A 120,551-nucleotide genomic window follows, 5' to 3' on the forward strand; every position below is an offset into this window, starting at 1 on the left:
AAGAAGCTCAGGCTCCTGCAGTAGATGGAAACGCCAGTCAACGCCTCCCACCCACAACTTCTTAAAATCTCACTCGCTAGCTGTCCTTAAGGGAAGCTATTCCTCGATCCCCACCCCATCCTCTCCCCACTGGGCATAATGGAACTGATCTACTTTTACGGGGCTCTTATAACGAGGACTGCCACAAAATAATATCTGCGACGCCCTTTGAACAACCCGAAGGCGCGACGCAAATAAATGCAGCATTCTTCTTCTTCCATGCGAGTTGGGAGGGAAGGAAGAGGGCGAGAGAACCTCCATCATAACTAGCTAATAAGAAGGAGGCAATGGGCTTGGGGGTGTCCCATAAAACTGCAGTCGGAGGCCTGCTCTTTACAGTCCTCATAAATGCGCCCCTTTGCCAGCCGGCGCGGGGATATCAACGTGCTTGACATTCCGAGGGCAACCAGAGCAATTGGGCTGAAATTAATCTCGCCTCTTAAACTAGCGCCGGGCCCGGCTCCTCCACCCCCTTTTAAAGACCATCTAATAAGGTAGTAAAGGACCATAAATCACAAGAACGCCAGCCCACCCCGCCGGCCGGCCCGGCGGAGCGCTCTGCAGCTATTGCGCAAGGTCCCCTTACTTAGCTGAGCCTGGTACAAAGCGGGGGGGGGGCAGCAAGTCTCCCCCCCTCTTCGGGATGGCCGAACTAACCCTCCCCTTTGTGGGGATGGGGTAGTTGACGGTGCTACTACTTATAAGCGTTTTAACCGGCTTTAGCGCAAAACCCTCTTCTCCCACCCGTGGTTTTTGAAGTACATTTATTGAACGGTGCGCTTCGCTGCTTCAGCTTGGTTAGGTGGGGGACGCAGCTTTCCCGGGGGCAGCCCCTGCAGGGTCTACTCTGAAGTAAGCCCTGCTAGGCACAAGGTTGAGATGGGAAACATGGATCTGCGCTGCGGCACCTCAGATCGCAGGTGGAGGCCAGTCTGATGGAATTATCCTTCGCACCAAATAAAATAAAAATGCTATGTGCCCACAGCATGCCAAGTGAAGCTCATTATGCGTGCAGCGTTTTCTTCCTGCTTTGTTTTTTTGTGGGACTCGGGAGAAGCACACAGGCAAATGAATCCATTCCTGGGGTCTCTGAGCTGGTACACAGTCCAGACCCGGGCTTACTATCTCAGGGCGAAACGGGCCTAAGACTGCATCTCTGGACTAGGACTTCCAGGTTTCAAAATCTAAAGGCATTATCACTCCAGAGAACGTGAAGAGGGAGATAAAGGGAGATATAATCGCTCATCTAATGGGTCCGGGGTGTGTGTGGAGTGAGTGAGGAGCGCTGTGATAGATGTTTCTCCTTTTGCAAGCAAGAAGAAATAGAAAATCCCAGACAGCAAAGGATTCAGGTGGGGAGATGAGAGCGATTGTCAGTAAACAGCTAATTAATCCAAAATTAATCCGAAATGACCGACGGCAGTGTTTACACATAGGCCACCACCTAAAACTTGTGGGGCGGGGGGACGACCTCTGGGGTCCTCCCAATGTCCTGGAACTGACCTCCGTCCTCGCCAAGACTTTCAGGAGGCAGCCCCGCTCGTAGGATGCCGCGCAACCTCGTGGCGGTCTCAAGGCTAGTTTATGCCATAATAAACATGTTAGGTGCCACGGAGCTCTTACTCTCACTCCCGTGTAAATGTGCTTCGGAGTGGAGGCGGATCTCTCGGAAGTTAAACAAAAGACAGAAAAACCCGAAGGAAGGACAGAGATGGGCTCGGAATCGTGACCTTGGAACAGGTCTTGTAGGTGAGCGAAGTCTAGGAGAGCGGTAGGGGAGGGGGCGGTGAGTTGTCAGCCTGGGTGGGCGCTATCTCACGCACGTTAACTTGCCATCAAATCCCATTTAATTCTATGGGATTTACTTTCGAGTAGAAGAGCTGTTCGCCCCCCGGGTTTTCCTATTCGTTCCAGATTTGCCAGCAATCACTGCGGCCCGCCTTTTCCCTCCGCGGTTGGCTGGTGGATTTTGACTGCATCGTCGGACCACGTAATTTCGGATTAATGTCTGAAGCGCGCGCGGAAGTAATGCGGGAAGTGGAGGTCGAGTAAATATTTGTCACCTTTGGAGCCCTAAGGAAAAATCGACTTAAATATGTTTTCCAAACTGCGAAGAAACGCCAAAGGAATTCAGCGCGCTTTTGGCGTCGCCAAATCAGACTGAAAGAGGCGCAGAGCGGCCATAGTCGCTTATCTTTTCGAAACACTGCGTGCAGATTATTATTATTATTATTATTATTAAAACAAAATACGCCCAGACTATTTGCACTTAGTTGGACGTCCGTAGCACAGATTCCAGAGAGCCAGTTACCTTGCAGGCCACTTGTTCTGGGACCGTGATGTGGGCGAATGAAGCGCACAGGCCATAAGGCAACATGCAAGAGTAAATGAGATTTGGTTAAACTCATTTTCATTTCTATGTTGGGTTTATCACCAGTCATTAAATGGATAGGTACTCAGTCCCGTTGGTTTCCACTTAACTTGCGTACACATCAGTGTGCTTAGGATGGGGGGGGCAATTAAGGAGTCTCACACAGCGCCCCCTTTCCACTCGAACCCTGTTTATTTACTAGCAAATCAGTCCAGGTGACTACCATTGAATTGACTGGACCCATGTGCGTGCAGAGCATGCTCACGCAAATATAATTGGCTCCAGTGAGCCTTTACTCTCGAGTAAATGTTCTTAGGGTTGCAGCATTGAAATGTCATGGAAATCGAAAGAACGTGCACCCAAGATTTAAAAAAAAAATTGGCAAAGTGTCACTGCCTCTTCTGACAGGCGCTTAAATTTTCCTCACAAAGCTTTCTGTTACATAAACACTATCAAAATCCGCCGGCTTTACAAGGATTAAAGGTGAGTAGATAATTCTGTCTATTTTAAAGCCAGGATTTTGGTTTTAGAAAGGGTCTCCTAGGATACGAATGAGCGGCTTTAAAAAAAAAGCTAGTCAAAACGTTAAAAAATTCTTCATCTCCTTTCCCCAGGTAGCTCCTATTTTCCTTCGTTTTTGTTCTAATACAAAAATGAGCCCCTCACCTATTTGCCTCCCCGCCCTCCCCAAGCATCTATTCCTCTCCGAAAGAGCCTTTGAATTGCAGAGTCCGCCCAACTACTGAGAGAATCGCGCGCTCTGACGCCCGCCATTCCTTCCCCGACGCACCCCGGTTGCTTTTGCGTGGAGGACCCGAGCTTTCGCCCTCCTCCGGCTGCTTTGCCGGAATTTAGCCTCCTGCAAATTTCGTGCGATTCCAAGGCTGGCGAAAGAGAGGATATGAGCGCAAAAGCTAACGAAGAAGCCCCGCTTTCTTGGCATGGTGGGTCACCATAGTCGGGGAAAGTCTAATCGAAAGAAAAAGACGGCGAGAGGGAGAGTTTGGTGCGCGCCCGCGCGTTATTTGCCGCTGTCAACTCCGAGCGGAGCAGCCCGTCAAAGCCACCGCGAGGCACCGCGCCCGCCCGCGGGATACCTTACCTGATCTTCGCCAGGCTTTCCCAGCCCCCTCCCCGTCGGTTCTTCGGTCTCAGAGGACCTGAAATCCATGCGAAGAAGGAGGTTTGTGCCTTAGGCTGCCTTTGGCCCCAGCAAAAGTCTGGTTCAGCCGTGCCAAGGGACCGCAATGAGACGCTGCCTAGCTAGCCCCGACGTGGCTTTCTAGGTAGCTGGCTGCCTCAATGTCGCCGCGTCCTTTCTGCTGTCCAGAGCAGCAGCCTGAGAGCGTCGGTTATGACAACTTCGCCTTTGTCTGCTATGGATGCAGGGGAGGCTTGGTGCACGATTGGCGCGCTCGGCTGCGTGCCTGCGCTCCCTGAGTCTCTTTCTCTCTCTAAACGCTGTGGGATTATTGGGCAGCTTGTTTCTCTGTTTCTGTGTCTCAACATAGAAGGGCGTGTAGGGGGAATGAAATGTAGCAATAAAACAGAGTTGGACATTTTATTTAAAAAATGACGTCTCCGCTTCGCTTTTGCCCGGATTTATGAACTGGGAAATTTGGTTAAAATAAAATAAAATATCCTCTCCATAAAGAGGCCGATTCCAGCCCAAACCCAAAAACCAGGCAGCCCAAGCCTCTATATGCTTTACTGGCAAGTAAATTCTGCGGGAATAATTAGGGTTTGATTCGAGGGGAAATGCACAGGATCGCAGCCTTCCCAAGCTAGAGAATTTAGAATCGCAGCCTTCTCGACGGCCTTCAATCTGAGGTCAACTTAAAAGTGGCTGTTACCTTGGGCTAGATCCTGCCCGCGTCTTTTATCGCATCCACCTTTTTGTTGCCGTTTACAGTGCTCTTCCTCTCCCATCCCCAGTAAACCTCTTTGAGTCCGTGGGAATGTGGCCTGTAAGTCTTGCAGAGCGATAATCAGAATTATACGGATGGGTTATTAGTATGGTCACTACATGCCATACATTATTAGATGTAAAGAGGCGTAGAAAATATGTTTAGGATAGGATATAGGATAGGAAACATCGAATAGTCGTAGCCGTCATACAGTGATATAGAAATATATTGTGCCTCTGTTGATTTTTGATTCGGTCGTTGTGATTATGCATTTTGGACGCACACCTGACAGAGTTTTCTAAGGCCGAAGGTTTTTACGGACAGTCCCTCCTCCCGTCCACCCATCAACCTACCAACATCGAAGTTTGCCTGGATTGAAACCAGTTTAAATCTCATCCAATTACGCCCAAAGAAGCTATTCGCGCGCGCAGAAAACTTTGCACTCGGGCGGAATGCCGGCTCAGTTTGCTTAAACAGGACTTCGCCGTGGAACTGCCAAACCCTCATAACGGACTTCATTTTCAAGGAGATATGTGTATATATTGGTTAGTACATTTCAGAAACCTCGCTGCTGCTTCCCCAACCCTCGCGACTTTAATTCTCTTGAAAGAAAAGGTAGCATTTGCAGAAGTGGAAAACGATCCCTCCTGCATGCGGTCGTCGGCGTTGTCGATTTTTCTCCGAGCAGCTTCGCATATTTGGGGGGGGGAGCGGGTGGGGGAGAATCTTATGCAAGATGCCAGTGATGAGGGTGGATAGGTGGGGGCTGCATCTGGGGCAGGGTGGGGGGCTGGGCGCCCTCTCGGCTTGTTTTTGGAGGGAGAGAAGGGAGAGTGGCTGCGTGCCGGCGGAGGGGAGGGAGTGCTGCTCGGCTGCCGTCCAGCAAAGGGTTAATTCCGCGCGCAGCTGCCCAGGAGGAGCCAAGCTGGGAGAAGCAGCCCGGGCGCTTGGCCCGCCCCCTCCTCATTGGCTCCGGGGCGCCGAGGTCCCTGGCCTGCGCGCCTTCCCATTGGGCAGGGGCTTTGCGGCTCTCTCCTGACAGGCGCGCACAGCCTGGCGGTGTCGTCGGGGGTGTTGGGGGGGGGCGAGAGAAGAAAGTTCCCCAGAAGTTTGGATCAATCAGAGGGAGGGAAAGGAGGGGGGGGGAGAGAAAGGAAAGAATGAAGCGCAGCCTCCAAGCGCCGCGACTCTGAGCGGCGCCGGCGATCCGGGCGGTCGGTGGGTCGTCTGCGCTGCTCCGCGGATCCATGTAGCGTCCAGGCGGCCGCTGGGCGCTCTCACGTCGAGGCGGCCTCTCCGCTTGCCTCTTGCTGGGGCCCAGCCTCGTGAACCAGCCAGCTAGCCAGCGTCGCCCTCCCTCCGGCCAGCGCTTGGGCAGCGCTTGGGCCGCGGGACTCGCCAGGCACGCACTCACTCCGTCGGTCGGCTACAATGAGCGAGAGGAGGCGCTCGGCAGTGGCCCTCAGCTCGCGAGCGCACGCCTTCTCGGTGGAGGCCCTCATCGGCTCGCACAAGAAGAGGAAGCTCCGCGACTGGGACGACAAAGGCCTGGATTTGTCCATGGACAGCCTCAGCCCCGACGGGCAGCTGCCGGACGCCGACGACCCCGCCCAGTGCCTGGACCTCAACGCCAACGGTGAGTGGCCTGGACGGGGTTGGCTTTGGGGAGGGGGAGTAGGAAGGAAGGAAAGGGTCCGCGGACGCGCCTTGGGGCGGCTGGAGAGCCCTCTTGGCACGCGGAAGCCGTGGCCAAATGCGAGGCCGGAGCCCCTCCAACGAGACAGGCGTTCGTTGTGGCCTGCGGAGGCTTGACGTTCCGCCGACAGGTGTTGCTGGAGGGGCCCTGGAATAATGGCCGGATTTTTGGAGGTTCCTGGTGGAAACCGTTCAGGCAGCAACCGACGGATACATCTTTTGGAAAGGTTAATTTAGCACAGCCTCCCCGCAGAATGGTAGCGTTGGAAGCGACCCACAGGGCCGTCTCGTCCGATCCCCTGAAATGCAGGAATCGCCTCAATGTTGCTTGTGGTTTTTACTAGCCGTCGGGGAAACTGTATCTCTTGAACCCTGGCCCTGGCGTCCCCAGGGACTCGGCCTCCCCACTCCTTGCCTTGCCTTCCTCTTGCTGCCAGGCAGCCACGCCAGGACAGGAATAGACCGGCTGATGGCTATTAATAGCCAAAGGCATCAAGGCAAGCCTCCCCTGGCTTCGAAAGAGCGCCCCCCGAAGGGCCAAGCGGCGCTGGGTGGGCGACGCCGGCTCCTTGCCAGCTCGCCATTGCCGGGCCTGGGAGAGATCTGGGAAAGGGGCGCCTCCTCGCGCGCTCCTACCGCGAACATATCCCGGGATGGAGACTCGGGACTCCGAGCGCGGAGAAGTCGGGGGAAGTTCACTCAGGGACGCAACAGGATCAGGCCTTGGGCCCACGGGCGGGAGCTGGGCTGCGGGTCCTGCGGGAAAGAGGCGCCGCGATTGGCAACCCAGCTTGGAGACTATTTTCGTTCAAGCGGCTCCACTTCAGAGTCCTTGGCCCGCGGAGCCCGGCAGCGAGGATGGACGGACCCGGCTCCTGCGAGGACCGGATCCGCCTCTCCTTCCCCACGGCTCCAGGGGGCTCGGTGTAGTGTTAGCAAAGACTTATCTACTTCTTCACGTCGGTTCCTCTTCCGCATCCTGGTCTTTCAGGACGCATGCCATATATCTACTATATTTATTTATAGCTGTATCTATAGCTGTATTTCTGATCCGTATACATATGAGCCTAAGCAGCCTTACTCAGAAGTAAGTCCCATGTAGTTGATGGGGCCTTACGTGTATGCATGGGATCGCAGCCACCACAAATAAATTACATGACATCCCAGGTGATCGTTTTGAATTTTCAGCTTTTTAACCGTTTCCCGTTTTGAGCAGTGCTGTAAATTATATTGTGTCTTCCAATGACACTATTGCGAGAAAGGGTTTAAAAACGCCATTTGATGGAAATCCGTTTATTCCCCTGTTTGGCTGTATGTGTCAAATCACTTCAGTTATAATTCGAAAGACGGTTTTTTAATTACTGTAAATATTATTTCTTAAAAAAATAAGGACTCCAAAAGTAGGAAAGAGCTGAAAATCTGTAATTTTCCAAAACGTAATTTTTTCCTGTTGCAGTAAAAGCGAAATCCGTTTTCTGTGAGTTAAAACAAGTCAATTCGTGTGCCTAGAAGTATAAATACAGGCCAGAATTACCGGTGGATTGTTTCATGAAACTGACCGCTCCAAGTCAGTCCCTTGCTGGGAGGATCGAGAGAGCGCCCGATCCAAAGTGCCGTCGAGCCTCCAGCTTAGATTTCCACTTAGCCAAGGATCGAAGTTTTTTTGCAAGTCCTTTTCCCGCTTCCTACACTTCCCCTCAAAGCGATGATGATTAAAAAACAAAACAAAATCTCTATTCTGACCTCTCCGCTGTAGCCGAAGCCCCGTCGGGGGACAGCGAGCTTGGATTCGGCATGATTTTTGGATTTTGCCGTCCAGTCTCGGAAAAGCGCAATTCCTTGGGACGTTTTCCAGCCACTTCCTCGAGCAGTCAGTGGAGCTTTGCGCAGGAGAACTGCCCGGTCTATCAGTCTCTGAAATATAGTGGCTTTCAGTCCGATTTGCAGTCCGCGGGCCTTTCTCACTTTGCTTCACGGGTGAATTATTTTAACTCAGTAGGACAAGGCCCGTCTCCCAGCCCTGTTCCCCGAGGGCCCCCTCTGCTGTGAATCGAACCCCTTCCCTCTCTTATTACTTCTACTTCAAGTGGGGTGATTTTGTAAAAAATAAATAAATTGGAAGGCTCGTCTTAATTACAAATGTCTTAGTTATGCTCTGCCTCGGAAATAATTAGAGAATAACGGGTGCGGGCGGGACAGCAACTTCCTTGCTCCTCGTTATAGCCTTCCAAGTCTCCTGGAACCGCATTTAATAGCCCTTCGATAAGCGCTTCTAGGAACCGTCGGAAAGAGACCTTGCGAAGAAAGGCGTTTGGGATTCCGGAGGCGAAAATTGATTTTCTGGAGGGGCAGCGAATCCGGGAATCCAGACTTGGGTTTCGAAAGTTCTTCCACAAAGTAAAGAATATAGGGAGATCTATCTGGGGGATTCCTTCCCCACCCCTCCAAAAAAAAAAAAAAAAAAAAAAAAAACCCAACCCCACCGCTTTACTCCCCCCACACCTCTCGGAGGAGGGCGCGCATTGTTCAACTGTTTGCAGTCCCGTAGAAGCGATATGTTTTTCAATTTAGCAGGACCGACGGCGATCCCTGCTCCACCCCCGCTCCCAGCGGATTCGTTTCGAAGGAATCCCCCGGGCTGAGGGTCGGAAAAGGAGAATTGCGAAGGGAAACGCGAGGTCGAGGCGAGGGGCATTTGCGCAAAGCACCAAACCAGAACAGAAACAGGGACTGGCTGCAGCAAGAAGATAATAGTCACCCCCAAAAAATCACAAAAGGCAAATCGTTAGAGGAAAGAGCCATTGCAACAGCCGCCTAGATCCCGAGATTATCGCGATCATTATGGACATTTATTTCTGACGCCAACAATGTGGGCGGCGGGAGGGAAGCACAGTTCTTGCTTACTTAAACCAAGAATGGGGTGTGTGGCGGGGATCTCGCTGCAACGATAAAAAGCTCAAGGCGAGACCTGGCTGTTGCTTTTTAACGAAACCCGCTCTATACACAAGAAGCGTGGCTGGTTTCCTCCTGTCTCTACGCAGCGGGCCACGATCTGCGCTCTGCGCCAGGCCTCAAATTCAGCGTTCATTATATTTGCAGCCGTCCTCTAATCTAAAACACCGGATCATAGTTAAAAGTTCTTAAAGAGCTTTGGTGCTGTTGCCGAGCCGCCCACCCGAAACGCGTCCTTGAAGAAACCTAAAAGACGGCTCTGACTTCGCACCCCGTCTTTTCTCCCGCTACTCCCCGTCATAATATGTATTTCTCCTCCCGCGTGGGCTTTGCCCTAGACCCGTAAGCCTGACAAGTCCTCTGTTTCCCGGCTCTTGCCGCTGCAAAACGCGCGGGGCGTTTGCGCCAAACTTGCGCCCGCCGAGAACTTCTCTCTCTTTCTCTCTCTGTGTGTGTGTGTGTGTGTGGCGGGGGGGGGGGCACACACTGGGACGGCGGATGATCCTCTTTACCTAAAAGGGCGAGTCCAGTTTGGAATAAGTTTGGCTGGCTCCTCGGTTTGTCTGGATTTCTGCCTAACCCAGTCTGCCAGTTTCGCCCCGGACTAGTTTAGCTGAAGCAGAAACCCTTTCGGGTAGGATGCGCCATTCGGTTAATCCGAGGCACAGCCTTGGAAAAAGAGAAAAGTGTTCTTGCTTCTCGGGGTCTTTTTCCTTAAAAATAAAATAACACTGGAGAGTCTGGAGGGATTTTTTTTAAAAAAGATATCGAGACATTTTTTAAGATTCTGACGCGCTAAGCATCTTCCCAGTCGTTCTGTACACAGCCGACACTGCAAGAAGAGATGCCAGCAGAAACTAAGGGTTCAGGAGTCTTTTCAGAGAACAAACAAACCTGGAAGCAAAACTATATATGATCTTGCGTGTCCTTCCTTGCATTTTTCGGGGTAGTGATGGTGAGAGGGTGGGTACCGTTTTCCACAGCGATTCCACTTTCTATTAATCTCTCAGCCACATGCCACCTATGTGATGGTGTGTTTTCCCCGGACGAGCTTACGACCTTCTCCTCCTCCTCCTCCCGCCCTCAGCGCCGCACACGTGTCCTAGGTGCAGAGATTTTTTCACACATAGTTTATGCCCTCGAATGGTGTATGCAACGATCTGGGTGGGTTTGGGGACACCGATCTGACAGTGGCAGTAGAACATTGAGTAGAACAGGGTGTCGTCGGCCCCTTCTAAAAGTGGGCGCGCAGGGAAAAAGTTTGTGAAAAGGAAGAGGACGTTCTTCCCGAGTCAGACTGGGATGGTGGGGGCAAGTGGAGGAACAGTCCCCCTCCAGGGTCAGCCAGTGGGGGTCCTCTTCGAGAGAGAATTTAGCCCTTTTTAATTGTGGCAGCAGGAGGTCTCCACACACACCTCAGGATCCTACCCCGTTCCCAGATTTTCTTTTTCAGAGAGGAACCTGCCCCTTAGTTTGGGATCGGCTCCGATGAATCTGTGGCAATACAGCCCAAACTTACAACCCCCTTCAGGTGAGCAGTTTAGATGCTTTATGGTTGTGCAATCCTCCCCATAATTATCCCGAAAGTTTCATTGAAATCAACGAGATTTTCTTCCAGATGCATGCAAATTATCAGGCTGCTGGAAAGGAAATTGGTGGGATTTCAAACGAATCCCCAAATGCTGTGTTTATTTTCATTAAGCTCAATGAAGGTATGGCTTCGTGCTTGGCCCGCTGACGTGGAAGTATCCATCTCTGGACTATGCGCCCCTAAACACATTTAGGTCAGAGGCACAAAACTTGAATCTAAGTATGTTTCCTTAACTGGGTGGATAGTTACTGCTTTCTGTGCCAAGTAACTGTTTGCTAACCTGTTTCCGAGCCCGGCAAAAGTGCCAAAATTTGAGCAGAATTATATTCCCACAACCTTCACCACGCCGTTTTGGAATAAACTCAGTTGGAGTTAGTTGGCTGTGCTCTCCAGTTATATGTTGGGGGTCAAAGTTGCCAGCTAGGACCTATAGTTGATCCTATCCATATTTATGGTTATCGGGTCCCCGTGTTTTTAGTGGGTCTTGCTTCCTAGCCCCTTTGCCTAGGATCACATCTTAATCAGCCGCAGCCCAAGAAGCTTCAGTTTATCTGGGCTGCAGAGCAGGCTGTGAGTTTGTTATGCACAGCTGTCCATCATAAAATGTGGACTGTGTAAATGGTGCTAGCCGTCACAGTGTGCATTAAAATAACCCCCCTAGAGGTCAGGGCAAGGCAAACGGGAAGATTTTCTTCCAATATGGTTCCCTTTTATCTCTTTTATGTTGATGATAACTCAGAGAGGGAGTTTACATAAACCAGAGAACTACCAACTAGTCCATCTGTTTTTGTTAATATAGTTTTAGTAGTTGTACTTTTAGGTCCAATAATCAGAAAGAACAGAAGAAAATTAAACTTCCTCTTCTTTGCTCAACAAACGTTTTACTTATTTATTCATTGTGAGTTCACCTTATTTTTTTGGTTTCTTTAGTGTTCTACTTGCATTTCTCAACTTCATTGTGAAGTTGTTCGATGAAGAGGTCTTATTGCTGGGCAGCATCTCTCTGTGGCATAATGGTTTTCCTGAGAGAGCTGTAGGTCAAGTTTAATTTTATAGTTTAACCAAAAGGTCATAATGATAAAATGTCAAACAAAGGAAGTATGGTTCAAATGAATGTGTCTGCAGTCTAGCAAGAATATGGAGGCCTTTTTTTTTTTGGCCTCAGTTTCTGAGCAGCCATTGCAAATTTTGAGATTCACTTTGTGGCACATTTCTCCTGATTTTATTTTTTATTTTAAAAAAATCAACCAAACTTTGTAAAATTAAAAAAAATCAGCTAAGGTCTTCAGGTTTAATACAGATGGTGCAATGGAACACATAATGAAACACTGTTTAAATTTCATTGGCCCCACAAATGCATAATAATAATAATAATAATAATAATAATAATAATAATAATAATATTTATACCCCGCCCATCTGGCTGGGTTTCCCCAGCCGCTCTAGGAAGCTCCCAACAGAATATTAAAACATGATAAAACATGAAACATTAAAAACTTCCCTAAACAGGGCTGCCTTCAGATGTCTTCTAAAAGTCAGATAGATGTTTATTTTCTTAACATCTGATGGGACGGTGTTCCGCAGGGTGGGTGCCACTATGGAGAAGGTCTTCTGCCTGCTTCCCTGTAACCTTACTTCTCACGGTGAGGGAACCGCCAGAAGGCCCTCGGAGCTGGATCTCAGTGATGGGGGTGAATGATGGGGGTGGAGATGCTCCTTCAGGTATATGTTGTTCAACTGGAATTTTCCAAGAACAGTGATCAGGACACTGTTAAGCCATTACTTGGAGCCTGAATGGTGCCTGAATTGGTACCTGAAGCCAGTGGATGCTGGTCCACTATGGTGAATGGGGCCACCAACCTTAATCTGCCTTCAGCCAGCCCTCACCTAACTGCCTTCTTACTTACAACTGGCCTAGAGCATGGCCTTCCCACCAGCTTCCTCCTGGGTAGTCTCAGTGTTGCCCTCAGCAGGAAAGAGACAGGAGTCAAAGCTAGAACTAGGTGGCTCTGCCTCTCATTGGCTGAGCTTGCTCTTGTCATTGGCTCTTGCGCCACCTACTGTTGACATCCCTGCCTTCTGCCCTATCAGTCCCAATGGACACCAGCTCCCACAGCTGGAAGCAGAGCAATAATGGCACCCCTCTCCTCAAGGCGAGGTGCAATATACGGCAAGGCTAACCAAGTCCTGAGGCAGGAAAGTTCCACAGATACCTCTCTGCCATTCTAGCAGTAAAAATACAAGAAGAAAAAATAAGTAATGAAGAACTTGCTGCCTTTTTGCTTTGAATTTCTTGGGAAAAGTGAAACGACAACAACAACGTCGTCTCCACCCCCACGGTCATCAGCTGTGTCTGAGGCTGTCTAATGGTAGGGTCAATCTAAAATGGCAAATTAATAAAGGGACTCAGTAGGTAATGAATGAGACTCTTAATCTCTGGGTTGTTGGTTTGAGCCCTACGCTGGGCAAATGAATGAATGAATCGGTTTATTTCAGTCACTGACCCGATTGTACGCTGGGCAAAAGATTCCTGCATTGCAGAGCGTTTGACTAAATGACCCTCGTGGTCTCTCCCAACTCTGCAATTCTATGATTTTATGAAAATAACTTTCTAAAGCATGACTATGTTTTGTAGGGTGAGGGTATAGTGAAAATGCTGTGGTTTGACTCGACTCCATATCTAAACTAGGGAGAAAACGCTTTAATCTCTTATGTAACCAATGTTTTGATTGATCTAGGCTTCAGTATCTTAAATTCGGGGGGGGGGGGTTAATGCCCAGTGCCCCTAATTTTAACGCCCCCTTTCCCTATTTGACTTTCCAGTAACTGCTGCTAATATCACTGCCTTGTTTCAGAAAAGTTTAAAATAACATATACAGAAAGACCTAAAAGCGCACCATTTTATCGGCGTAAGTCTCACTTCTCCTCCAATACATGCTGTGGGTGTTCCAGGCAAAGTTGTTAGGAATTTATTTAGTGAGATTTCCAGCAGTTTGGTCTCAATCAAACCCCAAGCCACAGCATCGTAATTGGGGGGAAGAAACCTCTGGTTTGAGCACTCTCAGGGATAGGAGGGTCAGACCACTCCCTTTCCTCTGCCAAACCCAGGAATAGCTTGTGAAGACCGAGTAGCTTTTAGCTTAGCTCACATCATTGCTCCTGTTTCTGTAGATGTCACCCTCGAATCGTCGAAACAACGAACTTGCCCAATAATTTCATTATCTAGGGTCCCTGTTTGACAAGCAGTCCAATCCCGAAAAGCAGCCAGTTTTATTTCAGTGTAATTAATATATAACGGCTCTCTCTGTCAGATTGCCTCCCTTCAACCTTTCGAAAGCCTTCTCGGCCCTGTGTGGGAGTTGTAATATAAAAGTGTGTGCGCGCTTGTGTGTAACCCTAGACGACTGTCTAAGCAATCCTCATAATACTACAAGATGTGCCCAAATTAATCTCTCTTGCTCTTCAGCCTGACACCTCAGCTTCAGCAGCTGTGGGAGGGATATTTATAAAGTTGACTGCCATTCTGCTTGGCCTCTGACTCTTCCCCTGATCCCAGGCTGGAGGCTGCTGGAGGCATAGCAGGTGGTTAGGGTGGCTGCCGAACAGTGCTCAGAGCCTATTTGTCTGTTTGTTTATTGCTCCCATGGGGAAGGGAAACAAGGAAGAATCTCCAGCACATTCGATCTGGGAAGTCAAGTTGCCCTCAGCACAGTCCCCCCCCCCCTCCATTGCACACCAATACCCATTTTGGGAGGCTGTAGAGGAATCAGAGCTGAAAGCACTAATTCAATTAATCAGCAGATTAGCCAATTAACTCATGAACTGCAGATCAAGGATGACATGTTTTAACTGGACTGTCTCCCATGATGATTAGTTAGCGCTGATGACATTATAAGGAATCTATTTGACTTCCTTGGTCTCAAGTACGTTTGGCTGATTTTTCCAAAGGTTTTTTTTTTATAGGTAAACATCAAACTTATGAGGAGATTGTAATAATCATTTATTAGGTTTTAAATGAAGTTGTGTTAGACGCTTAATATGAATTAAATACCCCTCATGTGCATTGAGATGCACATCTAGTTAAATGATTCGCTCAAAGTAGGGCTGATTCACATAATTTTGGCGGCTTCTTATTTTGAACAGGTTTGCTTTTTTTAAAAAAAATTGGGTGACCCATTCTGGAAATAAACCCAAGGAAGGCTGAGCGAGTTAGCTTTTTATTTTCTAAAGAAACATTTAATAGTCTGGGACATATAAGGAGCTTTGTTCGGGGTTTGTACAACCGCCACACAGCGGAACATGTAATCTGGAAATAAGAATCTGGAAAAATAAGAATCTGACCATAAAGACATATAGGAGTTTAAAATATTGCTGCGGTCAGACCTCTCTTTGTCAGAACTGAATGAAATTTGAAGGCAAAGTTGCCCTTTCTGTGGGTAAGAAGCTTATTGAGTCTCAGACAGGTCCAGGGATTTATAGACTAGGTAGGACTTGCCGATCAGAAGGTCGGCGGTTTGAATCTCCGTGATGGGGTGATCTCCCGTTGCTTGGTCCCTGCTCCTGCTAATCTAGCACTTTGAAAGCATGTCAAAGTGCAAGTAGATAAATAGGTACTGCTCCGGTGGGAAGGTAAACGGCGTTTCCGTGCGCTGCTCTGGTTCGCCAGTAGCGGCTTAGTCATGCTGGCCACATGACTCGGAAGCTGTACGCCGGCTCCCTCGGCCAATAAAGCGAGATGAGAAAGGGGCCTAGCTTTGAATAATGCTGGGTGGGGAGCCCAGGAGACCCCAGAGGGCAACCCCTGTCATTTCCTCCCTAGGGTGAAAGAGACCAGCAGCGCCTGATATATGCTGAGGGCCCCTGGAGAGACAGCGTGGACGGGTGATTGCCAAGGAGGCAGCAGCCCTTGTGGATCCTGCTGCCCGAGGCAATAACCTCACCTTGTCTCATGGCTGAACCAGTCCTCCACAAACTCCTTCTGCATCCCTCCCAAAAGCAGAATGATTAGAAGTAGAAAGTGGAGTCCTGATAAAATTATTCTCTGGTTGAAAACTCAAGCTCTTAGCCACAAAACTGCACCCCTTACTTTCCGTTTCTCCTCTCCTGTCATGCTACTAATATGTGGATCTTGGTGTGTGTATCAGTTCATACAGACTCACTTTCTGTGTTTCAGAGTCCCTCTAAATCTGTCCCAAAGGTCCAGGAACAACCCAATTAGCCCTGGAATCCTTTGAAAGACATTCATTTCAGTTCACATGAATCCTGTATCTTTTTTTTGTGTGCCACACTTTAGTCTGGGGTTTGTCTGAAGTGCAAGCACACCTCTAATTAATATGTGATCAACTTATGTCATTATGAAGCCCAACATTCAATAGTAGGTTTCATATGCTTATTTCTCATGCAAAACTGCCTAAGAAGTAACCAAGTGTCACTGAAAGGATCTGAACACATTAACACCAATGCTCTGGGCATGATCCCCAACTGAGTTCTCATGCGCAAGTCCCACTGAAATTAATAAAGCTCGTGGAAAAGAACAGTGATGTTCTTAGTGCAAGTCCTGCTCATTTTAATGTGAGATGTTTAGGAGAAAATGCCACGGGAGTGTGCCTTTTGCCACTTCAGCTCCCTGTAATAGTTCCATTTCCTTTTTGCTACTTGCTACTTATATTTTCAAAGTTCTTTTGTTCAGTAACATTAGCCAATGTATTTTCTTTTAAAATCAGCCAGGCCCTTCCAGACTTCTAAAATATATTTTAGATATATTTAGAAATACAAGCTCTCTAAAGGCTTGTCATTAATCTGATCTATTCTTGTTCATTAACCTAATGCATTTGATTATCTGAACCTGGTTAAACTATCAAATAGGGAAAAGTCGGCCTGTTGGAAATGAAAATGAAACCTCCGCTCTCTGAGGCTACATTATATATATGGAAGCAAACATTTTCTGTTGCAAATACTACCAGCCAACATCCCATGGTTATTGAAAGGACTGTCAACACCAACTACAGGAACTATTTCCCTAAATGTTAACTAACTAAGGACACAAGCAAATCATTTTCTGTCCCCTTGAAATAACTGGAAATGAAAAGTATTTAAATTTGGCCAAATTACCCCCTAAGTATTAATTCATTTTTGGCTTGTGTGCCCTGTCCTTCCTCTAAGGAACTGAGAGTGACACACATAGCTTTTTCTTCCTGCTTGATTTTCCCAGCAACCCACAGAGGTAGATTGGGCAGAGACTGTGGCTGCTACAAAATTACATGGCAGATAAACACATCTGGAGCTGCCCAGATGTGAATCGGTATAGCAGCCTAGGCATGCGCCCTGGATTTGGTCAGGTTCATTCAACTCTGACCTCTGAGTCTGGAGAATGGAGGGAGCGTGGGGAGGGGGCGGGTTTTTGTTGTGTGTCTCCAAAAGAATCTGCATCTCATTGTCCTGGAGAATCCTCACTTCTAGGCCTCTGAAATTCCTTTTATATGGAGGAGAACTAGGCTGTGCATGTAGCAGAATGAGGTGTGAAGCAGGTGAGAATGTGGTTGTAGAATGCTTCCAGCAACACCACCCAGAGGGGGGCCACTTTCCCTGCTTAAAAAAAACCTATAAATAGTGATAATACACTGGAGTAGCCCAGGATTTTGCCTGCTAAATACCAGATTTCTATTTGCAGCAGGGTTTTATTTCTTTATCGTAGTGAAGCGTTAAAAATTGTGATCCACCCCTCTCCACCTGCAGTCCATTCTTCTGTTACCTCATTCTGTTGTAGATTTTTGGATTGCCATAAGGATGCAAGTAATAAGGTTTTTTGTGTGTGTGTGGGAGAATCCTACAAATGCACTCAAGGCTGCAAGATGTGTCAACTGATGTCTTCATTTAGAAAGATTACATGCATTTTAAATACCACCCCCCCCCCGCCAGTTTCTGCACAATATAATTTTATTACATCTGTAGGAGCAGGAAGAAGTGGGATTCAGAAGACATTCCTGTCTGGACTGTGATTTCTAAGCAAATCCAAAGAGGTTTGATTACAAGCAAAAGTCAAAGATTGACTTACAAATCATCTATCACGGCTCCCTTTCCCCACTTGGGCCGGAGTTATTATATCAAATATCAACACAACTTGGCCTCTTCCAGAAGCGGCACCCGACCCTATTCATATCTGTCTTTGGCAAAACTGATGTTTTTTTCAGATGGAAAAGCTGGGAGGGAGAAAAAGGAGGGGACAGCCTCAAAAACGCCACAAAATGCTTTATTACTTTGCAGCCTGTTCCTGAAACCCCCTAAAGCACTGGTTTGAGTGAGTAAGAATTTATTGCATTAGGAGTTTGAAGAGTTCGGCTCTTTAGGATTTATATTTTAGTCTTTAGGATAGTAACATTTCTCTGTCCCCGTCTTATGTTTACAGGTTTCTGTTCTGCATTAGAAAGTTTACGCTGCTTGATTGTATTCATATTTCTAAGGGTTTGAAACAGCTTACAATGTAAAACAATTACCACTACTTGTTTTCAGTTGCAAGTTTTTCCAATATAGGCCTGCTTCCATAGGTTACTGTAGAATTTGCGCTGGGTTCTCTATTAAGCTGCAAAAACTACAGATTAAGATGAATTTAAGTCGATTCACATTTTTTTTCATTTTGTCTGTGTATATGCATGCATAAGTGGTCTTGTGCTAGAATGCAGTATATCGAACTATACCAATGTTTTTCTAATTCTAGTAAATATTTTAGAAGTTGCCACAGTGCAAAGGAAAGGACCGGTTCCATTAGTATCCAAAATGGATTTTTTTAATAAAATAAAATAAAATGTTTTTAGTGCAGATTGCATTCTGGAGTTCATTTTTTAATGTAAGCCAGATAAGTACACTGATTGTGAATTTGAATTTGAATTTGTGATTTGAATTGGATCATGAATTTTTGTCATTTCTTGACCCCACTCAAATGGCTGCAGAGAGAATATGGCCTTTGGACTGCTATCCATAATCAAACAAGACATGCTTTTACAGAATAATAGAACATATGGTAGTCAACAAGCTGGCACATTAAATACGTAAATTATGTTGTATCTATATTCCTTGGGACCTAGCAATTAACTCAAAGTACATGAAATTATGTTAAGTCAATTCACATGATAAAAACAAACAAAAAACCAGCCCCAAGAGTTGTTTCCAGCTTAGGCCCCATCCACACTTTACATTTAAACAATTATCATGACTTTCTCTGAAGATTCCTGGGAATTGTAGTTTGTCAAGGACACTGAGAGCTGTTAGGAGACCCCTATTTTCCCCACAGAGCTACAGATCCCAGATTTACCTGGTAACAAGGACTGACTGTAGTTCTTGGAATAAGGGTCTCCTAGCAACTCAGTGGACTTAACAAACTCCATTTCCCTGGATTCTTCAGGGGAAGCCACAACTATTTAAACCGGTATAATACCGCTTTAAATGTATAGTGCAGATTATGCCCATCATATTCAGTACAGACCCATTGAAATCAATGGACAACTTACTTAAGTATATTGATTTCAGTGGTTCTCAGGTAGACCCAACTCTAAGCACACAATTAAATCCAGATTCTGGCCATGCAGTAAAGCATCCAAACATTTTATTTTATTTTGTGCACTTGATGTAAGGTGGGGTTTTTTTAAAAAAAAAAATAGTCACCTAATAATAAAATAAATGTCTCCATCTCACAACCAAATCAATGTTTAGCATGTAAGTCATGATGTTATGAATTTGTGCAATTGCATGGAAATTAATCTGGCCACAAGATGGAGCAAACAGTTTCTGGAAGTCTGTGAGGTGAGTAGAAAAAAAAAATTAAGGACCCACCATCGCAAGCACTTCATGTCTCTGTGGGGCAATCAGATATCCCTATTGCATGCAACTGTGCTCTCATAAACCATTACTGGGTTGTGTGTGAATTAGCCCCAGCTCACTCCGCAGCTTGCCTGTCTCATATAATCCTTTCTTTCAGTTGTTTTAATTTGTAGCATGCTACTTTCCAAGGGTTTTGGCAGATAGCAGAACTTAAGTATAGACATAAGGATAACTTCTTGGTGGATTGATCACTTTGCAGTTGTAGGAAATAGATCTCATAGTCAGCTTGCAGCTTACGAATGTTGCAAGATAAGAAATACCTGTGTGCGGCTTTTCGGTCAATGGTCCACAAGTTGTGTCAAGCATCATTGTGGTCCATTTTGTCTTCCATCCTGTCAGCATTCACCACCTGAGTTCGCTATTAGAAGCAACAATACTATGCTTTATATTGCCTTAAGATAATAATAGAAAATAATAGATAACCCGAAGGACATTGGAATAATAATTAGAAGACAATTTACTAAACGTGAGGGGGTTGGGAAACCCAATCAAAAGAAGATGAATCACCTCGTATGTAAACACCATGAAACTACACATTGCCTTCGAAGATAATAATAATTAAGCAACATTTATATTATTTTCTGGGAACGAAATCCAGCATTCTGGGTTCTGGCCAATAAAATGCCTATTTAATTTCCTACCCAATTAATTTTTTACTGGAGGAATGATCTGTTTTTCAAGCAGCCCGACAGAACAGTGTTTTATGGCATACATTTTCACAGGTCTCTGGAAGAGTCTCTGATTCATCATAGGCTCCTCCTGCTGGGGGGGGGGCATCATTTTTGCAGTTTTCCTTTCCCTCTCCTGCAGCCTCCAGTGCTATCCCACCCCCCCAGGATGTTCCAGAAGCTCCCCATCACACTCTGAAGTTGCTTTTGCAGAGGGAAGGCGGATTCTGCAACAATAATCTCTCCCTTCCTCCAGTATCCTGTTACTGGAACTTCACTCATAGGAAGCTTGGGTGCAGCCCACAGATGCAGTTTTTCCAGACTTGATCACTGAAACTCTCTGCCCATGGAGTCTGGAAAAGCTACATTTGGGTTTATTTCTTTTTAATCAGAACTTATAATGAATCCAGATTCTGGGCATGTAAGCATATTTAGCTGGCATAAGCTGTGTTGGAGTCAGTGGTGCTTTCTTCAGAGTGAACATGCATCCATGCCCTTCTTCAGCCAACCAAAATGCACTTTTTTTTGCATTTTTAACAAAGCTCTTCCAAGGAACTTTTCTCCTTTCAAAATAATTGCCCCTTTCTTCTAAATTGCTACAACTGCTTGCCTGCCTTTCATTACTATGTGGCGTGTGTTTGTGTGGAGGGGAAGACTGCATTGCGGCGTAGAATGACAAGACCTAACCAACATCCCTGACATCTACGGAGAAGTGCAAAGTGTGTTTGTGTGTAGAGTTTCTGCCCTCCCTCAACATCCTGCCTGTTATAACTATAAAATTATTTCTAGAATAGATTTCTATATAAAACCAGGAGTGGATCAATGTGAGCTCTGGTTATTTATAAGCAAATGTTCACCTTTATTATGGAAACATTTTTTCCAGCTACCACAACTTGGAAACCAACTGGATGCTTGCCTCATGAAGGAAAAATGGGGGGCATAGATTCTTAATTCCCTCCCAATTTCTGCATTGCTCGGCTCCTCCAGCTCCTAAGCCTTCTCTTTATTTAATTATTAACAGGGTTATCTAGTAGACCAGGGGTCAGCAAGGTTTACCTCACCTGGGCTGGTTCACTCCAGTGGAGATCCCTCCGTGGGCCGGATCGTGTGTGTGAGTGCGCATGCTCGCAATTTCTGGCATCTGCGTCTGCGCAGACGTGATTTCTGGCTTCTGCGTATGCACAGATGCGATTTCTGGTGCCATGGAAGTGAGCCCCTGTGCTGCACCGCACCAGTTTAGTGCAGCAGGCGGGGACTTGCCGAGTGGGTAGCTCAGTTTGTGGGCAGCTCGGGGGCCTGTTAAATGACCCTAATGGGCTGCTTGTGGCCCATGGGCCTTAGGTTGCCGACTCGTGTGGTCTCTCTTGTCTGGATTGCTCATCCATGCAAAATGTTCCCTGCACATAAAAAACCATCCCTTTATTTGTTTATAAATTAAAATAATTAGATACTGCCTGCTATGCAGGCATCTCAAGGTGGCATACATTAATGTCATTAAAACACAATACAAAACACAATTGCATTTAGAAAACACAATACAGATAAATAAAGAAGCAGTCAGTGAATGTTCTAAGAATGTCTGCAATGCCTGTTGTCAGTAGCCAGCAAAGGCTGTTCTTGAAGTTGTTGTTGTTGTTGTTGCTGTTGCTGTTATTGTTATTGTTTTGCATGCACTGGAATTGTATGCTGGCACATGACTTATCTCTAGGGGGAGACTATTCTACTGGCACAGAAAAGACCTTTTCCTAGCTTAGAGAGAAGGCCAAGCCAGGCCTCTTTCCTCTTGCCATGCAAGTTTTTACTGTACAGAAAAGGATATTGATAAGCTGGAATGTGTGCAGAGGATGATAAAGGATCTGAAAACCAGGCTTTATGAGGAACAGTTGAGGGAGTTGGGCATGTTTAGTCTGGAGAAGAGTTGATATGAAAGCCATCTTCCAATATCTGAAGGGCTGTCACATGGAGCAAGCTTGTTTTCTCTTGCTCCAAAGGGAAGAACATCATGACAGTAAGAGCTGTGCAGTAGTGGTATCAGTTTCCTTGGAAGGTGAGGGTTTTCACTGTAGGGTTTAAAATGGGTTGGGTGGCCATTTGTCAGGGATACCTTAATTGTAGGGGGTGGAGCTAGATGATCCCGTGGGGTCCCTTCCAACTCCACTGTTCTCTGCTTCTATGTGATGCTCCCCCATGTAGTTGTGCAGGCTAGATGCAGGTAGGCTACCTCAGGAAGAACTAGGCATTAACAAGTCTGGAGGGAGAAGCAGATAATAAGAGTTTTGAAGAGAACTGAGTGGAAGAAAGTAGAGCGTCTGATCAATATACTCTGAGCCTGTTCATCCCTGGTCTTGCTGGTGTTCTTGCTTGCTGATTGGTGAGGAGACCATTCTTTGCTGCGGGAGAGGTAGAGTTACCGTAAGTATTCCATGCTGTTTTCACATTCAGTTTTCACACTGGAGTCCGCTTTCATTCAGCATTGCTAGGAATGCCATCAGCATAATAAACCATGCAAATAAGTCTGTTGGCTGTTTCTGAATGTGGGTTTCAACTCTACTGACTCACTTAGTGGGGAGAATGTCTTTTCTGACCGTTTCTAATTAGCAGTGTGGATCCTAAAAGGTAAAACTGAAATGGGTATGAGCATTCGGTACTGTGTGTAATTAGCCACTGCCCATCCCCGCGACGGGGTGAGCTCTCGTTGCTCGGTCCCTGCTCCTGCCAACCTAGCAGTTTGAAAGCACATCAAAGTGCAAGTAGATAAATAGGTACCACTCCGGCGGGAAGGTAAACAGCATTTCCGTGTGCTGCTCTGGTTTGCCAGAAGCGGCTTAGTCATTCTGGTCACATGACCCAGAAGCTGTACACCGGCTCCCTCAGCCAATAAAGCGAGATGAGCGCCGCAACCCCAGAGTTGGCCACGACTGGACCTAATGGTCAGGGGTCCCTTTACCTTTTATAATGTGATTGCTTTTGGCAGTCTCCTGCTAGCTAAGACTAATAAGGGGAAATTTTGTGCCCCTAACAGTTTTGTGCCTGGGGCAACTGTCCTTGTGGCCCTCCCATGTTACACCACTGGTTACTTGTTCTTCTGACCTGTCAGCTGCTATCTTTCAGAATTGGATTCCTGCCTCCCTTAGTTTATGTTGCCTGTCTCTTGTCCCTTGACTGCCATCTCTCAGACTTGATCTGTGCCTGCACTTGACCACACTTCTCTCCTCTTTTGCCTCACACTGACACCCAGCACCCCATTGGACCTGATCCCATCTATTTGCAAGACTGACTCCACTGTGCCCTGGCAGCACTGCACAACTCATTTCTCATTCTCTATGTGTCTTTAGCTTGGCAGTTCAGGTGCATGTGGCGCACTGAGCTCTCCAGCACCAGTTTTATTACAGCGAAGCTTCGCAATATTTTAAACAGGCGCAATAACTAGAGTTTTACTCGCAAGTGCTATTAAAGTAAGAAATGAAATAGTCCATGCCTATGTGTCTGACAGATCTGGAAAACTATTAAAATAAGTCATTAAAATAACACATGGGTCTAAATTCTTAAAGCACTTTTAGTTCATTCTATAAGTAGAAATAGCAATCGAAAGGTTTTGGGGTAGGGATTTTCTGTGTGCTGGTCTTTCCAGGATACGCAAAAGAATTCTTTTCTGTTTGGCATCAAACAGCTTGGCTAATGCTTCATTCCTCCCAGTTGTACCTCTGTTGTTTCACTCTTTGCATTTCTTTTCTTCTACACTGGGTTCAACAGGACTGGTCTTTATAATGCTTACACAATTCTGAGTGGGTGGTAGGAAGCCTGGGTTCCTAACTCATCTCCATGTACAATTCTGTAATGAAACATAATAAAATAATAATAAACCAAAGTTAGAAGGTAACAGATTGCACAGGTTTCCCAATAAAGGCTTGAATAACCCATTTTAGTTACAAACTCAGCACTCAGCGTTTTAAGCTATAGTCGCTAATGTTTCTCTCATTTAGTGATTAGTCATGAATTTAAAGTTATGTATACAATGTGTTGTATCAATTCTCTAAATAAGGGACGTCTCTGGAAAATAGGGACACTTTGAGGGTCTGACACATACAAATCCTGGGCAAAAATCCTGACCAGCCAGCCCACCCCACCACCCCCCAGCTACAGCTCTGCCTAACACTGTTTTTTTTTGTGTGTGTGTCACACTTCACAGTCATAAGAATATCTAATCTGATACAGTCAGCCTTCCAAATATATTTAGGAATGTGCTTCAGTTTTGGGCTGTGTGTGTGTGTGAATTCTTTGAATGGCCAGCCTTTTAATAAAACTGTAACAAGGTTATAGGCACAAAGATCCCAGTGAGAATTTCTCCTTTGCTCAACTCATTCAAATGAGTGGGCTCTGTGCAAAAACCTTGTTATTTCCATACGATTTGCAAAGCAGAACTTCCCACCTGCTGATTTTGGTCTTTTTGCTGCCACCAGTAACAAGTTCTCCTTTGCCGGATAACTTCGCAAGATCGTTCAAAAAATGGTTGTGCCAGTGTGGCTGATGGCAGTACAAATGAAAAGTAAATCATGTGTGTGCCTTTTCTAATTGCTTGTGAAAGTGTTTCACATTCAGATAGGCCATGGAGGAGGAGTCTGGAAGGGCACGAACTAATAGTTAGAAAACACAGGGTTGTAAAAATATGTTTCTTTGTGAGAAAGCAGTTTTTAAAATAGTTATGTTAGAGCAAACCCTTGACCCTTCTGACACCTTTAAGTTTTTCCCCACTGGGCAAATAGCAGCCATGGGATCCACTTAGATCAGGAAAGAGTTAAATCCATCTTTCTGCAGCCCAGTCCAACCTGCCTCATAAGACTACAGTTAACTCAACCCACCCAACCAATAGGAGGCACATAATCTTGCCTAAGGGACGTGGGTGGCGCTGTGGGTTAAACCACAGAGCCTAGGACTTGCCGATCAGAAGGTCGGCAGTTCGAATCCCCACGACGGGGTGAGCTCCCATTGCTCGGTCCCTGCTCCTGCCAACCTAGCAGTTCGAAAGCATGTCAAAGTGCAAATAGATGAATAGGTACCGCTCCGGCGGGAAGGTAAACGGTGTTTCCGTGCGCTGCTCTGGTTCTCCAGAAGCGGCTTAGTCCTGCTGGCCACATGACCACATGAGCTGTATGCCAGCTCCCTCGGCCAATAAAGCGAGATGAGTGCCGCAACCCCAGAGTCGGTCACGACTTGGCCTAATGGTCAGGGGTCCCTTTACCTTTAATCTTGCCTACTTTGATGCTTCCTGTCTCTGCTGCTTTTATAATACTACAGTAGCCGCCACACTAAGTTATTCTCGGACAAAAAGTCTGCAGTAACATTTCGTTGCAGGAGGTTGTACTAGACGACTCTCAGAATCACTTCCCATTCCTACAGCTCTATGAAAAGCTGTGCATTTTAACAGTGTTTGGAACGTGTGGTGTCACTGAATCCACAAAGGTCTGCATTGGCATAAAACTTCTTCAGACTGTGCTAGATCCCATTGACAGGAGGAAATGCAACAACAACAACAACAAGAAGAGTTTGGATTTGATATCCCGCTTTATCACCACCCGAAGGAGTCTCAAAGCGGCTAGCATTCTCCTTTCCCTTCCTCCCCCACAACAAACACTCTGTGAGGTGAGTGGGGCCGAGAGACTTCAGAGAAGTGTGACTGGCCCAAGGTCACCCAGCAGCTGCATGTGGAGGAGCGGAGACGCGAACCCAGTTCCCCAGATTACGAGACTACCGCTCTTAACCACTACACCACACTGGCTCTCTAAGCTTGTCGTCTTCTGAAGAACCCAGGAAATTTCCTTTTGGCCTCTCCCCTTGCTACCTGCCCCCACCTGCACCACCATTTAATGCACGAACAACGGAGAACTGAGAGGAAGTTATGATGTGTTCTGCATCTGTCTCCAGGTTAGGAACAGGGAAAGGTTAAATGACGACGAGATTTGAATGGCAGCAAGCCATCAATTTTGGCTCCTAGGGTTCTTTTCTGTCCTAGCAGTTGTAGCTATTTTATGTGGCGTGCCATTTCAGCAGCACAGAGAGAGATGCTGGCACTGATCTCTAACACATGTGGAAAATACGGCTAGGGAGTGAAGCGTATGGAAAACATATTAATCTTTTTACAACCAGAAGATCCATGTTTGCTTCTTTGCACTCCTCTTGCTGCTTTTGACTCCACTGCACATTTGGAAGCTCACCCCTCCCCTCCTCTATGAAATAAACAAGAGACAAGGGGCCCAATCCACCAAGAAGATCTTGCCCGACTATTGTTCATTTTTGATGGATTTTGTTTGTTTGCACAGGAGAACTTCCTGGCTGATCGTACTCATTCGTATTGTTGAAATGGATCAGAGCAGCATAAGAGGACAGTACAAACATAAACAGCATCGCCAACCCAGATTTACCCCAATTGCATGATTGGCTTGCATTAAAAGAAAAACAACAACCAGAATAACACTGTAAAATGTGCATGGTTAATATGAGTCTTCAGGAAATATAGTGCTTGCATAGTACCCAGGAAGGTTAAAACATCTCTATGTAAGATTTTGGTCTTAAAATGGTTAGATTTTTCACAAAATTATGAGCTGGAAATGTTGAGGAAGATGCGTCTTGCTGTGAATTTTTGCTAAAAATATTTCCAGTGAGGTCTTTCTGTAATTTGGGAAACATTTCTTTCCTACTCTGGATTCTCTGATCTGATGCCCGGACACATGAGCAGCTGGACTGTAAGCGAGAAGCTTCACATTATCCTAACACTCAGTGGGATTTGATAAGACTGATCGGGCAATCCTATAAATGTCTACTCAGAAGTATGTCCCATTGACTTCAGTAAGACTTAGTCCTAGGGGAAATTGTAGTAACTTACTTAGGAGCAAGCCCGAGGTGAGCTTGAGCTTGCTGGTCCTTGATCCTGGTAGGATCGCTCCATATCCCAATCTCAACACCAAATATATCAGATTGTACTGAATAAGAAGAAGAGTCCAGGATACATTTTGCAATGCAAGTGGGAAACGACCATTTCATTTCTAAAGGAGAGTATGTGCAAAGGAAATTATCCAAAAATAAACCAGGGCTATTCACATCAGTGCTAGAAATAGGCTGGAACTAAGGGGGTGGAACCTTGTCCATTACAGTTTGTAAAATCAGGTAGGACTGGACATGTGGACCTTGAAGGTGGCTAATGCCTCTGGGAGTGAAGGTATGAACCCCGATAGCTTGAAGAAACTTAATTCCTATCTCCTGGTTTCTGATAACTACCCCAGCATTTGGGGGCAAGCTATTGGAGTGTGTGGTTCTTCTCAGCTCCAGGTAGTCTGTGATGTTGCAAGTGGTTTTGATCCATTCCAGTTCAGCTTCATGCCTGGTTTTGGGATGGAAGCAGCCTTGGCCACCCTGATGAATGACTAGCCCAGTGGAATGGATTTGGGAGAATGCCACCCTGCTAATTCCCCTGGACTTCTCAGTGGCTTTCTTTATCACCAAGCCTAGTATCTCTCCAGAGCAGTTGCCTGGATGAGGCCTGGTTCCAGTTTTTGAGGATTTGAAGTCTCAGAATGTGGTGCTATTGCTCTCCAGGTTCCTTTCTGTCTCCCTTCTACATGAAACAGCTTGGGAAACTCGACTGGAGGTTTGGGCTGATGTGAGGATGATGTCTGCTTCTCTGCTTGTTACTGAGCTGTGTTCTGATTTTTTGTTGTTGTAGAGATGCATTGAATTTTGGTATTTGTGGATTATTTTTTACCGGCTTCTTTGAAATAAAAAACCTGTTACAACTGTATTAATTGTACTCTGCCTTGGGACCTCTGCCATTGCTCCATTCGGTGAGAGGTGACATAAAAACATTTTAAGCACATAAGTAAATGAATGAATCAATGAATAAATGTCTTTCTGAACTGGAATTGTTTCTCTTTCTGATCTTTGCTCATTTCCGAGCACAGTTCAAAGTGTTGGCGCTGACCTTTAAAGCCCTAAACGGCCTCAGCCCAGTATACCTGAAGGAGCGTCTCCACCCCCATTGTTCTGCCCGGACACTGAGATCAAGCACTTAGGGCCTTGCGGTGGTTCCCTCCCTGCGAGAAGTGAGGCTACAGGGAACCAGGTAGAGGGCCTTCTCGGTAGTGGTTCCCGCAGAGAGGGCAAGTTCCTGGATTCCTTGGGGTCAGCATTTTAACCAAGGCCTTATCCACACTTTCTTTTGTCTCACTGCTTCCCCTGCCTGGGGAAACTGCTCTTTAGTGCTCAGCCAGAGAAAACAGTGATTTGGGATTCCCCCAGTTGCCATTTCTTCTGATCTATGGCTAGAGTGGGGTTTCCCTTGGAAAGGAGCAGGGCAAGGGGAAAACTTCTCAGACCCATGCTTTCTAAGCGCGGCGCAAGCGGAAGTGTAGACGAGCCCTAAAGTGGCAAAGGATTTGGGAATCCTTTTGCCCAAGGGACAGATGACAAAACGTTCAACCAAATGTGCTAGAAAACCGAAGCAAGCAGGGAATGACTTTGAATTCCCAAATCTACTATTTAACTGTGCAGTTCAACAGCAGGCAAAATCAGAATGACTAAAAGAGGAACGTAAATTCTGCCAGCTATTATGAAAGCAATAAGCTGTTCTAGCACTTTTAAAGTATTTTTCTTCTTCTGGGCAACAGTTAATTGAAGGATGGGTAAAAAAAAAATTGCAATAATGGGGCAGTTCCATTAGTTCCAAAATAATAATAATAATAATAATAATAATAATAATAATAATAATAATAATAATAATAAATTCAACCAGTTTTATAGAAAAGTAATAGCTGGCATGATTGATCAGAGATTTATCCTCCTGACAGGCTGAGGGATATAGCGAATTCTATCCAATACTTCCCATTGACACAACAGCAGAAGCATGCAATGTAAAGAGACCTGTAGGCCCAGAAAGAGTTTGCATAGCTAGAGAATTCACCTTGTTAAGGACCTTTCCTGCCAGAGCTCAAAGCTGCTTCTAGCATTGTCTTGGCTCCTGCAGGTATTTTTGGCGCACAGTCTTGCCTCGTGTAGCTTTATGAGTTGGCTCTTTCCTTAGGCAGGAGAAAGTGGCTTGGCCCAGGCGGTGGTGCAGCGGTCTAAATCACAGTGCCTAGGGCTTGCCGATCGGAAGGTTTGTGGTTCCAATCCCCACGACGGGGTGAGCTCCCATTGCTCGGTCCCTGCTCCTGCCAACCTAGCAGTTCAAAAGCACATCAAAGTGCAAGTAGATAAATAGGTACCACTCCAGCGGGAAGGTAAACGGCATTTCCGTGCGCTGCTCTGGCTCACCAGAAGCGGCTTAGTCATGCTGGCCACGTGACCCGGAAGCTGTACACTGTCTCCCTCGGCCAAGAAAGCTAGATGAGCGCTGCACCCCCAGAGTCATCCACGACTGGACCTAATGATCAGGGGTCCCTTTACCTTTAAGGAGTGATACAGTATCAATTTATTATATATGCTGTATATATTTATCAATGCAGGGATTTCTTGCCATTTGGATTTTATGCCCAGGCACCAACATTCCTGCTTTTGGGCTGCAGCAAAGCTCATGGGACTCTGAGAATCCCAACGATAATTTGTTGGCGAAGCAACAGCATGCGACCTAGGGGAGTGTTTCCTGTGCTCCTTGCGTGCTCCTGGCATGAGCTCACGTGTATGCAAAAGCCATCATGAGTCACAGATTCCCATATTAAAATGTTTGTTTTCAAGGTTAAATTTATACTGGGTGTACCACTATAAGCAGTTAAAATTACACCGTGGCCTTAAAATGTTTTTAGTAGAATTAACCTCCATTTAGCTAACGTACCTGAAGCGTTTTAAGAAAAAAATGCATATTTAAACCCCACGCCAAGGGGTCAGCTATGTACCAAGCCGGTTGAGTTTGCCCATGCCTTCCTCTCTGATTGCCCTGTTATTATTTTGCTAGTTCTCCCTTATCTCCCCTTTCTTATATCTCAACACATCCCTGTCTATGACCCCCCAGTGCCACCACCGTGAAGCAGAGGTGCCATGTTGCCCCCAAAATTGAGGGGTCTCAGCATGTACTTGATTCAGAGTGGGCCCCTCCTTCTCCCCTGTGATGACCTTTGATTCCCTCCCTTGTTCCCTATGTAGATCTTTATCCAGTGCCGGATTTACATATAAGCTAAAGAAGCTATAGCTTAGGGCCCCACTCTCTTGGGGGCCCCCCAAAAAATTTAAAGGAAAAAAACCTGGATGTACATTTCCAAAATATAAGATAAAAAACAAATAAAATAAAACTTACATACAGCAACAGTGTTTTGTGTTGTGTAGGCTCCTATAATGTAAGTAATGCTCATTTTTATATACAGTGGTACCTCTACTTATGTACTTATGTACGTATCCTACGGGATACATACGCTGCAAACCTGGAAGTATTTTTCTGGGTTTCGTCGTGTGCGCATGCGCAGAAGTGGTCTACCACCATGTGTGCATGCGCAGAAACTGTTCCTCCGGTTGCAGAAACCTCGGGATCCAACCGGAGCTCTGGAACAGATCCCGTCCGCAAATGGGATGCATAGGGTGCCTACGTTCTGCATGGACTGGTTGCATGCCAAGATGCGCAAATGGCTTTAGATACCTATTAGGTCCATAAATTACCATATAGCATATATTCAACACACAAAACAGTGACAATTTGTTGTTGACAAGGTCAGCTGGACATATAAAGGGCCCCATTACCTTCAGTAGTTTAGGGCCTCATCAAACCTATATCCGTCCCTGTCTTTATCCCTCTCCCTTGCTCCTAATGTAGGTCTTCAGTCACCCCTTCTTCCCTGGCAGGATGTGTGCGCTATTTTGTGCTTCGCCTCAGGTGCCCAAGTGTCTTGGGCTGGCCCTGATTCAGCTTCCCCCAATGTATCCAGAGTTTCTACTCTCTAAAATATAACGGGGACGCGGGTGGTGCTGTGGGTTTAACCACAGAGCCTACGGCTTGCTGATCAGAAGGTCGGCAGTTCAAATCCCCGCGACGGGGTGAGCTCCCATTGCTTGGTCCCTGCTCCTGCCAACCTAGCAGTTCAAAAGCACGAAGTGCAAGTAGATAAATAGGTACCACTCCGGGGGGAAGGTAAACGGCCTTTCCGTGCAATGCTCTGGTTCGCCAGAAGTGGCTTAGCCATGCTGGCCACATGACCCGGAAGCTGTACGCCGGCTCCCTCGGCCAATAAAGTGAGATGAGCGCCGCAACCCCAGAGTCAGCCACGACTGGACCTAATGGTCAGGGGTCCCTTTTCCTTTAAAATATAACAAGCTGGAAAATGGAGGCTCTCTCCCAGCCACTGAGAGGCCAGGCCATTGGAAATATGTATTGCCCTTCTAGGACAGGAAATTCATCTTGTGCTCCTCAAATGAGGCAGTCAGATTAGGCTTTATTAAACCTCCTGGGACTTTTAGGACAAGGATTCAAAATTCTCCTGTTTCCCTTTTCTCCATTCCGCATGTGATTCTCACTTATCCAAGTCACCCCAGGGTGTGCGTATTTTCTATTGGCTGGAGCAGAATCACAATTTCCTCTTTCGAGCGTCCAGTGCAACTGATATTTATAGACTTTTTCCTTTCCTCTTCCTGCTGAGCAGACTCCCAGCTCAGTACTTTGAAGTGTCATCTATGTTTACCCACTTTTTATTGCATGTTATGGCTAACCCCTGCTGCTGCTCCTTTTTTTAAACCTGAGCCAAAACCAGTTTCTGGAGGCTGCAGTTGGAATTGTTATGAGAATATACTGCCCGGCAGATTTCAGACAACAGACTTTGCACCTGTTCGCCCAGTCAGGCTGAAAGCACCTGAAATTTAATGTCACCGCCCTGTGTTACCGGTAAATGTATATGGTAATTTCTTAATTTGGCCTGTACCTCCAAGGAAAAACGACTCCTTTGTGTAAGTGATGAACTATTTTATATTTGAAGCACAAATTAGGGAAGCTTGCATTAATACATGAAGTAAATGAACTCTCTCTTCATCTTGGCCTTTTCTTCTTCAAACCAAGATCTGCAAGCCTCTTGACAAATGCTTTTAAGATTGCACATGGCTACTATATATATTTCAATGCTGGTGATCATAGAATCATAGAATTGTTGAGTTGGAAGGGACCGCAAAGATAATCTAATCCAACTACCTGCAAAGCAGGAATCTTTTGTCCAATGTGGGACTTGTACCCATCACTCCGAGATTAAGAGTCGCATGCTCTACCAACTGAGCTATCTCTCAGGGGTAATCTGTCTAGTGATTTCATTGTGGTTTGATTGTCCTATTTATACTGCCCTGGGGCCTTTGGGTAGGGCTGCCGTACGTCTGGAATTTTTTGCACATATATGTGATCCGTCCTTCAGAAATAGCGTCCATGCGTAATTTCCGAAAATCTGCAAAACTGTCCAGGGAAACACGGGCATGTGGATATGGTGAATTTCCTAATAAATAGCTCAAAAACTTTGTTTGTTTGTTGCAAAAGAAGCTCAACAACCCTAGCAAAAAGAAAAAAGGAACGGTCACTTCTTGAAATATGGCAACCCTACCTTTGGGCGACCCCTTCATGGATCACTGCCTTGCCGTGGCAAAGGGGCTTGAATAACTCAGAGAAGCTATGAGCTATGCTGTGCAGGGCACCCAAGATGGACAGGTCATAGTGGAGAGTTTTGACCAAACGTGATCCACCTGGAGCAGGAACGGCAAGCCACTCCAGTATCCCTGCCAAGAAAAATCCATGGACAAAGACAACAGGCATATAAAAGTTATGACGCTGGAAGATGAGCCCCGCAGGTTGGAAGGCGTCCAACATGCTACTGAGGAAGAGCGGAGGACAAGTACAAGTAGATTCAGAGCTGATGAAGTGGTTGGGCCAAAGTCGAAAGGTCGCTCAGTTGCGGATATGCCTGGAAACGAAAGGAAAGTCCAATGCTGTAAAGAAAAACATGGAGGGCACAAGGAGAAGGGGATGACAGAGGACGAGATGGTTGGACAGTGTTCTCAAAGCTACCAGCATGAGTTTGACCAAACTGCGGGAGGCAGTGGAAGACAGGAGTGCCTGGCGTGCTCTGGTCCAGGGGGTCACGAAGAGTCAGACATGACTAAATGACTAAACAACAACAACAAACCTTTGGGCAAAGGGGAGGCAATATATCTCATAAATAAATAACTGGTTGGGTGGAAGCCGAGGAGCTCAACTGTAGGAGGAGCCAATGCAAAGGACTGGCGGATCCAGCTAATTCTGTTTTTGCCCCCATCCTCCTCCCTGCTGAGTTTTGCAAGGGCAAAACTGAGACTGAAGAGGAGGAGGCAGATTGCCAGGGCAGCTTGATGGACTGGTTGTCAGAAAGGAGGCAGGTGGGTTTGGAGGTTGTTGGGACAGTGCCCCACTTGCCCTAAATGGGCTGTCCTCCACGGATAGTTCACGCTGGACTTCCCTATGTGTCCCAGGAGACTGTTGTCTTTTCGGTGCCACGTCAAGCCTTTTGATTTGCTCAGGTATTTCGATACCGTTTATTTTATTGGTAGAGAAATAAGTGGGTTTAACATCGGCGTTGTCACAAATTGCTCTGCTGTTTCATCGTTTTCATGAGATGTTTGCGACGTTAGTTTCAGACCGCCGTGGAAATCCTTTAACCCTGAGAGTTAGAGAGGAAGGTACAAATGTTTGGGCCCCCCCTCCAAAGATTTAGGAAGGTCTTGGGGACCCACCCCCCCCACTGCTAAATGTGTAGTAGGTGTGCTTGTTCTGTCTGGATCTATGGATCTCTCTACAGTGCTGAGTGGAGGGGCCCAATAATAATAATAATAATAATAATAATAATAATAATAATAATAATAATTATTTTGAGAAGATTCATAAAAAAGCAACTGTAACACAAGGAATTATTGTGAAAATAATAGGGTTTTTTTTTTTGTAGGGGGGGAAATTTTGTCCTTGCTCAGGACACCATATTATTGAAGTCCATACCTGCTCTTTGGATCCATGGGGTATCCCCCCCCCAAACAGACCTCAATACTGGGCCCAGCTGCCACTCCCATCTCGCAGACGGTATGCAGCCAATATAGCCACCATGCCTAGCAGACACTGATATTCTTTTCCTCCTTGAATTAGGGCCTTTGAGATTTAGGGACACCATAGCTGTTCTTTCAGTTTTGCACAAGCCTATTAACAATCACTGTTCAGCTTTCTTTTCTTTTCTTTTTTTTGGGGGGGGCAGCAGTGGCATCTAAATTGTGTGGCTCTGCTTCCGTATCCTTATGCAGCTGCTGTTCCTACCAATGGGGCTTGGGCAGGAGAAAATAAGTGGTCCCTGCTAGAATCATAGAATCATAGAATCCTAGAGTTGGAAGAGACCACAAGGGCCATTGAGTCCAACCCCCTGCCAAGCAGGAAACACCATCAGAGCACTCCTGACATATGGTTGTCAAGCCTCTGCTTAAAGACCTCCAAAGTAGGAGACTCCACCACACTCCTGGGCAGCAAATTCCACTGTCGAACAGCTCTTACTGTCAGGAAGTTCTTCCTAATGTTTAGGTGGAATCTTCTTTCTTGTAGTTTGGATCCATTGCTCCGTGTCCGCTTCTCTGGAGCAGCAGAAAACAACCTTTCTCCCGCCTCTATATGACATCCTTTTATATATTTGAACATGGCTATCATATCACCCCTTAACCTCCTCTTCTCCAGGCTGCCCCTTTTGACCTTTGCACAGGGAGAACAGCTAATCAGCCACAAAGAAACACACACACACACACAAGAAAACCCTTTTTTGCTCCTTCTTCAACTGCTGCCCTGCTAGCTCTAGATGCTTTCTTCCCTGGTAAAATAATAAAAACAAGTCCTCACAATGTGCTCATGGGATTATTTAACTCTTGCAGTTCCACTTGGGTAAACATCAAAGCCTAAAAACTGACTCTGGCCAGGTGCTGTTGATCAGATAAAGGATCTTGGTCTCCACTGCAAAGGCTTTGGGTGGTCACCTTGCTCTGCACATGCCCCACATGGCTCTCTGGGTAAAAGAGCAAAGGAAGGTGTTTTTGAGCACTGCTGTAGGACTTCCACCATCTCTTTTTCCTGTCAGGGCAAGAGAGGGAGGGAAGGAGGGAGGAAGGGAGGGAGAGAAGCATGAGGCAGAGATCTGTTGCACAGGCAGGAAGCTTGCTGCTTGCTGCTAAGAGTCACATCCTCCAAGAACTCCACATTCCCAAGTGGCAGGAATAGGGGATACTTTGGGAGAAGCCCTTTGAGGTTCAGAGTCTTGGTGGGAAGAAATGTGTTCGAAAGTGGCAGGAACTCCTTCAAAGAGGAAATCACTTCTGATCGCCAGTCTGAAGCTGGTAATTTAATAGGGAAACTCCGCATCTCCTATAGGGTTGGCGTTACTTGCCTGTGTATTGATTTTTTCCACCCCCCACCCCCGTGAGCCCATTAAAAAAAAAAAAATGCACAAGGATATTGAAAGCAGAAACTTCTGGTGTACGGTTTGGATGAAAGGGAAAAGGGAGGTGGGCGAGTGGATGTGTGTGGGGGGGGGGGAATGTGGTGTGTGTGCCCACGTCAACTTTTGCTGGAAAAGTCACGTCAAGCCTATAAACACTGCAAGATGCAGAGAAGCCAAGTGCCCTGCTGTGTCTCCTCTGGTCTTTCCATCTGCGCCTGCTGGAGGAGGAGGAGGAGGAGGAGGAGGAGGAGGAAGAGAGGGCAGCGCGGGCAAGAGCAGGACCCACTTCTCTTGGAAAGATAAAGCAAACTGACAAAGCAGCCAAACCCAAAGCTGGGTGCAAAGTCAAAAATCTCCTGCCTATAGAAAACAGAATGAAAATTGAAACACCGCTCCCTCCCCCATTAATAACATTATTTGTTTTGCAATTGTTGTAAGAAAAAACTACTCCTTTCCCTTATGGGGTACCCAAGAACCTGTATAGAGTCCTTAAGTGGATCCCCTATCGGTAAGAGAAAATAACAGAGGCCAACCAGAGAATATTGAGAAGCAAAGCGGCTAGTAAGCCTGATCTTTATTAAACTGTTGCAACAGGGTCCTCACTCACCACACGCAGAGAACCCAGAACAATGGTGTGCAAGCTCTTATATAGACTTTTGAAGCTGCCCCCCTTGCAACCCCCCAAAAAACATCATACATACATCACAGAAGGAGGCAGTCTACAGCAGAAATCCTGTCTGCCAGGATACCTAATGATGGTCACTGATTGCCTTTACCTGGGCAGCCTGGCCATTCTTTTGTGATGGTTAATACTTTTAATTCCTGAATTTGGGTCACGGACTCACCCTATTCATGCACAAATATGCCCTTAAGACAGGATTTGTGAGTAGAGAGACAATGGGGAGTCTTTCCCATTTCCTTTCTCACTGAAGAGGAATATATTTCTCCTGTACTATTTCAGACATGTGGTTTCTATACTTACAGTGTATATGTGTTTGCCTTGTAAATTTATGAACATGTATTTTATATCTGAGACCTTAGAATTCTTATAACGCAATTTTATTGATTCCACTGACACTTTGAACAGTTTGGGGACCGCCAATACCTGTAGGAGTCACAGGAGCCAACTCCTAGGGCCCAAGGTTCCTTTAGCCCCCCCAATGAAATATTTTAGGGGGCTGCCCCACTCAAAGTTGATGGGCATTGCCATTCAAATGGTGTGCATGTGGAATGTCTTGCAATTGATTATGCAGGGTGCCACTTACCTGGGCCCCCCAATATTTTATTCAAGTTGGCACCCCTGGTAGGAGTGCTTCTTCTTAGTCTGGCTTGCCTGTGTCTTAAGTTCTTCAGAGGAGGCTTCTAGTTGGGTAAACTTCATTAGGTGACAATGTGGGACAGAGTCTTCTCTGGAGCGGCACTACCTCTGTAGGAGACCTTTCCATTAGGGGCATGTGGGCCTGGAGCCAACACAACAATCATGTAAGCAGCAGGACAACACACATTTATTTCCCCAGGCATTTTAAAATCCAAAATAGATCAGACTGTGTTCTAATCTAATCTCATCTCATCTAATATCTAATCTAATATGCTCTAGTCTGTTCTGCTTTTGTGCTTTGTAATGGCCTCTGTAGTTTTCATGGGTGGTGCTCCCCCCCCCCCGTGGTCTTATATTGGATTTGTTTGTTTCATTTTTCTCCACCTTTGCATGCTGCAGGGGTATCTCTGTAGATGAAGGGCCATCTAGAAGCCTGCTTTTGCTTCTTTAAGGCTGCCACCTTGCATAAACTTACCTTGGTAAAAGACCCACTCCGTCTAGCAGGCCATATATACTTTCATGTAAGCAAAAATAGGCTTGTGCCGCAGATTTTTCACCAGGTCAAAAGCCCTTTAATTGAGAGAAATGTTTTCATGGAACTTTGAAGTGTCAGGCATAGCCCTATTGGCTTTAGCCCAAACGTAGCAGAGTTTTCCTGCACAGCGAAGAAGCTAGTTGCGGCAGTAATGACTAGTCAGCTAGACTCAGAATAACTATTTACAGGATTTATTAAAAGGAAAAATAAAACCAGCAGAGTTTCTGCATACAAATAAAAGCAAAATAAACCCTCTCTTTCTCTCTCTCATAACCATACACAGCACTTCTAACTCCTAACACACCTCACATCAAACTGTGCTAGCAATCCCTAGATAACAGAGTTGAGTGCTGCTCGTTAACCAATCAGAGTGAGTAGTTTCTAGGTCAAGCAGACCTGGGCTTTCTGCCAAGAGTAAATTGACACCAGCTTGAGTTAATTGGTGAAGCTAGAATCTGCAAGTTTCCCACGAGAACCAATTAACAGAAACTGAACACCCCCTCACAGATTCTGCTGAACAATTAACTCCAAATACACCTATGTAGGAGATTATTTTTCCAGCAAACCTAAACCCTTGCACATACGCTTGTTCTTTATCTTTGCCAATGGTTTAGTTAACACATCTGCTACATTTTCTTCACTTGACACATAAGTACAGGTGATTACATTGTCTTGTACACAGCAACGTACATTTTGGTATTTTACAGAGATATGTTTGGAACGCGATTTGAAGCCCTCTGTTTTACTTAAGGTTATACAAGCTTGATTATCAATGTAAACTTGTACTGGTTCTCCACAATTTACATTTAAATCTGCTAACAAATGCTTGAAATAAATCACCTCGTTGCACAATTCACTCAATGCGGCGTACTCTGATTCCGTTGATGACACACTTACAACGTCTTGCTTGCGTGACCGCCAGCTGATTAAAGCTCCACCGACCATTATGACTAGTCCTGTGACAGATTTTCTATCTGGCAAATTTCCCCAGTCACTATCACAGTAGCAACTCAACATTTCATCCTCTGAAGAATTTAATTGTAACATATAGCCAATTGTCTGTTTGAGATACCTCAGAACTTGTTTTACCCCTTTCCAGGCATTTAGTGTGGGTTTTGAGACCAATCTACTTAATATGCCTACTGCATAGCTAATATCAGGTCTGGACCACTGTGCTATATACAATAAACTTCCAATTACAGAGTGATATACATCAGGATGTTCAAATTCAGGACTCTCATCTATATGAAGTGTTTTTATGAAACCTGGATCCATAGGCACCGCTGCCCCTTTGCAATCCTGCATCCTGTATGTAGTCAGTAGTTGTTTAACTTTGTTCTGCTGACTAATTAGGCAGCTGCCATCTTGGGCCCAGCACACTTCCAACCCTAGATATGTCCTAACCGGGCCTAAGTCTTTTGTACACCCACCTGCAGCCTACAATCTTTGCCCCCTCAGGCGCTGCTACTGGTGTAAAGACCTTGTGCTCATTCAGAGAGGACATCTCTTCCTCCATTGCCTGTTTCCAGAGCTCTGCCTCCTCTTTTGGTAACTTTAACACCTTCTGAAAACTCTTGGGTTCTGCACTTACACTAAACACATTTGCAGTATCTGGAGAAAAACGCACCGGAGGCACTCCTTTGTTTTGTCTTTTAGATCTTCTGGGAGAAAATTTTTCTTCTGACCCACTTTCCTCCTCAGAACTACGACCTCTCTTTTGTTGCTTAGCAACTGGGCTCTGGCTAACTCCACTTTCTTGAGAGCTCTTATCTGAACTTTCCTCCCCCTCAGACTCTGATTCTCTATGTCTACCTTCAGAGTCATGGAGCTCCTGGGAAGGTTCAAACCAAACCTCAGTATTGGCATGTAGTCTCTCCCAGCCACTATGTTCACAAAAACTGGCATTCCTGGAGATCACAATGCCATTTGTCCCTTCAGCAAAGCGAAAACCTTTTCCCAGCTCCTGGTAACCCACAAACACTAACTGTTTGGTCTTAGGATCTCCCTTCTTTCTCATTTGTTTCGGAATTAATACCCAGGCCTTTGATCCAAACACATGCAAATGGTCAATTTTAGGTTTTTTCTGAAACAATTTAAAGTACGGGGTTGTACCTATTGTTTGATGAAAGAGCCTATTTTGGAGATAACACGCGGTGAGCATGCTCTCCCCCCAATAAGACATGGGCAAATCAGCATCATCAAGCATGGCAAACATCATATCTTGTAAAGATCTGTTTTTTCGCTCTGCAACGCCATTCTCCTCTGGGGAAAAAACGTTCGTTTTTCTATGCCCAATGCCACGCTTTTGTAACCAATCTTTAAAGGCATTTGACATAAATTCGCCACCTCTGTCCGTCTGTATCCTTTTGAGTTTAACAGACAGAAATCTTTCCACAGATGCCACCCAGCCTTTAAACTTAGTGAACACGTCACCCTTATTCTTCATGGGAAAAACCCAAGAATAACGTGTGGCGTCATCCACAATGGTTAGTGAAAAACGCGATCCACCCCTGCTTACAGCAAATGGACCAATTACGTCCATGTGAACCAGCTGTAGCGGTGACTCACTAACTCTGTCACTTCTGGGGTAAGAGACTCTGTGGGTTTTAACCTTTTTACACACATTACAATCAAGGTACTTGTTACAACTCTTTAAATTACCCCCATCAGCCAATTCAGACATTTTTAGTACACTTTTCCAGCAAGCATGCCCCATTTTCCTATGCAATAAGTGCACACAGTTGTCATGTATAGCTTTGTTATTCACTGCAGGCTGAGATTTACTGACTACTGCTGCAACTTGAGATCCTGCTTTAAGCCAAAACAAGCCTCCCTCTGACTTAGCAGTGCCTAAAATCTCACCAGCCTTCTTAATAATGCAACTGTCTCCTTCAAAATGCACTTTAAACCCAGCTTTTAGCAAACAATCTACAGACATCAGATTGCTCCTTAATGACGGCACACAAAGTACATTTTGCAGGCACTCACGAAGACAAGGAACAAAAACTGCACCCCCCGAAATCACTTCGGATGTACTTCCGTCTGCTAGAGCCACCTGGCTGCGCTGTGCTGAGTTCTTGGAAACAAACAATTCATCTGAATTTACGATGTGGCGAGACGCTCCCGAATCGACCACCCAGACCGCTTGTTTCTCATCAGCAATCTTGACCTCGCCGGTCACCAGCTGAGCCGACTGTTTTTGTTTGAAGAATTTCCTTTTACGCTGCTGCTGCTGCTGATCTCGTCTCTGCTCCTGCACCGGCAACTGAGACTTGACCAACTCCGGACATTGTCGTTTTAGATGCGCTGAAGACCCACATCGGAAACAACGCCTAACAGCAAACGCTGACTCCTCACCAGTACGCTGCTTTTGCTTCACCTCTGGCACGGCATGAGAACTCCTTCCAAACCGTCCACCTGTAGAAGCCTCTGCAGCCACCGACCTTTCTTGCCTCTTCTGCCATTCTTCAATCAAACGCCCAGTAACGTAACTGACTGATAAATCACGCTCCTGTATGCCTTCTAGAGACAAAACTAAATTATCCCAGCTTTCCGGGAGAGAACTCAAAATAATAGCCACCTTCTCCTGCTGGTCTAACGCACAGTCTCTTTCCTGTAGCGCAGTAAACTTTAACTGTAAACTGTGTAGGTGTTCTTGCATTGTAACCCCAGGCTGTAACATTGCCTTGTACAATGCCTTGCGAATGAACAGCTTGGAAACCGCTGTCTCACGCACATGGAGTTCTTTAAGTGCTTGCCACACACCTCTAGCTGTCTTGATTCCCCTCACATACGGCAACTGGGAATCTTCCAGCCCCAAGACAATTGTGGCCCTTGCTCTTTGGTCTTTATCGAGGTCTTCATCATCAGGCTTCGTAGGAAACTTACTCACCACTTGCCAGAGACGATCCCTCTGCAGCACTGCCTGCATGCGTTCCGACCACAGCAAGTAATTGGAGTCATTCAGACGCTCAAAAGCCATCTGAACTGGTTGTGAGGCCATCTTGAGAGCGATGTCCCTGGAACCCGGAACCAGCTACTCACGACCACCGAGAGAGAAAACAGGAACCACAGCACCCAGCACTCACACGCTGCAGCTGTCGTCCTTGTGTCCACTGCGTCACCAGCTCACCACGGTCAGGAACCAGCCAGAGAACAACAACTTCTGGAACTACTGGAACCAACGCCGTTGATGCTGACACCACCGCAACTCAGGCTGGCAGCACAATGCCCATAACCTCATGGAACTTTGAAGTGTCAGGCATAGCCCTATTGGCTTTAGCCCAAACGTAGCAGAGTTTTCCTGCACAGCGAAGAAGCTAGTTGCGGCAGTAATGACTAGTCAGCTAGACTCAGAATAACTATTTACAGGATTTATTAAAAGGAAAAATAAAACCAGCAGAGTTTCTGCATACAAATAAAAGCAAAATAAACCCTCTCTTTCTCTCTCTCATAACCATACACAGCACTTCTAACTCCTAACACACCTCACATCAAACTGTGCTAGCAATCCCTAGATAACAGAGTTGAGTGCTGCTCGTTAACCAATCAGAGTGAGTAGTTTCTAGGTCAAGCAGACCTGGGCTTTCTGCCAAGAGTAAATTGACACCAGCTTGAGTTAATTGGTGAAGCTAGAATCTGCAAGTTTCCCACGAGAACCAATTAACAGAAACTGAACATGTTTTGCAGTGGTCCCAATAGCTATACTTTAAACAAGTTGCCACTCAGAATAACTTAAATAAATTGCCACCCAACGCCTTTGTGTGAAATAATATAAATAATATACTTCTCACTGCCCAAGTCACCATTGTTCCTGATGTTCAGGAGTGGAGGAACCTTCTGAAAAGCAAGCAGCTACTGTATATGCATACAGATCACCTATAAGCCATAGTCTTCATCTTCGAAAACCGCAGATATGAAGTTCTAGGCTTTTAAAAATAGCCTCCACTTTGGGCATTGACGGATTGTGTGATTCCACCAGGGGGCAGTGGTGGCCACCAACTCAGATGGCTTTGAAAGAGGATTAGACAAATTCATGGCGGAGAAGGCTGCCAACAAAGGTCCGTATAGTTAAAGCCATGGTTTTCCCAGTAGTGATGTATGGAAGTGAGAGCTGGACCATAAAGAAGGCTGATCGCAGAAGAATGGATGCTTTTGAATTCTGGTGTTGGAGGAGACTCTGGAGAGTCCCATGGACTGCAAGAAGATCAAACCGATCCCTTCTGAAGGAAATCAGCCCTGAGTGCTCACTGGAAGGACAGATCCTGAAGCTGAGGCTCCAAGACTTTGGCCACCTCGTGAGAAGAGAAGACTCCCTGGAAAAGACCCTGATGTTGGGAAAGATGGAGGGCACAAGGAGAAGGGGAAGACAGAAGACGAGATGGTTGGGCAGTGTTCTTGAAGCTACCAGCATGAGTTTGACCAAACTGCGGGATGCAGTGGAAAACAGAAGTGCCTGGCGTGCTCTGGTCCAGGGGGTCACGAAGAGTCGGACATGACTAAACGACTAAACAACAACAAGGCTGCCAATGGCTTCTACCCACAATGGATAGGTGCTGCCTCCACCTTAGGAGGTAGCATGTTCCTGACCACCAGTTGTTGAGAATCACAAGTAGAAAAAGTGCAGTTGCACTCAGGTCCCGCTTGCAAGCATCCCATGGGCATTGGCCATTGTAAGAGAAGAAGGCTGGACTGGATGGGCTGCTGGCCTGTTCTAGCAGACTCTTCTTGTATACTTATGCCCTCCAGATGTTTGGAATGGCAACTCTCAGCCCCAGCCAGCACATCCATGCTGGAGGGTACCAGGTTGGGAAGGCTGTAGTAAGGCATGGTGAAAGGTGAAAGGGTAAAAGGGACAGGGGTGGCGCTGTGGTCTAAACCACTGAGCCTCTTGGGCTTGCTGATCAGAAGGTCAGTGGTTCAAATCCCAACAGAGTGAGCTCCTGTTGCTCTGTCCCAGCTCCTGCCAACCTAGCAGTTCGAAAGCACGCCAGTGCAAGTAGATAAAGAGGTACCGCTGTGGTGGGAAGGTAAACGGCATTTCCATGTGCTCTGGCTTCCGTCACAGTGTTCTGTTGTGCCAGAAGTGGTTTAGTCATGCTGGCCACATGATCCAGAAATCTGTCTGTGGACAAACAGCAGCTCCCTCTGCCTGAAAGCAGAGATGAGTGCCGCACCCCATAGCCGCCTTTGACTGGACTTAACCATCCAGGGATCCTTTACCTTTACCTTTAATAAGGCATAAGTCTCCATCATAGTAAGATGGCTCACGCTTGAGCCATGGCACCCAATGGACCTTTGCTTGTTGGATAGCTGAGTCGTTTCCTTTGGTAACTCCAAGCAGAGACAAACAACTTGGTTCCACCTTGGCCCCAGTTTTTGCATTCATAGCTGTATTAAGTATCTGATAAAGTTGTGGCCAGTTTAATTCCCACACCCACCTCTCGCTGGCATTCTGCAGTGCTAGAGCTTGCCGTCATGGCAGCTATACAAATCAAAACAGTGCAGTCGATGGCAAACTGAGAGATACCTTAAGGGATTTCCAGTCGTTTGTGTTGAAATTTTGCCCACTATGTGTTTGATAGCTTGGAATTTTTAAGGGTAGCATATGAAGTTGTTCCAGCTGTAGAAATTTACTTGGGGTGTGTGTGTGTGTTTGAGTTTGATGGCAGTTTCCTTCACCCCACCCCCCTTTTAACTTGCTCGGTTTGAAGAAGGAAGAATCTCCCCTGGGATTTGATTGATACGGATTTGGCAGCTGTAAATTGCTCACAGCGTGCTGCAAAGCCTGTCCTGCGAGGTCTGTTCAGTTCCATTGAGATTTCATGGTTGGGGAAAGGAAGCTTTGTAAGAGAACAGAGCAGATGTGTCTTTCAGCTGGCTCACGCCTGTGCCTCTTGCAGCAAGCCTTTTCCTGGACTGCGTTGATCTCCTGGCAAGCTTGTAGAAAAGATGGCTCTGAAGAATCATATTGAGGATGAACTTTTAACTTGGGGTGTGGGTGGGAATCCAGAGTGCTACAGAAGTGTTAATGCAAGCAGATTCAGTGTTAGAAAACTTCCCAACAGTAGTTGCTCAGAACAGTTGTCCAGAATCTTGATACTCCCCTAGTGGCAATTTTTTAATACATATCTTTACAAACACAACATTGTGTCGAAGAGTTGAAAGGGAGCTTGTTGTGACTGCAATTTGAAACTCTTTCAAGGCATTGCAGTATTTTGTAGAAGGTCATGCGAGGGCATTGTTAATACATTGTTGTGTGTGACATGAGAGAAACAGCTAGATTTGTAAGATGGTGATGTCCCCGTGATGTGAAATGCAACTGTAGGGGCTAATATCTTTGCAAATAGAACTTGCAAAGCAACAAACACCAAGTTGTGCTCTGAGTGGGGAGAGCATCCCTTTGTGCTTTTGGCATGTGTGTGTGGTGGGAAGGCGCTGGTAGTTGAGGTGAACAAGCCTTGTCACAATTGTCTTGTCAGCATGTGAGTTGTGGGTTCAGGCTACAGATGCAACACTTTCAGAGCAACCCACCCCCTTTAAATTACACTAGTAGCTGCAATCCTGCTGTGGCAGCAGGGAAAGCTGGACAAATTCAGTGAAGATGAAGGAAGTGTCTTGCTTCAAAGCCACTTCCGCCCTGCAGAGGAGGCAGGATTGCGGGCGTCACAGCCCCACCATCCGCATGGAGGCTGGAGCGCAACCCCCACGCGATTGGGGGAATCCCCGGTTGCATCACCCCCTGGCCAGCCAATCGGCTGGCTTGGGGGCGTGGCCCGCCCGATTTAAACTCAGGCGCGGCCAGGGATTTCCCGTATGAATTTTTCCACTTGGCAAATTGGCACCAGCCACTTGGTTTTCACCTACCTCATAGCAAATTGTCACAACTTTCTTAGTATTGGCGGTTAGGCAGTGGTATTGGTATTGTTCTGTAGATGGAAGAGGGGAGGAAGCGCCATCACCTGCCCCGCATATTGAAGGGTAGTCCGATAAAGCAGTGTTCCCCAACCTTGGGTCTCCAGCTGTTTTTGGACTACAATTCCCATCATCCTTGACCACTGGTCTTGCTAGCGAGGGATGATGGGAGTTGTAGTCCAAAAACAGCTGGAGACCCAAGGTTGGGGAACACTGCGATAAAGGATTCCGGGGGGCGTGGCCCTGTTTGAAGCCTATGGAGGTGAGGCCTAAGGCACGCCCCCAAGCGGTGACCCCGGGGGAGTTCCTAGTTGATGTGCATCAGCAGGACTCCCCCTACTGGTGGTTAACCCTTCCCGGACTTCAAGCGGACTGGCTGAAGCCGGATAGTCTGTTAGGACCAATGCCTAAGCCAATACTGCTCATCACTTGTAACCAGTAAAGTTGTGGCCATATTTAGCCCATTTACCTTAAATAATTGTGTCATGTGTCTTTATTTCCACTGGGGGGGGGGACGGGAACTCACCACTCAGTGGTGGGTGCAGGAACTGGTTTGCTCCTTTTTTAAAGGTCGTTTTCATTTTGCTATGTATTATATGTACACAGGTTAAAATAAAGTATGTAGAGTTTAAAAAATCAGGTCCAAGCAGTACCTTAACAGTTATACTGTAGGAGCTTCACTGGCTACCAGTTTATTTTGTGGTGCTGGTTTTTACTTGCAAAGCCTTGACTGGCCTGAGCCCAGAATGGCTGAAGGCTCATCTCCCCCCATGTGCAGATCTGTGACGTCCAGCTGTGGTATGGTACAACTTATATTGCATTTTAGCCCGAAGGTTTCCCCAAAAGTGGTGAACAACCTCAATATTAATACAAAAGAAACACACAATGAAAGTATGATACATAAAAGACAACAATCAAAACCACATAAAATGGCAGCAGGATTTTCTTTTTCTTTTTTCGAAATCATTTTTATTTGGTTTTACACATACAAAGTTATACACAAATAAAAAACGAAAAACATATCCATATAAAGAGATTCTTTCGAATCTCCAGACTTACTCCCATCTCCTCCATGGAGTCGCCTTTTAAACATTTATTACTGCATATTCTTCCATACTCCAATTTTTATACCAAATCATATCATCCATGGGAATTGTTACATTACAAGTGAGATAAAAATCCTGCTAATGTTTCTATCTACTTACAGTGGTCTCCTAAACAACTTGTAAAAAATTTCCCATTCTTTTAGTTATTATCCTCTTGATTTCTGAGTTTTCCAGTCAGTTTTGCCATCTCCGCATAGTCCATCAGTGTGGTTTGCCATTCCTCTCTGGTAAGGACTTTGTCTTCTTTCTATCTCTGGGCAAGTAACATCTGGGCGGCTGTTGTTCTGTACATAAAAAGTCTTTTCTGTTTCTTTGGAATGTTGGCACCTGTAATTCCTAATAGAATAGCTTCTGGTTTCTTAACAAAGGTTATTTTAAGCATTTTTTTCATTTCATTATATATCATCTCCCAGAAAGCTTTTATTACCTTACAAGTCCACCACATATGATAAAAGGTCCCAAGGAAGGTTCTTCATAGCAAAAGCAGCCTTTTAACACCCTTTCATTTCTGACATCTAGACTAAACGTGATCCATCTGGAGAAGGAACTGGCAAACCACTCCAGTATTTTGCCAAGAAAACTCCATGGAGAAGCTTTGAGAAGAAAGTGAGAGTTTCCAAGGCATGCTCTGGTTCATGGGGTCATGGAGAGTTGAACACCACTAAGACGACTAAACAACAAATTTCTGATACAGGGGCTGGTTGGATGAGGAAGACTGGTGGGAGCCACTTGCCCAAGATCCCCTCAGGGAGGGCACAGAAGATGATGGCTTAGAGACTGGATCATGGTGGTGGGACACAGAAGAGCAGTCTGGGGAAGGGGCGAGCTGGGAGGTGCTAGAAGCAGGGGGGTTGAGCAGTCAAGCAGGGTCAAGAGGAGGTGGTCTTCCAGGACAGGGTTCGAGGCTGAGAGTCACAGTATGAGTGAAGACTCAGACAGAGAGAAGTCAGAAGTTGACCCTGCTAAACAGCAGCAGGACTATCCCAGTCCTGCTGGCTCTCCTTTCCCTCTGACACTCTACTCAAGAAGTGTCCTGAACGTTGCTGAGCAATGGGCCATACAGGCCCAGAGCTTGCGCCCTCAACACAGCCTTTGTCCTCTTGGGAGGAATCAAAAGAGGACCTACTATGTTGTTATTTTCTGTTAATGAAAAGCTAATTGTGTTCCATGTCTCCCATGCTTCCCTGCCCTGTGCTTGACCTGGGCTCACTTGACAGCTCCTTGACATCTGGCAGACTTGGAGAACGAGAGGCTCCTGTGCTCTTCTGTATTACTCAATCCCGGTGCATCACTGAGGGACTTGCTTTAAGTACCTGAGTGGAAAAGACTGGCTGGCTAGCAGCTGGTGGAGAGACGTGCAGCCGCTCCCTCCCTTGGATGACTCCTCTTGCAGAAGCCAGATCGCCCTCAACCATAGAGCCATTTTCTGTTTTGGTCTTGCATTGATAGGATTCATTCCCACTCAAGATCTTCTAGATCTTCAGATTCTTGAATCATTTACTAAGATTTTTTCTTTTGAGCCAGGCTTTTAGTCTTCATAATTTTGAGAGTTCTGCTGGCTTTGCACCAGTCTTCCTGCAGTTAAGATAATGCTGCTGATTCCATTTGCCTTTTGCTTTGGGGTGTTTTAATGGGGTTTGGTTTTTCTCCTTGTTGGCCATATTATTATCCACTTTGAATGCTCATTTGAGCTGAAAAGCAAAAGATAAATCCTAAAATCAATTAATAAAAAGCCCTTGCCCGAAGGCTGACTATCTAGGCAAAGATGAGATGCAGGAGAGCACAGGAAGGGATAATGGGAAATTAAAGTTGTGTGCAGTTGTAATGCTTTCAGTAGGCTTTCCTCCTTACCATTATGGAACCTTTATAATTGCTGCTGGAATTGTTGGCATCTGTCAAACCATCATAAGAGTGGAAAATAATGACAAGTTGAGGGAAGTTCCCTCATTTCCTTTATGGAAACATTAAGTTGCCAAATGCCAGGCCACAGAATTAATCTTATCTCCATCCTTGTCTTTGGCAGATGATGGAGGTGGAAGCAGGAGAAGCAATCAACCTTCCACAACGTAGTCTCTTCCAAATGCTTTGAACCACAGCTTCCACCAGCCCCAACCAATATGACTATGCTGGCTGAGGCTGATGGGAACTGTAGTCCAAAAGATCTGGAAAAAACCAGGTTGGTGGAAGGCTGGCCTATTGGTAGAGCCAGGGTTTGGTTGATAGGACAGATACCAAAGTGCAGGAGCCAACTTTCAGTTCATCTGTAGGGTTTTTTTTGCTTTTTTTGAGCTTTCACTTATTGATTGAACTGGTTTTTGGCAGCTGTAAATGGCACGCTGCGAAGCCTCTCCGAAGAGATGCCTTCAGTTCCACTGAAGACTTTGAAACCACCCTTCCCCCAAGAGGGACTTTTGGCAAGGGAGAAACATGCTCTGTGCCACTGGACACCTGTTGTGAGGCATACTGCAGTGTGCTCAACATATGTGCCCAGCTGAGGGCTGGCAAAGTGGGAGGGTGGGAAAGGCTCAGTTGACTTCCTATGGGGATTGACATCTGTGTGCATTTAATTCTGTGTGGAGGGATTGTGCCCTTATTTTGGATGCAGGTTTGCATTGGGAATTCAGTGTAAATTTAACACATGAAGTGCCGTGGGCTTTGCCCTAATACTGCACGGGTTCATGCATCTATAGGAGCCTAAAAGTGTTAGAATGCATAACGTACACATTAGAACAGCCTATATAGAGGGAAATCTATGTCTTTGACCCAACTGACAGAAATCATTTGTTGAATTCCTTTTCTCATGAGAAACAATATAGGAGTCCATTCTTTCTTAGGCAGAGAGGTTGCTTAAAAATCCAGAATAATTAGGTGATGTTTCATCAGCAGAACATTTTCTGTCAAATGACAAAAAAATTCATTTTGCCTTCTCGAACCCCATGACTTAGAAACAGCTTTTGATAGCAGTTTTTAAGCAAACAACTGTGTAGTATATTTCAGTCACACCCATGTCTGCCTGTCTCTCGTTCAGTCTTCTCTGATCATAGGTTTACTACGGAAAGCTGCTGTTACAAATGAAAACTATTTGATAAATTAGATGTGGCTGAATCATGGCAGTCTTGAGCACATTATAGCTGCGCTGGCACAGTGCCTAAGAGATTAAGCTACAAATGAGGGAATCCCCAGCGGAAACTCCATTCATTCTCCCATGAACTTGTAAGGCTGGCATTAGGCAGGCTATAACCTCTCCGTCTTACTCTCCATTCACAATAATCCTGACCTACCAGCCCAAGCTATTGCCTTATAAGCTATCTGAAGTGTTTTGACAATCCAAACAAGTCGGGTGGGTGGCACAGAAACCCAACAGAATGCAAAAAGAGAGCCACCAGATCTCCAAAGTGCCAGCGATGGAGGTTTATTGTAGGTTTCTTTCTTCAAATGCAGACTTTGAGCTTCTGAAGCAGGCTCCTTTTGGAGCCAGATGGGCAACATGCAGAGTTTGTGGGATCTGCTTCAGAAAGTCTAGGCTTATGGACTGTGCAGAATTAGACAAGATGACAGGAAGGATTTGAAACCTGCAGGATCAGAGATTCTCAGAGGACTGGAGTAAATATGTGAACTATCTGAAAAGCAATTGTAATCAACAGATCACGCTAGTAGGATTGCAAGAAGTTTTGTAAGGAGGACTATGTGAAATATTGCAGAGAAAAGTACGAAGAGAACTATTAGTGAAGGACTATTAAAAGTAATAGTGAAATTAATGAAATGCAGATTAAGTGATAAAGGTTGAAAAATCTTCAGATGTGATTGATGGAAGTCCAAAACACTGAATAAGATGAGAAAATACGTTGTATTTTTTGGGGGGAAATTTTATGTAAAAATTAATAAAAATATATTTTAAAAAAGAAAGAAGTCTAGGCTTGCTCCTCAGGAAGAAACTTTAGTTCCGAAATGTGCTGAGGTACAATAAACATTAACGGGTGTCACTTTTGAGAACTAGCTTCTACCTTTTTGCATTCTTTGTGAAGTGTTTTGAATGCTCTATGTCAGGCATGACCAACTCCCAAGAGACTGTGATCTACTCCCAGTATAAAAAAACTGGCAGTGATCTACCCATTGTCTTTGGAGGGGGGAGGAGCGTGCGGGGGGTGGGTGGATTGCATTGTTGAGCTTTCTGGGGGGAGGATTGCACCGAGGTTTTTTTTAGCTTTCCCTCCATAACTTTTTGTACATGATAAGGATCTACCGGTAGATTGCGATCTACTGGTTGGACATCCCTGCTCTATATAAAAGACAAGTACTATTCTTTGGAAGTAAGGCCCACTCTAATCCTTGGGACATCTTCCTTTTTAAATAATAATAATTTTTTAAATTAAGGTTTATAGAGAAAAATACAAAACTTAATGTCAGGGGTTTAGGAGCAGAGGCAAGGCCAAGGGAGGAAACAGAGAGCGAAGGGGAGGAGGCAGAAGAAAAGATGAGTGATGACGACGACCCGAGATCTCCTAGTCTTTCCAGTGAATCAGAGGATTCACAGAAAGGAGCACCAGTGGCCAGGGCAAGGGGGGAGTCTAGGGGGGCACCCCAGGAAGATAGAGCCAGAGGGGACTCAGGGGAGAGCAGTTGGAAATCGGGACCAGCGTCACCGCCAGGGAGCAGGGAAGAAGAAGGGAGCCAGGGGGCAAGCGCTGGCAGCTCACCACAGGAGGGAGGGCATGAGTCAGGAGTGGCCACACCTCCATCGGGGAGCGAAGAAACGGTTAAGAGGAAAGTGGAAGGTTGGGTGCGCGCGCCAAGTTCAAATGCAGAGGAAGGCGGCGCAGTAAGCAGCCCGGAAAGGGAACCAGGTCCTAAAGCCCGGCGCAAGGAGGCAGGAGGGTCCGGGTCAGCGTCAGAAGAATCCAGGAAGGAAGAAACCCCGGGGGGTAGAGGGACCCAGAGGAGGACAGTCAGGCGGAAAAGGTGGGGCGGGGCTAGGATATTAAGTTGGTGCACAAGGGGCGGAGACTCAGACGGAGCTTCGCCGATCTAGCTACTAGACGTAGAGTTGCGCGCAGCAGCGTGAGAATGGAAACTGCAATTCAATAAAGACTTTTACTTAATGATCGCTGGCTAGCGTGATCCTCTGTGAGCTAGGATCTTCAAGCAGCTCTGACAGTAAGCTCCGTCTCGCCATATTGTGGGCATCTACAACCTCGAGGAGGGGAGAGAAGCAGGTGCCCACTAGCGAGCTCACGAACGGCAGACGACATGACGGCTGAGCAGCAGATAGAGGAACTCAGAAAAGCAGTGGCACAACTGAATGCCGAGGCTCTCGCATCCAGGAAGAGAGAGGAGGAGGCAGCTGCCGCCTGCAGGGATCTCCAGGTCAGGTTAGACGTGCTGACAAAGCAGACACCCCGGCAGGAGGGAATTGGGTTGGCGAGACGAACTGGCGGGCTGGTCTCTCACTTCGATGGGAACCTGCAACAGTATCCCAACTTTAGAGCAGACGTACTGTGCGCACTGCAACTGCTGCATAAAGACTTTAGAGATGAGCAAGAGAGAGTGGGATTCATCATGTCTCATTTGCATGGGGATGCTAAAGCATGGCTACGCAATTTATGGAGAGATAAGGATCCGGCGCTCCAGAATGCAGATGCCTTTATTAAAGCGATGGATGGGTGTTTTTTATCAAGCATTGACGTGGATCTTGCCCGGAAGGAGGTGCATGGGCTAAGACAAGGGAGGGCCAGCGTCAGGCAGTACCATGCCCGCTTTTTCGCCTTGGTCAGTGCCCTGGAATGGGACAGAGATTCGGCCCCTGTAAGAGACCTCTTTTGGGAGGGGTTGCACAGCTCGATTAAAGATGAGATCGCGAGGGGGGAGAGACCCCGAACCACCCAGGAGGTCGTTCAGAGGGCACTGGCAGTGGGGGTGAGGCTGGAAGAACGCCCGTGGAGCAGGGACGAAGGGCGTGGAGGGCGCGAACCAGCCAGGGGCCCCTCCTTCCTTCCCAGAGAAGCAGCGCGGACGCAATCCACGCCTCCGCCAGGAGGAGGAGCCGAACCTATGGAGGTTGGAGGTGCAAGGGCTCAGTCAGCAACCAGAGCCCTAGCACCGGCAGCAGTGAAAGCGAAGCCTCCTAGAGGGAACAGGAAGTGTTACGTCTGTGAGGAGGCAGGGCATATGGCGAAAGAGTGTCCCCAGAGGCTCCACAAGCTCACTGCAGCCTCGGCAATGGTGACTGCAGCAACGCAGCACGGAGGAACACAGCAGGGAAACGAAGCAGTCTGGCTGGAGGAAGAGGCCCTGGGGCCCAGCCAGACGTGTTAGTGCAGCAGTCCCCAGAGATTTTACAGCCCGTGAACCCCCTCCCGCCCAAACCAGTGGTGAGGCTCACCGCATCTCTCCAGCTGCCCAATGGAATCACCATGGACGTGCCCATCACAGTGGACTCGGGCAGCAACGCGGACTTTATAGGGCAGGACTTTGTCGACAAGCACGCTATACAGTTGCTGCCGGCCACGCTGCCCCTGCAGGTTGTCACGGTGGATGGCAGGGAGTTGCTAGGGGGGCAAGTGGTGAAGCAGACGCCGCCAATGGCGATGCGACTTGGGAATCACAAAGAAATCATCAGCTTCAATGTCACTCAACTATCGGATACGCCCATTGTATTGGGAATGAGTTGGCTGGACAAGCACAGCCCAACGCTGGCTTGGTACCAGAGGCAGCTGGTCTTCGGCTCTTCCTTTTGTGCTGAACACTGCATCGTGCACCGGCAGGAAGGAGAGGAAGAGGAGTCACAGCTGCTGCTAGGCACGCTGCAAGCGATTCCCCACAAGTACGCAGAATTTTTGGAAGTTTTCTGCGAGAAGGAGGCGGACAGGCTACCCCCTCACAGACCATATGACTGCAAAATTGACCTGCTGCCGGGGGCGGCGCTGCCTAAAGGGAAACTGTATTCCATGTCGGAGGACGAGCTGCAGGAACTCAAAGAGTTCATTGATCATAATTTGGAGCGCGGTTTCATCCGAGAGTCCAAGGCAGCGGGGGGCAGTCCTGTATTCTTTGTTAAAAAGCGAGACACGCCCCAAAAAAGACTGGTCGTGGACTATCGCATTTTAAACAGTGTGACCAAGCCGTCGGACTTCCCCATGCCCCGAATCGACGACCTCCTGGCGAAGGTGCGGAAGGGAAAAGTGTTCACCAAATTAGACCTGCGAGGGGCGTACAACCTCATTCGCATGCGGGAGGGAGATGAGTGGAAGACGGCCATGTTCACGCCACTGGGTACCTACGAATACAGAGTTATGCCTTTTGGACTGCAAAATGGCTCCCACGTTTTTCAAGCTTTCATGCATCACGTGTTGGCGGGACTTCTCTACAAGACGTGCGTCTGTTTCTTAGATGACATCCTGATCTTTTCAGAATCGCAGCAGGAGCATGACAGGCACGTCAAGGAAGTGCTGACCAGACTAAAGCAACATAGGCTCTACGCCAAGCTGGAGAAGTGCCAATTCGACGTGACGGAGGTGGATTTTCTGGGCTACAAGTTGTCTGACAAGGGGCTCGCCATGGACAGCGCCAAGGTTCGAGCGGTATTGGACTGGAAGAGCCCACGCAACCGGAAAGAGGTCCAAAGGTTTGTCGGCTTTGCGAACTTCTATCGCAAGTTTATCAAGGGCTTCGCTATGCAGACAGCGGCCATCACAGACACGCTGAGCTCCAAGAAAAAGAAGTTCGTTTGGACAGAGGAGGCGGAGCAGTCCTTTCAGGCACTCAAGCGTCTCTTCGCGTCGGAAGAGCAGCTGCTTCACGTCAACCCCAGCAGGCCGATGAGGGTGGAGACAGACGCCTCGGACAGAGCCGTGGGGGCGGTCCTGCTGCAAAAGGACCAGCAGGGGGTGTGGCGACCAGGAGCGTTTTACTCCAGGAAGCTCAGCAAGTCCGAGCAGAACTACACCATCTGGGACAGGGAGTTGCTGGCCATTCATGCAGCGTTCAAAGCGTGGAGGCACTTCCTGATCGGCGCCAAGCACACGGTGCAGGTTTGCACGGACCACAAGAATCTGGAGCACTGGCGCACGGCACAGTTCCTAAACCAGAGGCAGATACGCTGGGCTGAGTTTTTTGCGAACTTCGACTTCCGCATAGAGTATGTCCCGGGGGACACTAACATCATGGCGGACGCCCTCTCCCGTAAGCCACAGTATCTGGAGGACGCAACGCCAGCAGCAGCCATGCACATCTTCGCACCTACAGTATGGGCGTGCGCCGCGGCCACCGTGGACCTGGAGGCGGTGCGACGAGCGTTGCAGGATGACTCCTTCGCGCAAGCAAAGATGGCAGAGGTGCAAAGGGGCAAGGCTGTGGCCGACGGTTTCCAGCTACGAGATGGATTGCTCATCCGTAAAGGGGCCATCTACGTGCCGGGAGACGACCTTCGCGCCAAGGTGCTGCAGCAGCTGCACGACGCGCCCACGGCCGGGCACTTTGGCAAGGAGAAGACGGTGGAATTAGTAGCCAGGGATTTCTGGTGGCCTGGAATGAGAGGGGAGGTCGCAGACTACGTGGCGAGGTGTGACACCTGCCAGAGGGCCAAACCAGTGCACAGACCGCCGGCCGGACTGTTGGAACCGCTGCAAACTCCGGTCGAACCTTGGGAAAGGGTGGCTCTGGACTTTGTCACAGATCTGCCCAGCTCGAGGGGCAAGACGGCAGTGCTGGTGGTGGTGGACCTGTTTTCCAAGATGGCCCATTTCGTTCCGTGTGCTAAGGTGGCCACGGCGGAGCAAACCGCCAAACTGTTCATAGACCACGTGTTCAAGGTTCACGGTCTGCCACGGTCTATTCTGTCCGACCGCGGGCGGCAGTTCATCTCGAATTTCTGGCAGAAGCTGATGGGCTTCCTAAACGTCAAGATCAACCTGGCGTCGGCGAGACACCCGCAGACCAACGGGCAAGCGGAGCGGGTCAATGCCATCATGCAGCAGTACCTGAGATGCTATGCGAATCAACAGCCTGCGACGTGGGTGGATTACCTGCCGCTTGCCGAGTTCGCCTACAACAACACGAAGCACGTGTCCACGGGGGTCACGCCGTTCTTCGCCAACAACGGGAGGCACCCCAGAACCTTCCCGGGACTGGAAAGAATGGGGGAGGGGGAGCTGCAGACGGCAGATGCGTTCGCGTCGGAGCTGCAGGAAGTCCACGATCAGCTGAGGCGCCACCTGGAGCTGGCCAAACACGCATACAAGGTACAAGCGGACAGACACAGAAGGGTTGGCGAAGAGCTCCACGTGGGAGACTGGGTCTGGTTAGCAGCCCACGCAGTGCCGGCCAGGTCGTTGGCCAAGAAGAAACTAGGGCATAAACAACTGGGGCCCTACCAAGTCGAAGAGCAGGTCAACCCGGTAGCTTTCAGACTGGCACTTCCGGAGGGTTCCAGAATGCATCCGGTGTTCCACAGATCGGTGCTCACTCCCTACAAGGCACCGCACAGGTTCCAGGAACCCGGAACGGCGCCGAGTCCGGTCAGAGACAGAACAGGGCACGCGGGAGTGGCACAGAAGGAGCGCATCAACGAAGTCACGGAGATTTTGGACTCCAGATGGGGGGAAGAGGGGGTAGAATACTTTCTCGCCAAGGAGGGCACCCCGGCCAGTGCGAACAGCTGGGTGCCGGGCTACGCCTTGGACGAACCTCTACTCAAAGACGAGTTTCATGCCCTCTTCCCACATAGACCTATGCCAGCAGACTTTTTCGACGACTGGCTTTTCACGCCCACGCTTTCGGCCAGCACTTTCCGGGGGTTCGACTCGGAAGAGGACCCGACACAAGACGTCCGTTCCCCGGAGGGGTCACCCTCGGGATCTGCATCAGAACCCTCGTATTGGTGGGACGATAGACCAGAGGAGCAGTTCCGCAGAAGGTGGCTGGAAGGCCCAGGACGAGCAACGCCGCTAGGAGGAAGTGAGGGAGAAACGGACATGGACGTTTTCGGGGACGACTCTGGTTTCGAGCACGGCGGCACAGAGATGGAAGCGGAGGTGACCGTCGTCGACGAGAGCAGGGAGGAAGACCCGCGAGACTTCGGATGGAGGCCTGCCACGGGAAGCGAACGATATCCGACGTTCGTCCCTTTGCAACAGCAGCACCCAGCTCCAGCACCGGAAGGAGGGGAGGGGGGAATGGGGGGCTTCGAGGGGGGGATGGATGTCAGGGGTTTAGGAGCAGAGGCAAGGCCAAGGGAGGAAACAGAGAGCGAAGGGGAGGAGGCAGAAGAAAAGATGAGTGATGACGACGACCCGAGATCTCCTAGTCTTTCCAGTGAATCAGAGGATTCACAGAAAGGAGCACCAGTGGCCAGGGCAAGGGGGGAGTCTAGGGGGGCACCCCAGGAAGATAGAGCCAGAGGGGACTCAGGGGAGAGCAGTTGGAAATCGGGACCAGCGTCACCGCCAGGGAGCAGGGAAGAAGAAGGGAGCCAGGGGGCAAGCGCTGGCAGCTCACCACAGGAGGGAGGGCATGAGTCAGGAGTGGCCACACCTCCATCGGGGAGTGAAGAAATGGTTAAGAGGAAAGTGGAAGGTTGGGCGCGCGCGCCAAGTTCAAATGCAGAGGAAGGCGGCGCAGTAAGCAGCCCGGAAAGGGAACCAGGTCCTAAAGCCCGGCGCAAGGAGGCAGGAGGGTCCGGGTCAGCGTCAGAAGAATCCAGGAAGGAAGAAACCCCGGGGGGTAGAGGGACCCAGAGGAGGACAGTCAGGCGGAAAAGGTGGGGCAGGGCTAGGATATTAAGTTGGTGCACAAGGGGCGGAGACTCAGACGGAGCTTCGCCGATCTAGCTACTAGACGTAGAGTTGCGCGCAGCAGCGTGAGAATGGAAACTGCAATTCAATAAAGACTTTTACTTAATGATCGCTGGCTAGCGTGATCCTCTGTGAGCTAGGATCTTCAAGCAGCTCTGACACTTAATATCTTTCCCCTTTTAAAAAACCAAACCAAGCCTTTTATCTAGATACAATAAATACACAAAAAGGGAGGGAGGGAGAGAAAAAATAGAGAAAGAGGAAGAAAGAATGAAGAGTAGAAAAGAGGTTAAAAGAGAAACATAGAAAAATAAGATTGGGAAAATAAAGAACTTCCTATTCTTCATTTGTCCACTATATAAAAACAATATTCACTTTCTATAAACAAACATTATCTTCAATCCTCAAATCCATATATCATCATTTCTTTTTCTTTTTCATGCAAAAAGTCTATGTGAGCTTTCCAGTCTTTAACAAATGTTAAAGAAAATGACTTTTCTCTGATTAAACATGTCAATTTCACTTTTGGGGAAGTTTTTAGTGTGTGACATCTTAGTGTATTTTTGGCCTTTGTGGAAGCCGCCCAGAGTGGCTGGGGAAACCCAGCCAGATGGGCGGGGTACAAATAATAAATTATTATAATATTATTATTATTATTTTGAAAACTAGCTTCTCATTTTTTGCATTCTTTGTGAAGTGTTTTGAACACTCTATATAAAAGCCAAGTAATATTCTCTCATCCCTGGGAATCTTTCAATTGGTATGAACTGCTTACATTTCCTGCACTTGTGACTCCAATATATTCTGTATTAGAGTCATGCATTTTGGTTGCTTGTATATTTGTATTCTTGTTATAGTGACCAATAAAAGGAAAGAAAACTGAATACTGCTTGCCTGTTTTTATTTATAAGTAAAAGGACTGGAGGCTTAACGTTTTATCAAAATGAATATCCTAGGGAGTGGCCAGTGATATTGCTTAGAGCATATCCTATTTTATATATTATACTTGTATACCATCCAATAATACTTTCAGCACAGTTTACAAGTATAAAACAATGTACTCCACCTTTCGGTTCACAAGGCAACTCACAATAATAAAAAAGGAAACTGCAAGACAAATGTGGAAAAGATCACATCAAGAAGTAGCCAATAGCACTATAATGGAATCCAATAACATTGTGGAGAGAGAGAGAGTCACATTACGCCAAATGCTTGGCAAAATAAAACTATCTCTTATGGCTCACTTGGAAGCCTTAATAGAGGGAAGCAGCTGGGCATCTCTGGAAAAGGGATTTACCAACCAGGGGGCCACGACCAAGAGGGCGCTGTGCTGCCTTCCAGCTCACCAAACCTCAGAAGGCCATGGAAATATTCACAACATGGCCATGGCCTCCACAAACATTCGGTGTTTGCAGAGCAGTTTTTGAAAATGGTTTGGCACAAGCCATTTCTTTCGTTCAGCCCCATTGTTCTGTTTCCCCCTCCTTTGTTAGCCAGACTTTTATATCCCAAGACCCCTGCAAAAATCTAGGTGTCCCTTGAAATACCAATTACTTTCCCAATAATTCTTCCCATATGTTCGCCATCCTTCCTCCTGCAGCTTTAGTGCAATGTGGTTATTTTCTCAAGGAAAAAAAAATCATTGTTCCAGAAATTATAATAGAGGAACAAATAACATATATTTGCAAAGAAAGCTCTGCCAAAAAAAACCCAAAACCAAAAGCAACACCCATTATTTCTAAGATACTAAAAAGAAGAAAAACAAGCGTCTTGTCTAAAAATACCTAACTGCAAGAGCAACATATGTGGCAGGACATATGAGTAACCAGAACATTATTTCTCTGGTGTTGAGTGAATTTTCTTTCTTTCTTTTCCTCCCATCTCCAGTTGGAGTGCTCCATTATTGTGCATCCTGAATACATTTCTTGCTATTTATATTTTATATTGTGGGCAATTTCATACAGCTGCTTTAAAACTTAACGAAAATTCCAGATGTCATGTTAGGAATAGAAAACCAGAAACCAGATTGTAAATCACAACAATAGCATGCATATAATAAAAGAGATGCCGTTTCACTCGTCTTTCTTTATTTTATTTATTTAAAAAATCATTATGCTGACTTTTCTTTATGCCTTCCTTCTGTGGGGAATTTTAGAAACTGATAGTTTGATCTGGTGTCCTCTCTCATTTGTTTAGATTCAGAGCAGAGTACGGGTTCAGACACGGAAGCATTGGCTGAGAGGACATCCTGCTCTTTTGACACGCACTCTGACCTCACATCCAGCGGCCCCGTCTCTCAACCATCTCCTACCTCATCCATGGAGGAGATCCAGGTGGAATTGCAGTGTGCTGACCTCTGGAAAAGGTTCCATGATATTGGCACAGAAATGATCATCACTAAAGCAGGCAGGTAAGATGAAGGCATCCCCTCAGCACAAGACTCTGAGCTTCAATGTGAAATTGACCTGATGAAATAGAAAGGTTGTCACGGTATCGTCCGTGCTTTGTCACAAAGTCATTTCCCAAGACTGACAAGGGTTGAGGCTTGGAACGGGATTTTCCCTTACCATAATATCCATGCCTTAGTTGGAGGCAGCCCTGCCTGGCAGTATGTTTCACAACAGAGATACAGCGGAACCTCGGTTTTCGAACGTAATCTGTTCTGGAAGACTGTTTGACTTCCGAAACGTTCGAAAACTAAAAGCGGAAGCCTCAATTCAACAGGGAAACTCTAAACCAGGCATAGACAAACTCGGCCCTCCAGATGTTTTGGGACCACAACTCCCATCATCCCTGACCACTGGTCCTGTTAGCTAGGGATGATGGGAGTTGTAATCCCAAAACATCTGGAGGGCCAAGTTTGCCTATGCCTGCTTTAAATAGAAGCCGCATCGGACATTTGGGTTCCTAAAAACGTTTGAAAACCGGAGCATTTACTTCCAGGTTTTCAGAGTTTGGGAACCGAAATGGAGCCATTTGAGAACCGAGGTTTGACTGTATGTAGGAAATATGAGCCATCATTGTACACAAAACCTTTCATATTTCATCTCTTAATCCTAGCTATGGCCATACCAAAGCAACTGTTGCCATATGGGTACATGTTTAGGTGTGTATGCCTGTATATGTATGTGTATTTTCATTCAAAGGGTGATCGTTAAAAAGAATAACACTAAATAATGATATTAATAATAATAATTTTGTACTTCCTGCCATCTGTAGATCTCTGGGCAGCTCACAGCCTAAAAACACAAGATAAAAACAAAAAAAGCATAATAAGAGCAAGAGCAAAACAATAAGCTGCTCCGTCCAAAATATATATTATTAGTACTGGTGCCTTACCACTGGCCAGCATGAAACCTTTAGTGCTGATTTTAAAGCATTTCCAATGGTAATCTATATATGCAAATACCAAAAAACTCACGACGTTTGGAAGCTTGTAGAACTTCAGCGTTAAAATAATAATAATATTAAAAGATCCATTAAAAGCAATTGGGTGGTGATACCTTCAGAGGCACCTGATGGTCTGTTATCTTTCAAACTGGCGTTGCATATTCCAGCCAGTTCCCATTTTAATTCCAATTAATTTTCATTTTTGCAAATAATCAGCACCTTGGACAGAGAAAGGACTCACCAGGCTGTAATAGTGTTCCTTAACAGGAAGGAAAGTTGGGGGGGAGAGATTCAGCCTCTTTCCCCCCACTGTTTGATTTCCGTTATCTTTTTTCTTTGCTCTCCTTTAATTCCCTGAATTTCATAATAGGAACCAAGTGTAAGATATGTTTGTGGCCTGTATTATGGTCCACGTGACACTGAGCTACTGCTCCAGATGAACCCAATGGGTTTGGAGAAGTTTCAACAATCCACATCTTAGAAGCCAATTCTTACCTGTCTCAAGGCTCTCCTTTTCCCCATGAGTACAGGTAATAATCTAGCTTCTGTCATTTGTTTTAGACCGTACATGGTTCCTAATTACACAGATCACTGGAAACAAACAATGGATGTTTGGTAGCCGCTGTTCTCATGTTTACGGAATCATATCACATTCAGTGAGGAAATACTCCTTCAACTCAGTTGTAGGTTTGCAAATAGGCTTTAAGAGGTGACTCTGTGCCTGTTTGCTGGCAGAGGGCTTTATGGGATATGCAGATGCTTCAAGCTATCTGAACTATACATTTAAAGCAGCATCATACCACTCAGGGCAGTTTGTTAAGGGTGCTGTGAGCTGTTAGGACGCTCCCTATTCCATCCTAGAGCTACAATCCCTCGAGTGGTTTAACAATCAATCCCTTTTCCCAGGGAACTTCTCAACTGTGCTTTTAAAAAAGATGTTGGTTTTTTTAAACAGCACAACAAATAACACCTAAAACACACACACAACTATATAAGCAACAGGAATGGAGAAAAACAAAACGTGATTCTATATATTCCACTATGAAGCCTATACGCAGGACATCAGGTTCTTAACTTGTTGTGTAAAAAAGTGACCGCTTTGAGGTTTGTTTTTTTACAATCAAGTGATATATAACTTTTTTGAAATCAGTAAATACAGTATGTACTGGGCAGGGTCTCTTTCAAAATGAAATTGAGCATCAGTGGCTCAGTGAAGCAAAAAAAGTATGTTCTGGTTAAATATAAAGATGAATTAGTATGATCTAGAGAGAGATAATTTCCCTCCTCCCTCTCTTACCCCAAATAAATTGACTGACGGTACATTCAGGACATTTCTCAGCCACACAGGTTTGTTGTGAAGATGGAACAAGAGAGAACAGAGGCCAACATTATACCACCACTCTGAGCTCATGGCAGAAATGGTAGAATAGAAATGTCATGGTGTGACTTTAAGCTTAGGGAATTCGTTGCAGCATTTTGGTCTGTCTTTAAAACCTTCACCTCCTGGTCCAATGAGTGTGATCTACACATAAAAGCAAGCTGTGTGCAATGGGTGTGGGTGTTGGGAGTGCATCTGAATGCAGTTTCATGATGCTCATCTAGGTTCCATTGAATTAGCCGGATGAAACTTTGAGTGTGTAGATGCACATCACCCTATTGAGTTGCTAGTTGTTGCACAAGACCTACCCCCCCAAGACTTGGGGACCTCCCGATGTTTCCGTATAAGAAGCAGGCTGTGTTATATTATTGTTGAACGGTGATTTTGGAGTGTGTTATAGTGGCTGCTGTTCTTTTGATTATGATTAAGAATTCCAGTTTAGGAATTTTAATGTCCTTTCCTGTTTGTCTTTGGGATATTGTTGTACGTTGTTGTTTTGTTACTTTGGTTTTCTTTTTTTTCTAATGAAGAGTAGTCTCTAAATGAGATGAGATATGTAATACTTGAGTACAGGTAGGGTTGTATGAGGCCCTACTATTTTAAACTCTTTTAACTGCATACTTGTGCTGTGTCCCATTCTGCTAGTCTGGAATGTAATGGCGTTTGTGTGTGCCGGGAGCAAAGCCATTGTGCTTTTGCACGGAACTTGCACAGTTGTTTCTGTAGACTGCTCACACTGGCTGCATGGAGGTTACCCTGTCTTAGCCTGAAAATCTTAACCAATTGACATCTATGGCAAATCTCCCATGACTTCACTTAGGCCAGGTTTTTTTAAAAAAACTGGTTTCCCATCCTTTGAACTATGATTGCAGCTGGCTCCGTTCTCCCCTCAGAAATCTGTACTGCAGTGCTTAAAAGTCTCTTGGGATTCTGTATAGTGGCGATCCCAGGCTCCAGGGCCAGCTGGCTCCTAGCAGACCCTTTTGCTGTCTTGCGCCTGATGCTTTCTGCATCCACGAAACTCTTTGGCATCTCACCCACTGTCATGCAAGGCAGGCCTGATGGATTTGTTGGACTTGTTGCCCTGTTAACACTGCTTATGTCGTATCTCTTGCCGTTTGTAGACACTTTGCAGACACAGGTCTCTGAGCAGGGGAGCTGCTCCTGCGTAGGGAGAGAGGAAATCGGTACCCAAGACTCCATTATGCTTACATGCCATTTCTGTTTCTTATTTCTCGGGTAAAACATTCATGTGAAATGAAGTATTGGAGTCAGGGATTTAGGTTTGATGATGCCCTAAGCAACTGAAGGTAATGGGACCCTTTATATGTCCAGCTGTTCTTTGTCAACAACAAATTGTCGCTATTTTTTTGTGTTGGATATATGCTACATGGTAATTTATGGACCTAATAGGTATCTAAAGCCATTTGTACATAACAAATAGGAGCCTACACAACACAAAACACTGTTGCCGTATGTAGGTTTTATTTTATTTGTTTTTTATCTTATATTTTGGAAATGCACATCCAGGTTTTTTTCCTTTAAATTTTTTGGGGGGCCCTATAGCTTGTTTAGCTTATACATAAATCCGGCTCTGATTGGAGGGCTCATTTTGGCAAAGCAAATTTCATGAAAACCTCCCAGCCCCAGCAAAATGCATCCAATGAGCCCCTCACACTGTTGGAGGTCTGCGGAGAAACACTTGTGCACCATCCTGGCATGGGTAATATAAGGGTCTAAACCACTGAGCCCCTTGGGCTTGCCGATCGTAAGGTCAGCAGTTCGAATCCACACAACAGGGTGAGCTCCTGTTGCTCTGTCTCAGCTTCTGCCAACCTAGCAGTTCGAAAGCACACCAGTGCAAGAAGATAAATAGGTACCACTCCAGCGGGAAGGTAAACAGCGTTTCCGTGTGCTCCGGTTTCCGTCACGGTGTCCTGTTGCACCAGAAGCAGTTTAGTTATGCTGGCCACACAACCCGGAAAGCTGTCTGTGGACAAATGCCGGCTCCCTCAGCTTGAAAGTGAGATGAGCACCGCAACCCCAGAGTCGTCTTTGACTGGACTTTACTGTTCAGGGGTCCTTTACCTTTTACCGTTTAAAATCTGACAATATTAGGGGCTAACACCACTGAGGACCTGCTGAGGTGTCCACCCCAAGCCTGGGCAGCAGCTGCATCTTCCACCAGTTCCCTTGTGCCCCTTGAATTCGACTGGACTTAACCGTCCAGGGTTCCCTCACCTTTACCTTTTACCTAGGTAGCCTGAGTTTGAAGTCCGCAAACAATTCTTCTCCCATGAAGGGGCCTTTGAGCCATGCCTTGACACATGGAGCTATCTGTAGGCAGACGTCCAATGCAGTTACACTGCCCCACTGCAAGGATTTTGGACAGCTGTAAAAGGTTCAGAAAAGGACCACCAACATTATTAAGGGGGCTGGAACAACTTCTCTATGAGAAAAGGTTACAATGCCCCGGGCTTTTCAATTTATAAAAAAGGGAAGATTGTTCACATCACTGTGTATAGAGAAAAAGGGTAGAGATAAAAACACACTGGAGCTAAGGGTGGGAAGTCAACTTCTAAGGATATATCAAATTGGAAATTAATTTTAATTTTAGAATTGTTAATCTGATATTTGCTAAATTTGTTAATCTGTTTATTATTATTTTTTAAAGAAAACTTAATAAAAATTAATTGGCAAAGAGAGAGAGAAAGAAAAAGTGAATAGAGAGAAGTTTTTCTCCCTTTTGCTTAATTCTTTCTTAAAAAATATTTTTTTATTAGATTTTCCACTGTGATAACACAAACCACAAAGCAAAATGATACACAAAAACAGGAAAAAATGACCGCTCCCCGCTTAAAACGGGGGGCGCCCTTTGCGTGGGCGCGTGCAGCCCCTAGACCTGGAGCGGCCCCAACAGCATAGGCTTGGCTTTGCCTTCCCTCAGGTGTGATACCTGGAGGTCTCTGCCTACCTCAGTCAGTTGTCCAATCCCACCTGGGGGAAGCGTTGCCAAGGAGACCAGGCCAGGTAGGGGAGGGACTACCTGCCCACACAATAGAGGGAGGATCTTACCTAGGAATCCTCACTTGGCTCCAGAGCTTCTCCCACCCTACCCACCCTCAGTTAATGTCTTATTTTGCAGGTTAACTTTTCTTCACAGGTTTTGCAGGTTAACTTTTCTTCACAGGTATGCGGGCGCTGCTACGTTAAGGTCGCTGTTAAAGGGCCGGAAAGGAATTTCCCTGCATTGGCAGGTTTCGCCTTTCCCGTAGCAAAACGTCACAACTTTGGCGGTATCAGGCCTTGGGCGGAATCCTTTTGTCCATCTTCCTCTTGCGGCGGCGATACCAGGGTTCCCCGTTAAAGGGGTTTTCTGAAGGGAGGCTTTGGCCGTACACCGAAAGGTTGTCATTGCTCTCCCCTGCGGCGGCGGCGTTACGGGGGCGGCCATCTCTGCTTGAACATATGTTCTCCAGAGCTGGCCCATCCCCCACACACACACTGGATAACACTGATGCTCCCTAGGTCCCCGGCTGGGGACCAGGGAGGGAGAACGCCCAATGCCTGAGCCAAGGTCTACCCACATTTGAAATTTAATAAAGTTGTGGCCAATTTAATCCCATAGCACGTTGTATTGAGTCGTTATTCCACATGACGGGGGGACCGTGCAGGATCTGGGGACTCCGCCTGCCCACGCAAAGAAAAAAGAAGAAAGGAAAAAAGGAAAAAAGGGGGGAACAATAAACAGATAAACAGTAACAACAAACTTAATTCTTCACAAATCCAACCTTTTAAACATCTTGGTTGACTTCCTCAAATCCTTCCCTTCTGAGTTTCCTTGTAATTAAAGGTAACAGCTTTCCAATATCATTATTAAACTAAAACAGTTTCCAATTATAGTCCATCTTATTCACTTTTCTTAACATTCTAAATCCCATTTATTTAATTATAACTTAATTTAATCCTAGGCCTATTTGTTTCTTTCAAGTAATTTCTAATTTTTTATATTACAATATTTATTCAAATAGTCCTTGAATTTCCTCCAGTCCTCTTGAAACTCCTCTTCTTTCTGGTTGCGGATTCTTCCAGTCAGGTCAGTTAGCTCCAAAAAGTCCATCACCTTCCCTCTTGCTTCATTCTAGCAGCTAGGTCATTCAATAAAGCTGAAAGTGAGACATTGAGGAGAGACAAAATGAAGCGCTTCTTCACAACAGATCGTGGTTAAGATATGGAAATCGTTGCCGCAATATATAGTTAAGTTGGACAGCTTCAAAAGGCACATTAATGGAGAATAAAACTATCAGTGCCATGATGTCTATATATTACAGTGCTGGAGGATTTTCAGCTGGGCTGCCTCTCATGGCTGAGACCTGTCTAACTCTGCAACCTTCAGTCTTGCTTCACCTTGTCTATTAGGGCTACTTCTGGATCAGGCCCCGGAAACCTGATACATCCTTTAGCTGTTCCCCAGCCTCCTCTCTCCAATTAGGGAGACCTTGGCTGTAAATTGCAACTTCCTCTACCCATTTGACTTGGCAGGTTTAACAAGCCGGTGTGGTGGAAATGAGGCAAGGCCCCCAAGCCACTCCATAGTAATTTATCTTGCCTAAAGACTATGTCCGGCTATGAAGCTAACCTCATCAAATAGACAAATCCTCTCCCTCAATATGGGGTTTTGGAAAGGTTCCTCTTCTCTCTCCCCCCCCCCCCCGGGACAGTTTTATGCTCTTAGCTTTAACTACCCAGAGCCTTTCTGGCCACAGCAAGATTTCCTTGCACTCCTGCGAATGCTGCTTAAAAAGGAAGCTGCAAATGCCGCCAGATACCTCATGCTTAAAAAATGCAGACTTTAAGGTGATGAAATGGAAGAAGCGACAGCTAGGTGGAGCAATAGATCGCAAATGTTCCACGGACAATTCCTTCTGTGCCATTCTGAACTGGTTTGGAAAGAACTTTTCCACAGTGCTTATTTCCAACCCACAACCAACCATTTTTAAAGAGCCCAATAGAAAAGACTATTGTGATCAATAGAATGGGAAGAAATTATGGTGCTGGAGGAGACTCTTGAGAGTCCCATGGACTGCAAGAAGATCAAACCTCTCCATTCTGAAGGAAATCAGCCCTGAGCGCTCACTGGAAGGACAGATCGTGAAGCTGAGGCTCCAAGACTTTGGCCACCTCATGAGAAGAGAAGACCCCCTGGAAAAGACCCTGGTGTTGGGAAAGATGGAGGGCACAAGGAGAAGGGGATGAGATAGTTGGACAGTGTTCTCAAAGCTACCAGCATGAGTTTGACCAAACTGCGGGAGGCAGTGGAAGACAGGTGTGCTCTGGTCCAGGGGGTCACGAAGAGTTGGACATGACTAAATGACTAAACAACAACAACAAATTGTGATCAATGACATCAGAACATATCATTATGTCCTTTAATCATGTCCTTTAAAACTAGTACTGCACAACATTTTTTGGGGGGATAGGGGTCTATACACCTGGTGAAAAAGAGATTTGGATTGTGGCAAACTTTTTCCTGAACCCCACTCAAATGGTTTGTTGATGACGGTGTTTTGCATCTGTTTCCTGTTATTTGCTGTCCCAATCAGCTATGGCTTCAGTGCGTTGGAAACCCCCAGCCACCTTCCCTCTTTAAATACTGAGGTCAGGTGTGCCAACTTGAATAAAATATTTTTTTGAGGGGGCAGGTAAGCCACACCCCCATAATTGATTACGTGATGTGGCACGCACACACTATTTGAATGGCAATGCCCATCAATATTTGGGCTCCCCGGCCCCCTCAAATATTTGGGGGGGGGCAAAGGGACTTGGGCCCCTATGAGTTTGCTCCTATGACTGAGGTTATCATGTAGCCAGTTAGATTTACCTAGGTGCTGAGACCATAGAAGGCAAACAAAGCTTTTGAGGTTACTGCCCATAATCTTTGTTTATCCACAGGTCCTAGTCAAAGACAACTGGCTATATAAAAATGTTGCTGTTTTGGGGATGAATGAGATATAAACCATTGGCACCAAAGAGCTGAATCAGGCTGTAAATGAACTAAGAAAGGGATGAGAGGAGGGTATGCATTGTCAAGAAGATGGGAGAAGCAGCTATTGGGGTAAAGCTGACATTGGGAGGTGGCTACCCCCCCAATAAATATAACTACTGCATATTTTGCAGAAGAAGAAAATGCGCACATATCTCCCAAGGTTTAGCTTAATACAAGTAAAAAAAAAAATTGATGTTGTTTGTGGGAACATTCACATCATTTTTTTTAAAAAAATATATTTTTCATTAAAGATTTCTTAGTTTACAGAAATATGTGCATTGTCTCTTTTTTCAAGTTGTGTTTTCTACAGGTCAGTTACATAATGCTTCTATATTTCTGCATTGTTGTATGCGTGGAGCTTTGTGTCAGCGTCACTTGTGAGAGTTTCTCTTTCTATTCACTTGTTATATTTCCTTGGTGGGGGAGAGAGGTTGGGGTGGCCTAGGGTGTGGTTGGTTGTCTTTGGTTGGCTGTAGTGAGATTTGTTTATGTGTCGGAGTGTGTCAGAGGGTGGGTTTTTGGGTTAGCCATATTGATTCGTATGCTGTCGGATTCTTGTTGTCTTGTTGGGCTATGTATGTGATAAAGGGGAACCATACCGGGGAGAAGGCATCTTCTTCTATTTGTCCCCATGTCAGCTTCAGTTTGTTGGTTAGTTTTTCTAGCGAGACTGTTTACCATACTATTTGATATCATTGGTCCATGTTTACTCCTGACAGGTCTCTCCACTGTCTGGCTATTATGCTTCTGGTTGCTGAGAGTACCGGTAGGTTGGTTATGAACTCTTTATAATGTGAGTGGGTATTATTCCCTTGGAAGATGTTCAATAGGGCCAGCAGGGGGATACTGTTCTGGGGTGACTTCTAAGACTTGTTTAGTTATTTTGCTTCTTTCTTGTATGACTGATGTCCAGAGGAGTTGGATTTTGGGACATTCCCACCACATGTGGAGGTATGTGCCTGTGGAAATGCATCCTCTCCAGCCTCTTGGTGAGGCTCCTGGGCATATCAGCGCTAGTTTCTGTGGTGTTAGGTACCATCTGTAAGTGAGTTGCAGGGTGAGTTATTTTCTTTTAGCTGAGATGGATTTAAAGTGGGGTTTGGACCACATTCTAGTCCATTGGGTGGGGTTAATTTCATAGCCTATGTCATCCTCTCATTGTTTTTTGATTACGTTGATGGGTTTTGTGGGATTTTGGAGCAGTATTTTGTATATTGTGCATACCATCCCCTTGCCATGTGCCTTTGTTGTTAGGAGGAAGTTTTGTTGCTGCTGATTTTACTACTGGATTGTTTAAGAAGGCATGTAATTGGTGGTGTGTTAGCCAGGGCATTTTGATGTACCCTAGCTTATCTTGTAGGGACATGGGTTGCGCTGTGGGTTAAACCATAGAGCCTAGGTCTTGCTGATCAGAAGGTCGGCGGTTTGAATCCCTGCGACGGGGTGAGCTCCCGTTGCTCGGTCCCACCTCCTGCCAACCTAGCAGTTCGAAAGCACGTCAAAGTGCAAGTAGATAAATAGGTACCACTCCGGCGGGAAGGTAAACGCCGTTTCGGTGCGCTGCTCTGGTTCGCCAGAAGCAGCTTAGTAATGCTGGCCGCATGACCCGGAAGCTGTACGCCGGCTCCCTCGGCCAATAAAGCGAGATGAGCACCGCAACTCCAGAGTCGGTCACGACTGGACCTAATGGTCAGGGCTCCCTTTACCTTTACCTTAGGTTTTCTTTTTTTCTTTGCATTTTCAAAAACAGGAACAGAAAGCATACTCTACCCCCCCGTCCCACTTACAACTTTGTACCAAATACAGCATGTATACATATACCATATGACCTTCCACTCTTGTCCTGGTTCCTTTGCTTTCCTACTACTCTGTGTAATCTACATCTTTTTAATCATCCAATTTGTTATCTATTAAAAACTCTGTTTCAACTCTTCTGCTGAATTTACTCGAGACCTGCTAAGCTATGTATTTGTTTATACTGGTTCTTAAAATATTCAACAAACATTATCCATTCCTCCTTGCTTTACATATATTTGTTTTCTCTTATCCTGTTTGTCAGACCAGCCAGTTCAGCATATTCAAACATTTTACACTGCCATTCTTCCTTAGTGGGTACTATACTTGCTCTCCACCTTTGTGCCAATAAGGTTCTAGCTGCGGTGGCGGTGTTTTGGGGTAAGTTTTTTAAAGTATCTTTTAAAATTCATTATATATAATTTCCCAATATTCCTTAATTACTTTACAGGACTACCACATGTGGAAAAAGGATCCCCCATTTTCATCGCACTTCCAACATACACCTTTCTCTTTTTCAGACATTTTCGCCAATCTGGTGGGTGTTAAATACCATCTGTGGGTCATTTTCATCATATTTTCTTTTATCGCATAGCATGCTGTGAAATTCATATTTCTTTCCCACAACTTTTCCCATAATTCATAATCAATATTGTGACCCACATCTTGTGCCCAAGATCATGTTTGATTTCACAAATTCCTCTTTAGTTTCCCACTCCAACAGCCGTGTGAACATTTTTTATACTACTTTTATATTTGTATCTAATAGGTCTTTGAGACTTTCGTCCTGCAAAGCCGTTTTTCCTAACTATCTTAAACAATTCATTAATCTGATGTACCTGTAGCCAATCCGTAACCGGGTTCTTAATTCCTCGAGATTTCTCAGTCTTGGTTCCTGTCCTATAAAATCTAAAATTTCACTGTATGTTAACCACTGCTTATCCATATTTGTTCTTCTCCTGGTCATAGCTTCCCCTGTCAGTTTGGTTTTGCCGTCTAGTATCCCTTTAGCGAAAAAGAATCTGCCTCTCTTGTCTTTTAGCACTGTTGTGGCTTTGAAATTCAGGTCTCTACTGCGTATTATAGCTATTCTGCGAGCCGTTCCAGAGTCAGGTGCAAACCATTGTTGACTGAAGCTGGGTTCGCTCAGGAGTTTGCTTCCTTTAGGTGAATTGCATATTTCTTGTAGGAAGGCAATGTGTGGTTTCATGGTGTTTGTATATGAGGTGATGCATTTTCTTTTGATAGGGTTTCCCAACCCCCTCACGTTTAATGCAATTGCTTTTAAGCAAGCCATTCTGCTTGTCTACTTTATTGGATGATTCCAGTGGCGTAGCGTGAGGGGTGCAGGGGGGCCAGCCACACCAGGCGCAACATCTGGGGGTTAGGGTTAGGGGGCGCAAATCCATGGGTCAGGGGGCGCAAATCCACGGGTTAGGGGGCGCAAATTACTTGCCTTGCCCCGGGTGCTGACAACCCACGCTACGCCACTGGATGATTCCCCACCAACCCGTCAGGGTTGTCCTGTGTCTCTCGCCTTATATTGTCTATCCAACCTATTTTGTTGTGTTGGCATAAAGTGTGATGGGTGGGGGAAGAGGGGGATTAGAATTAGATTTGGGTTAAAGACTGGGGGGGGGTAGATTACAGAAAGTAGGCTATATGTTCTTATATAAGTGTTTGCTTGGGGTTATTTGAATCATCTGGCTTTCAACCCGTTGGTCCTGGGTCTCAGCTGGCATGGAGGGCCTTGTTTAAGGACAGGACATCCTGACTGTCATTTGCGATAGGGGAATGGTCAGTGAGATGGTGTTAAGTGCCTTTGTGACACTTGTGTTGGGTATAAGGTTTATAAGCAATGTTGTCAGTGTTGTTAACAACATTATTGGTTTGTTGGGGTAGGGATATGGGTATTGGCACACTCTGGCGCCACCATTGTGGTGGTTGTGTGTCAGATTTTAGCCTGTTTGTTGATTGTTTTATTGAGGTTAGGGGTCTTGTTTTAGTTGGTATGGGTTTCTTTCTTTGCTTTTAGTTTTCTTTTACCTACTGATTTTGTTTGTTGCCTTTGTGTGGTGAAGGAGGAGACAGAGAGGTTGGCGGGGGAATTCACATCATTTTAATTCTTTTTGTACAGTATTAGAAATAACTATTGTGAACACACTGAGGGAAATTAGTTTGTCTTCCATGAGTGTTCATTTGCCTTGTTGCTCTGATGTACTGCTGTGAGGTTGTTCATATGACCCAAGATAGCCCAAGATAGAAGCATGTTGAGCAAATGTTGGTAAGAACACAAGAGATTTGCTGCATTTGGGCCCAATGTCCATTGAATCCAATATTAATGTTTCCAACTATAGTCACCAGGAGGCCTTGGGGATGCCTATAAGCAAGGTGTAAATGCAATACATGGTTTTGTCCTGAGTAGCTGTTATTTGGTGGTAGAATGCTTCTGAATTTGGAGGTTCCATCTAGCTAGCATGGGAATGCTGGCTAAGAGTCAAGGCCGCAGCTGAAACCTCACCTCAGCTATAAAGTCACCAGGTGGCCTCAAGTAAGCTGCCATTTTCCTCTTCAGCCCCTCTCCCAATTTACAGCACAGATATATAAATAGTGCAGTGAGGATTCCTGAGGTAATCTTTCTAAAGCACACTAAATGCTATATAAATAGGAAGTATTTTTCCCTCTTATTACGTTTGAGCGGAAGGCATTGTGGCCACCACTGAAAATCATTTCTTGCTTCTGTTATATAACAACACTGAATTGGCAGGATTCCAGTGCGGCCGGAGGAGGAGTTATGATCTCTTCGATGACCCCAGAAGCAAATATTCTTTGTTCATAAAACAGGGCTACTGTCTCCATTTGGTAAAATACCAGGGTGGCACTAGGAAAACAATGTCATTATAAATAGAAATTGGTGTCAGGTGGCCATCAGTGGGATGGCACACACACTGAAGAAAATTTGATGCGTGAATTAGACTGGGCGCATCAGTCCTTCAGAGAAAAAAGAATGCTGCACAGCATGTGCCATTTGTTCTCCTAACCCAGGGGGAGGCAACCTAAGGCCCGGGGGCCGGATGCGTAATCAATACGTAAGGGGTGGCAGTTGTCCTCGTCAATGGTTGGGGGCAAGTTGTATTTGCAGCACCTAGAGAACACCATGTTAGTTGTCCCTGGTATTATGACATTGTTGTTGTTTAGTCGTTTAGTCATGTCCGCCTCTTCATGACCCCCTGGACCAGAGCACGCCAGGCCCTCCTGTCTTCCACTGCCTCCCGCAGTTTGGTCAAACTCATGCTGGTAGCTTCGAGAACACTGTCCCACCATCTCGTCCTCTGTCGTCCCCTTCTCCTTGTGCCCTCCATCTTTCCCAACATCAGGATCTTTTCCAGAGAGTCTTCTCTTCTCATGAGGTGGCCAAAGTCTTGGAGCCTCAGCTTCAGGATCTGTCCTTCCAGTGAGCACTCAGGGCTGATTTCCTTCAGAATGGATAGGTCTGATCTTCTTGCGGTTCATGGGACTCTCAAGAGTCTATTATGACATTAGGGTGTGCCATTTTAGGGAGTGAAACTTAATTTTTGCAAATTTCTTCAGTAAGGGGGGTCTTGAAAATATGTCAGGTGTGTGGGATTCAAATCTGCTATCATTTTTTGTATTTAACTTGGTAAGCCTACATATGAGGAAGAAGCACACAAACTGATTTCGGAAAACCAAAGAATTTTAATTTTGCCTTCTGAAAAGGTCAGGCCAATTCTAAATAACATTAATAAATAAAAATAATATTAATCTATAATATAATTGCAAGTACTTGGCAACCATTTGAAATGATTTCTATGCAATTTTACACACATTTTCCCTCTCAAACAAAACTAAGCTATATTAATTTAACCGAAATATTTTTGAATTCCCAAGTCTCTTACAACATTTTAGCACCCCTCATTTTTTGATTTTGAAAAATTTAGCATGCCCTACCGCAGCATTCCTAGCCACAGGTGTGACCTGAGCACCCACCTGCAATAACAGATCCCAAAGTGTCGCTTCTTTGCTTCCCCGTTTCATTCTGGAGATTCTGCAAAAACTTGGAATGGGCGAGTGAGTGGAGGCAAGAGTTTATTGGCATGTTTGCTTGAGGAGTTTTCTATGCCAAGAGTCCCTTTGTGTCCCTTGACGCTGGACGCAGAGCAACAGTTTTCAATGTTTTAGCAGACTCCTTCCTCTGTCATCTTTACAATCCTGCCTTTCCCCTTCCTCTTTAAATGATGTGCAGATTGATTTTTCAGAGAAATTAAACACTTTTTATTGGTGCTGGGTGGGTGGGGAAGCAAGGATTGCAGCCTCAATTTAATTTAATTTATGGGGAGGGAATGATGTGGTGATTGATGAACAGGGATAATTATTGGGGGGGGGTGTGGAACTGATGTTACAGACACAGATGTTCTTATATTATATTTATTATAAAATATATATTAACCAGAGGGTCACCAACCACTGGAGTAGCTGCATGTATGTTTGGGTGAAGAACTGAGGAGAAACTCTCTCTCTCTCTCTCTCTCTGTGTGTGTATGGCATGATCCTGGGGGAGAGAAAGAGATATGGGGTGACTTATTTGCACAGGGGAAATGAGTGGACTGAGGGTTAATTTAGGATGAATTCATTTGGACAATGAATTAGGGGGAACGTGGGGGTGTGTTCTTCCCAATAGTCCTTCCCCCCCTGTGGAACGCCCTTCCATTGGATGTCAAGGAGATAAAGAACTATTAGAAGACATCTGAAGGAAGCCCTGTATCGGGAAGCTTTTAATGTTCGATGCTTTGTTATGCTTTTTACATTTCCAAGCACAGTTCAAAGTGTTGGTGCTGACCTTTAAAGCCCTAAACGGCTTTGGCCCTGCATACCTGAAGGAGCGTCTCCACCCCCATCATTCAGCCGGACACTGAGGTCCAGCGCCGAGGGCCTTCTGGTGGTTCCCTCACTGCAAGAAGTGAGGTTACAGGGATCCAGGCAGAGGGCCTTCTTGGTAGTGGCGCCTGCCCTGTGGATCACCCTCCCATCAGATGTCAAGGAAATAAACAAATATCTGATTTTTAGAAGACACCTGAAGGGAGCCCTGTTTAGGGAAGTTTTTAATGTTTGATGTTTTATTGTGTTTTTAATATTTTCTTGGCAGCTGCCCAAAGTGGCTGGGGAAACCCAGCCACATTGGTGGGGTATAAATAATAAATTATTATTATTATTATTGTAGAACAATAAAATGTCTCCAAATTCCTCTGTAGCCGTGCCAGCCAAATGCCTTTGACATTCTTAAAAGTGGTCGGTGCACAAAGCATCCCCTGTTTGTCCCCACCGTTTGTTAGGAGAGTGTATGAGTTTTATCGCTTGTTGTATGATGCCTGTCTGTGCATGATAGAGAAGGCTATATAAAACCATGTGAATTGTCATTTCAGGCTTGGGTGGTATGTACCCCCATCTCTAAAATGGGTACATGTTTTTTTCTAAGAGGTTCACATGCAATTCCATCATCACACAAGCGTATCATGTGTGATATGACCTGAAGCCTGTGGTTCACTTTCTTGGTGTTTGTTGTGCTCTGTATGAAGATAATTTCCTGCCTTTTGACTGAAGCATGACTAGTCTTGTCTGAGATATATTGATACCATGTGGGGATGGATGGTTATTATTTAATATGTGGTGGATTTATAAACTCATAGCTAAGAAAGGCTCTGTGCAGCAAACGGAATATGTTGGGCAGTGTTTCTACAAATTTATATCCACAGTGGAAGACCTTGTTCAGGCTCTGTGTCGCAGAACTTTTTTTAAAATGTGCAACTTGACATAAAACATTCCAGGAGGAAATTAGCCATTCCAAATTCAGGTTAGTTACATTTAGTTACTGAAGAGATAGGTAGCACATTGCCAAAATAGTGCAACACTTTGTCGTGTTGATAAAGAACATAGAAGCTTAGATAGTTACTTTATACCATTTCAGACAACTGGTTCATCTAGCTTTGTATAATTGTCACCGTCTGTTCCTCAAGATTTCTGCAGGAACTTGTGATTTTTTAAAAGAAATCCTCATGAAAATTCTTCAGCATTTTAGTGCAAATTTCTCCTAATAAACAAACGTTTGTTGCCAGTTTTGACAGATGTACACTTTTTTTGCAAGCATTTTCTTCTAATATGATATAATTTTGTACACTATTTTCACCAATATACAGTGGTGCCTCCAGTTGTGGATGGGATCTGTTCCGGAGGTCTGGTCGGATCCTGAGGCTTCCACAACCTGAGGACCGCTTCTGCGCATATGCGCACGGTGGTAGACCACTTCTGCGCATGCGCGCGTGGCAAAACCTGGAAAATACTTCCAGGTTTGCTGCTTTCACATCCCGAAGGTTATGTAACCGGAGGGTTACGTAAGCAGAGGCACTACTGTACTAATTTTTCTGCACACTTACCCCCTAGCAAATGCATTTCTGTGATGGGTGCCTTAGTTGAGATTACTGCCTTGCAAGGAATATGACTAGATGATCCTTTGGGTCCCTTTCAACTCTGCAATTCTACGATTAGTTGGGGAACTGCATCACAAAATTTGGATAAATGTGAATTTTTGGAGGGTGGCTGTGTTTTGGGTCTTATAGAATCATAAAAATCATAGCATCAGATGTCAAGGAGATAAAGAACTACACAACTATTAGAAGACATCTGAAGGAAGCCCTGTATCGGGAAGCTTTTAATGTTTGATGTTTTGTTATGCTTTTTACATTTCCAAGCACAATTCAAAGTGTTGGCGCTGACCTTGAAAGCCCTAAACGGCTTTGGCCCTGCATACCTGAAAGAGCATCTCCAACCCCATCATTCTACCTGGACACTGAGGTCCAGCGCCAAGGGCCTTCTGGCGGTTTCCTCACTGCGAGAAGCCAAGTTACAGTACAGGGAACCAGGCAGAAGGCTTTCTTGGTAGTGGCACCCTCCCATCAGATGTCAAGGAAATGAACAACTATCTGACTTTTAGAAGACATCTGAAGGCAGCCCTGTTTAGGGAAGTTTTTAATGTTTGATGTTGGAAGGAACCACAAGGGTCGTCTAGTCAAAGCCCCTGCAATGCCGGAATCATTTGCCCAATGTTGGACTTGAACCCACAAAGCTGAGGTTAAGAGTCTCATGGTATTTTGGAATTTGATAGATTCAGTTTTAAATGGATTTCCCCCCCCCTCCACCCTGACATGCGCTCTATCACTGAGCTAAGGACCTCCTTCTTAAGTGTGATGCTTAAATAGAGTGCTCTTCTTACCTAACGCTGTCAAGAGTCTCAGTTCTGAGGGTTTCCTGCCACTTTCTGTAGGCAGAACTCTCGTCAACTAAGTATGGGCACACAAAAAGACAATGCACATGGAGCAAGTGTGTGAATTAAGAGGCGGGGAATGAACTTCACAGCTTGCTGGTAGAAACTAATACTTTGTCACCAAGCCCAGCCATAATCTGTAGGCCCCTGCACAGTTCTGTCTCAACAGAGCAGCTCTCTTCGGCTCATCAGGATGACTACGTTGACCACTTTCCTCCTTCCTTTTCAACCTTCATATTTCTAGGAGAATGTTTCCTGCAATGAGAGTGAAGATTACCGGACTGGACCCCCATCAGCAGTATTACATCGCGATGGACATTGTGCCTGTGGATAACAAGAGGTACAGGTAAGAGCTGCTAAAGAATGGGAACTATTAACTAAGTGCTCCATTGAGAACCAGAGAGCCTGAGCGAGCAAGAGAGAAAGCTCAGCGCCAGACCCAAAAGGGTCAGAATTGCTTTTTAAAAGAGAAGAGAGATGCTTGGATGTGAATTGGAGTGTGCCATAACACACCTGGTTAAAAAATAGTGCGCGCACACACGCTCTCTCTCTCTCACACACGTATATAAACTCACCACCATCACCAGTGCTTTTTTTCTTTAAAAATGTTTAGGGGTATGTGTACCCCTGCGTCCCCCCAGAAAAAGCAATAATAATAATAAAATAATAATAATAATAATAATAGAATAGATAGATTTACAGCCATATAAATTTGGGCCCATGGGAGCATTAGGTCCAGTAATGTAGACCTGACACACACAATTCTAACTGTAGGGAACTGGCAGACCTTAGATTGTCTTAACTTACTGTCAGGATGCTGTCAGCAGCTCCCGGCTGGTTGCCCAGGAAAGTATAACGACAAGGAAAAGTTTCTTCCAGTCCTTTTTTATTTAAATCTTTACAGAGAGAGGCTGTAGAACGCAGCCTCTTGGATAATGGTGTTGTCCTGAGTGAATCTCCACACACCCCGTCTCTCCCACCTCCTCATTCATCATCATCATCATCACCTCCTCTGCGGGTGCCACTATTTGCCCTCTATCTTTGAGCTCTTTGCTCTCCTACTTTTAAGACTCACCAGATTCTGGGAGATGGAGGGTCTGGGATGCTTTCTAATGACAACATATCACCCAGGTGTTCCTCTGGCTCTCCCATGATTTCCCAACTTTCCCCCTCATCTGCCTCTGAGCTGCAACCTTCTTCAAACCCCTGTTATAAATCTATACTGTCTTCCTCTTCCTCCTCCACCATTCCTCCTCTGACCAGTCCCTGACACTTCAGTGCTTTTTTTCTGGGAGGACTGCTTACCTTGCTGCAAGTAACTCCTATTTCATTCTCCTCCCCTGTGGCTCTGAGCAAACAGAAACAATTGAACATGCCCCCCCCCACCCGCCAGTATTATACAAATATATGTGCCAGCTTTGTTCTGCCAATAATACACAAATTCCCAGGATACACAGAGCAGTTCTCTATCTCTTTACTGCTCCAAGATGTAAACCCTGATATAACATACCCCGTCGCCAGATATTGTGCTACATATATTGGAGGAAGGTGTGTGCCACACAACTGAAGGTTCACCCCTACAAAGTTTATATTTCGTTTGATTTATGTACCTTACATGCTTTGATTTTATTCTGGACTATCATAATTGAGAGAATGGGAATGTGTACCCCCTACCTCTATAATTGCCCTGTTGCTTATTTAGCATGCTCTCAGGTGGTGCTGTGGGTTAAACCACAGAGCCTAGGACTTGCCGATCAGAAGGTCGGTGGTTCGAAACCCCACGACGGGGTGAGCTCCCGTTGCTCGGTCCCTGCTCCTGCCAACCTAGCAGTTCAAAAGCACGTCAAAAGTGCAAGTAGATAAATAGGTACTATTCCGGTGGGAAGGTAAACAGTGTTTCCGTGCACTGCTCTGGTTCGCCAGAAGTGGCTTAGTCATGCTGGCCACATGACCCGGAAGCTGTACCCTGGCTCCCTCGGCCAATAAAGCGAGATGAGCGCAGCAACCCCAGAGTCGGCCACGACTGGACCTAATGGTCAGGGGTCCCTTTACCTTTACCTTTACTTATGTATGTAGGTGCTTTTACCTTATGCTGGCAAAGATTTTGATTTGATTTGATTTCATACTCTGATCAGGAGTATGGGTTTGGAATAGGTGTAACTCTCTCCTGGTCCCATTCCAGCCACGCCCCCTATTTGGGGAGTTACAGCAGAGTAAGTTATGCTGACTTAAGTTCCATCCGTCATTGAGCCAAGTTGTATATTTATACCAGTGTATCTCCGGCACAGCTGGGGTGAGGGTCTCACTCTGGTGTAAGCTTGGCTGAGCTCTGACTCAACTGGGAAAGCCCAAGACCTCCCAATTTCAAACTCTCTCATTCCAGCAGATTTTGGGTGCGGATTCTGATGTTAGTAACTTTCACTGAATAGAAAACTTTCAGCTTGCTATCCTCTTCATCAGTTATATATATTTTTACTCGCCCTTCACCATGAGATCTCAGGGGGGGTTAGAACAATTTAAATATACTACCGTATTTTTTGCACCATAACACTCACTTTTTTCCTCCTAGAAAGTAAGGGGAAATGTCTGTGCGTGTTATGGAGCGAATGCCTGCGGGTGGCGGGGGGGATCTGCTGCAGTCGTGAGCAGAGGATCCATGGTTCCCCTTCCTTCCCTCCTCCGTGGTTACAAAGCATGGATGGATCCTCAGGATTTTTGCATTGGGCTACTCCAAACTCACTGTCAGATCACATGTCTGTGGTCACAGCATGAACCACAAAAATCATATATCCACTATTTCGTTTAGAATATCTTTTTTCTTGTTTTCCTCCTCTAAAAACTACGTGTGAGTTATGGTCTGGTGCATGTTATAGAGCGAAAAATACGGTATATTAAAAACAGTTGAAGCAGATTACGATCAAGATAACAGGGTGGACACTAAAATGTTCATGGACAGTGTTGCAGCACACAGAAATGGAGTCTGAACTAAGGATTTTTAGAGATGAAATCATGGGACCTCCGCTGTGTAAACTGAGAAGCAAATGGCATTTGCAGGTGCAGAGTGTGTTAGAAGAGTCATCTGCAAGTAATGAAATATTCCTATTATATCTCTAAAGGCTTTCATCTGTGGATTAGTAGGGTTAACCAATTAGTCTGTCCCATGTGCAAAGTTTTCTAGGGACAGTAATTGGAAAAGAGGATTAATTGAGATGCAAAAGGGAGGAACTGGTTCCAGGTATCATCTGGTTTCCATTAAAGATGAAGCCCATGGTTTCCTTCCTGTGCATATAATCTGAGCCTGAACGCTGTTGGGTGAGTGCAGAAGGAAAGCTCTTAACGGGAGGGGGACTACAGGTGGTGTCTGTGTCTGCACTTTGAATAATAAAGCCTCCTTTCTCACATCCTCGTCTCTCGCAGGTATGTGTATCACAGCTCCAAGTGGATGGTAGCGGGCAACGCAGACTCCCCTGTGCCTCCAAGGGTTTATATTCACCCCGACTCGCTGGCATCCGGGGACACCTGGATGCGGCAGGTTGTCAGTTTTGATAAACTGAAACTGACCAACAACGAGCTAGACGACCAAGGCCATGTAAGTTATTAAGAAGCACATTCCCTTTTCATCATCATTTTGCTTCAGACCTGCCCCTTTCAGCTCTGGGCACCACACACTACAGGGATGTATTCCTTAGCTCAAAGCCCTTCCTCCAAGCAGGGGCAGAGGAAGGGGGGTGCGGAGGGGGTGGGTCGTCCAGGGTGTCACCACTGAGGGGGGTAACAAAATGCCGGGCGGCACTCACTGTGGGGCCTGCAACGTGCCCGAGCCATGCGTCTCTCCTGGGAGTGACGCGGTGACTTGAGCGCCCGCAGGCTCTGTGCTGCCCCAAACGGTCCCCCCGCTGCCTCCCCCTCAGCTGTAGGGCGGCTGAGTGGGAGGAGGCAGGCAGAATCCTCGGAAGCCCTGTGGAGCGTCCTGCCCCTCCCTGCGGGCCGTTGGCCCCACCCCTGGCACAGGGTATATGCGCTGTCCCAGGTGCCCGATCAGTTTGCTCCGCCACTGCCTTCAAGGTGCAGTTTCTGCTCTTCCTGCAGGGCCATAGGAAGGCAGGGGCACAGTGTGTGGGGTGGGGGTGGGATGCCCCCATGCAGGCCTAGCCCAGTGCTCCTTTCCAGCCACCAAGGGTCATGTCAGCCGGTTGGACTCCCCCCTGCATGGGTGGGAAGGCGCTCAGGGAAACCCTGTTTTGCTCCAGTGGGGGTGGGGTCATTCTGGCAGTGAGGACTGGGCTGGTGTCCCCCTGCCCAGTGTGTGCATGCTCTCCCACCCTGGACACTGGCAGCCAATGGTAAGAAGGTTTAGGGACTACTGTCATACCTCGGGATGAATACGCTCCAGGTTAAGCGTTTTCGGGTTGCGCTCCGCGGCAACCTGGAAGAAACGGAATGCATTATCTCTGGGTTTTGCCGCTCACACATGCGCTCAAAATTACATCAGCGCATGCGCGGAAGCGGCAAAACATGACCCGTGCAGGCGCAGATGTGCAGGCGCATGTTATGTCCACGTCAGGATGTGAACGGGGCTCCGGAACGGATCCTGTTTGCATCCAGAGGTACCACTGTAGCTCCACTGGGGACTGGGAGTGACTGCAGGGAACATAAAACACTGGTTCTAAAAGATCTACGCAGCCTCTCAGTATGTTTCTGAGCACAATTCCAAGTGTTGGTGCTGACCTTTAAAGCGTCTCCACCCCCATCATTCAGCCTGGAGGCTGAGGTCCACCTCTGAGGGTCTTCTGGAGGTTCTCTCACTGCAAGAAGGCAGAGGGCCTTCTCAGTATTGGTGCCCACCCTGTGGAACGCCCTCCCATCAGATGTCAAGGAAATAAAGAACTATCTGACGTTTAGAAGACATCTGAAGGTGGCCGTCCTGTATCAGGAAGTTTTTAATGTTTGATATTTTACTATGTTTTTATATGTGTTGGAAGCTGCCTAGAGTGGTTGGGGCAACCCAGCCAGATTGCTCAGGGTATTATTATTATTATCATTATTATTATTATACAGTACAGTGGTACCTCGGGTTAAGTACTTAATTCGTTCCGGAGGTCCATTCTTAATCTGAAACTGTTCTTAACCTGAAGCACCACTTTAGCTAATGGGGCCTCCTGCTGCCACCGCACCACTGGAGCCCGATTTATGTTCTTAACCTGAAGCACTATTTCTAGCTTAGTGGAGTGTGTAACCTGAAGCGTATGTAACCTGAAGCGTGTGTAACCCAAGGTACTACTGTAGTATAATTCTATTCTTATCAGGCTACTAGTTTGGGAGTCATTTGTTCAGTACCCATCCCCAAATACCAGCTCTGAAATTTTTAGAATGGTGCATTTCAAATAAATCTCCCTTGCCTTTCCTCTGTTTTCCCAAAGATAATCCTGCACTCAATGCACAAGTATCAGCCCCGCGTCCATGTTATCCGCAAAGACTTCAGCAGTGACCTGTCTCCCACGAAGCCAGTCCCCACAGGTGATGGGGTGAAAACCTTCAACTTCCCAGAGACTGTCTTTACCACCGTCACTGCTTATCAAAACCAGCAGGTAATGAAAAAGATGATCTAGCAGCCCATCTGTTAACTGCCGAACAGGTTTCGATCTGCTCTTAAATGAAAGCTATGCTGTCTGTGCCAAACTATGGCCCACTAATTAATACATTTATAAACAAATCTATCAGCAAAAGTGTCACAACAAGCCAAGTACTGTTACAGTGCAGGAGCAGAGTGGTGGTCTCAGCAATAAGTCAGCAGAGCAAGTGAAAATGACAGCATAAGTTAGCTTTGAAAGAAAAAGACAGGTGGTGTAACCCAACTTGTGGAAAAAAAAAACCCCACACACAAATTCCACAGAGGAACAGAATTTGTCATAAATCAGGAACAGAAGGAGATTTGCAACATGGACAGTTGAGTTTACAGGCTGTTGATATGGAAATATTAAGTCTTTGGAAGAATTCCAGTAGGAACTGACCTAACATTAATGTCAAGATAGCCCAACAGCGTTTCGACTACATATGTATATTTCAAATCTCAAAATCGTAAATACACGCTGAATTTTGCAGAAGACAAAGAAACCCTTTCTGCGGCTTCATGACTTTAAGCTACTTACACAGCTATTAAAAAATTGTTCGCGTTAGGAACTCAGGAAAACACGGAGAAGTGTTCATGGGTTGAGAGAAGGCTTTCCTCATAATGGGTATCTGTTTTCTTTTCCCAAATCCTTCATGAAATCTCTCTCTTGTGAGGTCAGCCAGCTGCAATGTAAGATGCACAGTGTCATTACATAGTATGTAGCTTAAAGCATATGAAAGCACAATCTGTTTTCTTTACTCGGTCCCCTGACAAGATCAAAACTCTTTGCCCTGTACTATAGATCCTACAAAGTAATGTCTGCTGGTTCCAATTTTAATGCCATCGGGCATTGTTCAGCAAATTCCTGAACAGGACAGGCTAAAGTAGGAATTGCCGTCTGTGAACTTTGCCATTCTCCCAGAAACAGCTGACATGCAAAGGACTGAGTGCACTTTGCCGCTTTCTTGAGCTCACTGTAGTTGGAAAAACAAATACCAAGATACGAGAGAGATGGAAATCTAGAAACACCAATTGCAGCTTTGAAGATAGAATGCTTTTCTGAGATTTGCTATTTTTATAGCAACATAACCTCCTAAAAGCCAACACAGCATATCAAGGAGAAATGATAAAAGGAGCGGAGGGAAGGATAAATATGGTTAGGTGTGAGCAAATGCAGTCTTCATTTTAGCTATAGATCAGTGTTTCCCAAACTTGCGTTTCCAGCTGTTTTTGGACTACAGTTCCCATCACCACTGACCACTGGTCCTGCTAGCTAGGGATGATGGGAGTTGTAGTCCAAAAAAACAGCTGGAGACCCAAGTTTGGGAAACAGTGCTGTAGATGAAGGTGGCAGGGATGCCTAAAGGTCTCATAGAATAAACGACATGGGATTTTAGGAAGAGCAAGGGGTATTGATCAGGGATAGCTGATTTACAAGTTGAAGAAACAAATACACACACACACACACACACACCACACACAATATACAATACAAGGTGTGTGTGTAATTTAATTCTGAATAAAATGCAATTGAATGCAACCCAGAATTTACAATGACATAGAACTGTTAATTTACCATTTATGGAAGCAATCATTCATTGCGCATGCCCCTAACTCAACTGCAAACTGTTTAACTGGGGGGGCAGTGTGAAATGGCATGGAGCACCAATGAAAAGAAGAGTAATTGTGGAATGATCAAAGCTATGCAAAGTGTTAAGGAATGAAATATTCTCCATAGAATCTAAGTTAATTTACATTCTGTTACAGATTACACGATTAAAAATTGACCGGAATCCATTTGCAAAAGGGTTCAGGGATTCTGGAAGAAACAGGTAAGAGGAGTCCCTTTAATCACCCCTGATTTCCTTTATTGTATCATCCTTCTCTGGCCACGGTGCTGGAGCAGGTCCCCAGGCACAATGTGGCACTTTATGTAGTTAAAAGACCCTGGAATCAGCATCTGGGGCAGCAGATGGATTCACTTGGATCCTCAAACATGGCTGTGGTCAGTTTTATTTGTACCAGTCACATTCGCTCCTCCCCAAGACGTGACTGATATCAAATCTAATGACACTTACCATCTGCTTTGCTCTGCTCTTTTACAATCAAGCAATATATGAATGTTATGAAATAAATAAATCTGCTGGGCGATTCCCCTCTCAGATCCTTGTTCATAGCCAATGCTATGTGCATGAATCGCTGGACCAGGTTATACGCTTTGGGGAGGGCAGTGTACAGAACAGTTATAGGCTGCCGTGCTGCTTTAATTGCCCTAGTTTCAGTGGGTGATTCTGATCAGGTTGCCCAAGCTTGATAGTTCTAATTCTTCACAACGCTTTTGGAAACAGATGCTGATTTCCTAGCCCAGTGATTGCTTTCCTCTTCACCATGCTATGCCATCCACCCCACTAGTGGGAGCAGAATGACTGCAGCCTCGCTGCTTAGAATCTTGTAGGCTCATAAATGTGTGTGGTCTTTCTGCTATCAAGACCAGAGGATGCCCTTCCCTAACTTCAGACGTTTTGGACTACAACTCCCATAGGCCCTGCCGACTGGGACTGATGTGAACTGCAGACCCAAACATCTGGAGGGTGCCAGGTTTCCTCTCTTATTTGGGCAAGTCTGGGTGGTTTGGTAGTTCTTTTGGATTTCTGATCCAGTGAGCATTGCAGATGGTGGAAAAGCTTGAAGCGTGTGTGTTGTAGGGGGAAGTCCAACTCTGGGATTTTAGGCATCATCTCCCAGGGATCAATTCTGGACCAGACCCTCCAGGCTCCAGGCCCATAAGGCCTCCAGGACTTGGTACACAGTGAAACCCACATTGCCTTGGATGCAGCTCTCCTTGCTGCCTTCTAGCAAGTTGTTGTTGTTTAGTCGTTTAGTGGTGTCCGCCTCTTCGTGACGCCCTGGACCAGAGCACGCCAGGCACTCCTGTCTTCCACTGCCTCCCGCAGTTTGGTCAAACTCATGCTGGTAGCTTCGAGAACACTGTCCCACCATCTCGTCCTCTGCCGTCCCCTTCTCCTTGTGCCCTTCATCTTTCCCAGCATCAGGGTCTTCTCTTCCCATGAGGTGGCCAAAGTATTGGAGTCTCAGCTTCAGGATCTGTCCTTCCAGTGAGCACTCAGGGCTGATTTCCTCCAGAATGGAGAGGTTTGATCTTCTTGCAGTCCATGGGACTCTCAAGAGTCTCATCCAGCACCATAATTCAAAAGCATCAATTCTTCAGCAATCAGCCTTCTTGATGGTCCAGCTCTCACTTCCATACATCACTACTGGGAAAACCAGAGCTTTTACTATACGGACCTTTGTTTGCAAGGTGATGTCTCTGCATTTTAAGATGCTTCTAGCAAGTAGCGCAACACAATATGAGAGGTGGCGTCAAGGAAAGTCATAGTCTGAAGGCCAAGGAAGGCTTCATCAGTTGGTTCTTGTGGGAATGTTCAGGGTGGCAGGAGAGGATATATTGTTTATCAGTATCACTCCTAACTTGCGCTAGCAAGTTCCTTTACTCAGCAGAGTGCATTCCCCTTTACACGGCAGAAAACTAGTTGCAAACTCGTGTGAGTTTCTTAAGAAAATTCAATCTGGCTTGTCCAGACTGAAATGTGTTCTAATATTTTCCTGGTAAGACCCCTTGAATCCCTCCAAAAATAATAAAGACGCCACAGTCTTATTCATAAGCAATAAAAAGTAAGTTTACTCACGATCAGGCAGAGCACAGTGTGATCCCGAAGGCAGCCCTTAGGCTCAAATTTACAAACCTGTACAAACAGGTTTACCCCATATGGGAGATAACCTGGGGGACTGCTTGGCTGGCAGCCAGCAGTTCATTCCAGGAAGTTGACAGGATGAAAGGAAGATGGAAAAGAGAGAGAGAGTGGCAGCATGCCTTGGCCTTTTACCAAGTCTGGAAAGGTCACACCCACCCACTGGTCACATGCAAGGAAGGATGCTCCAGGCCGGGAGGAACAGGAAGTTTCGACTGGCTGAACCAAACATTCCCTTGCATGTCCACTCTAGCAAAACGAGGAATGTTGTATTTGACTTCTCCCAGTGGATTACATCCCACAGTTCTGGTGTACGATGATGATATAATCACTATTAGGCCTAGGAGTCCAATCTGAACTCAGTCTGGAGTTTGGATGAACTTCCCGTGCATCTGGGAAATTAGTCATTTCTGAAAATAATTTCTAGGATGGGCTGGAGGGATTTGTCCCTTCCCTGATGAAGCATGGGTCTCAGGAGGACTGATAGATTCAAGAGCCTTGTTTGGGGAAAATTGGGAAAGGCCAGGGAAGTTTGTGTAAATAAATTAACTGCATCCAGCAGGTCTGAAGGTGCTTGTGAGTGATGAGTGGTCCATGAACATGTGGCTGGGGGGCCAAAGTCCAGCATCTGAATGAGACATCCACAAGGTTTTGGCCTGGTGCGGTTGGACTCCTCCCCCCCAAAAAAAACTCTGGGAATCACAGAAACTTGTGGCTCATTAACATTAGGTATAGGGCAGGAAATTGCTACACGGCTGTGGCTGCGGAGAGCTCAGCGCAGCTTTCTGCTGACGTCAAACGGAACTGAAATCTTTAAGGTATTACACATTTAAGAAAGCTGCCCTGGGGGGCTTATTGCAGGAAAGCCACACAAATAGTTGTGAGCGTTAACGAAGATCCTGCCAAGATTTTGTTGCAGGGTTCAGCCAACGAGATGCTGTAATTCTCGGAGGCCTTCTGCGGAGAAATTGGGTGGAGGGGCTAAAGGGAAAGGCAGAATAAAGCTGTCCTGAAGAGGTTTTCTATTGCATTACATAGACATTAATTTTGTTCAACAGCCATTCCCTCACCTGGAGAATCAGGGGACTATAGTGGGGGAGAATTATTATTATTATTATGATGATTTATTGAATTTAAATACCACCCTATACCCAGAGGTCTCAGGGCCGTTCACAGAACAAAATCAAAATATAAAACCACAAAATATATAATTAAACTAAAAACAACAACTCATTACTCCCCTTCCTCCACCACCCCATTTTAAAAAAAGCGTAGGATGTCAATCAAATCAGCCAAGAGCATGGCAAGGCTCTCAAATGGAGGACATACTACAGTTCCCAGGATTTTGGGAGGCAGTGGGAGAGCCATGACAGCTTAATTGCTATAAAATTGATATACATTTCAAGCGTATATAACCCCACTGTGTACAGTGGTACCTCGCAAGACGAACGCCTCGCAAGACGGAAAACCCGCTAGACGAAAGGGTTTTCCGTTTTGGAGGCGCTTCGCAAGACGAATTTCCCTATGGGCTTGCTTCGCAAGACGACAGCCCATAGGGAAATATCCGGGACAGCGGGGAAGCGCAGCGCGTCTTCCCCACTGTCCTCGGACCTCCTCCGAAGCCGGGCGGCGGGGCGGGAACGCCTCCTCCCGCCGCCGCGGGCTTCGAAACGATGCTCCGAAGCTGGGCGGCGGGGCGGGAACGCCTGCCCCCGCCGCCCGGCTTCGGAGCATCGTTCCGAAGCCGGGCGGCAGGGAGGGAACGCCTGCCCCCGCCGCCCGGCTTCGGAGCATCGTTCCGAAGCCGGGCGGCGGGGAGGAAACGCCTGCCCCCGCCGCCCGGCTTCGGAGCATCGTTCCGAAGCCGGGCGGTGGGGAGGGAACACCTTCTGAAGGCGGGCGGGGGGGCGAAAGTCTTTGCTCCCCCCTGCCTGCCTGTCCCGGAGGGCTTTTGAAGGCAGGCGGGGGGGGGAGCAAAGACTTTCGCCCCCCGCCCTCCTTCAGAAGAGGTCCAGGACCTCTTCTGAAGGCTGGCGGGGGGCAAAAGTCTTTGTCCCCCCTGCCTGCCTTCCCAGGGGCTTTTAAATCATCCCGGACAGCGGAGAAGTCCTCCGCTGTCCCGGGGCGATTTTAAAATGCCGCCCGCCAGCATTTTAAGATCGCCCGGACAGCGGAGAAGTCCTCCGCTGTCCCGGGGTTTTTTAAAATGCTGGGGGTGGGAAGAAAAGCCCTTGTCCCCCCCCAGCCTTCAGAAGAGGTCCGGGGACATGGTCTGAAGGCGGTTTCCCTAGGAACGCATTAATTGATTTTCAATGCATTCCTATGGGAAACCGTGCATCGCAAGACGAAAAACTCGCAAGACGAAGAGACTTGCGGAACGAATTAATTTCGTCTTGCGAGGCACCACTGTACTTTGAATTATCCTTGTCTTCTTTCTTTCGCCACAATTTTCAGCGTCATAGTTAGCTTTGTACAGTACCAGCAGGGGGCTCTGTGATTATTCTCAATTCACCCAGTTTTTTTTTTTTAAACTACTATTATATGTTTCTCACCATCGCCATACAGTGTGTGTATTAGGGTGCATAAAATGACAGTCGTCATAGTGATCCATAGTCAAAAGCAGAAGCCGGCAAATGTGTCCTCCTTTTTGCTCTTCAAAATATGGCAACCCTAGTATGTATGTGTGTCCTTGCATGTACACACACACTCTCCCTCATTGTAATTATATATATCCGTCCTTTCTGGATACGAATCCTCACAAGGCAGTTTACAAGTAACATGAAAGATACATAAACAGAAAGCCAGTAAACATCAAAAAAGTGATCATAAATATTGTTGTGTGGACAGCAGAAAGAGTTGTGTATTGGTGTATAAACAGTGGTGCCAATTACACAGAAGGCATTGAAAACACAAGTGCCCAAATTACTGGTTCAAGTTCAAGTACTTTATTACGGTCACAGACCAGCATAAGCAAAACATCTAAATAAATAGCATAACAGTATGAATCTAAGCGAATAATTGTTAAATAAATGGGAGCAAGAACCAAACGTAGATTTAAACATATACACAGAATACTTAATTAAGCATAGATAATGGGTGAGTAAAAATTTATAAGAAATTTAAAGATTGATTAACACAGCTATATGGGGTGGGCTTCAGAAGGGTGGATCTAACAATATGGGCAAATAGGATTGAATTGCAGCATAGCATTCTTCATTGAATATCTATCATGGCAGCGCAAAATCTGCCGACTGAATATGTGACTTCTGGGCTCTCGTCCTGTAATAATAGGGAGATGTAATCATGGAATCATAGAGCTGGAAGGGACTGTGAGGATCATCTGGTCCAGTTGCCTGCAATGCAGGAATCTTTTGACCAGTTTGCAGCTTGAACCCATGGCCTTGAGATTAAGAGCATCATGCTCTACTGACTGAGCCATCTCAGTTTTATTAAAAAAAGTTGTTGTTTTTTAAAAACATAGCCACCCGCCCTGTGGAATGCCCTCCCATCAGATGTCAAGGAAATAAACAACTACAGTGGTGCCCCGCAAGATGAATGCCTCGCAAGACGGAAAACTCGCTAGACGAAAGAGTTTTCCGTTTTGGAGGTGCTTCGCAAAACAAATTTCCTATGGGCTTGCTTTGCAAGACGACAATGTCTTGCGAGTTCCTCTGGTTTTTTTCCCCTCCCCCCTTTTTCTAAGCCGCTAAGCCGCTTATCAGCTGATCCGATCAGCATATAAGCTGCTAAAAGCCGCTAATAGCACTAATCCGCTAATCCTTCAATGGGCTTGCTTCGCAAGACGAAAAAACCGCTAGACGAAGAGAATCACAGAACGGATTCTTTTTGTCTTGCAAGGCACCACTGTATAGTATCTGACTTCTAGAAGACATATGAAGGCAGCCCTGTCTAGAGAAGTTTTTAATGTTTGACGTTTTATCGTGTTTGTAATATTCTGCTGGAAGCCACCCAGATGGGTGGGTATAAATAATATTTTTTTATTATTATTACTAAAGTTTCAACTGATGAAACACTAAAGCAAATTTTCAACAACCAAAATGCTGGCTATTAAAATCTCTAGTGTTTGATCAGCTAAGTTACCTCCCAGGGGTTGTTGTTGTGAGGGTAAAATGGGGTTGTGGAGAGCTATGGGTGCCTCCTTGATCACCATAAAGGAAAAGTGGCAATAAATATCCATAATTACAAGGGCAAAAACTATTATTATTATTATTATTATTATTATTATTATTATTATTTTATTATTATTATTTGAAGCAAGCAAGCTCGGAATCTGGGGGCTGCGTCTCATCTGAGGGGGATCAACAGCTATCCTTCCCCACTCTGGGGGGGCACCCATGACTTTTGCCTTCCATTACAAACTTTCCTTTGTTCAAAACTCCTCCAGGGCTGAAAAACGAGTAGCAAACAATCAAAAAGGATTACAATATTGGTATCCTCTTTCATCAAGCCTTTCCTTTTAGAAACTGTGTCTCTCCCCCACACTTTATCCTGGGATAATCGAGGCCTTCTCTCCCCCGCAGTCTCCAGGTTTTGTTTCTTTTTATTAGCTACTGCAGCATTCACACGGTGTAACGTTGCCATTAAAAGCATAGTTTGCTGTCCATTTAGAAAGCTATGGGGCAGGCTCCAACACTGAGTTAGGCATGCCGGTTCCCATTGGTGTCAACGGGCTTAAGCATGCTTAACTGCGCACTGGATTAAAGCCATGGTTTTTATTTGCTCATAAATTCTACCAACCCTCAACCCTCCCCCTTTTTTCTGGGTAGAACCCTGCACAACCCTATAAAACCTGGCTGAATTAATTGGTGGCTTGGGAACACCAACCGAAATGTACTACTCCACAAAACAAACTTAACCTAGTGTGGTGTAGTGGTTCGCTGGGGTGCTTGACCTGGAGGAAGGGAGAGATGGAGGGAGAGAGAACAAGAGAGAACCAGAGGTTCAGATTTCTCTTCTAGCGTATTAAATCCAGCCAAGCCGTGGTATTATCTCTACCAGATATCTCTAGTATAGATAATGCCACAGCTTGGCTGGATTTAATATGCTAGGGGAGAAATTTGAACGAAGGTTCTCGTTAAATGAGTAGTTACAAAATAATGAGGCACTAGGTAGCCAGTGTGAACTACAGGCTACAGTTGTTGAGTAATCAACATGGCACAAGCTAAGTAAGGAAATAATTCTACAAAATGCATTCAATGTGCCTTGAATATTTCATACCCTAATCATCACCATCACCATCACCATCAGTGGTTTTTTCCTGGAGGTACGCATACCCCTAAACATTTTGTGAATCTAAGTTCGGCCTCATTGAGGGGTGGTATTTCAATATGAGTAGGGAAATGAGAGTACCCCTAAACATTTTTAATAGAAAAAAAAGCACTGATGATAACAATAACAATAATACCCCCTTTTTTTGCCTGCGTCTTGAGAAACAGAAATGGAGTTTGTTTTTGTTTTGGGGAGTTTTACACCCCTCATTTGCTACGATGGATTTTGTTTAATTTCTCTAGAGAGATGAATGTAAAGACCAGAAGAAATAAGGCTCTGGATCCTCACAGAGAGTTGTCATTCATCGATCTGGTTTTAAAATACAGTTGTTAGGGTGCTCTTTTCTAGCCCCTTCCCTAACGATGTTCATCTTCTAACCCCACTCCTGCTCAGCTCCCCTAATTTGCTCCACCTCACTGTTGCCTCTGCTGCCATTCCCCCATTAGGGATACTTTGCAAATAAAAGCAGAAAAATATTACACCAGGTAACTTCTCTGTATAAGTGCTTAAAAATAAAGCAGCTCTCTATCGTTGACTTAGGACGCGGGTGGCACTGTGGGTTAAACCACAGAGCCTAGGGCTTACCGATCAGAAGGTTGGCGGTTCGAATCCCCACGATGGGGTGAGCTCCCGTTGCTCGGTCCCTGCTCCTGCCAACCTAGCAGTTCAAAGTCAAAGTCCAAGTAGATAAATAGGTACCGCTCCAGCGGGAAGGTAAGCGGCATTTCCGTGTGCTGCTCTGGTTCGCCAGAAGCGGCTTAGTCATGCTGGCCACATGACCCAGAAGCTGTACGCTGGCTCCCTCAGCCAATAAAGCAAGATGAGCGCTGCAACCCCAGAGTCGGTCACGACTGGACCTAATGGTCAGGGGTCCCTTTACCTTTACCTTTACCTTTATCCTTGACTTGCCTCTGTGAGAACCAACCCACAGCTTAAGCTGAATGCTGGATATTGTGATTATTCAAATGGTATTGTAAGTGTTAAGCTGAAAGGGACAAAGTGTATGTGTGTTTTACCAAAGTGTACTCTTAATTTCATATAAAACCCCAAATTTATTTGGAAAACACTCTAGGACATATGCCAAAACAAAACAAATCCTCCCCATCTTTTGCAACAAATCTTTGACAGATTGCTCTCCTAGCCCCTTTGCCTTGGAGAGACGCTACTTTCCACCAGAGAAGGTTTGGCGTTCTCAAATTAGAAGCGAAATGTTTAGATATGCAGTTGCTTTCTGACAACTGAGATTGGCGGTGTACACTGCGGGTGGGGAAAGCTTTTCAGATCAGCTAGGTGGGGTGGAAAATGTAGCAAGATATTCCAGATGCCAAGGAATGGGCTTCTTGCAAGAACACTCAGAAGACAGCAAAAGCACAGATGCGGTGGGGGGAGGATGCCCATATGGAAAGAGTTACTGAAACAAAGAGATACGTGGAACATCTTTTCCCATTTTGGGGGAACAATGGGGTCATTTAATATATTACCTATTAATAAAATGTAATGGCACTAAAAAAACAACCCTAAAAACCCCACAGAAATTCAAACAAGAGACAGTAAATTCTGAAGACCAATTGAAGAGGCTAGGTTTTTAAAAAATGAAATAGGGCCTATACAGTTTCCCTCTTTCTCCTTCCAGTCCATCATTAATGACAGAAAGAAAAATGAGAGTTTGTGATTGAACAGACAACATTAGTCCGCAATAGGACTGGGGGGAGGGCAGAGAATAGGAAACCTGAGCTGACAGGCAGGCAGTCCACTTGGACCAGGTCATGCATAAGAGCTTCAGTCTTGGTTAGGAATTCAAATCTGCAACCATTTCATCAAAGTCTGATATCATCTTGTGAAACTTGTTCTCCATGCAGTAGCAGCCCACTTGGCAGGGTAGAGCCATGGAGCCATCTTCCTGAAACCGGTGACACTGGAGCTTGCCAAGGTGGGGCAGCAGTGAGGTCTGGCCTGAGTGGAAGTACCCAGTTGGTTCTGCTGGTGCATCTACTCAGACCCAAACGTGCCCTTGCCCTGCTCCATCCCACCACAAGGTTCACTACTGCTTGAGAGTGACAGAAGTCCATGAAAACATGGATGTTGTTTGGTCGCTTAGTTGTGTCCGACTCTTCGTGACCCCCTGGACCAGAGCATGCCAGACACTCCTGTCTTCCACTGCCTCCCACAGTTTGGTCAAACTCATGCTGGTAGCTTCGAGAACACTATCCCACCATCTCATCCTCTGTCGTCCCCTTCTCCTTGTGCCTTCCATCTTTCCCAACATCAGGGTCTTTCCCAAGGAGTCTTCTCTTCTCATGAGGTGGCCAAAGTATTGGAGCCTCAGCTTCAGGATCTGTCCTTCCAGTGAGCACTCAGGGCTGATTTCCTTAAGAATGGAGAGGTTTGATCTTCTTGCAGTCCATGGGACTCTCAAGAGTCTCCCCCAGCACCAGAATTCAAAAGCATCAATTCTTCGGCGACCAGCCTTCTTTATGGTCCGGCTTTCACTTCCATACATCACTACTGGGAAAACCATAGCTTTAACTATACGGACCTTTGTGGGCAAGGTGATGTCTCTACTTTTTAAGATGCTGTCTAGGTTTGTCATTGCTTTTCTCCCAAGAAACAGGCGACTTTTAGTTTCATGACTGCAGTCACCATCTGCAGTGATCATGAAACCCAAGAAAGTAAAATCTCTCACTGCCTCCATTTCTTCCCCTTCTATTTGCCAGGATGTGATGGGACCAGTGGCCATGATCTTCGTTTTTTTGATGTTGAGCTTCAGGCCATATTTTGTGCTCTCCTCTTTCACCCCCAATAAAAGGTTCTTTAATTCCTCCTCACTTTCTGCCATCAAGGTTGTGTCATCTGCATATCTGAGGTTGTTGATATTTCTTCCGGCAATCTTAATTCCGGCTTGGGATTCATCCAGCCCAGCCTTTCGCATGATGAATTCTGCATATAAGTTAAATAAGCAGGGAGACAATATACAGCCTCGTCGTACTCCTTTCCCAATTTTGAACCAATCAGTTGTTCCATATCCAGTTCTAACTGTAGCTTCTTGTCCCACATAGAGATTTCTCAGGAGATATCCACTCAGCCCCAAATGTGCCCTTGCCCTGCTCCATCCCACCACAAGGTCTACTACTGCTTGAGAGTAACTGAGGTCCATGAAAACATGGATACCTGAGGTTAACTTTAAAGTACCCTTGGTGGTAGGGTCTGAAGTGAGTTGTCAAAAAGAGGAGCATTGCTGGATCAGGCCCATTTAGTCCAGCATCCTGTTCTCACAGTGGCCAACTAGATGCTCACAAATAGGTTCTGAGCACAACTGAAAATCCCTTTCTGGAATTTCCAGAAACATTACTGTCTCCAACAGAGGAGACGTTTCAGTCCAACATTCCCCGACCTTGTGCTCTTGTCCAAATGTTTTCTTGGACTACATTATATCTGTATGCTTATTCCCTTGCTGTAGTTAAGGTTTGGAAATCTGAAGTAAGCCCCTGCCCTGGATCTGAAGCAAAGTGGAGCTTGTTTTAAGTGATCCGAAGCGAAGAGGCCCCTTATCCAAAGGAGGTTCTTAAGCCATATTTTCCCCACACTGCTAATAAACATTATTTCTGGTTTTCAAATGCGTGAAGCAGCTCTGTTTAAAGTTTCTTTCTGGACTGTGTTAGCGTTAACAATGCAAGTTCACATTGTTGTGTCAACTTGAGCCTTGTGCGACTCCTGTGGATTTCACGTTAACCAGAAAGGTTTGGGGGTTTTTGTGGTGCTATAGCCTGTGCTGTTGTGAGACTGCAAGGTGGAAACATCTTCTGTTCTTACATTCAGCAGCTTAGCAGCTAATAAACACTGTACAGCAACTTCTCATCTCTCAAACTTGCTATTACAATACAGAGTTTTGCCAGGCGCTATATATTTTAAACATCCACACTTCCGGGGTGACTTTGGAAAGTCAACTGAGCAATGGCATGCATGTTCAGGAAACCTTTTTAGCTGCAGCAACACAAGCTCCCTTAAGAGTCTCTAGGGACCCAAGGGCTGCAGAAATGGAACATGAGCAAATTCTCAAATTTAATGAGCCATAAGAAAGCAGGCCAGCGATAGGAAATAAAACAAAAGAGGGATGAGCAAGTAATGGAGGAAGGTTAACTGGTCTCCCCTGATTCCTCCTCACCTCTCTTGCTGTTTCTTTTCCCAGTCCTCCTTTAGCTTTGCGGAAAATAATGAAGGCTGTTAAGCCAACTCTGAGTTTGGACTCCAGCTCTGCTACAGGCCTTGAATGTGGCCTCCGGCTCATCACCTTCTGCCTCACTTTCTGCATGGGCTGTTTAATTTTTATTTATTCATGTCCCTTCCAGAGGTTTTCCCAGTTCAGAGTCTGAGGCACAGCTTGGAAAGATCAGTTTTTCTGATCAAAGAGGCAGTGCCAAATTAATCACTAAAGCCGCTTCTCACAAAGGAGTGGATGATTTAGAAGCCAACAGGAAAATATGAAGGAGAAAACCCGTATCGTTAAAAACATGGGTGATATTAAAAATAAAATAAGAAAGCACAGGTGTGCACAACATAGCAATTCAGAAAGTTTCTGTTGACAGAGAGAACAATAAAGCTGAAATAATCTCATTTATTAAAGTGGCTATACCTGCTCACTGACATCTCTCTCTCTCTCTCTCTCTCTCTCTCTCTCTCTCTCTCTCTCTCTCTCTCTCTCTCTTGTCTCTCTCCCTCTGTTTTCCTTTCACAGAACTGGCCTGGAGGCCATTATGGAAACATATGCATTCTGGAGGCCTCCCGTGCGCACGCTCACCTTTGAAGATTTCACCACCATGCAAAAACAGCAAGGTGAGCCATTTTATAATGGGCACCAGAATGGTGGCAATGAAGCAACTGCAGAGCCGCTCTAATGGGCATATGGTATCCAGCTGAATCCCTGATAGTCCTGGGACTCCTGACAGCCGTGCAGAGATATAAACCAGAAAAAGTTCAGCTACTAGTTTCAGAAACAGGGGAGATTTCGTAACAGGGGCACTTTATAGCCACTGCAAAGCCCTCTGTATGGGTAGTTCATATTTGGGCTAACACCCCTCCTGTATGAGAGAGAGAGGCACATGTGCTTTGAGTTTGGAAGATCCCAAGCTGAACCTCCCACTTAAGTAAGCAAGATTTCAGACGAAAGGCCTAGGAAAGGCCTCTTTGCCTGAAAACTTGGGAGAACTGCAGTCAGTTGGAGTAGGACAGGGCTGGGGGAATCTGGATCCCTCCAGATGTTGTTGGACGCCAACAACACTTTGTTGTTGTCATCCATCTGTCTTGAGAGACAATGGAGTGCTCCTCAAAGGGTGAAGAGAACTTGAAGTGGCCTCCTCAGGGCGCAAGCCTGGGCAGCGTGTAGGGGCTGCCCAGGTGACAAGACCTTCCTCTCGGCCTCACTGATGTGGTCCAAAGGAAAGCAGAGCAGTGCGTTTGTCACCAGCTTGGCTGCAGGAGTTTCTGGAAGGAGGTGTACAAGGTGCCTTCCAGCCGTCCTGGGGACTCCACTCTGGATTTGTGTAGGGTTTACTCCTTAGCCTTTTCCTCTACTGAAGATATCCCACAAGGTTCAAGAAGGACACTGACAAACTGGAACGTGTCCAGAGGAGGGCAACCAAAATGGTCAAAGGCCTGGAAACGATGCCTTATGAGGAACGGCTAAGGGAGCTGGGCATGTTTAGCCTGGAGAAGAGGAGGTTAAGGGGTGATATGATAGCCATGTTCAAATATATAAAAGGATGTCACATAGAGGAGGGAGAAAGGTTGTTTTCTGCTGCTCCAGAGAAGCGGACACGGAGCAATGGATCCAAACTACAAGAAAGAAGATTCCACCTAAACATTAGGAAGAACTTCCTGACAGTAAGAGCTGTTCGAAAGCCAAGGAGTGTGGTGGCGTCTCCTTCTTTGGAGGTCTTTAAACAGAGGCTTGACAACCATATGTCAGGAGTGCTCTGATGGTGTTTCCTGCTTGGCAGGGGGTTGGACTCGATGGCCCTTGTGGTCTATTCCAACTCTATGAGTCTATGGTCCAGAATTGATCCCTGGGAGATGATGCCTAAAATCCCAGAGTTGGACTTCCCCCCCACAACACACACGCTTCAAGCTTTTCCACCATCTGCAATGTTCACTGGATCAGAAATCCAAAAGAACTACCAAACCACCCAGACTTGCCCAACTCTATGATTCTATGATTCTATGATTCTAGGTAGCAGAGGTTCAGGGTCCTTTTTCTCGATGGGCTACCTTCCCAGGTTGACGAGCCCCATCTGCCCCCCATTTCCCTCTACAACACGTGCAGAAACTGCCTTCTTGACCATTGGGCCCACTATTGGTTTGGTCTGCTCAATCCGTCAGAGCCCGTCTTTGCATGCAGGGGAAGTCCCTAACTCGCTGAGGGGTTGAGCCCCATTGGCTACCCTCACCTGGTTTATCCGGCCAGTCAAAGCCGTTTCCTGGGGTGTGGCCCCTGTCAAATGCCGACAGCTTTTAGGAGCCACAGGTAAGAGCTGAGTGCAAGTAGGGACCGAAGGTGGGCAAGCTACGCCAGAATGAGCATGACATGTCCCCCATCAGATACTACCCTTCCCCTAGCACCCCATACATGGGAGTTGTAGCTTGACAATATCTGGAGGGCCATAGGTTCCCTATCCCTGGAACAGACAATGCTAGGCTGCAGGAGCCCATGGTTTGAATCAATATACGGTTTCTTCCCGATAGAGAAAGAGGATGTCTACTTAAATGAGCTTACAATGAAAGGTGTCTGGTCAACGTAATGGTGGTGGTGGGAACGTCAATGCATTTTCAGTTCAGCATTGGGTTTCCTTGTACGTATGTGGCTGACTTCTTGCTCTCTTCTGCCTTCCTTATTTCATCCCTTGTTCATCTGCCAGTTGAGACAAAGCTCCTCATTTGTAAGTTTACTGTTCCCGCACGGCTTCCCTGCTGCTTTTTCCATCTCCTTGTCCCTGCCAAGGAACATGGAGCCCTGATAGACGATCCCTGCCTTTAGCAAAGGCCAGGGCTGAAATAAACCTCCGCTGTTATTTTTTCCTGGGAAAAGTGGCAACATTTCCAGTGTGCTTGTCACAATATCCCCACTGTGGTTTGCATTCTCCCAGGCAACTATGCCCAAGGGTGGTCTTTTGAGGGCTCACCAGGAGTTTCTGCCCCAGAGCCAAGGATTGCCTCCTGGGCGGTGACCAGGAAAGCAGGGAGGAGCTGTACTGCTTTGCTGCCTTCCCTTGTCAATAAATATAAGGCATATTTATGCCATCAACTTCTGTCAGTTCCCTACCAGCCTAATTATCATGGTTTCCCTTGAAGAAATCCCAGAAATGGCAGTTTGATGTAGGTGTTAAGAATTCTCTAGAAGAGCCATGGCTCCTTGTATGGAACTAGACCTCTCAGAGTTTGTTTAGATAAAAGATTATGCCCTCACAATTGCACAAAAACCATTAGAAAAAAACAAACAAAATGAAAGATAAAACATCAGCAACCAAAGTCGAACAGTGGCAGTAAACCTAATGGAAACCATGCTTTTAAAAAACCAACAACCCGCTCTCTTGTGCTAAATTTCATTGGAAGAATTTACTGGGAGAGAAGAAATGGCTATTAAACCAGTTGGAACTCCCTGCCTATTGATAACAAGCAGGCACCTTCACCGTACGCATTTTTGGCACATGCTAAAAACATTATTGTTTAGGCAAGCCTCCCCAGGTGCTTAAAAAGTTGAGGTAATTTTAATCTCTTTAAGTATTTTTTTTAAACTTTTGTGTGTTTTAAAGTACCCTTGTAAATTGTTATTGATTTTCTTGTTTTATCTTTTTGTAAACTGCTTTGAATTATTATTTTTTAAAAAAATAAAAATAAAGCGGTGTATAAATTTTATGAAATGAATAAGTAGAATAGCTAGCCCCCCGCTTCATCCATAGTGATTGAACTGTGAGGTTTGGGTGGGCAAAGGGGACCATTACATTTTGTGACCTCTTCTTAGCTCCCGTGTTCGAAGGCTATTGGGGGCTGAGGGTGATTCACAATTTGGATAAAATTGGGAGGAGTCAGCAAGTGTTTCTGAGGTACATTAAGTCCCATGGCCCCCACTGTTCTGATATAATTTAACTACTGCTTCCTCAGTCCACAGTTTATTTAAATGTATGACGAGGAAGCTTCTGTATCATTCCGTTTTGTCAGATTTGTGACCTATCCATTGCTCCCCCCCAAAAAAAAATGTTTAGGGGTACTCTCATTTTGACCCAAGAAAACCTCCATTTTATCGTTCAAATCGGGGAAAATAAATACAGTAAATGGACAAAAGTGCAAAGATTCACAAAATGTTTAGGGGTAGGCGTCCCCCTGCACCCCCCCTCCCCAGAAAAAAGCACTGCACCTATCCAAATTTCAGAGGTATTTCCTGGGTGCTGCTGAAAATTCTCTCTCACCCACTCCAAAGCACTTTCAAGAATTTAACACCAAACCCAAAAACATACCATCTCTGTTGCTTATTGTGTTCCATTAATGCTACATGCAAAGACCTCAGGGACCATGGCTTTTAGTGATTTGCCCCTCTTATGTACTGAGCTGAATCCGAGAACAATAGGATCCAGAATGCAGCAGTCTGATTGGTCCACAGGAGCCACCCAATCAGACTGCTGGATGAAGTGAATCAACAACCTGATTGGCTTGCATGAGCAGCCAATCAGGCTTCTGGAGGAAGTGAATCCACAACCTGATTGGCCTGCAGGAGCAGCCCGTAATTAGCCAATCACACGGGGCCCATTGGGTAAATAATGTATATATAGCAGACCTTTTGGGGAAAGTTTCATTCATTGCTACTACGAGTTGAATAAAGAGCGTGAAATTCAAACTCAACTCCGAGTATATTTCAACTGCCTAGGACTGGAATATCTGTTCTATCCTGTTTGATTGATACCCTTGGTCAAAACATTGTAGGTAAATAGTACTTTCTACAACTTACATGTGTGGCCAGGCTAATAGCAGTCTCCCCCCTTTCCCCCCCTTTTCTAGTGGTGGTGTCAATATAGAACTTTATAATGCCTTGGGAGTAAAAAGTTGACACCCCCTCCTCAATATATTTGCTCCGATCAAATTCAGAATGCCCCAGAGCTGTTTTTAAAATAAAATGTTGGGAGATCAGATCACATGTCTGCCTCATCCCATGTAGCTACTACAAGACTGTGAAAGGTAGCCCTGTGCCTAAAGGCTTTGACTCGGAGCCTGGGGCATGTTTTAGCTGCACATTTGCTTGTGAGCATCCCTGGATTATCAGGCCAAGTGTGGCATTTTCTGCTGCAGTGATTAGATGGACCACCAGGCCTTGAATCCATAGCTGCACTGATAACCTTCTGCCCCAGTGGCTATCAAATGACATGTTCATATCGGCCGCAGCAACTGCTGACACAGTCAAGTAATATAAGGGAAGGAAAATATTTCATGTATTTTTAGCTTCTTTAAATGCAATTTGGCAGCTGAAAAACCAGGAAGCAAGCCAAGACCATGTGACCGGTGAGCTCCCTGCAGACTTACTACCAACTGTTGCCTTGGCTGCTCATTCAGGATGGCATCAACTAAAATTTGTCCCTAGTTCAGGACCCATTTGCCAAAGTCATAAATGACTTTACACCTACAGCTTTTATGGTCTTCATTTTGTGTGCAGCTTTCCGAAGAGACCCTCAAGGATAGCTAAGCTCAAGCAAAAGGGGAAGTTTTAAAGGCATAAGGATTTGACACCCTGGAAGAGATGGGTGGCTTCGCATTTTTCCAGCTATGTAAAACATTGAACCCAGTAGAACCAACAGCTAAGAGCAAATTAATAATGCTGCCTATGCTAGCCCAAGGGACATGGGTGGTGCTGTGGGTTAAACCACAGAGCCTAGGACTTGCCGATCAGAAGGTCGGCTGTTCGAATCCCTGTGATGGGGTGAGCTCCCATTGCTCGGTCCCAGCTCCTGCCAACCTATCAGTTCGAAAGCACATCAAAGTGCAAGTAGATAAATAGGTACCGCTCCGTCGGGAAGGTAAACAGCGTTTCCGTGCGATGCTCTGACCCGGAAGCTGTACACCGGCTTCCTCGGCCAATAAAGCGAGATGAGCGCCGCAACCCCAGAGTCGGCCACGACTGGACCTAATGGTCAGGGGTCCCTTTACCTTTACTGTGCTAGCCCACGTTGCTAGTCCTGGAAACAACCATCTGAATCTTATATGGAACCGACTGAAGACCTGTGGCCCATTGCTAAACAACTAGAATCAGGCTCAACACAATGTTTGCCCCCTGGACTCCTGCTCATGTGTGGAAGATTATGTTCTTTGTAACTAACTTCCTTACGATTCAGCTGGACTTTTATGACCACCGTGCAAAACATGGACTCAGTGCTTTCTGAGTTGCTGAACAAGAGAGGTTCAGGGCTGATCTGTGGACTCGTCAGCATTTTACAGGCTCTTTGACATATATAAATTATGATTATTAATTACATTTATATACCTCCCTTCACCCAAGGATCACAGGGGACCACAGCAGAAAAGGCCCGATCTCATGTTGTCATTCTCCAGACCTCCTGCAGAGGAGGCACACTTAAGGCCTGGGATGATGATCACAGGGTCCAGGTCAGCGTATGGGGAGAGGTTGTCCAAAGTATTCCCTACAAGTAGCTTGTAAATAATTGTTGTTTTCCATTTATGTCACTTTCCTTTAGGAGAATTAGGTCAGAAAGTCAAAACTGATTTCAATAAACAAAAACAAGCAAGCTGCTGCCAAATAAATAAATAAATGAGATTAACAAAATCTTCCTTCCTTCCTTCCTTCCTTCCTTCCTTCCTTCCTTCCTTCCTTCCTTCCTTCCTTCCTTCCTTCCTCTGTGCTTTTTACATAACTGAAAGTCCCAGCCCACAAAGATCTCAGTCATTATAAATGTTTTGTAGTTGGCTTCTTTCTTTCTAGAGGCGCTTAGGAGGACATTAGCAGGATTAGGTCGTGAAACAATGTGAGAAGCACAGCCCAGACGACAGATTTCGGCACGTCCGTTTCACTAAGAAATTCTCCTGCGCAAGCCTTTATTTATTTTTTATTGTCTATATTTTTCTCATCTTCCAGAAGCGCTCAGAGTGGCAGACAAAGTAATTGTAAGATTCAGCAAACAGTTTCTTGAAACAGTAAGAAACACAACCGCCACTTTAAAAGCAACAACTGTGAAACTCCTAAAGCCTATTACTGTAGCAGCAAAGCGTAAGAAATGATACGTATTAAAACTGGCTACAGTAAAGCTATTTGTGTCACACATTAGAAAGTCCCTTTGGTGGAAGAGACTCCAGGATCAGTTCTAGGAGGACCACAAAACACCACTGCTGTTCCTTCACAGGGAGTGCTGCTCCTCTCCATCCATGTTTTTGTAGTTACAGTATTTTTCGTCCTATAGGGCGCACCGGCCCATAGGATGCACCTCGTTTTTTGAGGGGGGGGGATGAATAAAAAAATTTATTTTCCCCCCCCAGCCACGGCTGCAGCCCCAAGCCTTGCGCACACCTGCCCAAAGCACAGGGTGCCCTCCGGTTGCTGCCCACAAGCCTTGTGAGCCCGCGGGAATCCCGCCGGGCACGCAAAGCTTGCGGATAGCTTCCTGAAGCCTGGAGAGCTAGAGGCATCTGTGTGCACCGACCCCTCTCACTCTCCAGGCTTCAGCGAAAGCCTGCATTCGCCCCATAGGACGCACACACATTTCCCCTTCATTTTTGGAGGGGGAAAAGTGCGTCCTATGGGGCGAAAAATTGGTACCTGCAAACACAGGTAACTACAAAAGGGCTGAAAATTAATGCTAGGCCTACTCAGATTATACCCATGACTAAATTAGGTCTACTAATTTCAATAGGTTTTCTCTGAGTAAAAGTTAGCTCCACCCACAATAAATGTGTCCCCTTACTCAGATCTGTTACGGGGGAGGGGGAGGGATAAAAATCTGAAAAACTTCATTGGCTATATTAACAGACATTTTGAAAGGCATCCTAATATCTCCTCTGAAGGCAAAATGGGGAGAAAATTTGGGCAGTGATTTACCAAGGACAGATGCCAGAATATAGGTTTTTCCTCAGGATGAATAAGAGTTGGACTGAATGCAGGCTTAGTCCCAGTGCATGGTCCTGGTGCCTAAATTTTCAGGTGTCCAGCTCCTTCATGGGGAATTTTGTGGGTGCCTGGGTACCCAGGGCCCCAGGGAGTTGGCACCTATGACTGAATGCATCTGTTGTGGCCCATATACTGTGGAACCAAAAGGGGCATGGGTGGCGCTGTGGTCTAAACCACTGAGCCTCTTGGGCTTGCCGATCAGCAGGTCAGCGGTTCAAATCCCTGTGACAGAGTGAGCTCCCGTTGCTCTGTCCAACCTCCTGCCAACCTAGCAGTTCGAAAGCACGCCAGTGCAAGTAGATAAATAGGTACCACTGTGGCGGGAAGGTAAACAGCATTTCCGTGCGCTCTGGTTTCCATCACGGTGTTTTGTTGCGCCAGAAGTGGTTTAGTCATGTTGGCCACATGACCCTGAAAGTTGTCTGTGGACAAATGCCGGCTCCCTCAGCCTGAAAGCGAGATGAGCTCCACAACCCCATAGTCGCCTTTGACTAGACTTAACCATCCAGAGGTCCTTTACCTTTACCTTGTACCATACTGTGGAACCCCACCCTGCAGAGCACTGCAGAGGATTCTGTACATTCTTGGTTTTTCCAGAGCGATGCCAAAATTCCTTGGACCTCACAGTTTCTCTGTGTGAAATAAGAATGTGACTTATGTAGAACGTATCTAAAAATCTCCAGTGGCTGCACACAGGAAGGGAAGGATGGTGGTGGTGAGGAAGTGACATGTGGGTATAGCTTGTCCATTATTATTTTTTAAAATGATTTTATTGTCCACACTTTTTGAAACAAAGAGGTAAATTTGGGACAACCAGGGAATTTGATAATAGATTAAATGTCGTTGCAGCAGGGGACTAAATCAGAACCAAGTAATACTTAATACTTAGTATTTCTAAGCCCTAAACACAACCAGAACCTTGTTTCTAAGATGCCAATATGCCTACCCTATGACTACAGGAGAGGACTATTTTGCAGAGGGGTTCCATTTCAGCCCTGTTCCGCCCCCTGTTCCGCCCCCATTCTGTCTTCTTCCCGGTCAAAAAGGACCTCCACATTGGCGATTGCTCATCAGTTGGACGTGTCTAAATATTGCCGCCTGTACTAAAATTGATTGTAACATCAGCTCCTTGATGATATTCTCATTATGGCATCTCTAAAAACCTTCCAAGGAACGCTGAGGTTCCCTGAGCAATGGTTTTAACTTGTATACAACAGCACATCATGTTCTGTGTGCGACTGCTTGTTTGATTTTTAAAGGCTTGCTCATCAATAACATTACTGAGCAAGTAAGTGGCATTTTGCCAGACCAGGACATCGCGTCTTTCTCCTAAGAAAGCTGTCATCTCTCTGGCCGAAAGAGATCAGGAAAATGACAGGTGCAAAAGACCTTCTGTAGAATCCTGTTTGTTTTACAGAAAAAGAAGCATCTAGCTGGTTTAAACCAATAACTAGGCTCTACCCAGCTTAAAAAAAAAGCAGCCAAAATAATAGAGATACACTTCATAACATAAGGGCTCTGGAAGAGCTGAGCATTTTACGAATGACGTCACCGACACTGAGCTTGGGACGAAGCAGGTTTGAGATTAATTAAATGCACATGGCAATGAGATGTTATGGACTGGGGAGAGCCAAAAAACTATTAAACACTTTAAATGTTTTGGGGGTATTTTTGAAACCAAGTTGAACCCGATCCAAGTTCTCATTATTAAAAATATTTGGCTCTGCTTCTTGACTTTAATGAAGAACATTTAGGGAGGGAGAAGAGTTCCAGTAACTCTGTACTATGTCATTTTCCAAGAGTGCAGAAGCTGTTGCTGGCTCCTAGACACAATTCTTTTTCTCAAACAACACAGATAGGAGATGCTAGCAATGGCTCTGCGGGCAGAGGGTTTGCCAAAACTCATTAACCCCAGCCCCAGCCTTACAAATGTGTAGCAACTAGTTTAGAATCCTTCGCTTTGAAGCACAAACGATTGAGAAAAATTACCGTACTATCCTCAGGTAATTCTCAGCTTGTGCCAAGCAGGTTTAGTTCTCCAGTGCTGTGTCATCCATGAGTGCATTGAGCCCTTTTCACACTGCGATGGGAGTAGGACCAAGACATTGGGTAGTTTTGCCTCCAGCAGGGGATCTTCATCTGTCACATTTGTACCTTGCTCTTCCTGCAAGGAGCCCAAATCAATGCACCTTAAGGCTTGCCGAAATTTTATCCTCATAACAACCCTGGGAGGTAGTCCAGGCTGAGAAAACCATGGCTGGCTCACGTTTACACTGTGGGCTTCATGGACTGAGCGATGATGATGATGATGATGATGATGATGATGATGATGATGATTTATTATTTATACCCCACCCATCTGGCTAGGTTTTTCCCCCAGCTACTCTGGGCAGCTCCCAACAGAATAATAATAATAATAATAATAATAATAATAATAATAATAATAATAATAATGCGATAAAACATCTAAAAACTTCCCTAAACAGGGCTGCCTTCAGATTACTTCTAAAAGTCAGATAGTTATTTCCTTGGCATCTGATGAGAGGGCATTCCACAGGGCGGGTGCCACTACTGAGAAGGCCCTCTGCCTGGCTCCCTGTAGCTTCACTTCTTGCAGTGAGGGAACTGCCAGAAGGCCCTTGGAGCTGGACCTCAGTGTCTGGGCTGAATGATGGGGGTGGAAGTGCTCCTTCAGGTATACTGGGTTGAGGTATACTGGGCCGAGCAAGGACTTGGAGCCACGTATCTTTAGCCAAAGTCTAATTCTTTTGCCCTTCTGGCTCTCCAAAGCCCATTGCTGGCCTTCCTTCTGCACATACATATGCCTGTCACAGTGATGGGTATTTCGCAAGTGTTTTATAATTTCCAGGTTATATGTGTAATAGCTCCAATTTGTGACCTTCTGTAATCATCTGGTGGAAAATTCCATGGACGGTGTGTACAGGAAATGTGGGGGCTGAATGCCAGCGACTTCCAAATCCAATACTCAGCATTCTGTGGATAATTGATGGAGGAATGTCAGCCTGAAGGGAACTGATAAGCATCAGCTACTGCTTTTGTGAACCTTGCTGATTCCTCTGGTCACATGGGGTTGCACCTGCTGGGTTTGATGAGGTTAGAGGAAAAGGCATGGATGGTTGCAGTGTAATTTCTTGCACTTCCACTGGTGTGCAGAAGGACAGGGAAAACTCTGTCTCTTGCTCTTCTTAGAGGTTCTCTAGCAATGTCCAGAATGGGACTCCCCATTGTGAAGTTCCCTTTCCTGGATCTCAGGTTTGACGTAGACAATAACTTGGAAGTGGTACGATCAGACACAGCATCCTCCCTCGTGTACATGCTTCTTTCTTTTGTACTTCTGCTTTCCTTCTGACATATATAATTTTCATGATTTGAAATGCTAAAAAGCCAGCAGCCTAGCATCCCTGAACCCCACAAACTCTTGTGAACACAGGCAACAGTGGTTTGAGTGTATGCCCCTGTCAGGGAACTGACATCAGAGGCACAGGAGAAGGAGAGGGTCTCTGATTCTGCAGGAGAAGGTCCCAGCGCTAGGGGGAGACTCAGCTGGGAAGAAGGGGAAGAGAATGAGTGTAACACCAGGGATCCAGGAGAGCAACGGGACAGGGAGGTGCAGGGGCTCCAGGACTCTTCGTTGGAAGTTAGCGAGGAGAGCCCAAGCACCCCTCTACCCACGCCCACCCTGCGCAGGAGACTCCCACGCAGTGAGAGGCAGAGACAATTAGACGTCAAACAACTCTTATGTTGGCAGCGCTTTAAGAAACGCCCACAGACAGATTCTATGAGTGACTAAGGGCAGCCACGCTGAGATGGGCTGTGCAGTCCGGAGGGTTTAACCAGGCAATCTAATGCTCAAACGGAGCAGGATTACGCACGAGTAACTCCCAACCATTATAGCCCCATGCAGTTGTTGTTGTTTAGTCATTTAGTCGTGTCCGACTCTTCGTGACCCCCTGGACCAGAGCAGGCCAGGCACTTCTGTCTTCCACCGCCTCCCGCAGTTGGGTCAAACTCATGCTGGTAGCTTCGAGAACACTGTCCCACCATCTCGTCCTCTGTTGTCCCCTTCTCCTTGTGCCCTCCATCTTTCCCAACATCAGGGTCTTTTCCAGGGAGTCTTCTCTTCTCATGAGGGGGCCAAAGTCTTGGAGCCTCAGCTTCAGGATCTGTCCTTCCAGTGAGCACTCAGAGCTGATTTCCTTCAGAATGGATAGGTTTGATCTTCTTGCAGTCCATGGGTCTCTCAAGAGTCTCCTCCAGCACCATAATTCAAAAGCATCCATTCTTTGGCGATCAGCCTTCTTTATGGTCCAGCTTTCACTTCCATCCTCCATGCAGTAGAACATTCTAGAAATGTTGGTTTCTTTCAGTTCCTCACCCCCCCCCCAAAATATTAAGCTCGGTTTGCCACATTTCCACATCAGTTTGTGATTTTTATTTTATTTTTTTTAAAAAACCAAGTCCTTGTGAAAAATACAGTCGACATATTAGTACGCATTTTCCCAAATATACGCATTTTTCTATGCAATTTTGCACAATACAAGCTATTTTCCATCCTCTGTTCATTTTTGTATGCATTTTTGGTTGGAGGACTGCATTGCAAAATTTGGAGAAGTGTGGAAGGATAGCGGCAGGGCTGTTTTTCTAGAAAAAGAGGTGCCAGAACTCCGCAGGAATGCCTTCCTCGTTTTCTTACAATGGCACCCAGCTGAGAGGTGCCGGAACCGAGTTGTGGCAAGTCCAGCTGAAAAAAGTCTTGGATAGTTGTTTTTCGGTTCAAGTATTGTTTTAGGTACTGTGAATTACATTAGCTCACATTAAAATGAGAACAGATTCAAGTTTCTCCTCCATCCTTCACCATGAGTAACTCTTAGTCTTTCCTATAACTTTCGGAAACTAGTTCAGCCCAAGAATACCTTGCTCACTGAATAAATGATCTATGGCCAACACTTCACAGAACACCTTAGTATGGATTCATTTTTTGATGCTCCTGAACAGACATGTCACTTCCCATTTTCAATTTGCTTCTTCAGGGCTTAATCCTGTGTGGTGTAGTGGTTCAGAGCGGTGGACTCGTAATCTGGTGAACCGGGTTCGCTTCCCCGCTCCTCCACATGCAGCTGCTGGGTGACCTTGGGCCAGTCACACTTCTTTGAAGTCTTTCAGCCCCACTCACCTCACAGAGTGTTTGTTGTGGGGGAGGAAGGGAAAGGAGAATGTGAGCCGCTTTGAGATTCCTTCGGGTAGTGATAAAGCGGGATATCAAATCCTCCTCCTCCTCCTCCTCCTCTTCTTCTTCTTTATTTTTGACAGGTTAACAGGACAACAAGTCACAAGGTTCAGAAATTCAGAGATACTAGAAGTATCTTAGGTGCAAGTGTTTTGAATAGAAAGCTAGCTGGGTCTTGTATGCAAGATAATATACCGGAGACTTTATTAGAGGCAGAAAACATTTCACTTACCTCCGTGCAGTAATCTGGTTCTCATCCATGTCTTTGATCTGCCAGAGTCATCTGTAAAATATTTTTAACAAACATCATTATGAAGCCAATTTTCCCCTGCCATTATGTCAAAAGCCAGATACAACATCAATATGCTGGGGGGGGGGGGGAATTGACATGTCACTAACAAAACATGTAGTAGAATCCTATCAGTGGCGTGTGGTGAATATTACAGTCAAAGACCAGCTCAAAAAGCACAACTGGGACAGCTTTCACAAGAATAAAATATACATGTAAAGCAGTGTACAACAACACCTTAAAGATGAAAATCTAAGATAAGCGCATATACACATAAAGACCTATAAATTTGGGCTTCCATACAAATTGGTCCTGCCACCCTAGAGGCCGACTTCGACTGTTTTCCTAGCGAACTACCGTATTTTTCGCTCTATAAGACACACCAGACCACAAGACGCACCTAGTTTTTGGAGGAGGAAAACAAGAAAAAAAATATTCTGAATCCCAGAAGCCAGAACAGCAAGTGCGATCGCTGCACAGCGAAAGCAACGATCCCTCTTGCTGTTCTGGCTTCTGGGATAGCTGTGCAGCCTGCATTCGCTCCATAAGACGCACACACATTTCCCCTTACTTTTTAGGAAGGGAAAAAGTGAGTCTTATAGAGCAAAAAATACGGTAATTTGTTTCGGGGTCATCTTGTGGGCTTTGCCTAAGAGGAGAAAATTGAGTTTAGACTTATCCGGAAGGTCAGCAAGCCTCACCAGCTGGGGGTCAATGGTATCTCTGCATACCTCATCATAAAAGGGACATCTAAAAAAGAAATGTTTGGGGCCTCCTAACGGGCAGGTGCAAAGTCTCTGAGCATACGGGACTTTTCCAAATGCTCCTTCCAAAACCGGCGAGGGCAAGGCTGAGCTTCTGGCTAGAGTAAAGGCCCTTCTTATGTTTCTTGATATGAGAAAATAGAGGTATGCTCCTGGGACCACAACATACCCCTCATTTTCTATGATTACATAATCGGGGGGCTTCAAGCAGTCCTGTTGTCTCCCTGTGTCCATGATTCTTTGTCTGACTACAGATCTTGCTTGGCCCAGGCCCAAGTTTAGAAGGGCTTGAGGAGCAAAGCCCACTTTCTGGAGAGTATTCAGAACTTCTGTCTGCCAGCCAGACTTGAACCGGTCACATAGAATCAGTGGGGCTATTCCTCGGGGGAGCAGTTTCAGTGTCAGCTATACAGTGGTGCCTCGCAAGACGAAATTAATTCGTTCCGTGAGTTTTTTCATCTAGCGAATTTTTCGTCTTGTGAAGCACGAAATCCCATAGGAATGCATTGAAATTCAATTAATGCGTTCCTATGGTCAAAAAAAGTCCAAACAAAGCCAAATTTGGTACAAGAGTTTATTAAGTGCTCTTAAAAGTCACACATACTGTAAAGAGCATTTCAAAAATTGAAGGAACAATAAATTAAGTTTCTAAACATGACAGAAAAACATTTAAAAATCAACAAAGTGTACATTACATTTTCTAAGACTCTGGGGGACGACTCAAAGAAGGTTCCTCTTCCACTCTTTGCTTCTTGCTTAAGAACCTGTCCATGGTCTGCTGCTTCATCCGCCTTTTCAGCACCTCCCTGAAAGGCGACATGACCATCATATCAAAAGTGTTAGGAAGGAAGGGGAATAAAAGATCAGGATAGGTTCAAATTGAAAGCAAGGCGGAATAGCTCTGTCTTACAGGCCCTGCGGAAGGAAGTTAAATCCTGCAGGGCCCTAGTCTCATGGGACAGAGCATTCCACCAGGTCGGAGCCAACACTGAGAAGGCCCTGGCCCTGGTGGAGGATAATCTGGCTTCCTTAGGGCCCGGGACCTCTAAACTATGATTATTCATGGACCTTATTCATGATGATGATTGTCAGGGAACTGCCATCGGAGCCAAGAGTGGAGGTAAGGCTCCCCAACGATGCGGGAGAAGGGACCAGCAGTGGGAGAGAGAACACTTCCGTTGGGGAAGGAAATCAGCGGGACACCTGGGAGAAAGGGGAGCAGGGAAGGACTTCGGAGAGAGGGCTCCAAGACTCTTCCACAGAGACCAGCGGGGAGAGTCCAGGACCTCTGCTGGCCACGCCCACTCTGCGCAGAAGACTTCCGCGCAGGGAGGCTAGGCGGAGACTTGGCGTCAAGGAGTTTTTATGTTGGAATAAGTTTAGGAAACACCGACTGACGGATTCTGCCAGTGACTGACACAGCCACGGAGTAAAGGCTGTCCAGCCAGGGAAAGGTTTAGCCAGGGAACGTTGCCTAGAGCATCCGCACCCTCTACGCACAAGCAACCCCCAATTCCCTTTACAATGATGCTTGGTGGTTGTTCTGCATTCTGCCTCAGAAATGTTTGTTGTCGCTTTTGTTTTCCAGGGGGCAGCACAGGCACTTCTCCAACCACATCCAGCACAGGGACACCTTCCCCTTCTGCATCCTCTCACCTTCTCTCTCCATCATGCTCACCGCCGGCCTTCCACTTGGCCCCCAACTCTTTCAATGTCGGCTGCCGGGAGAGCCAGCTGTGCAACCTTAACCTCTCTGATTATCCCCCATGCGCAAGAAGCAACATGGCTGCCCTGCAGAGCTACCCAGGGTTGGGCGACAGTGGATACAACCGGCTGCAGAGTGGTGGTGCGTCTGCCACTCAGCCCTCTGAAAACTTCATGCCTCAGCGGACTCCATCTTTGATCTCAGGGATGCCGGCTCCTCCTTCGCTGCCCAGCAATGGCAAGATGGAAGCTTACGGCGGCCAGCTGGGGTCATTCCCAACTTCGCAGTTCCAGTACGTCATGCAAGCTGGCAACCCTGCCTCCACTTCATCTTCCTCACATATGTTTAGCGGCGGCCACATGCAACAGAGCTCCTACAACGCCTTTTCCCTTCACAACCCTTACAACTTGTATGGATACAATTTCCCAGCTTCTCCGAGGTTGGCAGGAAGCCCCGAGAAACTGGCCAACACCCAAAGCACTTTACTCTGCTCTTCGCCTTCCAACGGGGCCTTCGGAGAGAGGCCATATCTGTCAACGGGAATGGATCATGGGATGCATGTGATCAGCCCTCCCGGCAACAGCCAACCCCCAGCCAATGCTTGCGATAATAGACAATACGGGGCTGTCCCAGGGTCCTCTTCACAAATGTCAGTGCACATGGTTTAACTGGTGCTTGGAGCCACCATCCTGGTCGACAGTGAGCGAGGATCTCGTCATTTCTATGGGAGATCTCATCCCTGTTTCTTTTCAGCTTTTGAAAAAGGACTTGTTTGTGAACAATGAATGGAAACACAAGCCATCCTTAGCTAGATCCCAAAGAACCTGATAGCAGCAGACTGGAGTCAAGACCGTCATGTAACTGAGTGGCTTCTGTTCCTAATGGATTTTAAAAATAATAATAAACAAAGAAAATGGCATTGTTTGCGGAAAACCTGGGGTGGGGTGGGGAGACCTATATAGTATATGCATTAACTATCTGAACTTGGTGCGAACTGTTCACAACAGAGGAAGTCCAGTGTGGGTGTGCTGTTCCTTCTCTTTCCCAGCTGCAAGCAACAAGACTTCGTTTCCCAGATCTGCACTGCCAGTAAGAGGCTCTTGTTGTAACATCACCATCTTTCCCTATCTTGTCATCTACAGTCATTAAGTTGAATCTACGGCTTTCTCTCACCCACTGTAGGAAAAGAACATTGTGTTTGAAGTGGCCATTCTCTTCCTTGAGTAATTTTTTTTTGGTGTTCTTGCTGTTGGGGGCCTTTCGCTCTCCCTAGACGACAATAAATTTCCTAACGAAAGCGTGCCATCGAAAAAAGGGCGAGGGAGGATTTAAACCATTAAAAAAGGGTTTCTTTAACTTTGCAAGGAAAGGCCTCTGTTAAACATGCTTGGTAGCAAAAAAAGAGGATCTCTGCTGCACAAGATTCTGTGTTGAAAATGTTGCGTAAGGGGAAACGGAGTTTACCGTATTTTTTCGTGTATAAGACACCCCCATGTATAAGACAGCCCCTATTTTTTTTAACCCAAAATTAAGAAATTAAGTTGTTTAGCTTTTTTTTGGGGGGGGGAGGTCACTTCTGCCAATCGCTCACCTGCCTGCCTGCTACTGCCGATCGCTTGCCGCAGCCACTGCCGGTTGCACACCTCGCCGCAGCCGCCAATTTTCTGCCCTCTCGCCACCACCACCAGTCCACCCGCCCACTTGATGCAGCTGCCAATCACCTGCCCAATTGCCACAGCCATGCAGGCCTTGCTGCAGCCATCAATCACCCTCCCAATCGCTGCTGCCAATCTCCTACTTGCTGCTGCAATTAATCGCACGTCCCCCCCTCTGCATTCACTATCTGTGTATAAGACGACACCCAATTTTTGCCTATTTTTTAAAGCAAAAGGCAACGTCTTATACACGGAAAAATACGGTAATTGTACGTACGTTCAGTGCCTTTGAGCTATTGATAGCCTAAGTAACATTAGCAAAGCCATAGCAAGGCATGCTTAAAATATATATCACTCAGAGGAGTCAACTGGAAGGGAAGGAAGTCTCCAGACTGTGATAATGTCAAATGACAGGTTCTGTAAGAGGCTAGGCCTGTTCTGTGAAAGTATCCAGCCTAACCCCAGCCATCTTGCATGTACCAGGGGAGTGGTGAAAGCTACTTATTAACTTCAGGGGAAAGTCTTCTTATCCCCTGTCCAGCTTGCCAATTGGACCATCAAGTCATGGCCAATTTTCTTTCTTTCTAAATTACTGTTCTCTTCTGGTTTTATTTTTCCTTCAGCTCTTTTAAAAGTAAGCAAACAAGTGATTCAGAGCACGTGCTAAGAAGTTTTAAAGTCGTGTGGAAGTCCAAGCACCGAGCAACAGAATACGGAAATTGCAGTATAGGAGATTTGTTTTGATGTGTTGTAGATAAATGTATTTATGTCTCTAGCGTGTGGGGGAGGGAGGGCAATCAATATTATGAATATTAAAAGAGGGTAATAAATGGGTATGTAAAATATATATTAAGAAAGAAAATGTATAAAGATTTGCCCTCTGCAGGGGACTCTGTTTGTAGGTGCCAAGCACATAACTAATGCAAAATAAACCTTTGTTCCTTTTGTGTTTTGTCCGTCTGGAAATCATGCAGGCGTCCAGTTCCAGAGTGCTGGGATGGTTTTGCCTAATTCATCCTCTCTTCCCCTTTTTATTTTTTTAAAAGACAGCTTTTAAATACAGCTGTCAAACACCTCTATGGTTGGGTGGGTTTCATACCATTCAAATGGACCTTCTCTGGGCATAAAAGGTAAAGGGACCCCTGACCGTTAGGTCCAGTCGTGGACGACTCTGGGGTTGCGTCGCTCATCTCGCTTTACTGGCCGAGGGAGCCGGCGTACAGCTTCCGGGTCATGTGGCCAGCATGACTAAGCTGCTTCTTGCAAACTAGAGCAGTGCACGGAAACACCGTTTACCTTCCCACCTGAGCGGTACCTATTTATCTACTTACACTTTGACATGTTTTCGAACTGCTAGGTTGGCAGGAGCAGGGACCGAGCAACGGGAGCTCACCCTGTTGCGGGGGGTTTGAACCGCCGACCTTCTGATCGGCAAGTCCTAGGCTCTGTGGTTTAACCCACAGTGCCACCATTCCAGCCATAAAGCAGAATTATCTTCATAACAGAACATCAGATCAGAGCAATTTACAGGGTTGGCAAAGGCCATTAAAATGATATTTTCTCTTCCGGGACAATCTTCTGCATGAAGAATGGGAGCTGTGCGTTAGCAGATGTGCAGTTGCACAGCTCCTATTAATTTCACAGTACAGGTGGATTGACAGTGTACCTATTCATCCTATGACTGGGTAGATGGACCAGTAGATAGGCCAAATTCATAGTCAATTGTCTGAAAAAGTACAGGAAAGCTGGCGTTGGGATGGGCAATCAGGAAACCAGTTAAGGCAACTGCTTTCAAAGAAATAAGAGCAGCATCTAAATTGAAATAATTTGTAAGAGAGAAGATTGCTGAATATTTGGATTTGAAGATCTATACAGTGGAAGCTTGGTTCTTGAATGGCTTAGTTGACAAATTGGCTCTCGAACACTGAAAACCCAGAAGTGTGTGTTCTGGTTTTTGAACATTTTTCAGAAGCTGAACGTCCAACGCGGCTTCCGCTTGAGTGCAGGAAGCTCCTGCAGCCAATCGGAAGCCGTGCCTTGGTTTCTGAACGTTTCGGAAGTCGAACGGACGTCCAGAATGGATTACGTTCAAGAACCAAGGCACCACTGTATTATAATTGACTGAGCACTTGGTAATAAGGTCTAAGTTTATAACATGCACTTTATATATTTTAAAGCACTTATCCATACTGTTTAGAAAATTGCAAAGTGGTGTACAGAAATCATAAAGCAACAGGTGACATTTAAAACAGCATAAAGCCAAAATACAAAAATGCATAACAAGACAATATCCACTCCAGCAGAGCATCCTCTATAGCTGGTGATTTGTGCCAATTCAATGTAAATGGCCCAGAGATGCTTGAGCAAACAGATATGCTGAAAGCACAAAACAGTCAGTTCACTCCATATTTCCAAGGGAAGGTTGTTCCACATGGTGGGTGCCACCACCTTAAAGGCCCTCTTCCAAATAGTTGCAAAATGGGTTTCTGATTGCTGTGGCACTTCCAAGAGGTTCTGAGAATATGACTGGCTAACATGAAAAAGAGAGCACACACAAATCCAGCCATCAGGAATTAAGGAGAGGAATGGAAGGTTTTGGTGCTATGACAACATGTCTCCAGCCCCATAGGAACCTCTCTTTGGGAATCTATTCCATGTCCAGGAAGCTGTGTCTGTGAAGGATGCAACAGAAGGGTTAAAATGTTAGGAAAAAAGGGTGAAAATAAAATAATCGACACACACGCTGTCTTGTTGTGGTGATGATTCTGGGATGGAAATCTAGACTGGTGAACCTTGCCATGTGTTTGCACCAGCTAAATGCAGCCCATACCTACATGGTTCCCCATAATCTCACTTCTCACAGCGAGGGAACTGCCAGAAGGCCCTCAGAGCTGGACCTCAGTGGATGTCATGTCAGAGCACCACATAGAAGCATTTAGTGAGTGTCACCGAGAACGGTGGGTGGGTGGAGGAGAAGAAATTAGATCATTCTCCAGTTGGGAGGGGAACTTGTCCTGGTGGGATTCATGCAAAGAAGGCTGGAGTAGTTGAACCTTAATTGAACTAGTTGATTCACTCAGTATCACTCAGTACTTACTAGCTCATGCTTTGACTGTTTGGAGATACTGAGTCTGCATTCTGCTTTATCTATTTTAAATAAGCCATTGGATCACAGGGATTCCAGCAAAAAAGAAAGTAGACCAAGTGAAGGCGGAATCAACGCACCTGAAACTAGGAGATAAAATGGCAAGTGCCCAAAGAGATCCTTCAAGCCCAACTTTTGTTACAGAGCTACCCACAGTAGCTTCACACAGTAGATGGAAATGAAAGTAGCGGCTAGAGATGAATTCAAGGGGCTACTTGGTGCATCATTGCTCATAAGAAGGGTTGTGAACAAACTCATTGTGACAAAGGGATGGATATAAAGATAACTTCTCTGTGCTAATATTTCGTTCTGCCTTCTCATGCTACTTATTCATTCATTCAATCAATAATCAATCAATCAATCAATCAATCAATCAATCAATGCAACAGCCGCCATGTTTAAGTTATCCAAAGTCTTCATCAGTTACTCAGTGATGTTGCACATGCCCTGCCCCTCCCAGTCACTGCCAGTCAGCCCCTGCTTGGATCCCGGTTTGACATTTCTCATCTCACAGGTCCTTGACGCTGGATCCCAAAGGACAGCTGCTAATGTTCTCACTCAAACACACGTTGTCCTTTCGCCCTCTGCAATGCTAACCATGTCTCGCAGCAACTGCCACGGGAATACTGCCACCCCAACAATAGACTTACTGGATTTTGAATGACACACATCAACCTGCTCTCTCTGTGTGATTTTAGCAGCAAAAAACAAGTCCACGAGGAAAGGGTTAATCGTTCCTCCCCCTGCTACTGCTGCTTGCAACTTCAGTGCCAGCTCCTGGATGGTAACAGTGACTAGACTTCATTGCAGGGTGGTGTACGCCATCCTTTTTTTATTTTAAGACGTTTTTATACTGCTTAATCATTTCTAAGCATTGTGCATTTGCAAAAAGAGAAAATGAAACAATAAATGATCACAGGGCTGTTTGCACCATAAAAATACAAAACAAGAACACAAAACGCATAATAAAATCAAAAACAAAACAATACCCTCCCTCTCACAAACACATTTAAAAGGACGTAGAATAGCCCATAAGCCAAAGACTTGGCTATAGAGAAACATTTTCGCCCGATGCCTAAAGCTATGCAATGAAGGGGCCAGGTGAGCCTTCATGGGGAGAGCGTTCCACAAGCAGGGAGCCACCACAGAAAAGACCCATTCTCATGATCCTACCCTCCAGGCCTCTTGCAGAGGAGGCACACAAAGAAGGGACTCAAATGATGATGATGTTGGTCATAGGGTCTGGGTTGGCTCATATGGGGGGAGGCGGTCCTTGAGATATTGCGGTCTATGAGTCCTGAACCAGGTCTTCTATTTTTCACTGAGACCCAATATTCTCTAAGAATGCAGAATGACAGACAGCAGGGTAGGGCAGCCCTGAGGAAAGTCCTTAAACTAGTTTCAGCAACAAACGGGCTTTTCAAATGGTGTGGCTGGCATCGCTGAAACTTGTTGACTGCAGTGGCTAAGGGTCAATATCAGCTTGTGATTCGATGACCCGATCCCCGTTTGGGGGAATGAAGACACGTGGACACAGTATATTAGGTTAATGGGCAAGAAAAGGCCACAACTTTATTGATTACAGCATGTGAGAAGGTATTGGCTTAGGCACTGGACCACGGAAGATTTCACTCCACCCACTCGAAGAGGGGTGAGTCTGAAGAGGGGTTAACCACCAGTAGGGGGAGCCTGTTGATGCTAATACAACTATAAGCTCTCCCCTGATGTCACCAAGGGTCGTGCCTTGGCCCCCCCGCCACACAGGCATCGGACAGGATCCACGACCGCCGGATTCCTTTAACGGAATACCCAAAATTTAAGGGTAGGCGATGGCCACACCTAGCCCTCCCAAGCACCAATGACATATTCCAATGCCTAGCCGCCACCCGAGCCCAAACAGCTCGCCGCCAATACCCTCACAGTTGCAATCAATTCCTAAGACTATTGGTTATGTTAGCAAGCCAAATATCGTTTCCCCGATCTGAGAGATGAACGCCGTCATCCCGGAATAGGCTCTGGTTGCCAATCCAGATATCATCATGCAGATATCGTCAGGGCTTTTCAAATGGTGTGGCTGGCATCACTGAAACTTGTTGACTGCAGTGACTGAGTGTCAATATCAGCAGAACAACTATAAGCTCAATTCCAGGGGGAAACTCCATAGCAACAAAGTTTATTAGTCTGTTGGATAGTTAATTTCCTAATTTCACCGGGGAGTTCGAACTATGTTGTTCTAAATCCTGGAAAGTGTTCTCAAGGGACCAATTCTGTATGTGCAGGGAAATGGCCGGGGGGTCTCTCTTCAATTGTTCCATGACAAGGCAACATGACTAAAGACTCCATTGAGCCTCACTGTATATGTCAGTGTATATCTTCAGTTGCAGTTCAATTGAAGTTGAGTGTAATGCCCAGAAATACTCTCCATTCGCCCAGCTGTAATATCTATATTTCCCCTTCATCAGTTGCTGCTACAATTGCACCGCTGGGAGATTCTTAAATTCAGTTTTCTGCTACTATTATTCATTTCCCCCCGCATTTTAACAGCTAAAATAGAACATGATTATTTATGATGTCTAAATATCTCGCTCTAATGCTTCTCCCAGGCTAGGAAAGGAAACGGGAGCCATGAAGATTTCAGTGAACCACAGCTGCCTATGGCGCTCCCACCAAGCTCCATACATCTAGGTGAACTCTGCCTTCACAAGCAGCTTGGCCATTTTCTCTAAACATAGGCACAGATTTTAGGATAAAGAAGAAGAAAAAAGCATCAGCGGCAGCATTGACTGTCTCCATTATATCTTAATATATAAACGTTTATAGTACTGCAATACCCTTTGATAAATTGCCCATCACTTCACAACTACCCAGTTTTACTTCTCCCTTAACATTCAGTGTTTTGTCACATCAACTGATGACAAAGTAACTCTACAAGATAAGGGACTCAGGTGGTGCTGTGGTCTAGACCACTGAGCCTCTTGGGCTTGCCGATTGGAAGGTCGGCGGTTCAAATCCCCACGATGGAGCGAGCTCCCGTCGCTCTGTCCCAGCTCCTGCCAACCTAGCAGTTCGAAAGCACGCCAGTGCAAGTAGATAAATTGGTACCGCTGTGGTGGGAAGGTAAATGGCGTTTCCGTGCGCTCTGGTTTCTGTCATGGTGTTGCGTTGTGCCAGAAGTGGTTTAGTCCTGCTGGCCACATGACCCAGAAACCTGTTCGTGGACAAACACCGGCTCCCTTGGCCTGAAAGCGAGATGAGCGCTGCAACCCCATAGTCGCCTTTGACTGGACCTAACCATCCAGGGGTCCTTTACCTTTGCCCCCCCTTTTTTTTACAATACAAGAACAGAAGGGAAAAGGAAGAAACGCAACTGTATGTCAAACAGAGCGGAGCTGAACCTAGTTACTAAATTCTGTGTTCATTCTCATGTGTCCGTGTGTGTGTGTGGTATTTTCAGCCATTTTTTAACACTTGCAGACACAGTGTTCAGTTGGTTAGAGCGTGGTACTGATAATGCCAAGGTTGCAGGTACAATCCCTGCAGGGGACAGCTGCATAGCAGGGGGTTGGACTAGATGACCCTCAGTGTAATTTCCAACTCTACAGTTCTATGATACTCATTCAAATGGGTTCTGGTTACGTTCTGTTGGCTTCTGCTGCTCACCCGCACTATACATTTAAACCAAACAGTCATGGCTTCCCCCAAAGAATATTGGGAAGTGTAGCTTGTCAAGGGTTCTCAGAGTTGTTTGGAGACTCCCATTCCTCTCACAGGAATGCTGTTCTC

At 45.9% G+C, this 120,551-nt stretch overlaps 1 protein-coding gene across 1 annotated transcript; it reads left to right on the forward strand.

Moving 5' to 3' along the window:
* Positions 1-5,454: 5,454 nt before the first annotated feature.
* On the forward strand, positions 5,455-114,570 carry TBX15 (T-box transcription factor 15). Its single transcript, XM_081176538.1, has 8 exons — positions 5,455-5,953; positions 59,394-59,607; positions 77,386-77,487; positions 80,559-80,730; positions 82,562-82,729; positions 84,520-84,584; positions 96,544-96,641; positions 111,852-114,570. The coding sequence occupies exons 1-8, from the start codon at positions 5,749-5,751 to the stop codon at positions 112,634-112,636; spliced, it is 1,809 nt and encodes a 602-aa protein (XP_081032664.1). The 5' UTR covers positions 5,455-5,748; the 3' UTR covers positions 112,637-114,570.
* The last annotated feature ends 5,981 nt before the right edge of the window (positions 114,571-120,551 follow it).

The sequence above is a fragment of the Podarcis bocagei genome, assembly GCF_964188305.1.
Source record: "Podarcis bocagei genome assembly, chromosome: 17".
Classification (NCBI taxonomy): Eukaryota; Metazoa; Chordata; class Lepidosauria; order Squamata; family Lacertidae; genus Podarcis; species Podarcis bocagei.

What these genes read in the sequence shown, in the direction of transcription:
- TBX15 (XM_081176538.1), top strand. Translation starts at nt 5,749, where the DNA reads ATGAGCGAGAGGAGGCGCTCGGCAGTGGCCCTCAGCTCGCGAGCGCAC. An exon ending in ATCATCACTAAAGCAGGCAG is followed by an intron (nt 59,608 to 77,385) that starts GTAAGATGAAGG and finishes TCATATTTCTAG; the next exon opens with GAGAATGTTTCCTGCAATGA. An exon ending in CACCATGCAAAAACAGCAAG is followed by an intron (nt 96,642 to 111,851) that starts GTGAGCCATTTT and finishes TTTGTTTTCCAG; the next exon opens with GGGGCAGCACAGGCACTTCT.